Source organism: Rhinichthys klamathensis, unplaced genomic scaffold (assembly GCF_029890125.1).
Source record: "Rhinichthys klamathensis goyatoka isolate OS25496 unplaced genomic scaffold, OSU_Roscu_1.1 h1tg000325l_1, whole genome shotgun sequence".
NCBI classification, from domain to species: domain Eukaryota; kingdom Metazoa; phylum Chordata; class Actinopteri; order Cypriniformes; family Leuciscidae; genus Rhinichthys; species Rhinichthys klamathensis.
In genome coordinates, this window is record NW_026606840.1 from 1,817,514 (window position 1) to 1,939,508 (window position 121,995).

The 121,995-nt window shown below is 39.3% G+C and overlaps 2 protein-coding genes across 9 annotated transcripts; both read left to right on the plus strand.

Moving 5' to 3' along the window:
* Positions 1–8,872: 8,872 nt before the first annotated feature.
* dclk2a (doublecortin-like kinase 2a) lies at positions 8,873–73,346 on the plus strand. 7 transcript variants are annotated; one of them, XR_008809646.1, is made up of 19 exons: positions 8,873–9,276; positions 16,370–16,710; positions 33,378–33,507; positions 37,259–37,366; positions 38,265–38,321; positions 52,544–52,638; positions 54,384–54,431; positions 56,435–56,519; positions 56,962–57,067; positions 57,429–57,486; positions 58,525–58,644; positions 62,960–63,106; positions 63,324–63,457; positions 63,597–63,674; positions 64,221–64,317; positions 66,933–67,019; positions 67,385–67,498; positions 69,305–69,387; positions 72,433–72,570. XR_008809646.1 is itself a non-coding variant. In XM_056271778.1 (19 exons), exons 1-19 carry the CDS (start codon positions 8,880–8,882, stop codon positions 72,447–72,449), a joined length of 2,232 nt encoding a protein of 743 aa, XP_056127753.1. In that variant the 5' UTR covers positions 8,873–8,879; the 3' UTR covers positions 72,450–72,580. The 7 variants fall into 7 exon arrangements, 5 of the variants coding, with proteins under 5 accessions (XP_056127753.1, XP_056127748.1, XP_056127749.1 ...); XR_008809647.1 differs by lacking the exon at positions 72,433–72,570 and adding an exon at positions 71,114–71,126; XM_056271778.1 differs by lacking the exon at positions 69,305–69,387 and adding an exon at positions 71,114–71,126 and having other exon boundaries at positions 72,433–72,580.
* A 3,200-nt stretch (positions 73,347–76,546) lies between these two features.
* On the plus strand, positions 76,547–116,951 carry fam193a (family with sequence similarity 193 member A). Of its 2 annotated transcripts, XM_056271771.1 has the most exons (23): positions 76,547–76,864; positions 80,520–80,588; positions 80,878–81,117; positions 90,697–90,866; positions 91,027–91,194; positions 97,023–97,254; positions 97,357–97,481; positions 97,575–97,722; positions 97,838–97,912; positions 98,008–98,085; positions 99,695–99,813; positions 100,020–100,262; positions 101,171–101,303; positions 101,432–101,575; positions 102,118–102,384; positions 102,711–102,924; positions 104,347–104,571; positions 104,667–104,949; positions 105,116–105,302; positions 112,969–113,199; positions 114,580–115,420; positions 115,522–115,603; positions 115,966–116,951. In XM_056271771.1, exons 1-23 carry the CDS (start codon positions 76,721–76,723, stop codon positions 116,057–116,059), a joined length of 4,512 nt encoding a protein of 1,503 aa, XP_056127746.1. In that variant the 5' UTR covers positions 76,547–76,720; the 3' UTR covers positions 116,060–116,951. The 2 variants fall into 2 exon arrangements, with proteins under 2 accessions (XP_056127746.1, XP_056127747.1); XM_056271772.1 differs by lacking the exon at positions 80,520–80,588.
* The last annotated feature ends 5,044 nt before the right edge of the window (positions 116,952–121,995 follow it).

The window sequence follows — 121,995 nt, forward strand, 5'->3', positions numbered from 1 at the left end:
CATTAATTAATACTTCGCCAGAAGCGTATTCTAATATCAGACACATGAAGTGGTTTTGGACATTTCATACCATGCCCACAGAATAACATTATGCTGAAAATGATTAAGTGGCCATCCATATTTCTCCATAATTTGAAGGCAATTTTCGTGCAGGGAGGTGATTGATCGTTAGAAGCACCTCAAGGAAGGTTGGAGACCAGCTGAGGACATTGAGGTGCAGGTTTCCTAGCAACCAGAGGAACCATTGTCTCAGTGAGATGGAGGAACATCTGACCGAGATTCAGTTCGGCTCCAGCCCGTTTGAAATATATCTATCACACTGATTCAGCTGAAAATCTGGTCATGAATATGGGTACGCTATATGATACAGTATTTAAACAGTGACATTGAAGTTTATATTGCTGAAGTCGAGATCACTTTTCAAAATGCATGTGGATGTTCTCTACAATGGAGTGTATTTGCAATCTGGCATTTTAAATATACTGGGTTGAGACGCAGGTATGACTGAAAGGGCCATAACTTTTTAATAAATGCAGGGCTTGCAAAAGGGTCCTAAAATTAGTCTGAGAAAGTGAAAATCCTGTTTAAGTTTCAATTTAGATGCAGTGTCAGGGCAGGGGTATCTAGCACAGAGAGATTTGATAAATTAAGAATTCTCACAATTAAAAACAGGCCATGAAACTTACATTTAAAGGGGACATATCATGAGAATATGACTTTTTCTGTTTTTAAAGGCCCACTGAAGTGCCTTGAAGCGCGCAGCTTTGTATGATGCGTTGACGTCATTTCCACTGAAACAGGAAGCTAAGGCGGGACATATTGAATGGCTCCTCCCCCTTTTCAAATAGCCAATAGCGTTTAGTTTACCTCACAGACTGCAAGTCGTACTTGACAGCACCATGGAAGAGAATCCGAGCGCTGGTGATACACTCGGATTCATTAGTAGAGGTGTGAATAAATTCTAGTAATTTCATTCCTAACCAATGTACAGTTGGGAATAAATAAACAGAATAAAACTCGAGCAACCGAACAAACATCACCAACCAGTAGCGTAATTTTGTTTTAAAAAGTGGGTGGGACAGAGGTGTGTTGTGGGGAGAGGTTGCTAGAATGCTAAGATATATGTGTACAATAACAATTTTCTGAAAAAATTGCATTACGATGTCCAGAAATCAATTTCAATAGTACATTGGGTTTAATTTGCCATTTAATGAGATCTACTGATAAATGTTAGTTCCGAGAATTTTCATGTGAATAAATCCATAGATCCGCGACAGTAACTTGTATGCTTTCATGGGCTAGTGGTATACTTTTGGCAAGCGGTTATGGGTTCTAATCCGCACTCGTATAGTTTTTTTTTTTGTTTATCAGTGTTTGTATATCAAGCAGGGACACATTTGTATGCATTTTGTTTTGTGATTTCACCGGAATTAATAGAGAGTCTCAGCAATGGCGATAGATTGAAGTGTGCGTCCGAGTGAAGACTGTGCGCGAGCCACAAGAGAACAAGAGAACCCATGACACTGATAGCTGCGGCAACGAGCTCAGCAGCTTGATTTAAAAAAAACACACATTTTAGCGCTAGAACGACTCTCATTTGACAAACGAATGAAATGAATGCCCTGCTACTAGTTACCTGGATAGCCTGGATTTACCTTCATAACCTTAATCCTAACATATTCATACTAAAAGCTAAAAAATGTATATTTTGATTTCAGGGGGCCTTTAAGTGATATAATTGGGTCCCGGGTGGATCTATCAACCCAGAAAACGTGAAAAGTGACAACCAGTAACTTTGTTTAGGTAAGCCTTTCTCTCCAAGCATGTCAAAAAATAAGCCGATCAGATTTCACTCCCCTTCTGAGATAGGAAGGGCATCTTATTATAGCTCATTTGTATTTAAAGGGACACACACACAAAAACGACGCGTTCTTGCTCATCCCCAAAAAGGGGCAAATTTGACAAGCTATAATAAATTATCTGGGGGGGTAAATTTGAGCTGAAATTTCACAGACACATTCTGGGGACACCATAGATTTATATAACATCTTGTGAAAAGGGGCATAATATGCCGCCTTTAAGAGTTGGAAGGATCCATGAAGACTAAAAACAAAAGCCTGAGCAGCAGTTTCATATTGACAGGTTGCAGAGAGCATTTTGTGGACAAAATACTAAAACTTTTGTCAAAAAATCTTTTTTAATTTTTCTGTATAAAAGACTGTTTGCATGAAATGTCAACATTTTAAATCAAAAAAAGGTTGAGTCTCGAATCTGCTATTCTGAAGTGGTAGAAAGATGACATGACAGATATGTTAATGGCCATTTGTCAGTCATCATGGTCTTCTCACTTTAAAGTGTGTAATGCGACATGAATCCTATAAACTTTCTGCGCTAAAACTGCTATGTCGCAACACTAAAAACAAAGGCATTGCTATTTGGTCAAGCAGTGGGCGGCACATGGAGCTGTGACGATTTGAAAAACGTTGAAAAACCCACAAAGAGCGCTTGATATTCACTGTGAAACTAGCCGTCAACGAACTTGACTCATGCTGAAGCAATGGAAATATGACCATGTTATGTGGGAAATTGTTAAGAAGAGCAGGGCAATGTGTCGTGGCAAAAGGCTGTGAATTATCCTTGATTAATCTTGATTTTATATCATAGTTTTTACAAGGATGTATGGGATAGTTAATCAAAAAATGAAAATGTTGTCATCATTTACTCACCCTCATGTTGTTCCAAACCTGTATGACTTTCTTTTTATCAGAACACAAAAAAGATGGATGAATGGATGGATTGATGAATGGGTAGATGAAGGGAGGGATGGACGGACAGACGGATGGATGGAGGACAATGAAAGTCAATGGTGTTGCTTTGGACCACACTGACTTTCATAGTATGAACACAAACATGTTTGAAATATTCTTCAAAATAACTTATTTTGTGTACCAAAGAAGAAAGTCATTCCTACGGGTTTGGAATAACTTAAATAATTGACTAAATTATGATAACATCTCTTTAAATAAATGTTGAAAATGGAGAGAAAAAAAAACATTAACTAAGATTAATAAATGATTTAGAAGTATTTTTGTTTTCACTATTATAATGTGCTCTTGTTATAATGCAATTACACAAATAAGTACTGAGTAGTAATATTAATTAAAACATGTACTTACTATATAACTAGGCTTAGGGTTATTACTAGTAAGTACATAACAGGGACACTGTAAAATAAAGTGTTACCGTATTTTTCATTGTTAGTTTGACATGTGACATTTAGTGACATTTAGTGACATTTCATGTCTTTTTTTTTTTTTTTTTTACATGTTTACTTCCTGTGTGACTCGGATATCGCATAAAACGGATTTCTAAAATGTCCACAAACCATCTATAGCCTAACTCCCATATTAATAACCCTGCGTGGATGACTTGACGGTCTCACACACCCTTCCTTTTCATGTCTCATAAACATATTATTAATGCAAGCATGTTCTCATCTGATTGAACAACTACCATATGTGTCCCAGCCTCATGGCCACAGCAGACATGATGTTATTTCTCAAGGGAGAGTCTTTGGTGAGAGTCATATGTTCAGATGGGCTGCCCAGTGATCTCGCCCTGATGTGTGTAACCTTGGATCACTTCTGGCCACAGATGAGACAGACGCTGGCTGCTCAGTAACAAATGCACTGGCTGACAGATTGATGGTATATTTAACAGGCAGACATTTTACCCGTTCGCTGCGAAAGTATGCCATCAGCCAAAATGTTCATTTGTAATAAAGAGCACACTGCTGTCCTGGTGCATCACACTTTACACAACTCCGATGCCAGTGTGTGTTTATCTATTGTGTGTGTGTGTGTGTGTGTGTGTGTGTGTGTGTGTGTGTGTGTGTGTGTGTGTGTGTGTGTGTGTGTGTGTGTGTGTGTGTGTGTGTTAGTGAGCTAAATCTGACAAAAACTCTGAGGTGTCCTCAACTGGAAAAACGAATAGCATAAATAATTTATAATTAATACTGTCAAGAGTTATGGATTGGGTTAGGGTTAGTCTATAGTATTATAATGTTATTATCTGAGAATTAAAACAAAAGAGACAACTAACAGAAAAAAAAAGGTTTATGAATAAAAGCAAACAAACTTGCATGTGTGTGTGTGTGTGTGTGTTCATGGCTTGGACCATTGCAGCAGGGGTCAAGACTCATGAGGATGATTTGCCACTGACAGACTGATTTTATTAACCATCTTACCCAGATGAATAATTCAATCCAAGATGCAATTTATGTCAAATAAATGTACTGTTAAACAGAAACCGTTTCTGACACTTTATGTCAAGTTGTGTATTAGTGCATCCTCATGTGACAAAAAGTGGAAATGCAAGTGAGAACGCCAGTATATTTTTTTGTATGGGAGGGGTTTCAACGTTTTTTCCAGACTAACCATAAAAACAATACAATAAAAAATAATATAATAATATAATAATAATAATAATAATAATAATATATATATATATATATATATATATATATATATATATATATATATATATATATATATATATATATATATATATATATAATGTTTTTAAAATGTATATATAATATATATATATATATATATATATATATATGTGTGTGTGTGTGTGTGTGTGTGTGTGAGTGACTCGCATATATACATAAAAATCATTTATATCAATTGTTTAACTAAATTGATTACTACTAACTGTATGGCATCATTTAATTTCATCAAGACAAAGCTTGCCTCTAAAATGATACTTTTTTACAGCAATGTAAGTAAAAGGCATGAGATGAAATATGAGATGTGGTATGTATTTTTTGTAGATAAAAAAAACTAGGGAAATATCACTTATGAACATAATGTTATTATTGGTAATTTCCAATCAGGCTGGAATTTTGTTCAAAATGATGCAAACATTTTGAGTATGATATATATATGATGAAATAATTGACCTATTTATTTTAAAAATGCTTAAAATCTAATATTCACATAATCTGAGATGTAGTGGAAATTACACTTTGACGTTCTGAAATACATGACAAAAATGATGGAATCCTCTACTGTTGCACATTATTATGGGACACATCAAATACTGAGAGTAAGTGTGATCCTTTTCTTTAAGTCCACATGGCCAAAAGTGGCCGTAGTTGAAGAATCACCCGCCTAGGCTCCTACAAAGCAATATGTTACCTGCTGCTTTTATAAAACATCAGGCATGTTTCTCAGGCATGACTCTGCTCTGTGCATAACATCTCTCTCTCTCTCTCTCTCTCTCTCTCTCTCTCTCTCTCTCTCTCTCTCTCTCTCTCTCTCTCTCTCTCTCTCTCTCTCTCTCTCTCTCTCTCTCTCTCTCTCTCTCTCTCTCTCTCTCTCCTCTTGGGTGCAGCAGGCCAACATCCCACTCCTAATGGAATGTGAGCGATCTGGGTCATGGGAAATGCATTTCTTTTTCTCAGACACCCGCCCACTTGACTGCACAGCTGCTGGTGGTCTATATCAGTGCTGGCAGTTTTGGAATGGTTAAAATCTGGATTAAGGATGGGGAAGTTGGTTCCTTGGTATTTTTTTTTATCAGACCTTATGTTCATGTAACTGAACCTGAAGTTCTTAATACTGTAGGCAAAATGGACTGAAAATTAGGATTTTTGTACAGTACATAGTACAGTACCCTACAAACAAATGGTGCAACTTTGGCATTTCCATCAATATAGTTTATACATTTTGTATATCCCTGAATGTTTAACAATCGGTTTAGGTCTATACTCCATAACACTTGTCCTTAGGTTTCTTGCTGCTAATAATAACTGTTTCCCTGCTTGCACACCTCAGATTGTTCCCCTGGTTCCAAAAAGGATTTTACCACTGAGATTCCTACTCTTTTATTCCAGATGTTTTCAGTGACTTGAGAGTCTGAATTCATGATTTGTACAGATCTTAGGCTTCTTTTGACATATTTTATCTAGATGTAGCTAGATTTCCTGAATAGTGTGAACAAGGACTTCAGAGAACCATTCTCCTCCTGTGCATGCATAGTTAATCCACTAGATGGCAGACTCTAATGGCAGATATTTTGTGCATTAGCCTACAGCACCAATACTATAATAAGCTATGGATTTATTTCCATACTGCATACAGTATATTGCATATATATGATGCATTTATGATGCATAAATAAATAAATATTTACCATTTATATAGGGCATAAAAGCTACAGTGTATATATATATATATGATGCAATTATGATGCAATATACTGTATGCAGTATGGAAATAAATATTTTGTAGCTTTATACTGTAGCTTTTATGCCCTATATAAATGGTCTGGTCCAGAGAAAGTGTTTAGGGGCAGGGTTATCTGAGACCAAAATGTATTTACATTTTAAGGTTAGTAAAAAAAGTTTTTTTTTTTTTAGCCTACAGAGCAAAGCATTGTGTATTTTAGTGATTTGCATAACGAAGACGCAGTATTAACATTAAAAAAATTGTTTAAAGGACTGGTATTGGAAAGTAGATATTGTCCTTTTGATGAAACATTGAACTAATGACATAAAAGTTTCATTTTAATAAATTATAATTAAGATTATTATCCTTCAGTTGACCCACTCTTTTAATTGGTTCAGTGATTGGAAAACCAGGCCTTAGGCCGGTTTTACATAATTAGAGAGGGGAATCTCCTCTCTCTCTTTCTCTCTCTCTCTCTCTCTCTCTCTCTCTCTCTCTCTCTTTCTATAATTTTTGAGGAAGGATTCTTCTTTCAGCTGCAACTGCTATTGTCTTCAGGATTTCCTCTCTTCGGGGCTTTTCTTCCCGTTTACTTCCCTTCATGCAGTCTCAACTGTTTTCATTCTCCCTTTAATTCAGAAAATAACCACCATGTCAGAGTTTGCCCTCACAGTGTCCCAGGAGGCAGAAAGGCCCACTCACCACAGAAATATCAGATATTTTGCTTGATATGTCTTAATTATTACAGTCAGCAATTTCAGTGTTGTGAGTGACTGCAAAAATGCTGTCTAACAATCAGGAAAAAATTGTTATTTTGAAAGTGCTTGATTTTCAAGACAAGGACAAACTGCCCTAAAGGTTCTATAGTGTGTAATCCATCTTTATCTCATGAGTAGGCTATTTGTATGTATGTTTTTTTTTTAAATGTGGTTCTATAAATATTTGAAACCACTTTAATGTATACAATATTTTACACCACTGGTGAAATATGAGAAATGTGTTCGCTGTTCGTGTACAGGATATTGCACAATTTTGTTATACCAGATTTTTCAAAAACTATATTTTTATATAGCCTATAGGGATAAACGGGGACAAAATAAAGGGGCCATGAACTGGGTTTTTTATTATTATTATTTTATAATGTTTCCTGAGGTTCACTTAGTGAATAAAGTTAGTTTTTTTTTAAAATAAAAAACGGTCAATTTAGAAATAAAAGGCAATTTCCTACCCTGATTTTAGCCCTCTGATTTGAACACTGTGTTTGAAGGGGCGTGTCTGCTGTGAGACTCAATGTAAGAACCCACTGCTATGATTGGCTAACATCTTTGCATATTAAATAAGCATGGATGAGCATTGTAGCCGATGACAGACATGCATTTGCATTTTGTTATTTTTAGTCAAATTATCCTGTATCGCTATTCTCTCATTAACGTGCCAGTGGGCGGGGCCACAAATGTGATGATGTAGAAGTGGGCGTTGATTTGATTCTGCAGAGGCCGTCTTTCGTCACACTATGATGTCATAATGTGACAAAAATCCAAACTAGTCATTTTCTGAACTTGGATTAAAATAAAAAGCTGTTTTTGGACTAACAGGGAAGTTTTGAGTTCTGAAACAGACTACCTCTTACATGTCAAAAGATCAAGTAAAATGTAATTAAAACCCCTTTAAAACGAGAAATATGAAGTCACAGTGTATGTGTTGTACATCTAGACTTTTATTGTTTTTTAGCATTTTAATTAACTATATAATATAAATAATTTTAAATAATGGTAATAATTCATGGATGCATAAAAAATTATTTTAAAGTCGTCATGAAACAGTAATTTTTCCGAGTTGATTTTGTCCATTGGAAATTGATTGGGTCATTGGATCGTTGTCGTTTGCTACATTCTCATGTTAGTGACACACTACCTTGCGCCAGTAAACACATCACCAGAGATGGGAGAGCATGTTATTTTGAATAAAGATTATGAGGTCACATGAATAATGATGTGCATGGATAAATCATTTATAAGTAATACTGTAATATTCCATTAAAAAATAAGTATAGTCGATTTTGATTTTATGGCTTTAAAGTAATCTTGTCCCCCGAGAAAGGTGAGGCCCCCTAGTGGGACCCACGGTTAAGAAAAACTGCGTTCGTAGAGAAAAGCAAGTTGGTGTTTTAGGACCCTGAGGAGGAGTAGCTCTTGTCCTTTCCTCCGTGGCTTTCATGTAGGTGTATGGTGTGTGTTGGCCTGATTGAGTGCCAGTGGAGGGGATGAAGAGAGCTGCGGACGGTCACGCGTGTCCAGCATGCGCACATACAGCTCTGCGCGTCTCATCTCATCATGACCGGGACTTACCCCAACTATAGCGTCTGTCCTTGAATTACACAATTCCTGGATTTGTGGACTACAGGGACTTTCACAACCATTTATCTCTCGTAATTGTTTAACAAGTCTTCATTCTTTAGCAGTATAAAAAGTTGAAGAGAACTGCTGATTTAACTGATTTCTTAAAGAAAATGCATCTTATTTGTTGAAAAAAGGAAGAAACAACACGAAAGACAACCGGTGCAAATATTCAGAAATAACAGCACAAAACAAGCTGGGATTTTTTTTTTTTTCAAGGACCAGCGCTTTGACTAAGGAAATAAACATGTCCAGCAGAAGCATCGAGTGGGAGCATTTCGAGGAGCGCGAGAAGATTCACCGGTCCCCGCGGGGCAGCAGCGGTTCTCACTCCGGCTCGCGGGGTAACGGGCTCGTTCCCAGTCCCGCTCACAGCGCGCACTGTAGCTTCTACCGCACACGCACACTGCAGTCGCTCACCTCCGAGAAGAAAGCGAAAAAAGTTCGCTTCTATCGGAACGGTGATAAGTACTTCAAGGGCTTGGTGTACGCTGTGTCCGGTGACCGCTTCAGGTCTTTCGACGCGCTGCTGATGGAGCTCACCCGCTCCCTCTCGGACAATGTGAATTTACCGCAGGGAGTCCGGAGCATCTATGCTATAGAAGGGGGAAAGAAAATCACCAGCATGGACGAGTTACTTGAAGGTGAGGTTGAAGATTGTGTAGGTACAAATGTAGACACAACAAACACTTAAAATTCCATGTGGCATCCAATAAAGCACAACTGGCAATGGCATGATCCCACTTCCCACAAGGATGCATTGTTTGCAATGTTGACAGTGTAGGTAACAAGTCTCTAACGCACATACATACACACACTGGATTTTCAATCAATGCTGCGATTTTCAGAATAGCCTGGCATGACTGTTCTACAAATTCTATATATTTAAAAAACATATAAAATAAAATATAATAAAAAGGTAACAGACTAATGTTAATATAGATATATAATATAAAATGTAATCAAACAAAAATAAAATCTCACAGTCACTGTACTTGTACATACATAAAGTCTGTGTCTAATTTTAAAATTAAACATTACAAGGCATGATAAACAGGGAAAATCCAACCCCCTGAAATAGTTAGGTATAGTTAACATTGTTTTAACCAAGATTACTGTACTTAATTCACTTTTAGCTAATGGAATATTGAGTAAGCTACAGCAAATCTCAAGTCACTAAGGCCACAGTCATTATTAAGCTCCATTCCTTCCCCGACTGACCTTTAAAATAGACATGGAGCAGGATCTTAAATCGTTAATCTTTGGATTCACCCAAAAAATGAAATTTCATTCTGTCATTTATTTACCCCCATGTTTTTCCGTCTGCTGAACACAAAATAATATATTGTATACATCATATTGTTATAGGGTCCAAAACAACATTGGATCTTCTGACTGCTTTCAATGTGTGGAGAAAAACAAAACAAAACACAAAGACCTATTTAAAAATATTAATAATAATAATAATAATCATACAGGTTTGGCACTGCATGAGTGAGTTAGCAATGCAAGAATTGACTTTTTTTGGGGAAAAGTAGTCCTTTAACTGACATTGATAATGCAAGCCAGCCAGCCAGCAGTACTCAATCACATTGAATGTATTTCTTTATCTAAATGTTAATAATGTGCTCTTAGAATTGTAGACTAGACTGTCATAAAAACAAACCCAAATATCTGGGCCTTATTGTATCTCTGTGGTATTTCAACAATAGTATGAATGGAGAATTGCATAAGTAAAGTATTTAATGTGTAAAATCGTGTTATTCTAAACACACAATTCAAGCTGTATATATATTTTACTAAATTAGTTTAAAAGCACAATTCCAGCTGCTTTGGTCCAGCATGTGAGAATGTGACGCAGAATGTGGCTCTGTGTTTGCTCAATGATGCAATTGTTCAAGTGCTTTGCATTTGAAGTGCCGAGCTCAGCATCTCTTCACGCTGACTGAGGGTTGGCTTAGTTCTCTTTTGTGTTTCAAATTTGTGTAAAGTCTTACAAATGCATGATCAAAGCTATGAATGCTATTTGCTAAAGATTGCCAGGGACAGGCAGCTAGTATGCTGGAGTGTTTGTAGTGACACTGCATATTGTGCTGGCAAACCAAACTTTGTTGTACATAAGGGTCCCATCTGGACATCAAGGCAGGACTGGTTATGGGAGGGTGATGGAGGGTTCATAACCCTTGTGGCTGTTCCAGTCCACACCTGAGGCTCATGTAAATGACATCCATATTACTATATTTCTGTCTTCCCACACACAGTTTGTCAAATAGCTGCGATCTGATTTTGGGTCAGTTTTTCATCAGTAATAGTGACCCCATCTGGAGTCTTCTTCATTAATTAGCCTTTTGTTAATTTATCAGCTTAATAAAGCCCAGTGCCTTGGGAGTCCCCCCTCCTATTTCTGAGGCAAACTGGGTGAAATTGAGATTTTATGATCCAGTGGTGGTAACAATGACATTTATGTTGTGGATGAATGGTTGTAGTTCTGGGTCAGTGGTGGAACTAAATGTTGGCCGTAGTCTTGATTTATGAGTATGAAGTATTATTTGTTTAACTGAAAATGCTTTAAAAAATCTGCACTCCCTTTGCATGGTTTTTGGGTTTTGTTTTAGACATTCTGGTTTTATTTTAATTTGGACAACCAATACATACAGGCTGATGATTCTTTTCCTAAGTCTAAACCCAAAACTTTCCCTAAACCTATCCATAGCTTATTTTAGTTAAACATCCAAAATGCAACCTCAGAAAACAGAGCAGCATTTAATGTAAAGCTTGCATTTTGAAAATGATTTGTAAAAAGCAATATACTGAAATAGCTCTATTGGCGTGTTTCGCCCAAAAAGACTCGCCCTACAGACTGCTCTTTCCATACAATGTGAATGAACAGCAACCTTGGCTGTAAATGTCCAAATCATTTTCGTTATACATTATCCACTTCAAGCCTGCCAAGAACTTTTTCAGTTACCCATGATGGAAGAACTGCCCATCAAGCACCGTAGTGGATGAAGAAGAAAGAGTGCACAAACTTCATTGGTTCTGCGTACACGTATAAATGTCAATGGTGGCAGATTTGAACGTATACTTCTGTATTGGCCTACTGTACTTCAGTAGGCTTCAGTAAACGTCAACAGCAATGGCAAACCTGACTCACACACTGCTGCAGATAGGCGAGCTCAAATCTGATACAAAGCTGCTCGGATCAATATTCATTTACAGTGAGTGGCAAGAAGAACAGAAAACAGGTAAATATTTCCTGACTTCCACTAGGAGATATAAAACCACAAAGCTTTGCAGACACAAAGTCGGGTGTGTGAAATTATGAAATATGATTTACTTTCAGAATATCCTCTCATTTTCCTTCAGTAAAGTTTAGCAAGCAAAATCATAATAAGAATACTAATAATAATTCCACAAAAATGAAAATCAAATTTAACACGCAAAAAGTGCATATCAGATGCACGTAAAAGGTGATTTCTGCATATAAAGAGCCCACCAAATGAAAGCACGAAACTCGTGCTATAGATACGCAGTGCCAGGAGGTTGGATCTATAAAGATTGACAAATCATAAGTCAGTACTTTTTTCAAGGTGAGCCTTTTAGAAATGAACTTTTAATACATTTGTTTCCTATCTTTAATATTTTGTAGATCATTCTCTTATTTTGATAAGCTGGCTGCTTTCACTATCTTGACCCCTCAAACTAATACTCACCATAAAATCAAATTGGACAATTCTTATTTTTTTATGTAATATTGCAGTATTAAATGATGTATCCGTGCACATTATTATTATTATTAAATGCATGTGCCCTTATAATCTTTAATCAAACTAACAAAATGGGAAAGAAAAGACTACTACAAAATCATGCCAACTTTATCATGTGGATCACTTTACCACCATAAAGCTTACTCTGGTCTGCTCATCAAATATTAAGCAAAAATCATATGAGCAAGAGTGATGTTACACTGAATATCATGGCAAATCAAAGCGGAGCAACGGAACTAACAGAGTAAATTGCAAAAATAGCATCACACAAAATCATTTTGATTCATATCTTGAGTTATGAATTTAATCTATTGCTAATCATGCTCAAGTGTTGAGTCCTCTCAACAATTCACATGTTGTAAATATGACAATCGGACATGTTTTCTCTGAGGTAGGGAGCAGGAGGGGATGTTTGGTTTTGAGGGTTGTTTGTCCTCTTTTGATACACTGGCCTGTGTTTTGTCCTGACAGCACTGTGCTCCTTAGGATGACAAAGCTCCATTTTCAGACCAGCTGCCTCTGCTGTAGTGCCAAGATGTGCCATCACACGTAAACAGGCATGGCCTTTATGCTGCCATGCACACTTTCATGGACTTTAAGTATTTAACACAATGTCTATCAGACAAACTGATGTTCAATTTCGTAAAAATGATATAATGAACTCCATAATTATGCAACATTTCTTTGGCAGTAATGTTTCATTCTTGTGGTATTCATTTATAAGGCCTATTGGGTTGTGAAGTATCGCTGTGGGAATGGGAGTGTACTTGCTAACAGTTACATTGGAATTCCTTCGAAAAGGAAAATACTTTGCCTCTCTACACTTTTTAGCTGTGGTTTTGGACAATGTCCAAGGCAGAGTTGGGGTCACAGATGGGATAAGTGTGTGTGTGTGTGTGTGTGTGTTTTTATTTTTTATTATTCAACCCAACCCTTTGCAGTCTCAGCTGTACGTTTATAATAGTTAGCAGTATGTTATTATATTTACAAATTGTTGTACAGGTGCTGAGGTGTTTCATTATGTAAGCATGTGTCAAGGCTAGTTTGGTTTATTCTGTTAAAGGACTCTTATTTTGATTTTCATTTCATTACTTTGTTTCCTGTATTCTCGGTTCCTGTATATAGTTCCTGTTTCCTTGGTTGTCATGGTTTCACAGTTATCATTTGTTTCACTTGGTTACTGATTATTTTCCTCACCTGTGTCTAGTTTAATTGATCATCATTTTCACAGCACTGTTTTCAACTAAAAACGGGAAACTTTTTATGTTTCCGCTGTTCATTTACACAACAACGATGTTTTGGGGGCCTGAAACTGAAAACCTTTGAAATAGGTTTCTAAATGCAAGTTTTTGAAAATTATAGCGTAATCCTCTTTGTGTAAACTACAAAACACGATTTTGTGAAAACGGTGACGTCATGCGCATACGTGTCACGTGTTTAGTCTATAGGCATGTAGTGTTTATTTACAAAGTGACATCACCAACTACTGACCTGACATGCACAACACTGCGTTTTAGTCGTTTTCGTGATCCGTGTGAATGGGGATCGATTTGACAACATTGTTGTCTGTATGCGAAAAACGCAAAGGAAAATGTTTCCATTTTTAGTACATTGTTGTCGTGTAAACATACCCTTACATTTCTGAGATTCTTCTGTTCATGGTCGGTTATTATTGCTACAAAGATCCTTGAATTGACTTTATCTATATCTTATCTATATCTAAGAATAACTTTAACTCAGAAATAGGGCTGTCAAATGATTAATCACGATTAATCACATCCAAAATAAAAGTTTTTTTTACATAATATATGTGGGTGCACTGTGTATAATTATTTTGTATATATATAAATACACACACATGCATGTATATTTAAGAAAAAAATATTATTTATATATAAAATATTTATATTTATATATAATATAAATTATATATAAATCTATATACAGTATATACATGATTATACATAATTATACACAGTGCACCCACATATATTATGTAAAAAATATATATATTTTGGATGTGATTAATCACGATTAATCATTTGACAGCCCTACTCAGAAATATTACTTTAAATCTCACAATGTTACTGTATTGCGATTTAATATGCAATTATTTAAAGCTCTTTATATTCTGTATTATTCAACAAAGACAATAAATTGAGCTTGAAATGTCTTTAAACAAAACAATTCAAAACGAAAAGAAATAGGCTAGCCTCTGATTATGTTATCCATTTTGTGCATTTCTCTCTCTAGGCGCGTTCACTACGGAGATGGAGATCTTCAAATTCATATTTTGCAGTGGACACAGACAACACTAGTTTATTAATAAAAATAAAATGCAATAAAAATCAATGCACGCGTGTCACCGGATTTACAAATGCACATCTTGCTTGTTGCACGCACACATTATGTCGAAATAACATTATTAATAATACATAAGAATATTTGATTGAATGCTGAATGTTGTGCTTGGTTTAATTTAAATTTAAAACCTGAATTGTGATAATTAAAATAATTGAATATGATATAGGCCTATTGAGTGGCCAAGTTTTGCTCATTTATTAAAAGTAGCCTATTTATACATAATTGCGCAGCTCCCCTGTCATTGAGCACCCCCTCAGTCAGCACCTGCGTTAAAAATTCTCTGGCGCCGCCCTAAGAGCGTTTTTTTTTTTTTTTGGACCAAATCAGATGGACCAAGTACATTTTTCAAAGTCTATTTTTTGGGCTAAATTTGGACCAAATCAGACGGACCAAACAAAGACCAATTTTCAACGTCTTTGTTTGGGCTAAATTTGGACCAAATCAGACGGACCAAACAAAGACCAATTTTCAACGTCTATGTTTGGGCTAAATTTGGACCAAATCAGATGGACCAAACAAAGACCAATTTTCAACGTCTTTGTTTGGGCTAAATTTGGACCAAATCAGACGGACCAAACAAAGACCAATTTTCAACGTCTATGTTTGGGCTAAATTTGGACCAAATCAGACGGACCAAACAAAGACCAATTTTCAACGTCTATGTTTGGGCTAAATTTGGACCAAATCAGACGGACCAAACAAAGACCAATTTTCAACGTCTTTGTTTGGGCTAAATTTGGACCAAATCAGACGGACCAAACAAAGACCAATTTTCAACGTCTATGTTTGGGCTAAATTTGGACCAAATCAGATGGACCAAACAAAGACCAATTTTCAACGTCTTTGTTTGGGCTAAATTTGGACCAAATCAGACGGACCAAACAAAGACCAATTTTCAACGTCTATGTTTGGGCTAAATTTGGACCAAATCAGACGGACCAAACAAAGACCAATTTTCAACGTCTATGTTTGGGCTAAATTTGGACCAAATCAGACGGACCAAACAAAGACCAATTTTCAACGTCTATGTTTGGGCTAAATTTGGACCAAATCAGACGGACCAAACAAAGACCAATTTTCAACGTCTATGTTTGGGCTAAATTTGGACCAAATCAGACGGACCAAACAAAGACCAATTTTCAACGTCTATGTTTGGGCTAAATTTGGACCAAATCAGATGGACCAAACAAAGACCAATTTTCAACGTCTTTGTTTGGGCTAAATTTGGACCAAATCAGACGGACCAAACAAAGCCAAATTTTCAACGTCTATTTTTGGGCTAAATGAAGGCTATGACGGGCCGACTTGATTTAGCCCAAAAAACAACGTCTTAATGACGTCTGGTGCTGGGTGGGAAGGTAGTTTTGTGAAGTCAGAAACACCCACAATATAAAACCGCGTTTTTGAGACTGTCTTTTTGAAAATACTCAGCAATGGTGTTGACTTATGAATTTGCATATTAAAAACACCACATAGACAAATAAACAACGTTAAAAACTTGATTTTCACCACAGGGGGTCTTTAATTAATAATAAGCCATATCTATTTGTACATTTTGCACAGGACATATTTCCATTCATGTTTTTCTCCTCTTCTGCTTTGGCAGGAGAAAGCTATGTGTGTGCTTCCAACGAACCCTACCGTAAAGTGGACTACACAAAGAACGTTAATCCCAACTGGTCAGTCAATGTGAAGACTGGGACGTCCCGCTCGATGCCATCTCTTACCACTTCAAAGAACGAGCTGAGAGAACGAGAGAGCAAAGACTTCATCAAACCCAAGCTGGTGACTGTCATCAGGAGTGGCGTCAAACCGCGCAAGGCCGTCCGGGTCCTTTTGAATAAGAAGACGGCTCACTCCTTTGATCAGGTGCTCACGGACATCACTGACGCCATTAAACTGGACTCTGGGGCTGTGAAGAGACTCTACACTCTGGAGGGCAAACAAGTAAGTGATAGATCTAAAAAGCCATTTAATGAAAGTATTTAAATAAAGATATTAACTAAACCCTAATGGGGGTTGAAATGATTTCTATGGTTTCAAACGGCATAATTAATCCGAAATGTTTTCTGAGTGATTTATGCCCTGGCATTGTCTGGAAACCATAGGAAACTAAGCCTATTATGTGTGCTCTGGTCTAGTATCATTACTACATCTTTAATTTGAAGAGTTATAACTTTTTATCCCTATGCTAAAAAGGTCTGTGGCTAACTTTAGTCCCTCTCCTTAAGGGGAACAACTTTTCCTCAAGCACCCATAAGTTTGCCATGAATTTTTTTTTTTTTTTTTTTTTTGACATTTTATTCATCCAATGGATCTGGGATTTTTAAAATGTCCTCGCTAGAGATGATTTTCAAACGTTTTTTGAATTGAGAGATTAGTTGTTTTTTCGTGGCTCTCAAAGTTAACATTGATATCAGACAGTCCTATTAAATATAAACAAGTCATGCCTATTTCTTTGTGTTAGCTTCCTGTACTCGCTGAATGCCAATTGATGCTATACATTTTTAAACTAAAACAACCTTTTCTTTTTTTTTCCTTGGATGCTCCAATAGAGCATTGTCCTGAAAAAAATTAGGCCACACTTTAGTATTTTATCACCTTTAATAAGTGTGAATGCTTCAGTGATGCTACCCTCAAGGGACTCCTAAATAATGATGTGAGCTGTTTGTAGTATAGATAGGGCAGAATTATACATTAGGGTGTGGTAATGACCACCTGAACCCTTTTTAATTCTGAACGTGCTTGAGCCAATCCAGACAGGAAATCCAGATGGGGCATGTCTTTAGTCACCTCTGTGGTTGTTAGGACACTAAAAGAAGTAATTCTCATTTCATTTATGTGTGTATGGTAAAACCAATCTGCAGTTCATTCCAAGGACAGCAAAGTGTCAAGTAAATGAATGTGTTTGATTCTGTTGCAGCTTCACATCATTCATTCATAATCTTAGTAAATATATTAACTACTTGACTAGAAATTATCAAAATACTTTGGTTATTTACAGGAGTATCTGGAAAAAAGTTATATATTGTTATATAAAGTTATATACATTATATTGGTACCTAGTGTTTGGCAAAGTATAATGTCGAGGACTGGCAGAAAGCACAATTGAACTTTGTATTCTGGTAATGACAGGAATAATGAGCATTCAGTCATGGTCTTTCCAACAGAGACAGTATTCAATACATAGTGTGTCCCACCATTTTAATCTTCTTTCATCTATACACCTACAGTAGACTTCCTTTAAAGCTTTTTATACAATGTATCTTTTTCAATGTATCTAAAAACCAAAATGTGGATTTTCAGCAAATGAAAAATACTTATTGTTCTATACACACCCACAAAAAAAAAAAAAAAAAAAAATCGAAAGAATCTTCATGCAGAAATCTTATGAAGGCATGGGAATTATCCCCTTCTGTTCTCTTTCAAAAAGCTGGGGTATGTGGGGTATGTGTATAGCTGACGTGTCTTGATGATGTCGTTGGGGATTCGACTCGGCAGTGGTGAATTGTATGTAGAGAGCTCCTGGCTGCCTCTCGGCCACTGTGAATCTCTTTGGAATTTAGTGAGAGAACTCATGCGCATATTTAAAGTCTGTCCTGGCTTGATCTGCCTTAATTATGCAAAACTGCCTCCAATAATTGCTTGGCAAAAGTGAGTGTAGAATTATTATGGTAATGTCTTAGGCTGGTTTTGGAAGAGTAAAGAGTAAAGAAAGTGGTTGAAATGAATCTCTCACCTCTTCCTTTGTTTCTGGGTGTGTGATATTGGTGGAAGAAATATCGTCATTATTTTTGACTGTTCTTTTAAAGACCCCCTATGGTGAAAATCAAGTATTTAATGTTGTTTATATGTCTATGTGGTGTTTTTACTATGCTTTAAGACAAACCATGTGCACATTCATCAGTCAACACCATTGCTGTATTTTTTCCTTAAAAATGGTGTTTACCAAAGACAGTCTCAAAAACATGGTTTTAAATTGCCAGGTTATCTTGGTATATTTTTCTGTTGATATGAAACATTGGGTACATTTAGCACTATATCGGGTGAATTATGTATACGATATATATTAATATGTGATGATGAACTATATGCCTTTCTCCACTGAGGTTATTAGTTGTTCAAAGCATGTTTTTATGGGATAATGATTTTTAGAAGGCAGCTGTGACTCTGAGATGGCGAACAGGAACATGGTTTGTGTAACATTAGCAAACATCATTAGCTGTTTGATAACATAGTCAAGCCAAAGGCTAATCATATCAATAACCGTTATGTGTCTGACATAGAGAGCAATACATAAAACGCATTACCATTCTGATACATTGACTTATAAACGAGCCTGTATAATTCGCTCTTCCACTTGCTTCTTATATGGCTGAATTAAACCAGTATTTCCACTTGCCATTCTTGCCATTCAGCGTTTGCTACAGTAAAGTTGAAAGAGTAGATCAGGTATTCTGAGCTGATGTGATTGAGTTGAGGCGGGGACCAATATGCATATTCATGGATCGACATATACTAAATTGAAGCAAGGGTATAGAGTTACATTCAAGTTATTTAAGGCATGAAATATAGACCTAATTCTGAAAGTTTCAAGGAGTCCCACAGGGCTCTGTTTTTGGCGCTTTTCATTTCAATATTCCCATGCTCCCATTAAATCACATCTGGGGCCTATACCATGATGGTAGTTGAACAAACTCAGGGTAACAGGATTAGTTTAAATTTGACAAAACCAAACCAATTCAATCAGGCTTTGTTGGTATCATGAAGCTTATTATGCTTATTTATTTATATTGATTTATTTATCTTATATATTCTTATATTCTTATCTTAAATATTTATCTTATTTATCTTATTTATATACTTTATACATTATACATAATTCATTAATAAAATGCTGATGAAAATGCTAAAGCTAGCTGGCAACTTTTTTCGAAAACGCTGTCCGGGAAAGAATTAAAAAGTTTAGAATGTCAATAGTAGTCTTAATTTGTAGACAACATTTAAATTGGACCATATGTTGGATAGTCTTAACCTGTGAAATGGACTTTAAGCCAAAAGTGACCTACTGCTTTTAGCCTAAAGTGCTCTACATTATTCATAGACTTTAGCTGAGATTGAGCAGCCAATGGCAGTTTACCACTAATATAATAGGCTCCAGTGCTGTCCTTGATTGGGATGAACATGTCATCTACTCTGCAGCACAGGGAATCCTGATGTTTGTGAGTGGCTCAGTGCAGTGGGAGTAGCTCCTGGCACACACACACACACACACACACACACACACACACACACACACACACACACACACACACACAAATGGCATGGTTTGTCGTTGATAAGCATTAAAAATGTATGATGGGATAGCACTGCATTGATACCATGCCTTTAAGTCAATTCATGAACATCCTTGTTTATTGAAGAGAAAATGTATGAAATCTTAACACCAGCAACTGGAAATTTTTGTTTTAGATTGCAAGATCTAGTCTAATGAATAGACTTAGGGAACATTTATTACAAATTAAATAATTAAAAAATATTTTAAATGATATCTTTTTTTTTAAAGCAGCAACCTTTTTATTGCTAGGTTAATGTTAGAGAATAATTTTTATTAGCATTTGAACTATTGTAACATGAAATATATTTCATTTGTGCCTTAAATATTTTAAAGGCATGGGACACCACAAAGTGTACCATGCAATATGCCCTACTGTAAATAAATTGGTCAACCTGTGCATTTCTCTGCAGTTTATCTTGTGTGCTGCTCAGCTCAGCGATCATGGTGAGGCGAACACAGCTCAATACTGTTGCACTCTCACTGTGTGTCTTTTCTAAGCCTTATAGTAAGATTAACATCTTTGAATCTCTTTAAAACTGAGGAAGGAGATAAGGGATAAGAAATAAAAACAATAAAGCCTTGAGACTGGAACTTTATATTTTCAGACATACATATAAGGTTCCAAGAAATATCCAACTAGATCAAATCCATCAGACTGACTTAGATGAAACTTGTCTTACATTTAAGCTGCTTTTCGCACACTGAATACACATCATATTGCTTTCCTAGCGTGTGTTTGTGTGTGTGCGCACGCGACTGCGTGTATATGTAACTATTGTATGTCTGTGTGCACACACACAAGACAGAATTTGCTTTATATGTTTACTTGAGAGCTTTTTTGGTTGCTTCAAGCATGCATCACTGTGATTATGTGTCATATGTGATTACAGTTGGTACGCCCTCACTAAGACTGTAAAGAGTTTGAGGCGGCATGTCCTCAATGCACAGCTGCAGACACACTCCATGAAAAGTCCGTCCTCCAGAGTGTATATTGTGTCACTAGACTGTTTTGATGATATCACTTGAGTGTCTCTGAGGCCCATATTGGGCAGGGTCATTTTGGCTGGGATGCATTTTTATTTTTTATTTGTGAATATAACCACCATTCAAAAGTACAGGGTTAGCAAGATTTTTTAATGTCACCCAGGTATTTTTTTAAAATCAAAAATACAGTAAAAACAGTAATATTATTACAAATTAAAATATAAGGTAATTTATTCCAGTGATGGCAAAGCTGAATTGTCAGCATCATTACTCCAGTCTTCAGTGTCACATCATGATCCTTCAGAAATCATTCTAATATACTGATTTGGTGCTTGAGAAACATTTCTTATTATCAGTGTTGTAGATCAGTTGTGCTGCTTAAGATTTTTAAACTGAATTTTTTCAGGATTTTTTGATGAATAGAAAGTTCAAAAGAACATTGGAAATAGAAGTTGTTTGTATCATTATAAATGTCTTTACTGTCGCTTTAAATGTCCTTGCTGAATTAAAGTTTCGAGTATTAAAAAACAATCTTACTGACTCCAACCTTTTGAATGGTAGTGTATTTATATTCATCATCAGCTATTTTGTTATATACAACTATAATAAGCGTAATATTTGCAATTCTTTTAAGACAATACCACATACTTAAATAAGGTAGGGTCAAATAACCATCTGAGCCTGAGAATTACCCATTGACTTGAAATCAAAGAAAGCCCTCATCAAACAGTAAATGATGAATATTTAGGAGTAACATGCATGTTAACACGATAGCCACTGGATGCCATCTGCTTCTGAGCATTCCAAGCCTATAATTCTCAGCAGGTGGGGGTGGGGATGCTGAATCGTGGACACCCCACTGAGACTCCATCCAGCTCTGCTGTAATTGAACCTAAAGGCTGGGGGATTTAAAGTGCAGCTGGCAGGTGTCGGCCGCGTTTAGGGGGGCTAGCAGATCTGTACTAGCCAACACAAGACTCTCTCAGTCAGATACGCTTCTTAACGGCTAACTCCATGAATGCCAATCGCTCTTTTCTCTTTAGTTTTTTTAGTTTCTTTGCTTGGTTTACATCACAGAAGCTGATGGAGAGAAAGAATACGCACTTTCTTTGGCAGGAGTTTACATTTGTTTTGCCAAATTAGTAATATGTAAATAAAATTGACCAATTTTTGATGTATTAGCCTAGATGTTAAATGCATTACTTCCCCTCCCAGCTATGTGCTTTGTGATTAGCTGATAATGGAAACCAATGACATGGTAATAGACTATCCATGATGGTTTTATAAATCTCCATGAGGACAAGTCTGTCTCCAGGGAAATGGCAGAGAGGAGGTACCGTGTGAGTAGTCAAGAGGCTGGGAAGAGGGGTCATACACTTAAGTTATCATTGCTAAGTGCTAACCCATATGCACCCTATGCCTCCATCTCTTCCTGCCGCTTCCTCATTTACCATACAAATAGCACTTCAAAAACTCATGATTCGAGCTCCGTTGGTTTTAAAAGTCATTTGTACATTAGTTGAAAACACTCTACATCGATCTTAAGCTTTTTCAAATCTGCTCAGAAATCAGAAATATGAATGTTGTTATGTCCCAAACACACGTTTTGTACCCAAGCGAATAATCTTAGTGCATAGTTGGAAAGGGATCTGATTTGCAAAGCTGCAGACCTGAACGGAAGTAGAAAAATAAGTGGTCCTTAGATATATGCTAGGGTCTACAAATGAATACAACACATCAGCAAAAGGACGACCTGGCTGTAATATGAAGTCTGCAGTGACTTTAAGTGACCTACAACAAAACAAACTGACAAATAAAATAGCATCACATTAAAATAAAACTAATAGACAGTCTTCTGATTAGAATTCAGGTCAGTGACAAATAAAAATGTGCATGAAAGGGGAAAAAGAAAAATCTTTTAATAGTCTAGTTTAAAACATGTACCATGGTTTATATTTCTATTGGAGTCTTGTTAAAAAAAAAAAAAAAAAAAAAAAACTTATAGCATTTTCAGGAAAAACAGATACTTTAATGACTCTAAAAGTGTAATTTAATGCATATTTCTGCATGCATTTTTGCTTTGGCAGATGATTTATTTTTAAATATTAAGCAGTTTTTCATTGTTTATTACGTTTCTATTAGGGTATATTATTTATTCCCCATAGTTTTTAAGCATCATAGCCTTGTTCAGCACTGACAGAGAGATACACTGTCAGAGCTAAGAGAGAGGACCCAAAAGCGAAAACAGGTAATAATGTCTTTAATAGAAATTAGAAAATCAGAAAGTCTCTCATTAATAATGAACTTAAGCAGGAGATGACCCGAGACCGGGAAATACAGATCTGTAGATGAGAACAGCGAAGGCAAACAGCAGACTGTTTTGAGCCGTAGACTGGTGTATCACGGGACCAATCTCAGCGTTCAGTAGCAGGAGAGCTGGGCAGAGCACAAGTTTAGCACAAACACACAAACCAAGAATGTAGACGAGTAGGTAATGAAGACCAGACAGGGCAGGACTAGACTCGGTGATAGAGAACGATCACAAATGTGTACAAAGTTAATAATCTGGCAGAGGACAAAGGAGAGAAGGGAACTGGAGGTAGAGATGCTAATCAGAGAGAAAGAGAGGACAGGTGTGGAAACGAAGATACTGATTGCATAGGGTGATGAGGAAAAGCTGAGTATGAAAGAAAGCGCTAAGTGTGTGCGTGTGTGTGTGGCAGCAGGGGAAGAAAGAGAGAGAGGAAAATACCAGCTTCATGACATACACATACAAAGATGAAGGGAAAGTGCAAATACGAGTGTGTCTCTGAATAGGTGCTGTGGGTGTGGGACAGTGATTGACATATCGCCCTGGAGTACATTGTAGCATACTAAAAGCCTTAAAGCGTTCTGTGTTTGTATGACATCAGTATAATTTGAACAAGCTAAGGATTTCTGATAGTCTGATAGCAGACAACAGACTACATGTCACATCTCTTCAGGTCTTTTAAATCACATTGGATCATCAACTCACAGCAATAAATAGGACACTTTGTTTTCAGTACTTCACAATCTGTCTGCTAGGATTTATTTCGATGTATACCATAATCTCTTTGACCTGTCAATCACCTATATTAGTTTTACCTTGCAGTCAGAGAAGAAATAATGCAATCGGATATGATTTTATCTCCCTGAAACTGAAAGGCTTTTATTTGAAATTAAATGAATTGTTACACAAAACAAGTGTTGTTACTTTAGTTGCTTTCTTGCAATATAAAATGTGAGATGACTCTGGGTTCCATCCTTCCAGAATCCAGACCTATATGCTTCACTTGTTTTAAAGGGATACTCCACTTTTTTTGGAAATAGGCTCATTTTACAACTCCCTCAGAGTTAAACTGTTGAGTTTTACCGTTTTTGAATCCATTCAGCCGATCTCCGGTTCTGGCGGTACCACTTTTAGCATAGCTTAGCATACATCATTGAAGTGGACGAGACCATTAGCATTTCTCAAACAAAAATCACCAAAGAGTTTCGATATTTTTCCTATTTAAAACTTGACTCTTCTGTAGTTACATCGTGCACTAAGACCGACGGAAAATGTAAAGTTGCGATTTTCTAGGCTGATATGGCTAGGAACTATACTCTCATTCCTGCGTAGTAATCAAGAAACTTTACTGCCGTACCATGAGTGCAGCAGGCGTAATGATATGACGCAGCGCCTGAAAATAGTTCCGTTGTGTTGACGGAAGGTGGCCTATTTTCAGGCGCTGCGTCATATCATTACGCCTGCTGCACTCATGTTACGGCAGTGAAGTTTCTTGATTATTACGCAGGAATGAGAGTATAGTTCCTAGCCATATCAGCCTAAAAAATCGCAACTTTACATTTTCCGTCGGTACAGAAGAGTCAAGTTTTTCCGTCGGTACAGAAGAGTCAAGTTTTAAATAGGAAAAATGTCGAAACTCTTTGGTGATTTTTGTTTGAGAACTGCTAATGGTCTTGTCCACTCCAATGATGTATGCTAAGCTATGCTAAAAGTGGTACCGCCAGAACCGGAGATCGGCTGAATGGATTCAAAAACGGTAAAACTCAACAGTTTAACTCTGGGGGAGTTGTAAAATGAGCCTATTTCCAAAAAAAGTGGAGTATCCCTTTAAGGGCAGATCAGGATTAAAAGACTAGGCCTAATTGAGGTCAAACTTAAAGTATCATGATGAATTTGAATAACAATCATTGTTTGTCTTCTAATTAATACAACCATCACCATCTGCATATGCTGCATCCATTTAACTAACAGTCTGTGGATGCTTCATGTAAGTAGCAGACAAATAGAGTGTCTGGAGTCTATGGTTAGTCTGACAGGCCCTCCAGCCCCAGCAGGCATCTTTAGGAGACATTGAGCTTGGCACATGACCAGAAACGTGTCAGTGGAACCAGCCGGGGTCACTGTGTGATCTCAATGCCCTCTATTGTTTTTATCTGCCCAGTCTGGAGTCTTTATCGAGTGAGTCTGACGGGTGCAGAAAAGGATTTCCACGTACCCCATTGTTCACCGGTATCAGTTTCCTGTTTGTTGTCATTTGTCATTTTTGGTTTCTACTAGGGCTGTCAAAATTAATTAATTTTGTGGATATATTTTTTTCAGTTAAACGCATTAAAAATATTTAGCGCAATCAACGCAGTATGTGTTTTTTTCATCATTTGGCTGCTCTACAGTATATGATCACGCTATCATTCATTCAAGTGCTATTGAACCATTCAAGCGTGATAAGATGCAAAAAAAGAGAGAAAAAAATAACTCAAATCTGTACTGGCACGCCGTCTGTGAAGTGGCTCTCTATGAACAAACACCCGAAATGTGCGCGCATGATGCCTCACTGACTCACTGCTCTTGACTGAATATGTTAACTTTTGTAGCTTTAATAAGGATTAATCTATATTCAATTTAGAATGTATTGCAGTGAAGACTGTGCAGTGTTTGATTATTCAGTGTCTGTATATTTACCTGTTAGACCTGAAAGTCTTAAATCACTTTTTACACATTTTACATTTTTTTGTACAACTTTTTTTGTGCATTTTAGCGAGGTTGGTAAAAATCTGAACCGACTCGACTGGGCCAATAGAAAAAAAGCCTTTGCGTTGAGCCCTGATATATTAGGCCTAAATGCACTGCTAAATATGACATTTATTACAATGGGTTAATGTTTTAATTTCACTTAGCCTAAATTAAAAATAGTTATATATTTTAAAGCCTGTTAAATTTTAAAATTGATAGCTTTCAATTATACTGTGATGTTAAATGGCTATAATTAATGGCTAAAATTGAGAAGAAAAAAAATCCATTTAATAGAGACATCAGTATCACTGGTATCATTGATACTGGCCTTCAGTAAAAAGATGTACATACATATACAGTCTTTATGGTTTCAACATTCTTTTGGAGATTCATTGTGAAAGTATTATAATATAAAGATATATGAAGAACTTTAATGTTAGGTGTGATTAATCGCGATTATTTAATTACAGAAAAATGTGTGATTATTTATTTATTTATTTTATCGATTTTAATCGACCAATTCCTGTCACTCATATTACGTTTTTGGAAAATAAATAATGCAAGATACCAAATAAAATGCTGTTTTTAAGACTCCTGGACTAGTTGAACCTCAAAAATATGTTGTTGGGATTCCAGTGTCTCAGATACAGAATATTATTTATTATTTATTAATATTATATTGTTTTATAATGAATGCCGGAAATTTTTAACTCTACTCAAACATGAATTTGGCATCACTATTTCTGCAAATTTTATTCAAAATTCAAATAATATTTATATAATAAAATATAAATACATTTTTTAAATTAAAATTCAAATGTTTAATATTGTAGTGGCAGATAAGCCATTTGATTGACTCTATCCCACACAGCAGATTTAGCGTGGGGGCACGGTTCTGATGTTACTGTGGTTTGACAGCTCATCTCATCGCAGTGATAGATGAAAGCTGATGTCCCATTCTCCGCCTCTTCCTCATCAGTTAGACTTTTGATGACTGACTTCTGAGACTGTCTTTACTTTTCTTTTGTGAGCAGTTGAAGCTGTGGGAGCATGCTTTAGCTCCACTTTTTTAAAAAATTGGTAAGAGCAAAAATGTTTGGTAAACTAAAAAAAATTAGCTTCACGTGGTAACATCAAAATTTACTGTTTTTAATTAATTCAAAAATATAATTTATTATACATATGTTTTGATCCTCTAATCTGATTGGCCAAGAGAGTTTAACTTTTTTTTTTTTGGAAGTATATTAGCATTTAAAACAAAAATAGTAATACTTTGTACATGTATAGTACATTAAAACAAACAGTAAAATTGTCTATTCTATGTCCTTGTCTGCTACAGTATGTGTACAATATAGTTATTAAACTCACAGAATTTTATTGATTTGTTCTTGACCCAGTCATTGGCACTCATTGATTTTTGTACTTTTTACATTATTTCATTTCCAACTCACTGATCTGTTTGGCAGCAGAAGTGCCCCATTAAGTATGACTTTAAATGTATCGGTTGCTGAACACACAATCGTAACTTCATTTTCTCTGTGAAAGGCTCATTTGTCAATGCTGCCTTTAATGGTATCAATTATTAATGGCTGATGTGAGGAAAGCCTCTCCTGTGCTTCAGTAGCTAATGGTTGACAAACTCCTCCAAGCCTAGAAGGTTCCAGCTTATCCAAAGCCTCTGAGTAATCGATTTAGCTTGAAAGAAACAAATAGCAAAGCTAACAGTACAGTAGTAGTCAGACATGTGATGGAGCTACTGTATAGTGTTCTGTTTCTCCCTAAATCAAGTCTGTTTTGCTAATGCTCTGATCTTGCCATGTGTTATCCTCTTTGGTTAACATTCCTGTATTCTGCTTTGGATCAAATAAGCACCCAAACACCCGCAGTATACCATAGTGTGTGACTTTGTTTTGAGCATAGACTTCATCCACTCGTCCCATTTATATGCTTTCTTTCTTTCTTTCTTTCTTTCTTTCTTTCTTTCTTTCTTTCTTTCTTTCTTTCTTTCTTTCTTTCTTTCTTTCTTTCTTTCTTTCTTTCTTTCTTTCTTTCTTTCTTTCTTTCTTTCTTTCTTTCTTTCTTTCCGTCTTGACACAGCGTAGAGCAGTTCTGCTCTTATACCCTTCATTACTGTCAGCCAAATAAAGCTGAGCTGTTATTACTCTCAGCACCCTGTCAGGTCTCTCTAGGCACAGGCCTGTACTTTACTGGGCTTTGTAGACGGACAAGACTTAGAGGAGCTTAATAATACAAGTCTTAATGATCACCTTACAAGAAACTTAAAATAAATTGATCCGTAAAAGACTTGTTTTGAAATTTGTAATGCTCATTATAATAGTCACTTTTTAGATCTAAATGGTAAATGGACTGCATTTATATAGCGCTTTCACAGACCCAATGGCCACCAAAGCGCTTTACAATTTGCCTCACATTCACCCATTCACTCTCTCATTCATACACCGACGGGCGACGGCAGCCATGCAAGGCGCCATCCAGCTCGTCGGGAGCAGCTGGGGTTAGGTGTCTTGCTCATGGACACCTCGACACTTGGTCAGGTGGAACCAGGGATTGAACCACCAACCTTCCGGTTTGTAGAAAACCTACATGAACCACTGAGCCACTGCCTAACCCTAACAACTATCGTAACAGCCTAGCAACCATGAGCAATGTCCTAGCAAACCCACAGAACACCTTAACAACTGATTAGAATACTCATAACTTCTCAAAATACTGAGAAAGTTGGTAATGTGTGGTGACAGTTTTTGCACAGTTGTTTATTCTAGAATTCATGAGCACCCTGCTGTCTAAAATATGGTTTTAGAAGGGCCGCATTGGTCTGTTATTATTGGTACTAGCTGGTTATTGCATGTATAGACCAACATGACTAGTTTTTCCAGCTTGAAAATGTTCCAAGTATTCTGGTAACCACAAATAAAATGGTTTTAAATGTTTAAATCTATATTGGTAGGTTGTTTTTGTTGTTTTCAGAATAGGCCATGCATGTCATTTTTTTTTGGCATCTTGCAAAATTGGTTCAAATAAACCAATAGAATTAGAGTATTGCTTTACTGCAGTGGATCTTAATGGGATAGTTCACCCAAAAATAAAAATTCTGTCGTCATTTACTCGCCCTCAAGTTTTCCGAACCTGTTTAAATTTCTTTGTTCTGCTGAACACAAAGACATATATTTTGAAATATCACCATTGCACAGTAGGAAAAACAAATACTATGAAAGTCAATGGTGCTCCAGAACTGTTTAGTTTCCCACATTCTTCAAAATATTCTCCTTTGTGTTCAACAGAACAAGTAAAAAGTTACACAGGTTGAGGGTGAGTAGATGAATTTTCATTTTGGGGCAAACTATCCCTTTAACCTTTTTGACTCCATTAGCAAAAACAACAGTATTTGAAGGCCCCCAATAAATTAGTTACTTCTACAAACGTTCATTGGCTAATTAATTATTCTTCTGGGTTTACACTTTTTATTACCAGTTTATTTAAGCCTACATTAATTTTGTTGTCATTTGTGATTACAAGTTTTTTTATTTTTTTATTATTATTAGTTTTACTGACAAATGGTTGGTTTGTGGGTTTGTTATCACTTTTGTTTTTCATGTCTTTTATTTTGTAATTTGCCTTAGTTTAGGTTCCTAGTTTTGTCATGTGATTCCCCTGTCATCATGTGATCATGTCTTTTGCTTTCTTAGGCTGAATCTGAAATCGCCCCCTAAACCCTCATTCACTATTCCCCACGTTAGTCCACAAATACTGTTCACTTGAAGGTGTGAATGAAAAAGAGTGAGCGAATTTGGACAGCTGTTGAGTGTACATCGGTTGTACACATTATTGCAGTGCAATGTGGGATTGAATAAGTGCACTCAATAACGTCCACAATGGTTTCGGACAACACTACAATGGCTGTCCCCTCAAATAATACCTATTTTAGGGTATGGGGCAATTTCGGATTCAGCCCTACTATAGTCTTATAGACGCGTTCGACTTCGGCTGGATGTAACCAGTCGGGTGTAGCTGAAAACGGAGAGACTTGAGGTCGGACACTTTCTGCTTCCCGTAGTGTTTGCCTACTTTGTAAGAGATGTAGTGAGTTAAATGCAATATTTGTCAAATACACAGACGTTTTAGAGATGTTTTCAATAAAAACTTTATATAGGCCTATTGCTTAATACAGAGTCTGTTTGTAAGAATAAAGTTCAACATAAGCCTATACTATTTAAATACCAATGTAGTGGCGCCTACATTTTTTATCAGTTTTATTTTGATAAACGACACAATATAACATCACGACTACATGAAAAGAGCTTTTATTGTTATAAAAATGCAGATTTGTGAGCATTAGTGGAACTGAATATGTCAGAATGGGTAGATCGACACTCCGTCGATAGCACACGTACATCATGGAGACGTCTATTTGATGTGCGTGTTTACATCTGGAAGACGTATTTTTTAGAGTGTTTGCTCATCTGCAATACGTCTATAGGACGTTTCCTGTCAGATGTCAAATAGACGTTTAGAAAATGTCTTTAAGAAGTAATAGTTTAGAATGTATGTTAAACTGACATCGTAAAGATGTCTATCAGATGTTAGTAAACAGCAGATGCTTTCCAGATGAAGTGATCTCTAACAGACATCTTGCAGACGTATGTGTGCTATCTGGGTATTAATTAGCTGATCAGCCATCTGTTCTCGAATCGCTCTCGCAGTACTTCGATGGCATCAAGTCGGACAAAATTTCTAACCAGCATGCACTGCTTCAAATCAGCCGCCGATCGGTCTGCACAGCGCTGCATGAAATCGAACAAGCCTTTTGTGTCATGTCCTCATTTGTTCTTGTCATGTGTCCTGTGTTCTCATTGGTTCATTGTTTGATTGTGCACAGGTGTTTCTTGTTAGTCATTAGACTCTGTGTGTATATATAGCCCTCAGTTACCACTGCTTCTTGTTTGGCTTTGTTCCCTGTAACTGCTTTTTGGTGAGTTTCATGTCATGTTATGTTTAAGTTTAGTTTTTGCATTCATGTACTCATGTTCACAATATGGTATAGTTCTGTCTATTTTGTATCACGTTAATAAAACTGGGTTCACTACACTTGCCTCAGTGGACTACATTACACAAATATTTATACCCAATTAAATATTTTTAGAGCTAATTTTTTTTGTGAAAAGTTACATCAATTATAAATAAAGTTTTTTCTTTCCTTTTTTCCCTGACATGCTTCTATGTGCTTTTTGAATGTATAGGTTGACCAAAATTTTTATCTTGTGCTTCCAACAATCAGTTTACAGAAACACTTTTGACTCTGTTCCAGACTGTATTTTAATTCACAGATCCAATTCCTGTTAAATCATTTCAGGCATGTTTAATAATCTCCCATTGTGTCTTTAGTCTGCCACTGTACTCAGGCCAGCAACTGGGCCCATATGTTCCTCTAATCTGCTGATTGATGGAAATACTGCTCAAGATCCGTCCCACAGACCGACCTTCCTTACAGTTCAGGACTTTGATTCAGACAAAGAAAGACTTCTAAGCCTCTGAGCTCAAACGGCTAATTTATTTGAGTTGTTGTGACTTTTTATGTGTGCAGTGAGGATATTTAAAGATTAAACTCCTCTTTTGCCATTAGAGGCTGAATAGTTTGTTTATTATTAGCGATCTTAGAGCAATTCTTTCTCGGCCTTTTTTGTCTTTCTCTATACAGTGTCAGACTCCTGCTGGTAAAGAGAGGGCTGTGTTCCTCTCCATCTGTCTGTGATCTTTCACTCAATTCCATGTAGATGTGTGTGTTTGATGGAGCTCCACATTGGGACCATCTGCTTCTTGCTGCCCACCTCCATGTGTGGAGGAGTGGGCTGAAATCCGGACGTCATTCTTTGCCCACTGCGGCTGTGTGTGTATGTGGGTGTGTTTGCATGTGCTCTCAAATTGTTTCCTTTTTTTTGTATTCCTAGTGATGCATTGCATATTACTCAGCCTGAATTCAGATTTGGTAAATTTATCTAAAAGTAGTGATGCACTGAACATTCAAAAAAATTTATTTGAATAAATTTTTGGTTTCGGTCACAACCGCCTTGAAGGGCCAAAATCAAGGTGTTGTTTAATTAGCGGTTCTCCAAAGACTGTCACCATCTATTTCGCACACAACGTGGATAAGCTAAATCAGGGAAGCATGTCAGCTGCGTGGAAAGTTGAGAAAGTTTTCAGTTGATGCATGAACAAAACTTCCCTGAACATTATTTGTAGTGTGCATCTAATAGCCAAAACAAGCTTTGCTTTGTTACTTTCGATATGAAACAAAATCTCCGCTTTCAAAAAATGTCTATTTTATAATAGAATTCAAACAAGAGTCATTTGATGGTGGTCTTTAATGTGGCGTTACAGATTGCTGTAGATGCCTCAGTTCAAGAGACACATGATCCGTTTATCTGTTCATCTTTAATACTAGTTATAGTACAAAATAAATATGAATGAACATCAGAAGGTTCGTTGAAAGAAACAGTACAACTAAAATGCATAATGTCTCATAATCGTTCAATCAGTGTTTCAACCACGGTAAGAAATCAGTAAAATAGCTTGGAAAGAATGTCATTACATTTACCTCAGGAAAGCTATTCAATGTCCAGCTCATTAGTCTGAAAAAAAAAAAATAACTGTAGAGATGTGCATTTTGATAAATATATTCTCTATATTATTCATTGAATAAATCTATTATTAAAACAAGTTTTTATTACAGACATGGTTTAAATTCCCAGGTATTAACTTCCATGTAGAACAATACTGAACTAAAAATTATGGTTTCTATTTCTTGTTTACAGTAAAACGCACTTGGAAAATTCAAGTGTGTAGCTATATTTGGCAGGCCGACAGGAATCTACACCCACAGATACAGCTCCAACTCCATACAGAAGAGGAATGCCTGTCATTGATAAAATTCTACAATCATTCTTTCAGCTACCAATAAGAGTGTACTGCCTTCAGTTCTGATTAACAGATTTGATCACATTTATGTCCATTTGTGCAAAAAAAAAAAAAAAACATTCTGCAGATTCATTCTGAGTCTAGATACTCTGGTATTTCAAACTCCTAGTCTGAATAGACTGCAGCGCAACATTGTGAACTACTACATGCTTTATCAGTTAATCAGATAGCTGTTGCAGTCACATGATTACTTCCATTCATTTCTCAAACAGTGTTTCTCTCTTTTTCTCTTCCCCACCCCTCCCTCTCTCTGTTCAGATTACATGTTTGCAGGAGTTTTTCGGGGACGATGACGTATTCATCGCGTGCGGCCCTGAGAAACACCGTTACGCACAGGATGATTTTGTGTTGGATCACAGTGGTAAGGCTTCCACAGCCTTTATAACCGGTAGGCTCAGCTAAACACTAACTTCATTTCAACCAATTTTTTCTCATACTAAACTCTAATACAAAAATGTATCCCTTCACTACACATCTAGGAAGACATCACACACACAGACACCACATTGATCCAGAAAAGTTGGGACATTTTGTAAAATGAAATAAAATCAAGAATCTGTGATTTGTTCATTCTCTTGAACCTTTATTTAACTGACAAAGGTACAAAGAAAATAATTCCAATGTTTTCGCTGGCCAGATTATTTGTATTTTGTAAGTATAAACACATTTTGATTTTGATGGCTGCAACACACTCTGAAAAATGATGACAGTGGCAAAATAAATAGATTACAGAATATCTAGTTAAACTGTTTTGAAACAATTAGCAGGTGAATTAGTAGAAGGTGAGGGTATCATGTTTGGGTATAAAAGGAAGATCCACCAAAGGCTCAGTTTTTTTTAAGCAAAGCTGGGTCATGGCTTGATGAACTTTGTATGCTGCTGTGTTAAAAATAGCCACATGGGCTCAGGAGTACTTTGGAAAACCGTTGTCACTAAACACAGTCTGCCGCTGTATCAGGAAATGCCACTTTAATCTCTGTTACGCAAGGAGAAAGCTATACATCTGTTCAATGCAGAGATGCTGTTGAGTTCTCTGGGCCCGAGTTCTTCTCAGATGGTCCAAAAGACAGTGGAAATGTGTGCTGTGGTTAGATGAATCCACATTTCAGCTTTTTTGGGGGGTGGGGAGGGGGGAATGGACATTGAGTTCTCAGTCCCTAAGATGAAAGGGACCACCCAGACTTTCATCATGGTACGGGGTGCATCAGCGCAAACAATATGGGTGACTTGCATGTGTGTGAAGGCACCATTGATGTGGAGATATATATTGGGATTGTAGAGAGACTTTTAATGGCATCAATATGACATCTTTCCTGGGAAGCAAGACAATGCCAGGCCTCATTCTGCATGTGCTACAACAGAGTTGGACGTGCCTCTGTCCCAACTTTTTTGGAGTGTTGCATCCATCAAAATTTGTTTACATTTACAAAATACAATTAAGTTGGTCACTGAAAACATTGAAAATCATTTCTTTGTACTTTTGTCAGTTAAATAAAGGTGTAAGAGAATTAACAAATCACAGATTCTTGATTTTATTGCATTTTACAAAATTCTCCAAATTATCTGGAAATGGGGTTGTACATTGATATACAATTGCAATTTTGAAAGAAATGAATACTTTTATTCAGAAAGGATGTTAGCCTGGATGCCAGCCCGAACCCCGTCCACAACATTTTTTGATCGGGAAGTTCGGTCTGGACTCGCTCCATTGAGGAGTAATTATGATCGGTTCAGAGATCGTCGGGCCAATCAAATTGCCAGGGCGGGCTTCATACGATGATGGACAGATGATCTGCAGGGACGTAATCCTCACGTTATCAAAGAGCGCTTGGGTTGAACTGGTTTCCCTCAGAGATGACTGCCGCTGGAGAACTGAGATGTAGAGATTCCGCTATAGCGTCCGTTGTAAAAGAAATCGACAGCGCATTCATTTTAAAAGACGAACAGAGAACTGCAATCAAGGCATTTGTCGATCGGAAAGATGTGTTTGCCGTCCTTCCTATGGGATTCGGCAAAAGTTTAATTTATCAGCTGGCTCCGATGGTAACTAAGAAGATGGGACCCAATGAAAACCCTGTGCTCGTTGTGGTTTCTCCTTTGGTCGCACTCATGGAGGACCAAGTAAAAGAAGCAACACTCGTTATTTTACTTCTTCCAGCGTGCGTGCAGTTGAGTTCTGTAGTTGACAACTGTGCTATGCAAAGTAGTTGACTTACTGCGTTGCTCTCATTGGTTGTAGGTCTATCCAATTGAGTGCAGAGTTTTTTTTTTCCTGGTTCGGTTAAGACACGCCTCATAATCAAAGCCCTATGAAGCAGTATCAGACTCACATTCTGACTAGAATATGAGTATGACGAAGTCAGGCTAAAAGGATGTATTAAATTGACCAAAAGTTTCAATTGCAAAAGATTCTATTTCAAATAAATGATGTTCTTATAAAAAAAAATCGTCAAAATTAAGCAGCACATCTGTTTTCAACTTTGATAAGAATTGTTTCTTAAGCACCAAATTAACATATTAAATGTTTTCTGAAGGATCATGTAAAACACTGAAGACTGTAGTAATGATGCTGAAATTTCAGCTTTGAATTTGAAATTGTCACAGGTATAAATTACATTTTAATTTTACTATATTTTTGATCAAATAAATGCAGCCTTGGTGTGCACAAGAGATGGGTGTGTGCTTTATTTTCCATATCTCAGCTAGTCTTTAATATTTATATTGAGAACCTATTTTTTATAGGGAATAAAATTACTTTTTTTTCCCATCAGTGCTTTAAAACAAATAAACAGGAAAAAACAAGCACAGAACAACTAATTGGTATCAGCACACAAATGTTGTATTTGTGCATATTAATAACTTGCTCTCAGCACAAAAACACCATAGAATTGTCTCCTACAGAAAAAAGTGATAGGATTGCAATAGTATCATTTCCCACACATTCATTCACTGTGTTGCAAAAATGAATCCATTTTCAAGAATGAACACATGGGACCAAAGGATTACCATTGTCAGAGGAAGTGACCTTGTTATGAGAAGTTCCTCACCATTGTTCAGTGTGCAGTTTGTGTTTGTCTACTAGTGAACATGAAAGTGCAGGTGGGGAAGTGAAGATGTTCTGTGGCCATGGAGTTCTAAATAAAATCATATGACTTTGCCTGTAATTTTGTCCTGTTTTGCTGAAACGCCTCCATTTCCTGTAACATTTACCACACACACACACACACTGTGATAACTTGATTCGTAGCTGTGTGAATTTAGTTCAGCTTCTTGGCATTTTGTCCTAGTTCTTCTCCACTGCCCCACTTAGACTAAGTAGGACTTTTCCAAAAATATAAAGAAACGGCGAGTTTGCGTCTGACTGTATTTACTGCTCAACCTCTTCTTTCCGCAGCAGAAGTGGAGTGTCCTTAAAACGCAAGCCCACCCCAAATCTAAATCTTCTGTAACTAAAGAACTCATTACACGTTCTCTCTCAGATTCTGCTTTACATTAAGCCCCATGAAACAGATTAGCTTGGCAGTAATGGCATTTTAATAATGTCATTCGGCTTGTTTTAACTTCATCACTCCATGATCTAGTGCTCATCCGCTAATTTATCACTGCTCTGCGTCATTAGCAAGTGCCGTGTAATCGACAGGACAGATCGGGCCCACTATAGCTGCTGTTAAGAATGAGTCATTCCTTATTAAAGTTCTGCATCCACTGCTCTCATTAGAAAGATAGGCTGCTCTCATAGGCATTGGGTAGACAATTTGATTATGCCTCTACGGAAGGCTTCACAGTGTCGGCACATGCGAATATATCTGCAGATACCACTTATTTACTAACAAACATTCATCAGGCCTGATACGCATTTTGTGTACGTTTTGGTGTTTGTACGCATGTATGTTCCTGTCTGTGTGACTATATGTACTGCACATATACTGTAAATCACCAGATCTCCTTTTGTAAGGTACTTAAAAAATACATGTAAATCTCCTTTTTTTGAGGAATCCCCAAACCTTTGAATGGTAGTGTACAATTAGTTAAACAGGCAAAGAGGTTAATTGTTTGAAATGGGTAAGACATCAACTGCTCCTTATTCTTTGTCTGTTATATATACATTCCCTGCTAATTTATGGTGTCTCTGTGTCCAGAATGTCAGGTGCTCAAGTCCTCTTATTCTTCTCGTTCTGCTCCTCCTGTGAGATACTCTGGCAGTAAAAGTCCAGGACCCACCCGCCGCAGCAAATCTCCTGGATCAGGTGAGGATACTATAGTCACACGCAGTGTTGGGGCTAACGCATCACTTTTACAAATATAACAAAATATTTTATATTTATATAAAAGATTTTTCAGATAAGTAATGCAAGTTCCTTTGTTTTCCCATTTATTGACTGACACCTTTCCTGTTCCCATGCTGAGAGAAATTGGGAGAGGCGTTGTGTGCACTGTCAACATGAGTTATTGTAGATCTAGACAAAATGTGAGCATGCATTTACTCAAAAACAGATTCAGTATTCCTCAATATGAATAAAAACAGTGAAATGCAAACTTAGAATACTGTATTAATATTAAATGTACTTTATGTTTTTAATCTCATTTTATTAACCAATGTCTTCACTGCTGACCTTTTGATTATCCAATTCAACCAAACATATAAGCAAAAATCACGTTAGTTAAACATCACATTTGCGTTTTTGTTTTTATTACTTTAAATGAGAGTGTTTACTTCTCCTGCATTTGTTTGAAAGGTTTGTTTAAGCTGCGCTCTCTACTGTACAGTTGTGAATTTGTATTTCCTTCAGCCTCACTTTTGGTGTAAAAGGGCCTTAACATTTACCAAAAATAGAACTTTTTTATTAGTATAAAAAAACAACAACAAGCAAGCCCAGCCCAGGTGAGAAAAAGTAAAGTAACGCAACGCAACACATTACTTTTTATTAAAAAAATAACTAAGTAGCGCATTTAGTTACTTTCATCTATACTTGGTTTACCTCATACTCACAGAAGGCAGGTTTGGGAAGAATAACAGCAACAGAAACTGAATTTCTGAATCTTTCTGACTACTGTGATTCACATGTCACTTCCTGTCATTTTTCTTTTCCCAATAATATCTGAAACGCTCTGTTCCTTGTTCAATTACTCTCCTCTCCACTGTAGGAAGAAGAACTCCCGGACACTTCTCTACAAATAGCCAATCTCCAGTCAAATCACCAAGTAAGTTTCAATGGTAATGAAAGAAAACAATTTTATAGCACTATATTTTCCCCCTGAAGTTATATGATATTAGTTGAGGTTGCTTGCACCAAAAAGGAAATAAACAGAATGCTTTGACCCTTGGAAATCAACAGAATGCTTTTCTATTGTACCTTTAAGACTTCGTAAGGTAAATTACTTCTGTTGTGATTTGCTAACCTCTTCTCATGTGAGTTAAGGTGCGGTCATGTTTATCGTTGTTCTGCAAATGTTTGAAGGGCAAAATCCAGTAATTTCAATAGAGATCCACACATTCTGGAATTTTGCATGATGGCGAAATATTTCCCTTTGCAGATTTGGCAACAGCTTCAAGTTGACTTCTGCGTGAGCTGTGCTTTATACATCGCTACATTATTGACATAGACTAGACGCACAATTTCTGAAAACTTTCTCAGAACTTTGGCTAGCAAATGTTTTCCCATGAACATTAATAAAACGTGTGCAGAGTTGTCTAATCTTAAATAATGTTCTCAAAAGTGTGCATAAAAATGTTGCATTATTTTATTTCTGATACATTTTAGTTCAATGTTTTTTTAAATGTTAATACTTGTTTCAGAACATTCAGAGAACATGCAACAGTAATGTTTCCGTAATGTTTGCAAAATTATCAAATGGAATGTTCCCTTAAAGGTAGGGTAGGCAATTTCAGAGAGGCTAGCTATAGCAAGCTAGCTTTGAAAGCATAATACCTCACCCTCCCTTCAGAGCATCTCCAAAGCAACACCTGCTTCAAAACACAGGAACACACACACAGCCAGAGCAGTCTGCAAAGCATCACGAGAGACAACGTTAAATTATCTCATGTCTCAAAGCACATGACTTAATAATAATGAACATAAACAATTTAGAGAGCAGAATATATTTGTAAATTTTCTTCTATTATTGATTGCTAACAGGATGGGAAGAGTTTCAATCAGTATAATAAAAAGGTTCTATGAAAAAACATGACCTACCTTTAATGTTTGCACAACCAATACTCACCTAAAGGATTATTAGGAACACCTGTTCAATTTCTCATTAATACAATTATCTAATCAACCAATCACATGGCAGTTGCTTCAATGCATTTAGGGGTGTGGTCCTGGTCAAGACAATCTCCTGAACTCCAAACTGAATGTCAGAATGGGAAAGAAAGGTGATTTAAGCAATTTTGAGCGTGGCATGGTTGTTGGTGCCAGACGGGCCGGTCTGAGTATTTCACAATCTGCTCAGTTACTGGGATTTTCACGCACAACCATTTCTAGGGTTTACAAAGAATGGTGTGAAAAGGGAAAAACATCCAGTATGGGGCAGTCCTGTGGGAGAAAATGTCTTGTTGATGCTAGAGGTCAGAGGAGAATGGGCCGACTGATTCAAGCTGATAGAAGAGCAACTTTGACTGAAATAACCACTCGTTACAACCGAGGTATGCAGCAAAGCATTTGGAAAGCCACAACACGCACAACCTTGAGGCGGATGGGCTACAACAGCAGAAGACCCCACCGGGTACCACTCATCTCCACTACAAATAGGAAAAAGAGGCTACAATTTGCAAGAGCTCACCAAAATTGGACAGTTGAAGACTGGAAAAATGTTGCCTGGTCTGATGAGTCTCGATTTCTGTTGAGACATTCAGATGGTAGAGTCAGACTTTGGCCTAAACAGAATGAGAACATGGATCCATCATGCCTTGTTACCACTGTGCAGGCTGGTGGTGGTGGTGTAATGGTGTGGGGGCTGTTTTCTTGGCACACTTTAGGCCCCTTAGGGCCAATTGGGCATCGTTTAAATGCCACAGCCTACCTGAGCACTGTTTCTGACCATGTCCATCCCTTTATGGCCACCATGTACCCATCCTCTGATGGCTACTTCCAGCAGGATAATGCACCATGTCACAAAGCTCGAATCATTTCAAATTGGTTTCTTGAACATGACAATGAGTTCACTGTACTACAATGGCCCCCACAGTCACCAGATCTCAACCCAATAGAGCATCTTTGGGATGTGGTGGAACGGGAGCTTCGTGCCCTGGATGTACATCCCACAAATCTCCATCAACTGCAAGATGCTATCCTATCAATATGGGCCAACATTTCTAAAGAATGCTTTCAGCACCTTGTTGAATCAATGCCACGTAGAATTAAGGCAGTTCTGAAGGCGAAAGGGGGTCAAACACAGTATTAGTATGGTGTTCCTAATAATCCTTTATGGGGTGTATATAACATTCATAACTCAATGGGAACATTAGCTTAACATTCTTAGAACATACTTTTGTTAGCTGGTTGTGACCTCACCTTAAAGGGGTCATATAATACCATTTTTGTACAAGCTACTATGATTCTTTAGGGTCTAAATTAAAAGTTTGTAATATACTTTAATTAAAAATTCTCATTAGTATTGTAAGAAAACACTTATTTTACTTGTTTTCAGCACGCCGTTTCAGTGCATATGACTTTAAATGATAATGAGCTTTGCTCACCCCGCCTCTCTGTTCTGTGTGTACACCGTTTGTAACACAATAAACATAACGCGTTGTTCAGTATAAACGTGGGATTATGAATTATATTGAGAACATCATACATAGAAAACATGCCGTAATGTACCCTAAGTGTAAACCTTAGACGCATTCATTGTGAAGCGTGCAGCTAGCGATTTGCAAAGATTAATATAAATATTAAAATAAAGTTTAATAAAACGTTACACTCACTTCAGTTGTTTTAGAGATTCAGCAGGAACACGAATAGCTGGTACCGATCCTTTTTTCATGAGCAGCTTCTTAGCAAAACTAGCTCATACTGACCCTCGTTTATAAAGCAGTCTGGTGAGAAATGATTCGCGCAAACATGAAAGCATTGACGTTGCTCGTGGGGAATATTCCCTTCGAAAACAAACTCAGCCACTGCGTCTTCAGCGGCTCGGATTTAGGAACATTAAAATGACTGCTGTGTTCGTTATTACACCCAAGAACAGAACACCACAATCGCTTAGACGCCATTCTGCTCATAGACAGTGCTCCAGCATATCAACAATGACCGCGCCGGTCCGCGCAGACTATGATTGACAGCTGAGCTCGCTCACGAGCGAGGGCGGGTCTGTGTTGAAACGATGCTGTCAATCAACAATCGTGGGAGGGGCTTCCGAGCGTGTGACGTCACAAAATCGAACGGCTCAATTTGAGGCAGGGGAAAACATATAAGGAGATTAAAACAAAAACACTGGATGGATTTTTATCATTTTATGATGGTTGTGTACAGGCACTGCCAACACACATTTCAGTACAATCAACTTGTAAAAGTGCATGTACCATTATATGACCCCTTTAACAGTGCCCCCACTGCCAAGCTGAAACCCGAATATGCATTAGTATGTAAAAAGTAGGCTGCCGCGTGTTAATTTTCTGATATATTCCCTTTTTATCACATCCATGTCCATTACATTGAATAACCGATACTTTTATGCTAGTTGCCTTTACCAAAACTAAGAATGAATGAATGAATGAGGCATTTATATAGCGCTTTCAAATGTACTACTGTACACCCAAAGCGCTTTACAATCATATCAGGGGGTCTCTCCTCAACCAGCACCAGTGTGCAGCATCCACTTGGATGATGCGACGGCAGCCACAGTACAATGGCGCCAGTGCGCTCACCACACACCAGCTATAGTTGGAGAGGAGAGAGAGTGATAGAGCCAATTCAGTGGATGGGGATTATTAGGAGGCCATGATTGGCAGGGGCCAATGGGTGGAATGTGGCCAGGACACCGGGGTAATACCCCTACTCTTTACGAGAAGTGCCATGGGATTTTTAATGACCACAGAGAGTCAGGGCCTCGGTTTAACGTCTCATCCGAAGGACGGTGCTCTTTGACAGTATAGTGTCCCCGTCACTATACTGGGGCGTTAGGACCCACACAGACCACAGGGTGAGCACCCCCTGCTGGCCTCACTAACACCTCTTCCAGCAGCAACCTGGTTTTTTCAGGAGTTCTCCCATCCAGGTACTAACCAGGCTCAGCCCTGCTTAGCTTCAATGGGCAACCAGTCTTGGGCTACAGGGTGATATGGCTGCTGGCCATAACTAAGACTAACCAACAAACTGACAACCAGAGAATCTGACAACCCTATTAAATTCTTGAGCTTCTTGAGAGGAATCTCCCTGTATAATGTTAAGTTTACCTAAAGGACATTCATCTGTGGAAGGAGCTGTACATGACCTCTAACCCTTTTGGTGCAGCATTCAATCATACTAACAGCTCTCCTGTGTGGCCTTCCAAATCCATCAGCTAGTATACAGAGAGCTAACTCCCATACTAAATAGCCCATGCCCCAGACCCCGGCTTGCGCATACTATAATGTATCAGACATGCCAATTGGATGTGTACACTAAATGCAGTCATCCTCAAATGCCTTCTGCTTAGACTGGCTAATGCAGTACACACACACCCTAAATGCCTATGCCCCTGAACTGTAAAGGCTCTATCGCATGCCTGGAGAGAAATCTACTCATTCCACACACTCATCGGGAAATGCCAAGAGCAGCTTTTCTACAAATCCATGCTCCCTGTGGATTCTGACGCAACTTGGGATGCTATCCATAATGTGCATAATAGTTTTTTTCTGTTAAATTCTTCTGCTACTATATATGTGTATGGTGTTTATTTATGGGTGTTTGATGCTTGATATCACTGGGTTATTCTATGATGTAGCGTTGTGGATTTGGTGTCGAAGGTGTGTGGTGCATGTGAACCTGTGTTAAGATACTTATTCTGGGCCAAGGAGACATATGCACGCATTCCTGTGAGGAAAATGTTGGGGTCATTAAGATTTTATTTTTAAAAGGTAATGGTTACACTTGTTAACATTAGTAAATGCATTAGTTAACATGAACAAATTATTTATATTTTTACTGGATGTATGAACTTTTCTTAATGTTAGTTCATTATACAGTTACAATTGTACAATTGTTCATTGTTTGCTCATGTTAGTTCACAGTGTAACATAGAAATTGACATTAACTAAAATGAATAAATGCTGCAGAACTAATGTAGTTAACATATGCAACGTTATTGTGCATTTATAAATTGATCAAAATTGACAATGACAGACTTTGTCAATAGACAAAATCTATTTCAAATAGGCCTAAATTTCTATTGAACTTTGTTTATCAATAAAAATATATATATCATGGGTTCGACAAAAATATTAAGCAGTACAACTATTTTCAACACTGATACTAATAAGAAATGTTTCTTGAGCACCAAATCTTACTTATCTTTTTTTGATTAGTAGTGTGTATGCTGTGTACACCAATATTAAATTAAGACTCCAGTTATACAAGTAGAAAAAAAGGCATATTTCTGTTCATAAGTTCTGCTTAAAATGAACACTTAATTATTTATTTTTTTTAATTATGTCATTGTTTACATAATTCTTAAACCTATATGATTCTTTCTTTTGTGGAACATAATGTTGGCACTTCTCTTGTCCATACAATGGAAGTGAATGGTGAAAATATGCTGTCAAACTGTAAAAATTAACAAAAGCACAATAGACCAATTTTCAGTTGGTAAACATGGTGACGTTTATGTGGGCGGAGCTTAGGTGGTGGCAGAACGATCCCTCTGGCCGCTTCACTAACGTAAAGTCTGCAAGTTTTGTTAGCTTGTTTTTAACAATGACAGGAGAAAATCCGATTTTATTTTAATGTGCAAGGTCACTCACTGTCCAGGACCGCGATTGTTATTTGCAAAAGTTAATTTTAACGGACGGAACCAGATTGGCTGACCCGTACACTCATTGAGGATCTGACAGGATTAACGTTAACGCTACCTCCGGTTGAGTGGCCTGACATCTACACCAACCTGATAGAGAAACGGAGGGCATATAAATCGACTCGGTTACTAACGTAACCTCGGTTCCCTGAGAGGAGGGAACGAGTATTGCGTAAGCTTACGCTATGGGAAAACTCCTTTTCTCGAGAAATATTGAAGTCTTTATGTAAAACGCATTGCAGCTGCACAGCATACAGCAATGAGCGAGGCAGCTCGGTCATTGGCTGTGCTGCGGCAACTTGCACGAACCAATGACGGGGCGACTCTGAACCCGCTTCCAATGAGCGTGCTTCGCGCCCACGCGCGTCAGAGCCCGCCGAGATGGGCGTGGCCAAGGGCTATATATTGGGCGCCCCGTCGTCTGAGTTCTTTAGGTTCAATTCGACTGAAGCAAACTGACCAAGCACAAGCACGGCAGATTACGCAATACTCGTTCCCTCCTCTCAGGGAACCGAGGTTACGTTAGTAACCGAGTCGTTCCCTTTCGAGAGGTTCCTCCTATTGCGTAAGCTTACGCTATGGGAACGCCATGTAAAACGCCGTGCGTGCTGACTTCGCTTCTATCAAGCCGGAGGCCGGAGCCTGAGCCTTTGAGCAAAGTGATTATCCAACAAGCCAGCCGAAGGCGGGTTTTATAAAGGACAACGTGGAACGGCCCGATGGGCGTCCAGAGACACACACAAGCACATTTTCATGTACTGTCATGTATGAAAAATCCTCCACATCAGTTTCAAGATGTGATTCTATGAGGGAGGAGACAATGCTCAGCATGTACACACCCCAGCCTATGATGGTTAGACCGACAGTATGTTAGAATGCAATGAGGGGACCTGTAGGTTATAAAACCTGATAAATGTGGACGGTGAGGCCCAGCCTGCAGCCGCACAAATATCTTGAATGGGTATCCCACTCGACCACGCCCACGAGGAGGCCATGCCTCTCGTAGAGTGAGCTCTGATGCCCAAGGGGCACTGAAGGCCCTTGGCTTCATAAGCCAGCGCTATAGCATCAACTATCCAGCGCGATATTCTTTGCTTTGACACAGCCAGACCTTTAGTGCGGCCGCCAAAGCATACGAACAACTGCTCTGTCTGTCTGAACAGGGCAGAGCGTTCCAAATATACTCTGAGTGCCCTGACCGGGCAGAGTAAATTAGCGTCACCTTCGTCTGCTGGGGACGATAGCGCGGCCAAAGATATCACCTGTGCTCTGAAAGGAGTAGAGAGCACCTTAGGAATATACCCGTGTTTTGGCCTGAGGACAACCCTGCTGTCGTTAGGTCCAAACTCCAGGCAGTTAGCGCTTGAAGACAGCGCGTGCAGATCGCCCACTCTCTTGACCGAGGCGAGAGCCAGCAAGAGAGCAGTTTTGAGCGAGAGCTGTTTAAGGTGCACAGTTCGGAGGGGTTCGAACGGGGCACGCTTAAGTGCGTCCAGGACCGTGGCCAGGTCCCAAATCGGCACCGAGGGGGGGCGTGGGGGATTCATCCTCCTGGCGCCCCTCAGGAAACGAACAACTAGGTAGTTTTTCCCTAGTGTGCGTCCTTCGACCGGTTCATGTGATGCCGCTATGGCAGCCACATATACTTTGAGCGTGGAGGGGGTGCGGCCTGCCTCCAACAGCTCTTGTAAGAAAACGAGCACACTCGGTACTTCGCATGTCTCAGGGTTCAGGTTCCTGGGTTTACACCAGTCACTGAACACCTTCCATTTCTGGGCATATAAGCGCCTCGTAGAGGGCGCTCGCGCCTCAGTGATGGTTCTCAACACTCCACTGGGGAGGTTCCCGGGAATCCGTTGAGGGGCCACGCATGGAGGGCCCACAGATCGGGGCGGGGATGGAGGATCATCCCGTTGGCCTGCCTGAGGAGATCTAGCCTCAGTGGAATCGGCCATGGGGCAGATTGCATCATCTGCATCAGTTCTGGAAACCACGTCTGGTTCTTCCAGAGTGGGGCTACCAGGAGCACTGCACATTTCTCCTCCCTGATCCGACTGATGACCTGAGGTAGCATCGCGACCGGAGGGAAGGCATACAGCGGGCGGCTCGGCCAGACTTGGGTGAGCGCGTCTGTGCTCTTTGAAAAGAAGAGAGGGCAGTGCGCATTTTCCTTGGAGGCAAAGAGGTCGACCTCTGCTCTGCCAAAGGTTTGCCATAACCACTGAATCGTCAGGGGGTGGAGAGACCATTCTCCTGGGAGAACTTTGTCTCTGGACAGCATATCCGCTCCCTGGTTCAGAACGCCTGGCACATGCGCTGCTCTCAGTGAGCGCAGGTTGCGCTGGGACCATAGGAGGAGCTCCCTGGCCATCGAGTGCAGGGAGCTCGATCTGAGTCCACCCTGACGATTTATATGCGAGACTACCGTCATGTTGTCCGTTCGGACTAGAACGTGCTCGTCCTTCAGGTACGGGAGCAGGGCTCTGAGAGCCAAAGTGACCGCTTTCAATTCCAGACAGTTTATATGTAGGCGCTTCTCCGGGTTTGACCACAAGCCGGAGACAGGCCTGCCCTCGTAAAGGGCCCCCCAGCCTATTTTGGAGGCATCTGTCGTGATCATTTTTCTCCTTGTGTTCACGCCCAAACTCACACCGGACTGATACCAGTCGACAGCTTTCCAGGGCGTCAGGGCTTTTATGCAGCCGTGATTTGCTCTGATTAAAAAGTGGCCCGAGCGCCACGCGTGAGTGGGGACACGGCTTTTGAGCCAGCGTTGGAGAGGACGCATGTGCAACAATCCTAGCTGGAGTACAGCTGATGCTGAGGCCATGAGACCGAGCATCCTCTGGAATCGCTTGACGGGGGCGCGCGCACCCGCTCTGAACGATGTTGCAAGACGCCGGATAGTGAGCGCGCGCTCTGATGAGAGGCGCGCCGTCATCTGTACTGAGTCTAGCACTATTCCCAGGAAAGAAATATTCTGGCTGGGGGATAGCATGCTCTTTGCAAAATTGATTTTTAGACCCAGGCACTCTAGATGACTGATAATCCAAGACCTGTGTGTCACTAACTGGCTCTCTGATTGTGCTAGGATTAGCCAATCGTCGAGATAATTCAGTATTCGCACTCCCCGCTGTCTCAGGGGGGAAAGTGCTGCATCCATACATTTCGTAAATGTGCGGGGTGCCAGTGACAGGCCGAATGGTAGTACTTTGTACTGGTATGACTGTCCCTCGAAAGCGAATCTCAGAAATGGCCTGTGATGAGGCGCTATTGGAGTGTGAAAGTAAGCGTCTTTCAGATCCACTGACAGAAACCAATCCCCCGGGCGAACTTGCGCGAGGATATGCTTGGTTGTTAACATTCTGAACGAGCGAATCATTAAAGCTTTGTTCAGATGTCTGAGATCTAGGATGGGGCGGAGACCGCCATCCTTTTTCGGGACGAGAAAATAGCGGCTGTAAAAACCTGCCTCGCTCATAGAGGGGGGCACTGTTTCTATAGCACCTTTCTCTATCAGTTTGAGCATCTCGGTGCGTAGAACATGTGAAACATCTTTTCTCACTTTCGTCTCTACCACTGCTGTGAAGCGGGGCGGTCTGCGAGCGAATTGGAGCGAGTAACCGTGTTTTATTATGTTCAAAACCCATTTCGGCATGTCGGGGATATTTTCCCAAGCTTTCGCTCGCACAGATATGGGCTGAATGCTGGCCGGGGGCGTGTCGCAGTGACGTATGGCTCCCGCCAGCGAATCGTTCTGTGTAAATACCGAGCTCACAGCTGTCAGCGGCGCGGGCGCGCGCTGAGCAGCTTTGTTGAATGCCGAGTGCAGGGGTGCGTGTGAGATTACAGGCACGCTCGCTGTAACGCTCACAGAGTGAGATGGGGAAATGTTTAACACTGTGTGTATAGTGCTTATGGGTGGGGGTGCATAGACTGTGGTAGGCACGCGCGCCACTTTCATAAAACTTCCCGCTCGTGGCGGGAGGTTTTTGGCCATATAAACAGTGTTTGTGAGATGGGGTGCGTGCATAACAGCGGGCACACGCGCTACTCTTATACAACTTCCCGCTTTTACTGGGGAAGTGTTTATAACTGTGGGAACAGTGCTTGTGTGTAGTGGTGCATACGTAACAGTTGGCACACAATCTACATTTATGGGGCGTCCAGCCTGAGCTGGGAAAACATTTGGCACTGAGTTTACAGTTTTGATATGTGGGAATGCGCACTTTGGTGTGGACACGTGACCCTTTAATGACACAGGCAGAAAATAGCTCTTTATGTGATTTCTGTGTGTCGCCGTAAAAACGGCGTTTGTTTGCAGGTGGGCGAGCTGTGTGGCTGGCACATTGGCTGCTGTATAGACATTTCCAACCGCCTGTAAGGGGACTGGGTAATGCTTTAAACGTTTTGGAGAGAACGGTCCGGCTCTTGCGAGACACGCGCTCTCCCTTTTCCTCCCTGTAGCTAGGAGGACTTACGAGGCTCTGGGTTCAGCACAATCCTGGGCCGAGGTCCCCGTCGCTCGGGCGGCTGTTTCCTGTTGGCGGAGCGCGAGCGGCGTCGAAAATCCGTTTCAGGTTTGGGCTGAGAGACGGGGGGCACCGTCTTAGCTCGCTGCTGCTGAGGCGGCCGTTGGCGGCTCTGCGATGAGCTAGATCGCTTGGGCAGGAAGTGACGCATAGCCTGTGAGTCCTTACGGGCTTCGGTGAAGCGCTCGGCGAACTCCTTCACCGCTGGTCCAAACAGGCCGCTTTGGGAGATAGGCGCGTCGAGAAATGACGCCTTATCTGCATCCTTCATTTCTGTTAGCGTCAGCCACAGATGGCGCTCAAGGACAGTCAGGTTAGCCATAGCACGGCCGATGGATTGGGCGGTGGCTTTTGTAGCTCGCAGCGCTATGTCAGTGGCGCTGCGTAGGTCCTTAAATGCCTCAGGATCGGGTCCAGACTCGTCCATACTGCGGAGAAGTTTGGCTTGAAAAACCTGGAGGACAGCCATAGAGTGAAGCGCTGATGCAGCTTGGCCGGCGGCGGCGTATGCGCGACCGGCGAGAGCTGAAGTAGATCGGCAAGGCTTCGAGGGATGAGAAGCTTTAGCTTTCCATCCAGCGTTGGAGGGTGGACACAGATGATTGGCCACAGCTTCCTCGAGGGGCGGAGTCCCCTCATAGCCTCTTTCTTTTGCGCCGTCCACAGAGGAGAGCGACAAAGAAAAAGAAGGCTTCAGGCGAGCGGAGTGCGGGGCTTTCCACGACTTCGTGAGTTCGTCGTGAACTTCCGGGAAGAAGGGGGAGGGTCTTTGTCGAGGGGCCTGTCGGCGCCCCTGCAGGAACCACTCGTCCAGTCGGCTGCGGGCGGGTTCTTCCGGGGAAGACCAATCGAGGCCGAGGTCTTCCACGGCCTTAGAGAGAATGCGGACGATCTCAGAGTCCATGCTGGAGCCCGCGCTCGTGCCCGCTAATGTCGATGGCGCGGGGTCGAAGGACGAGCCCGGCCAATCGTCGGATGCAGCATCACAGGAAAAACTGTCATCCTTATCATCGTCATCCCCTGACGCGCCAAACGAGACGAGCCCCATCGCTCCGCTGGAGGGGTGCTGGTCCGCCTGTGTGAACTGGACTGGCGGCGGGGAGTCTTCGGGTGGTGGTGAAGCACGCGGGGATTGGCCCGGCGTGACATCACTGCAAACCGCGTGCTCCGGCGGCCTCTGTGAGCGGCGTTTTTTCTTTCGCGGCTCGACTAGAGGAGATGGCAGCACGGAAGAGGTGGGCTCTTTCGCGGTGAAAACGGCGAAGCGAGCGCGCAGCTCGGTGAGGCCCAGGGCGTCACACTCGGGACATCCGCCTCGAGTAAGGGCAGCCTCTGCGTGGTCCGGTCCCAAGCAGCGGGCGCAGATGATGTGACGATCCCCGTCCTGAAGAGGGCCTCGACACGAGGCGCAGGAAGGCATTTGAAACAACGCCTTGAGAAATTTGACTCTTTTAGAAAAAGTGTCGCGGGGGCGAACACTGATAGCTTTTTGAAAAAGGATATAGGTGGTGCGCGCCGGATGGCTTAGCAGAAGGGCGATCGAAGGCGGCTGAAGGCGCCGGCGTCCTCGAAGCAGTCCTGCTGTAGGCTTGTCGACGGCGGCGGCGAAAAGACTCCAATAAATCCGGAGGATCCAGCGAAGAGAAGGTTCTTTGCTGAAGGAGATTAAATCTAAAGAACTCAGACGACGGGGCGCCCAATATATAGCCCTTGGCCATGCCCATCTCGGCGGGCTCTGACGCGCGTGGGCGCGAAGCACGCTCATTGGAAGCGGGTTCAGAGTCGCCCCGTCATTGGTTCGTGCAAGTTGCCGCAGCACAGCCAATGACCGAGCTGCCTCGCTCATTGCTGTATGCTGTGCAGCTGCAATGCGTTTTACATAAAGACTTCAATATTTCTCGAGAAAAGGAGTTTTCCCATAGCGTAAGCTTACGCAATAGGAGGAACCTCTCGAAAGGGAACTTTAGATGCCTATAACTATGTGCTGAATGGTGATGTGCAAGACGTGTGTGTACGATCCGCAGTTCTGCCTAGCCAGCGCCATGAAGACGACAATGTAAAGAGTGACATTACGGTGCAATTTTAATGAGGTAAATATTTTCTAGAAATAAAAAATTGCAGATAAAGCATATTAATGTTTCATTGATTCTTGCACCCAACAACACAACAAGATGACATTTAATAATAAGAAGAATAATTTAAGATCCTTATTTTGTAGCCGAATCTGTGCTGGTTTGTATTCACCGCCTCCAGTTTTCCCTTTGTTCTGCCACCAGCTAGCGCTGTGACGTAACTGTGACGTCGGCTGGAAATTGGTATATAGAATGACCATACACGACTAAAGTAAAGCTTTGTGTGCAGAAAAGAATAATTTTAGTTATTCATTAGGAATTTTCTTTTCCAGTGTAGCTCTTAAACCTCAATCACGTTCAACTAATAATTTAAATAACCACACATTAAAATTTGACTGCTATGGATGAAGTGAAAGAATCGTATGATTTCAAAAGACTGTGAAATCTGTCAAGACTTGTTTTTTGTTATATTTTTCAAAGCTTGATCACCATATTAACATTCACTTAATTAAAAAAACAAAAACCTTTTATCTGTCTTTTTGTTGTCTACCGAAGAAAGTACAGGTTTGGAAATGTCAGAAAGTTCGTGACGGTAGCGGTGAGAGCTGACTTAAGCAGGTTTCAGCTTACCACGCCCTTGGTACGAGCTTACGTTACCACGTCCATGGGAGTATAAAAACCATCTTGTTTCGTCAAAACCACTGTAACGAGTCAGGAGTTGGAATTGCGAGATCGGGATAGAGTATCCGTTCATCCCCTCTATCTCCGCTGGGCTCCGCCCACTTTTCCAGCATTTTTCAAATATTGCCAGTGGGTGGAGTCAGGCTCTGACCAGGGGTTTAGTTACCCTTTAAAATATTCTTACTGATCCCCCAGCGTGAGTTTTTTCAAGGCGACCGTTATTTAGAACCTGTCACTTTAATGTTTCCATGGTGACGCGTCATTACTTGTCACGTGACACAGCGCAACCACAACACACAGCGCTAAATGAATGATGATCTGCTTTTATGTCATTTTTCCTTTTTTATTCAAAATATTAACAAATGTATTAGCTATAACATGACACACTGATATTCCGATTGTCAAATATGTGCAAGTGGATGTGTTTTGTTGTTTAAACACCTTTATAACGATCGCGTTAGTTGAGCTGTATGTGCGATGGGCGGCGCCATTTTATTTTACAACATGTCAATTCCTCAACTTCTCACGAAATACATAAGTGGCCGGTGAACTGGGAGAAGAATAGGGTCAAATGTAAAGCTACTTACACATTGTGTATCTGATATGAATAAAACGTGTCGTCTTATTATAATGGAAAGGGTTATTATTGCCGCTTCCATAGACATCATTGTGTATTTTACAAACTAAAAAATTTTTTTTTTGCTAGTACTTATGTGTATTTAAATGTCTGAAACCTAAAATAAACATTAGTGGTTGAAAACACTGAATAGTTGTGATATATGACAGCACTGAGGGCGTCTGTCTCTGTCTCAGCGCAAGCCAACGCGCGAAAGCACGTTTGAATGTGGCAGTTGATCACGTGATGCACTGACCGTTATAATCACACTGGTGTGATCGTACGCTCCAGGGACCAGCCAAGACTGATCACACCGGTTTGATCGTACGTGAGAGAGGTGTGGTACATATTTATTGTGGCCACCATTTTGAGATCACATGACCAGCTGAACTCAGCTTACTTGGTAACATCATCTTCAAACAGACTTATGAGGTCTTAAGCAATGCATGTGTAGCAGAAAATGAGTGTAAGAAGTAACACCATTTTTTCTCTCTTTTCTGTCTCCCTCCCTCTTCTTGCTTCACTCCTCAGTAAATGGAGTACCTAACAGCCAAATCACTACCCCCAAATCCGCCAAATCCTCCAGCTCCTCCCCGACCAGCCCCCGCAGCATGCGCAACTTCAAGGTAAACCCGTTGGCATGGCAACTCTGTGCTGCTAATCAGTTTACAGGCAAACATTGCTAGTTTTAGAATAGATTATTTCTTCAAGTCAAAAATAAGATCAGGCTTCTGGATGCTGACGCATAGATGATAGCATAACATCATAACACTCTCATTCGTGATTAAGAGTTTAGTGATGCTGCCTAAATTACTGACTCTCAACAAATTGAAGCAGTAAATTTCAAGGTCAAGTGATGACACTTTATCAGAATATGCTAACTTCTCTTTTTTTATACTGCAATTCAGGGGGGGGGGGGGGAATTATTTTGAGTTAGAAAGTCATGTATTTTTTCTGCTGTCTAAGGTTTTTATACTCTTAATGATAAATGCAAGCTTTATTTTATTTCTATGTTGTATTTTTGTTTCAATTCTGTTCAGTTGTTTTATTTCTATCTGACATGTCAGTGATGTCTCTATACACAATTTTATCTAGACTATAAGGTCGACAAATTATTAAATAAAAATTGAAAGAGTAAATATTTTTTAAAAAAATGAAATGAACATTGTAACATTGTCATTAAAGTATTTAGCTGAAATATGTTCTTTGACTTATCAGCTTATCAATATACATTAATAAATTGTTATCAGTTTAGGATGCTATTTCATTATGTTGTATAAGAATGTAGGTCCACTATTAATACACTATAAACTTCTACAGTGAAATTATTTCATACTACAGCGATGATATTATTTCTCTTAGGTACTTTCTTATAGTTCAAGATAGCGGGTAGATTTGGAAAACCCATATGGGAGTTCCCTGTTACCTCACAACTCACATGTGAAAGGTGCCTAAAACACTTGAGTTTTCAGTAGTTGTCTCTATAGAGGTCATTTAGTATCAGTGGAGTCGTTTCTACATGATCTGGTATAAGGACATATAAATCCGCTCTGAAAGACCTAATCAATTCTATTCTTGGAGGCATTGTGAGTTGATGCATTGAGATCTTGCTGAGATCTGACTACGGCAAACTGTAATTTAACCAAAGGTCAAAGTCAAGTACAATCATAGCCTCGAGAACTCCTGGTGTTAATCTGCTTAACTGACCTGTCTATCAGACAGTAAGCTTCTTGGTGTACGGGTGCTATCCTTAAAGCTTTTTGAAGAAACGCACATGGAGAAATTTCATGACAAGGAGAAACTTTCCTTCATTTTTTGAGAGGATCTAGTGCTATATTTAGTAGTGAATAGTGAGTTATTTTTCACACACTAAGTGAACACCAAATGAGATCTCAATTGTTTTTGTTTTTTTCTGAGAGAGCAATGAAATTAAACAGAGAATTTTTCATTTTTCTCCTGAGAAAAACACCTTAGTGATCTCTCATCTCTTTGTAGTATTGTACGCCATAAATTGCCATTTTTTACATTTATTTTTCCTAATATGAACTCTGAGATGCACATCTAAAACAAAGTTAAATGTTAGTTAAATAAAATATAACCTATACTTCATAAAAGTCTAACAAGCTATATAAGAACAATGCACAAATTGAGAAATACGCTATTTTCAGAAGCCTGTGAATGTCTATCATGAAACAGCCTTTAACAAATTATTCATAGTATTCCACCATTATTGTGCACTTTTCTGAAGATATGACTGAATAAGTGGTTTGATGGAAAGTTGCTGGTTCTTTGCACATTGTTCCTGCTTCAATTTTAGTCCAAACGCGCCAACGTTATATGGTTACATAAATATCTTCCCACTTGCCTTTAGTTTAGTTGCAACAAGCGGATAGGAGTCCCCCTCCGTCTCTCTGTACAGGTATTATGAAACTCTGCCTTCTGTAGCAGCATTCATATTAGCTGCAGTTCCTTCTGGATATTCAAGTCTTCAGTTGGGTATGATTGTGTGAGTCACTTTAATAGCGCAGAAGTTGGCTTTGTATATCATTCTGCTATACATTGGGGTATTTGATTCCTTCAGGGCGGCTCATAATACCCAACTGTTACTTGTGTACCTAGAGGAACCCTGTAGCCTTTATTAAACCAGCTTTAACCAGGATGCTGCCAGTATTTGTCTCCATTGGCTTACTTAGTCTTTTCTCACGTCACTGTCACGTCAGTTTAATTCTTTTTTGGCTGCTGAATCAAGATAACATACAGGCTTTTTAACCATACTGATTGCCAGCCCATTTAAAATCTTTTAAGACTAGGTCCATTATTTTTTACGTGAGTCGCACACAGTTTGTCTTTTAGATAATTATTTTTGTGTCAACCATTCATTTCACTAAAGATGATGTTTAATGTCGGATGGCAGTATGTTGTTTGAGAAACTGATTGTTTTATTGTGAAGGTTTTGTATAATCGCATAGCTTCTATAACCATCTATGCTTTTCTTTTTAGTAGGGCTGGGCAATATAATAATGAACAATCATGTTTTATAAAGATATGGCGATAAATATCACAATGATTTTAATTCACTTTTATTTGGACATTGGCTTGCTTTGCAATCCTTCCTTGTCTAGCGACTTATGAATATGAGAGTGTTAAGACATGTTTTAGTATCTGTGATACTGTTAAACTTCAGTATCAAAAATATTAAGGCAATGATGTATACTTTTCCAAAATTTGCACAAGCATTAATTTACTTGCCAGGAATACGGATTTGTGAATTAGAAAGGTGGTAAATATGATCCTGGATCACAAAACCAGTCACATGTCGCACGGGTATATTTGTGGCAATAGCCAACAATACATTGCATGGATCAAAAAAATTATCGATTTTTTTCTTTTATGCCAAAAACCATTAGGATATTAAGTAAAGATCATGTTCCATGAAGATATTTTGTAAATTTCCTACTGTAAATATATAAAACATTTATTTTTGTGAGTGAATGCAGCACAATCGCGAACATAAATGGACAACTTTAAAGGCGATTTTCTCAATGTTTCGATTTTTTGCAACCTCAGATTCCAGATTTTCAAATAGTTGTATCTCGGCCAAATATTGTCCTATCCTAACAAACCATACATCAATGGAACGCTTATTATTCACCTTTCAGATAATGTATAAATCTCAATTTTAGAAAAATGACCCTGGTTTTGTGGTCCAGGGTCACAAATGTGTATTTTTACCAATAATGACTATTTGTAGTAAATGCACATTCAATAAACATGCAACTTCAGAGTTTTCAGGTAAAGCTTGTTTTATGATTATTTTCACAAACACATTTGCACAAATAGTGCAGGTGTTCTGTGAGTCAGATACGAATCTGAATGAATTCAAAATTCTGATTCAACTTTTCAAAATATAAAAAGTAATTTGTTTCTTTAATGGCAAAGCTGAATTTTCAGAAGCCATTGCTATATTGGTGCATACAAACTGAAATTATTGTTGTTTTTCCTTGTGTTCATTCTTCCCCGTTTTTCATTGTAAGAAATTTGTGTGGAAAACATGCCTTGATTTAAGGATACAACCAATTTTTCTAGATTGGCTGGTAACAAATGTTTATTTTTAAAAAATTTAACTTAAATTAAAAAACTTAAATTGATCCACCATTAAGCTAAATAAAGTCTTAAGTATACTCCTACCTTGTATACAATTATTTACTTCATATATTTTCAAATTTAGCCCGGCTAAATTTGATGTTGGTTTGCATTAATGATTTATCTTATATGGAAAAAAACACTCTTAATCCATTTTAGACTGCATTAAATATCATACGTTTTAGTTATATCGCCCAGCCTTACGTTTTAGTATTTAAATAAAATGTCTAAGGTGTTTTAATTGTTTAAGGTTTTTGAGACTTTTGTCTCTGTTGGCAGATTCCAGCACATCACTCCTCTGCAACCAATGTGAACGGCTCCTCTGAGACGCCCCAACAATATAACAACAGTGTGAGCCCTGAAGGTAAGATGTCCACCCTCTATTCATCACTGTCATGCACTCACTCACTCACTCACCTTGGATCTTAGTGTGTTTTAAGTCCAAAAGTCCCCAAAGGGCATTTCAGGGGCATGACAAGCTTTGGCGGTGAAAGTGCTGACACATGTCATTCTGTGCCACATTTGCTCAGGCACTCTCCCACTCGTTCACACACTGTGGTGGCAGTGTATGAGCAAACGTCCCTGCTCAGCAGTGCATGAGTCAGAATGACCTTCCGTTGTTTATCTGCATAGTGCGCTAACCAAATTTGAATTGTTGGATGAGGATGTTGGGGCTAATCTGTTATTTGGGGGGTTTTACAAAATGTCTGGTTTTCATCTGAAAATATTTTTTGATCATATGGTATGAAAATTGTTATTATGTGTTTCAATCTGATATGTTTAATGTGTTGGTTTATTCCCTTTAGTTAATGGAAACAGGAACCTAGCTGCTTCCACTATTTTGGACAAGTACAAAATTGGCAAAGTTATTGGTGATGGAAACTTTGCTGTGGTTAAGGAGTGTGTCGAACGGTAAGAAAATGACTAGTTATAAAAGACTTGCTTAAACAAAGATGTTCGTTCTGTTAAGATCTGTCAGAAAGAGATCAAATGGTCCTTGGGGGTCAATAAAATTGTTGCTTTCTGTTTTGTTCTCCCTTCTATGTTTGTTATTGTCATGTTCCCTGATTAAAATACAGAAAGAAACAGTACTATCTACATCTAGATTCAATACTCATGTTCATATTTTGAAGCTAAAAGGTTCAATAGAAGATCTCTCGTGCACTGAAAGAACATTAACCTTATAAATTGGTCCCTGAGGCTCTGAATGCACTCTAGACAAACCTTCATAAGCCTCCTTGGTAAAAGTCTATTGTTCTGTTTCTTTCCATAGACCCACTGGAAAGGAGTTTGCACTGAAGATCATCGATAAAAACAAATGCAGAGGCAAAGTGAGTTGGACTTTCTAGGAACTTTTTTGCCACAACAGCCAATGGAGAGGCAACTGAGAAAAGACCAGCCATTACTATTCCTTTACCAGCCATACAACTGCATTTTGCATAGTTTTTATTAATAATGCATATATTTTGTCCTTATGACAATGCAGTTATAGCTGTTTATTAGTTCTGGACCCTGGCTTTAGGTGGGTTATTGCAATGTGAATTATTTACGCCCCAGTGGTCTGTAGAATCTTTGGTCCGGTTAATATGGCTGATTAGATTTAGATTTTATTCATTGCCATTTATCCAGCCTGCTGCAGCTCTTGCAGGTTATGAGAGAAAAGCTAGCCAACACCTAACACAAATGGTCCAAATGCAATCAGTAGATCTTCTGAATGCTTCAGAATAGGTTTTTAGTTTTTTAATGATTTAACAATGAACCTCTGTGTTTTTACACTATATGATCAAAACTATGTGGACAATATCACATCCATATGTGTTTTTTTTATACTCTTCTGAGAAGTATTTTAACATATGTTGGAAATATGGATTTGCTCCTATTTGGACACAAGAGTATTAGTGAGGTCAGGCACTGCAGGTGTTTGGCAATGGCTTGTAGTCGCCATTCCAATTAATCCCGAATGCATTCAGTGGCATTAAGGTTTTTTTTTTTGTGGAGGTACAAATCATTTCTCAGTAAATCTTTTCTTTATAGATGGCACTGTCACCGCAATGTTGGAATGTCACAGAATGCTGTTAAATTATTATTTGTTTTCACTATAGAACCTGTTAATTAGAAGGGGTTATCCACATACTTTTGGCAATGTAAGAATGCTATGTAAACAGCAGTTATACTGGCGGCCAATGTCTCATAATCTAATTTCAGCCTGTGCTTTAACCAAGGAAGTTAGTTTCCTGTTTGCCTTGTTTCCTGCAAGAACGAGCCTCAGGAATTCATGTGGATTTATGCCTCGGCAGCTAAAGACAAAAGACTGCTGAGAAATGCTGTAGGGTTGGGAATTTGTAGTGACGCATGCTTTGAACACCCAGGAGCACCTGATCGAGAATGAAGTGGCGGTGTTGAGGCGTGTTAAGCATCCTAATATCATCATGCTGATTGAGGAGGTGGATACGCCCACTGAGCTCTATCTAGTCATGGAACTTGTGAAGGTACTGTTTGTTAGTCACCTCTTTAACTGTATCTCTCAACAACGCACACTTACACGTGTTCTTACCACACCATACACTATGTTGCATTTAAAGACAACATAAAAATATACTATTCTTTACTTGATAAATGTCCCTGGTCTTATTGTGGTGTACACTGACAAAAATTATTTTGTAAATATGTAAAACTTTTCTCTGCTTCTGAAACTTATCAACTTTATAATTAAATAATATATAATTCTTAGATTTGTTATATCATACACTAACAATCAAAAGCCAAAAGGGAATTTACTGTATTTGGTTAAAATGCAGTAAAAACAGTAATAATATATTGTGAAATACCGTTGCTGTTTAAAATAACTTTTATTTTATTTTAACATTTTAATATAATCATAATTTCTATGATGGCAAATCTGAATTTCCAGCAGCCATTTTTGTAGAAACCATGTTACATTTATTCAGGATACTGAAAGTCAGCATTAATTAGAGATGTAAATCTTTTGTAATATAATAAATGTTTAATGCACCCTTGCTGAATAAAAGTATTAATTTCTTTTATTAAAAATGTACTGACCCCAAACTTTTGAACAGTAGTGTTTGTATAAAATAAAACTAAACTAAACTATATAATATAATATAATATAATATAATATAATATAATATAATATAATATAATATAATATAATATAATATAATAGTCACAATCCTCAGTCACAAGACCAGTCACCTCAGCACACTGTTTCCCATCATCCCTTTCTGGCTGTGCATACTCAACAATCACCACATCTGTCTGCCATCAGCCTCATCAGTTCCTCCATAAAAGCCAGCACCAAACACACATGTTTGTCTGGTCTCGTCGTTCTAGACTGAACTTCCATCTGTGGATTTGCTACCAGTGCGATCCTATCTCAAACTCAAAATAATTCATTACATTTATATAGTGCTTTTCTCGCGCACCCAAAGCTCTTTACATAGAAGGCGGGGAATCTCCTCAACCACCACCAATGTGCAGCATCCACCTGGATGATGCTACGGCAGCCATATTGCGCCAGAACGCCCACCACACACCAGCTTATTGGTGGAGAAGAGACGTACGTGGAGTGATGAAGCCAATCAGTATATATATGGATGATTAGGAGGCCATGATGGACAGAGGCCAACAGGCAAATTTGGGATTTTTAATGACCACAGAGAGTCAGGACCTCGGTTTAATGTCTCATCCGAAGGACGGTGCTTTTTGACAGTATAGTGTCCCCGTCACTATACTGGGGCGTTAGGACCCACACAGACCACAGGGTGAGCGCCCCCTGCTGGCCTCACTAACCCTTTATTTACACTGCACACATCTGCGGCGCGTTATGGCTCCGAAAAGGTTTTGTTCCATCTTCCACGTGGTTCCAACTCACACCAGGAGCATTTCAAAAGCGAAAGCGACTGGATGCGAGAGACCACGTGAATTGCCTGTCCGATGTGTTTTTTCTTGATTTTTGGGTTTTTACCTTACAGTCTATGGTTTCTACCAAGGATATATTGGTGCGCAATACAATTGGGAGTCTGCACAGGGTGTTTATTTTGAAATTGACAGTGTTTTTTGACTTATTTTGTATTTACGGTGCGGCTTGGACGCTGCGTCCGTTGAAAATAGATTCGGCGCCTATTTTTAGCGAAGATCCGCGCGGCGCGGAGAGCCGCTTCTGAGCCGTGTGCAGTGTAAATAAGGGGTAACCCGCAGCAGACTAGTTTTCCCAGGAGGTCTCCCATCCAGGTACTAACTAGGCAACCAGTCTTGGGCTACAAGCGCAAGTGCTGGCCATTTCAAAATATCTCATCTTTTTTGTTTTTACCGAGAACTTCTGCCTCCTTGCCGTCACCAGCCCATTTGATGACAAGACCCTGAAGTCACTGTTCTGGATCAGGGCGAATTACCATCACCCCGTAGACCTCCCAGACACCTCTGGACTGAACTGGAGGGACGCTATCATCCAGTGTCTGGAGAGTTTCTGCCCCCCGTCCAGGACACCGCTGGACCCAGAGTCCATTCCACCACCATCGACCATGGAGGAAACGTGTGAGTCCCCCGCAGACGGAGAGCCACCACCCACCGCGACGCTTCAGCTAGTGCCCGAAGATAAGAGGTCAGCGCTAGGAAGAGGAGCTTCCCAGTGTGTCTGACCAGGCTTGTGAGCTCAAGACATCAGTGGCCGAGATAATTTTGGTGGATTTTGAGATTTAGGACTAGCTGATGGACTTAAAGTCCCTGTAAAGGCAATTTCAAAAAAAAATTCTAAACACATTATAAATGTTAGAAATGTATTGATTAAACATATTACAAAGACTGTGAACTGTGAAGTACTGAATTGTGGAGTTAGACCGTTAAACAGTTTTTCACCATTGCTATTTTCCGGATTTTCTGGGCGGGGCTAAAACGGGGCTCGATGACGCACTGGAGCCCTTGAGCTCCTGGACACGCCCCTACTTGATGACGCACTAAAGCCGCTGAGGCTGGCCGCTCCTAACAATATTATAGAGCACATTCACATCAGTTTGCCGCTCATTCGCGAGTTACTGTCAGTACTATTATTAGTAACGGCCTACAGATTGCTAGCTAGCTATGCCTTTGTCACGGAAATGCGTAACGTTACTACCTGGATGCGATCACCGGATCAGTACAAAACAGATCGGTGTCCTTATTTACATTTCCGAAAAACGATTACATCAAGAAGAAGTGGATTAATTTTGTGAAGAGCCACTTTGATGGAGAGCTGAGGATCACTGCCAAAACCACCTCTGTAAGTGATCATTTTACACGGGATAGTTTTATAAACTTTCATCAGAGACAACTGGGATTCACTGATAATCCGCTGTTACTGGTGAATGGGGCCGAACCGACTATCTCCCGCCTCGGCCTTCATCCTCCAGTCGCGCCGACAATGGTGCCATCATCGGCAGTGCGTGCCCACCGTGCGAGCATCTATTCCGGCTGTAGAGTTGAGTGTGGCGACGGCAGCTTTCCCGCGAGTGGGCGTGGCTTCAGCACAGCCAGCGGACACGCCCCCAGCGTTTGAGAGCAGAGAATACTGCTCATTTTTTCAAGATTTTGATAGCTTATTTTATGTACTTGCTGGCTTTTTTTATCATTCAAATTTGGCTGGGTGACTAATAACACATTTTTCTGTGGTGTGACAAACTCAGAACACATACTTAATTTTGACTTTACAGGGACTTTAAGTGCGGAGGTTTCGTCTCCCACTCTATTTCTATTTTTTCATTGCTGGTCCTAGACCGCACCATGGACTGTATGAACTTTCGTCCTGTTTCCTCTGAACCTTCATCGCTGTTTCTAGACAGCACAGACACCTGCATGGAAAATGTATTGTTACCTTCGACCCTGTCTTGCCTTAATTTGCCTCCATCACCGCCCTGCTCAGCCAGTCCTCCAGCCCTGCATCTGCTCTCCTGCAATGCCAAGCAGTCATGTCGAGCCTCAGGTCCTGCAACCACCATCAGCACCTGAGCGGATAGATCCAGTGGCGCTGCCTCCATCCTCAGATCGTCTCGCTCCGTCTCGGTCCATCGACCTGTTGACTCCACATTTGGCTCTACCGGGTTCCCTCGTCCCACTGGCTCCCCCTTGGTCAGTTGTCACACCACCTCCGCCACAGACTTGCTGATCTTTTGCAACACTCCGTTCCTCCAGCCCTATGGCTGCAGCGGGCTCCTCCTTCCCTTCGGGTACGCCTTGGTCCTCCATCACACCGGCATCGCCTCAGTCCTTGGGCAGCCTGGCTCCTCCTCAGACGATAGTCGCCGTGGCTTCTCCTAGGCCTCCTGTGCCAGCGATGTTTCTCTTCTCCATCGGCTACCTGACTACGTACCTGTGCGATCCTATCTCAAACTGTTTCATCTTCAGTCTTCTGTCTTCTGTGAATAACCGTCATCCAGTCACCTCTCATCTCAGCCTGCAACAGATAAGACCTGTCACTTTCATGCCAGTTTCAGCATAACTATCTGCAATCCAAAGACTCACCTGCTGACATCCTGTTTGTCATTCAATAAACTCTATTCAGATAATAATATCTGTGTCTGCATTCTTCTGTTCCATGACTATAATATATAATATTTTTCATGATGCAATAAAATCCCCATGTATAAAATCAGATCCAACATACATTATTAGGTAGGTCAAATGCATTGAGAAATCTTTGTATTATTGTCAGCAATATTGCACTAAATGGCCACTTTTATAGGCAGAAAAAATGTTTGTTGCCTCTAGTTGAACGTGTTTTATACAAAATAGTTTTTGCCATTTGTGTTTCAGGGTGGAGATCTGTTTGATGCAATCACCTCCTCAACAAAATACACTGAAAGAGATGCTTGTGTGATGGTATTCGACCTGGCAGCTGCTCTCAAATACCTGCACAGAATGTGTATCGTCCATCGAGACATCAAACCTGAGAATCTGCTGGTATGAACACATCTTGCACAGAGACTATGGATCTAAGAATACTTTAATTCACACATCTTTGACACACACAGCAATATAGAGACATGAAACCTGTGAAGAAAAAACTTTGCACTTTGTACCTGAAAAATTACTTAAGGCACAGTATGTAAAGAGGAAATAATGTAAATCCTGGTGGATAAAAATAACCCTTTTGCCTCTTTCACTATGTGTGTCGTAGGTGTGCGAGTACCCTAATGGTACAAAGTCTTTGAAGTTGGGTGATTTTGGCTTGGCCACAGTGGTTGAAGGCCCGCTGTACACTGTTTGCGGAACACCCACTTACGTTGCCCCAGAAATCATAGCAGAGTCAGGGTAAGAGTCATTGATTGTTTTGTTTTTATATCATCAAAAGTGATATTGCTATGGAAGCATGAATATCTGTGTTTAATAGCCTTTAAAATACTGGAGGATGAATGTTATTGACTGTCTTTATATCCGGGCATCGCTGCAGTTATGGGCTAAAGGTGGATATCTGGGCAGCTGGAGTGATTACCTATATCCTTCTATGTGGCTTCCCACCTTTCCGCAGGTAACACTAGATAAAACTGTCTCAGTCCTTCATGTTAAAGTCAGCATGAAACAGTAGTTGCGATAGTCTTTTCTTTCCAATAGTGACCTATATCCGAGTGAAATGGACAAGAAAAAATGTAGGGTGGGATTTTGTCCATCAAGAATTGATTGGATGGTTGAATCATTTTGGTTTGCTATTGGTCGATCTCATGTGAGTGACAGGTTGTCCTGCCCTCGCGCCAATAAACACGTCATCAGAGTACAGAAGAGATGTCATTGCAAGTGGGAGGGGAAGTTATTTTGGTTAAAGATTACCAGGACACATGAAATTAAAATTAAATTAAAACATTTAAATAATAATGTGCACAGATAAATCATTTATAATAAATACTGCAATATTCCATAAAAAAACAAACAAGAATTGTCCATTTTGATTTCATGGTGACTTTAATATACTAGAGTGTTAAAAATTCAGTCTCATTTTGTTCATTGCGTAGTGTTCTCAGAAGTTATTGTTCATTAAATATTGTGTGTGTGTCTGTGTGCATTGCATTTATTTTTGTAGTGAGAATAACCTTCAGGATGACCTATTTGATCAGATTCTGGTAGGGCGTTTAGAGTTCCCTTCACCCTTCTGGGACAATATCACTGATTCTGCTAAAGTGAGTACAGACAAACACACATTTTGACACATGCTACATTCTTAAAATGCACTGTTTCAATCTCACTCATTTATCTCCACATCCATCATTCTTCATCCTGTATACTCTGTCCTGACTGCTGCACTCCACTTTCTTTCATCCTACTCACACCATCAACTCACCTTATTCACATCCTCCCACTCTCACACTCAGCCCATCCAGCTTTAGAACTGTTTTTGCTAGGTTTATAACATCTTTCTCTTCACTGAATGGTAGAATGTTTTGCTGTGTTTGCAAATGTGAATGTTTTCATACACTTTAACATGTTTATCACATTTTAATTTAGAAAATTACATTTTATGTACAGTATATAGTGGTGTATATATACAGGTGTATATGTATATAAATTAGGAGTGTAACGGTACACAAACAATGATGGTTCGGTACGTACCTCAGTATTGAAGTCACGGTTCGGTACAGCAGGGGGAGAAAACTAAACATAAAATTTCAGCTTTTTTCTTAATTAAACTATACAAATATACACATTTGTTTTTGATTAAACAAATGTGTATATGTGTTTAATTCTATTATAATTAATTTGCTTAAGGATTAAACAAATCTATCTTAGCTAATGCTGTAAACTATATGGGGAGCCCTTAATTACACATTGCTATAATATTAAATGATACAATTAACAACAGAGCCCAAAATCATGCTGTAAATTGCACATAAGGCAGGTTTTGCATTAACTTCTAAATCTAATTATAAAGTTAATTTTCTAATTTTAATCATTTACACCGTGGCTTTCATAGCTTGTTTTCATGACAAATTTATTTAAACATACATTAAATAATCAATACATTACTAACAGGTTAAGTAAATATAATGAATAGGCTAATATCGTGCATATACAAAACTAACCTGCTGTTGACACTAAATGCCTGAGGTAAATGTAATGCTACTTGAGATATTCTTGATATTGATATCTTTCCGCAGTTGAAACACTGTGTGGCGAGCAGGACGAGGCCGAGTGACGTGAGAGCGGCGCGAGGCCGGTGGCGTGAGTGGTAATGAGCGACACTTGTGAGACGCACCGGTCTCGCATCTCTCACGGAGGAGCGGAGGCATAAAGGAGGAGCGACGACGGTGAAGATAGAGAGAGGAACAGGCCTTATTTTATGTTGTGTTTTGTTTCTGTGGCCAGCAGTCCTCCGTGAGAGATGCGAGACCGGTGCGTCTCACAGGTGTCGCTCATTACCACTCACGCCACCGGCCTCGCGCCGCTCTCACGTCACTCGGCCTCGTCCTGCTCGCCACACACTGGTTGAGAGCAAGGGGGTAATCCATCGACCGGAAGTTGAAGCCGGCCGGGTGCCGCCATGTTGTAGCAGAACTTCACTTGCGTTAGCATTTCCATTGACTCCCATTCATTTTTGCGTCACTTTGACAGCGAATAACTTTACATCTGAGGCGTTTAAAGACTCCATTTGTCCATTATTTATTTCTAAAGAAACACGACAATGTATAAAGGGCTCCATTACCTTCTATGTTACACTATGGCCCCGTAGAAACAGATTTAGTAAAAATAGGCTAACGATTGCGTCATAACCACTCGACTCTCTGTCGCGCTGTACAGAAGTTACCGCACAGACAGGAGGAGAAGCTCGCAGGCAATCGGGGGGACGTCCCGTCAAGGGAGAAGCCCACAGATAATGAGTCCATAAAAGCAAGGGAATTCTTACTCCTGCTCACTCACGCCAAAGAACTCTTTGCTCAAGTTCCCCGTCTCTGCAAGATTAACGTTGGCAATTTTCACGCACAGCTACTACAAGATTAACGTCTGTCAGACAGGTTGCTCACGTCATCAAGCTTAGTTTGAGTCGGTTTGAGTCTGCGCGTCAGGAACGGAAGTGCTCAAAAATCGCTAAAAATGGGCTTCAACTGTCTCAACTGAGTTCCAATGAGATGGCTCTGTCCACTTCTTATACTGTCTATGGTTGAGAGATGTAAACATCGATCGATCATCTCTTCTGAGCTTTTTTCTGGTAACAAACAGCATTGCATTGCCGTGCGCGCCCCCTTCTGGATTGGAGTGTGGATCGCCTGTGACTGATTGTATTTGTCGTGTGACTGCATGCACCGAACCATGACGTCCGTACCGTACGGTTCGAGACGAATACATGTACCGTTATACAACTAAAATATAAATGTGTATATATAATATATATACAGTATTCTCTCTCTAGACAGAGCATTATTAGCCAACTCAGCTGCTTACTCATGACACAAAGCAACACAGCTAAACGTATTCCTAATACTGTATGTTGGACCTTTTATTGAAAGTAGCCTACTTTTACCTGTTGAGACATGCCTTCACAAGCACCGTAAGAGCTAGGCGTGTGATGTTTGAGAAGAAACAACGTGTGAAAGGGGCATTTGCAAGGTTGTTTGAAAATATGCTTTATTTTTGTAAATCCGCTAGGTGCCACTAGTGTCACAGAAACTACATATTTCACCTTTAACTTTAAGTGCAAAGATTTAATATAACAGTATTTGTTTCCTGTCCTTTTGTGTACCTTTTTAATGCTAAAAATCTATTAAATCAACAAATAAATGATCATGATGTGTTCATACAGGAGTTGATTGGTCACATGCTGCTGGTGAATGTGGAGGCCAGATACACAGCAGATGATGTGCTGTCTCACCCCTGGGTCACGGTAAATGTGAGTGGATGGGTTTAGTGGTGTATATGTTTGATTTGTTTTTGTTTTTTGTCAATATTGTGGAGCTATGTAATGGATATGCTACACTAAAGTATCACATTTCTATATATATAATATACCAAAATCAAAATGTATTTTAGGCATTGCATGTTGAGCAGCATGGATGGCCGCAAGGGATTCACTCGCACACTTACTCATAAAACATTATTGATGCAATTTAAGCTGTATTAGAGGTGGTTTTGATTTGTTTCAAATTTTTTTCAAACTGAAACCCACAATTTAGTCAATATGTACTGGTGGACACAGTTACAGTATATTGCTCACCATTAGATTGGCCTATCCTAATCCACTTCATTAACCAACAGGAGGATGCTGCAATGGAAAACAATATGAAGATGGAGGTGGCAGGTAAACTCAAAAAGCACTTTAACTCTGTGCAGAAACAGAGCAACACTTCCCCTGGAGTCTCTGTTCTTGTGGTGAGCACACACACTCACATATGAGAAAAAGTCTGCCCATCATAACCGCAGCTGCTATCATCTGTTAAAATGCACTGCTTAAAAAAATAATCAATGTCATCCTCTCGGTCCCTAATGATTAGTACTTGGATTACACATAATTCCAAAGCATAGCGTCACTGAAATTACAGCCACTGTGGACACCAGCATCAAATCAATCAGTTTGTCTCCCTCAGCGCTCATGACTTACATAACTGCTAAGTCTCAGAAAATAGGAGAGATTATTGTATTGCAAACAAGCACAGCACCAAATATGCCAGAGCTATGAAATTGGAAATGACTTCAGAAAGCATCACATCAGGCGCAAGTATAAAGATCCCGTTCATTTTCTCCATACATTTTTTTTTATTTGACTTTAAGTGATAATGTATTTTTTTTAACCATTTAACACAGACCTACTGAGTCGTGTGATTTCAACTTTTGTATTTAAAATAATTAACCAAAACAAAAATGTGTTTAATTATGGTGAACATGTACGGTTCACTTGGAAACCTGGAATTATCGGAAATAGCCACGACAAAACTATGGTCACGTAGGTTATTTACACATTTAACTCGTGGCTACGAGAAATAGATTTCGTTCTCTCGACATAGGATCTCAAGGCCATGCCTTTACATCGCGTGACCACGACATAAGGATGTCGTTACCTCGAAAAAATTATCTCGTGGCCTCGACTTCTTATCACGTTCCCACAAGTCAATATGACGTTCCCACGAATTAATATCTCATTGCCATGACATATTATCACGTTCCCAAAACTAAGTGAACCGAAGGTGTCCCCTCCCGGTCACCGTATTTAATAGCCAAATTGATGGTTAAAAACTACAACCAATCAGACACTTGTCAAAACTAAATCACTCAGCAGTGATTCCCTTTAAAGCCGGGGACACACTTAACGACTGTAACTATTGCTATTCTTATATTCAATGACTACAAGTCATTAGTTTATTCATGTGATGCAAAGCTGAATTGTCTGCATCATTACTCCAGTCTTCAATGTCACATGATCCTTAAGAAGTCATTCTAATATGCTGATTTGGTGCTCAAGAAACATTTCTTAGTATTATCAATGTTGAAAACAGTTGTGCTGATTAATATTTTTGAGGAAACTGTGATAAATATTTTCCAGAAATCCTTCAAAAAGAACAAACATTTTTTTTACTGATACCATACTTTTGAACGGTGATGTATTTACAATACAGTGTTAAATACAGCAAAATGTGCAGTCAGTGCTGCTCTCTATAGTGCCTCAAAATGGCTGAAGGACTCAAAGGAATCATAATCCTTTTATTGTTTGGCATAAGCAGTACTTTATGAGCTCAGAGAGAGACATGGGAGAAGCATTTTCAGCCATTTCCACCCTCATGTCTTATTAAATTCCCATCCCAGTTCACTGCACCATAAACCCCTCACTGCAGTTGTCTTAGTTCTTATCACTGTCATCAAGGTGTTAGTTTATGTAAATGTGTTTTCAGTGTTGTCATCGGTCTTAACCTCGTCTATATTGTCATGATCAAGAATATTGTCTATTACCGGTACTCATTCTTTGAACTTGACCCCATCATGCAGAACTTGACCTCATCGTGCAGTTTTGATAAGACCTCAGTGTACATTTAAAATACTCAGCACATGGACAGAGCAGTATATTGAATATTCATGATATGCAAGGATTTTGCTAGAGCCTTTTTTTGTTCACTACACTGCTTGAAAAAGCAGCAAGGGTGAATCTCTGGCTGAATGTGTATTGATGTGAATCTCATTTGACAGTTTGAACTATAATGGCAGGGCTGTACCTACACCCCTTCCCTGCTCTCCCAAGACCCGAAGTGATGTCTGCCACTGGATATTGGGTATTTGAATCCAAACCTAAACCTATTTTTAATGAGCTTATGACTCTATACTAAAATCTAGCACTCTGACTGCCTCCTATTAACCCTCACTGGGTTTTTTCAGCATTTCTGGTCTTGCCTCACAATAATCATACCATATTTTACCTCATGTCCCAACCATAATCTGGTCCACTTTCTGTGTTCCCATCTCCTCACTCCACTCCATGTTCATGGTGGCTCTTTCATGGTGAATACTTTATTGCTGTAATATTCTGAGCCATATGGCTTGTGTTGCACATTTGTGCTCTATATTGTTTCTTTCTGGGCTTTAGTTGGAAGGTTTGTATTGGCATGCATGCATTACTGACTGCTTGAATATTAACACTGCAATCTGATGGCCTCTCTCTCTCTTCCTCTCTTTATATCTCTCTCTGTTACCTAATCCAGAGACAGTATTTCATGGCAGTTGCCAATGTCCTCAAAATGAACCTCATTCTTAGGATCTTGACCATTGCCATCAAACTATCAAAGAAAGTGGTTTACGAATATGAAACTCTGCCACCATCGCAGTATTGTAATTTAAATTAATAAATCTAATGACAGAGAGAGAGAGAGAGAGAGAGAGAGAGAGAGAGAGAGAGAGAGAGAGAGAGAGAGAGAGAGAGAGAGAGAGAGAGAGAGAGAGAGAGAGAGAGAGAGAGAGAGAGAGAGAGAGAGAGAGAGAGAGAGAGAGAGAGAGAGAGACATAATTATGCACAAAAATTGCCTTGGATGAAATATTTTATTTAAAGTTTGAAAGACTTGTTTAGACATTTTTAGATGAAATGGGGTTTACTTGTTGATTATTTTACTTTTTTATTACATTTAATTGATTTGTTTCATTTTGCCGCCAGTATATTTATCTAATAGGATCCGGACAGGTGCTATTCATTTTATCAGCTTTCTTTTACATTTTTCGGTTTTGTCCACATCAGCTGAGAACTTACCAAAGAAACGTATCATATCACGTATCAAATCGTATCACAGTTTAAAAGAATAGCTCACCCATAAATGAAACTTTTATTAATTACTCACTCTCATGTCATTCTAAATGACATGTACTGAAATAAAAATAGGTTTTAATTAATCATCACAAGGATATTTTCCATTAAACAAAACAGCAACAGTTCATACTGGTGGTGGTTTGTCAGGCTCTACAAAAAAAAAAAAGCAATATAAAATGTTTTTTTTTTTTTTTTTTTTTTAAACACTAAAGAAGTACTATATGACTCATCTGCTATATTATTCACTGATAATCAGCTGTCAAATTAAATATGGTGCCATTGACATTGGTTCTCGTCTTGTAACCACACGTCATTACATCAGACATGCACCATAGGCACCAAAAGCTATGGCTTTAGATGGTCATATGGACTAAATTGATGGTGCTTTTTTGCACACTTTTTGGAATTTGACAGCTTGTTTGGATATTAAAAACATCAGCATGCAGGTTTGGAACAATATTTGGGTGAACAAACAATGTCCAGAATGTTAATTTCTGCGTGATCTATCCCTTTAAGTGGCTATATTTAGCTTTATTTAAGCAAGCTGGTGTTTCTAAAGTAGTCCTTGTGAAATGTCCCTTAGCTGAACTGTTAGAGGTTGTTAGTGTTGTGTATAAGAATTTGTGCTGTATGTGCTCTGTGAGTAAGACTAGTCTTTGTCCTCTGCTTCTGCTCTCCCCATGGCATTGCTATCCTCTGACTAGCTCCAAGGCAATGGTATGTACTAACACTAACTGCTATGCTCCTCCCTCCCCGCCGCCGTCTCCTCGCACATACACTCTTATACTGGGAGAAAGTGACAGTAACATCTTCATTTTATTTATTTAATTTGTATTTAATTTAACTTTTTAACTAATTTGAATCTATATTTATTATTTATATATTTTAATCTTTTTATTTATTTAATCTTTTTTACCCCACTGATTTTCTCTAAACATTTCCTCGGACTCCCTAGCACTTTCTTGGGCCCCCCCACACTCACTTTAACTTTAATCCTGCCATGAACTTCAGTGGTGTTTTTTTCCATTTTCTGTCTCTTTCTCTGCTGTGGTCTTTTTCCAACTGCGACGTGATCAATAGTATTGACTTTTCAATGAAACCGGGTTATGCATAATGTCTTTTATATCTTAGTATGGACCAGTTTCCTGTTACAGCAACAAGAAAAAACACAGAACAGCTGCTTTATTGAAACCTTAAAGGGTCATGCAAAATTAGAATTCTGCCATCATTTTCTCACTCACATTTATCATTCCGATGGCTTTCTTTCTTCAGCAGAACTAAAAAGATGATATTTTGAAGAATGTTTCAGTGTTATTTTTTCAGCAAAATGAGAGTCAGAAAATGTCTTTGTTAATATTTAATGGACTTGAGCTCATTGTTAGTTTGTGCTAATTTATACATTAACTAAAGTAAACTATATTGTATGCATGGTGGGAACATGCAGATGTTGTCTCACATAAAATCTCTCAAACCTTATTGAATGTGTATTTTAGGTAAAAAATGTACCTTTTACCAGTGCACACATTGTTTACACCCTACATAATACTTTTGTCCCCACAAAGATATTAGTACCAGAATTGTTTGACCTTGTGGGGACATTTTTTATTTGATTTTGGTCTCCATAACAGCTTATAAATCATATTAGAATATGCTTTTAAAAAAAGTAAAACATGCTGAAGGTTTCCTGTTTATGGGTAGGATTAGAATATACAGTTTGTATATTATAAAATCATAATGTCTATTGAATATCACCATAAAACATGAAAACCCAACGTGTGGGCGTGTGTGTTTTAAGTGAGAGCCATAATTTTGGAACAACATGAGGCTGAGAAAATGATGAGAGAATTCTCATTTTTGGGTGCACTGTTCCTTTAAGATTGAATTTATCGCTTTCTTGACCTCCCTGATTGTAACTTCATCTCACTTACTCTTTCCCTACTGAATTGTTTTCAATTTCCTTTCCATTTTTGGGTGGGTGCACCTCATGTGAACATTAACATGCAGTATTGTCTCTCTCTTGTAGAACACAGCTCTAGATAAGGAAACCATCCAGCTCTCTCGCCGGCGTAAGGACACCAGCCCCCCTCCAGGAAAAAGCCCCTCCTCCACCCATCCAGAGAGACGACGCTCCAATAGGAGACGGTCATCTGCCCAATCGGTGGATTCTAGGAGTGCTGCTGCTCTGGTTGAGCCTTTAGACTCAACAACCCCCAATACACCATCAGCACCTCTGCCCTCCCCTTGCTCTGCCCCACTTCACTACTTCCCAGAATGCAATGCTGAGGCCAACAAGGGCTTGCCGAAGGAAGAATAACTCTACTTAGGGGAAACAATATGGAGACAATTCCAAATATACAAATAAATAATTAAATAGTTACTCTGCAAATCTTTAACGCTTCATTCTAGCAGAAGACTGGAATACACTACACACGATTTGCTCAGATTTTTGCCCCAATTTACAGCCTGGAAGAGTTGCCAAAAGTGTTATCTTATCCATTGTGACGTACATCTAAGTGAAACAGCTTCTCGAACAAGAATAAATATTGGGCAGGACTTGATTTTGTCGATCAGGAATTGATTGGATCATTGTTGTCTGCTATTGATCTCATGTGAGTGACAGGTTATCCCGTCCTTGTGCCGAAAAACACATCATGAAAAGAGATGTTGCTGCAAGAGGGACAGGAACATCACAAGGGCACATGAATTAAAAAAAATATATATATATATTTTGATGTGCACGGACAACTCATTTATAGGCTAATACTGCGATAAGAATAGTCCATTTGGATTTCATGGTGACTTTAAGGCTGGGATACAACACAACTTTTAAAATCTGAGCAGATTTTAAAACACTAACTGATGATCACACACTTTCAGGTCGTTCCTAACACAACAAACTCACGCAGAAACACTCGCCTCATTGCCAGGAGACGCATTACAAATGTATCTGAAGCTGTCTGTGCCCATCATACACTATGCGATGTTCTGTGAAATCTGTCAACTTAAATCTGCAGACTGGCTCTGAGCCTCTGACTTTCAGCAACTATACCATTGACTCGTCCAGACTGTAAATCGGGGCAAACAGCTGAGCACAATTTGTGTACTGTATTCCAGCCAAACAGTACAGTCAGAACTGTCTGTATAGTGGTCGTCTGCTCGTCTCCCTGCTTTCTTCTTCCAGTTTGGCTTCGGATTCCAGCACCCGGGGTGGGTTTGAAAACTTTTATGTGATTGATTGTATATAGGTGCTTTGGATATCAAAGATCCGCTCTGCTTTTGTGTTTACTGACATGAACAGCTCACGTCTCGATTGTGAATAGCAAGCACGTTTTAGGGTGGATCTAATTGCAACGGGGAAGAAAGACTTTGAAACTGGCAAGAAACTTGTCCTGCTGAAACTTGAAAGTATGTTTGAAAATAGACCGCTTGACCTTTTGACTACACAAGAAAGCGATTTGCATTTGTGGTGGTGTGTTTTTAAGAGGGTGTGCATATATTGCACTACTGTGTTCTGGAGTCATTCTGCAGTAGTTTAGAGTTGCCTTCATATGAGCCAGCAAAGCAAGAAATCTGTAGGGATTGTTAATAGTTCTGTTCTTTTGCTAATTTATTTGTACAGATTAGACATAATGTGAAATTGTATTTTAGAATAGTTTGATATTTTCAAGCCGGAGTCATTAAGTGCACGATATTTTGATTTAGTATTAGATTACAATCTGTCTTTGTCACCTATTTCTCCATGTACTGTCTGTACTTGTTCTTTGCTCACCATGCCCTGATTCGAAGAGAGGGATGAAGCTTGTTAATAAATGTATATGACATAATGAACTGATTTTTGACATGTTCAAGGTTTCAAGAAATATGGCAATATTCGGTATCATTTGTGGAAGGCTATATTTCATGTTTAATAGATGTCATTTTCTATTAGTGTTCCATATCATCTCATAATCAAGGAAATGCAATAAAATTATCTAGCTGTTGTTTATCCTTGTCTTGTCCTTATTACGGAATGATCCCAGTAAACTCTACAAACCAGCCAAATAAATCAGTTTTACTTTCTCTAGCATAAAAAACAGGTGTAGCCTAACTCAACATCGCCATCTGTGGGTGGAGAATGGGGCCAAAGGACACCCGGGGTAAAACGTGTCTGTTTGTATTTTTTTTCTAATCAAATGAATAACACATTCACATTTCCTACATCACTATTTCCTATCGCTTATTCAGAAGACCTATTGGATATGGCACAACAAAGGTTTGTCCTCCTGAGAACAAAAAAAAAAAAAAAATTTTTATTCATGTTATGCCATGTCCTCTAGTGGTACTCAGTTGCTTAAAAAGTAAAAAGACATCAAATAAAAAGTATAGGTAAAAACAAAGGGATTTTTTTAATTATTATTCAGGAATACATTTTTAGGTTTCAGGTTCCAAAATTGAACGAATTGATATACCATTTTACTTTATGCAATATGTTGGTTAAATGGGTAGTTCTATTCAATACAATGTATCTCCACTGTAGCCTATCTAATTTGCACATTAATGTGTTCTTGGGGTAACATGTAATGAAAAAAGAAGTGTAATAATGGGAGTGAAAATTGTCAACATTTTCATAATAATATCTATTATTTCATAGGAATATATACAATTTCTTTCCCTATTCTCTTGTTGTGTCTACCAAAATGCCTATGTGTCCTAAGTGCCAAATTTGATCATTAAATTAATATCAGTCATTTTTAAAGACCAAGGAGAAGTTCTTGTTACGGTGAAACCTCCATACCTCCATTTGGTATCTCTAAGAAAAGCCCTCAACAGGACATCCAGACTTAAAACTGTGATATGTATGTTGTCAGAGAAATTCACTAATATAATGCCCACAGTGTACAAAAGTCTATTCCTGGGTTCCAGGAAGAATATTAGTTGCCTGCTATAGCCTATAGGCCTACCCTATTACTATTTATATGTTATATGAAAGCTGTAACACTTTCAAATGATATAAACTTTTTTCAAAACACCGTCCTTGACTAACAAAAAAAATCCTCTTAATTTCCTTAATAAGAATAACTAGCGTTACACCATTTTTCTAATTTCAAAACATGCTTCTCCGCCTAATAAATGATCCATTCTTTCCATAATGTTCAACCAGTGCCATATCGTCTAATTTATAATTTTGCATTCTCGTCTCTTGTAGACAGAAAACAACAAAGGTGACAAAGCATCCGTGAGGTGCCCCTGTGTTTAAAAACAATATATTTTAACACCCCGGGCGACAGTTCCGGTCACATCCTATACTTTTCAGCTATTTCCCCCCGGCTTGTAAACTTTAGCGATGGCCCTAAGTATAAAATCGTAGCTCTAAGCGGTATATTTTCTAAAATTTGTAGGCTATCCTAATTACATTCATAAACATAATAATAATAAAAACACAACATTTGGAGTCTTTAGACAAGCTGCACTGCAATCAATAATTCATTCATTTTAATGGTTATGGGTGAAATTTGACTCACAGATCACAGGTGAGGGCATCAGTTTAAACAATCTGTAGCACGCCACACACACCACAATCATTAAACTTAGGCCTATGTGGAATACAGGATTCTGAGTAGAGCGGTGGCATTGAGCTGTCCATAATCTATAAATTGGCAACGCAAGTTGGATAACTCATTACTTATATTTTTGATACCGTGGCATTCATAATAAAAAAATAAAAAGCTGGATAACTCATTACCGCCATCTAATGACTACAAATGATTATTACGATTACCCTCTGTAATTATGTAAAAAAAAAAAAGCCCTCTCTCGGACAGCGTTCATTTTAAAGTATTATCTAGAAAACGAAAATATCGATAAGAAAAACAACGCACATGTAAAATACTCAAGAGCTTGATGAGAGAAAACCTAAAATAGAGCAAGACTGAATAACAATGAGCTTTATTCGCCATTTACGCTCGTATTTTGATTTTTTAAACAATCTTTCAGGACCAACACAGACACAACATCTAATCAAACAATGCTAATAATAGTAGTAATAATAATAATAATACGTGGTCGCGTCCTCCTAAAACTCAATTTCCCATAAGCCCCAAGCACACTATACGATATGGCGTCATGGCGTAAACGCCATTGGCCAATTCCTGTTGGGTCGGCCATATTGGAATTTGAAGTCTGCTATACTGTGAGCAGGTTGGCAGGCTCTTAGATTATATCTCTTAAATACAGCTATATTTTATCCGTGTCCGCAGCGTCAGAGCCTGGCATTGCACCAGAGACCCTGCTGTTTGTGGACGGAACGCTGTCTGTGTATTCCGTGGGTAGAAATGAGTCCTACAGACGCCAAACGCGGAGCGAAGCGCAGGAAGAATAAGCGGGGCGGCGGCGCAGGGAAGGCCGGAGCTCCGCCAACACCCTCCAGCGGCACTGCGCACGGAGACCCGAGTACCATCCCCAGCCTCAACGGAGAGGTGAGCGGCGGCTGGGGCATGCGGGGTGGTTGATGGTGCATGTGGGTGTAGTTTACTTCAGATTCCATGATATTGGAGGCCTAAGAGAAGCTCCTGTAGCTGATCTCACGTTTACATGGAGCCTGAGCTGAGCTTCACTGATCTAGAGCTTTAATCTTACATATTTCCTAGTCTGATCATCGAAACATGGGAAGAAACCCGTGAAGACGTGTGGAAAGCACATTTAGAGTGATTTTATTCAACGGATGTGTGAGTGTTTTTTGTCGCTCTGAGTGATGTGAAGCTAACTTGTCAAGCGCTGCCCAGTTTTAGCTTACCGGTATGTGTTTACAAGGTGTACTTCAATAACCATATGATTTTTATCAACCTTCCTTAATAAAAAGCAGTAAATGTATTCTTGAGGCTGAAAATATCACTGTTTATGAACCGCAGTCACAGTAATGTAACCATGTCGATAGACAGATCAAATGCTAAAGTCCACCGTTTTTTGACATTTACGCTCAAAATATTCTCTTACTCGTTTCTTTCTTTATTCTTTTTAGCACAGGTTTTACTGTTTAAAACGTTATGTATTGCGTTATTAAATAAAATGGAGGTAATAATTGCCTTTCTGAACTTTCTGGCAGTTGTGTCAGGTATGATCAAACCGGAAGTGCTTGAAAATATCCAACCGTAAATGTCAACAAAGCCTGTAATATGTCTGTCAGTGGTTTTAAAATGAGACTTGTACAAAGTTTCTGATTTGGACGTAAAGGTTATGTGATGTATTGTCACTTAGCACAGTTAACTCTTAGTATATACTTACCTACCATATTTATAGACATACACACTCTTACCTCAGTTTATCTGCTGCTTTCCTTTTGAGTTGTGCATTTATCCAGCCTGAGAAGTGTCAGGGAATGAACAGGTCACTCACAGCACAGGGTCCAGTGTCCAGGGCTTTGCCAGAGACTTGTTCTTTCTGATGGTATGCCTCTGTTTCCAAGGAAACCACATCTGTAGCTTAACAAGAGTATCAGTCTGTATTGACATAAGCAAGCCAAAGCGACCATTTCATCTCTGGACTGAATCATGGCTATTTTGCTTACATACAGTGCACATATTTCAGTGACCAGAGGGCAAAACGTGAGGATGTCTGTCTAACTGTCTTTGATTTCTGAATCTGACTATGACATGTTCTCTTAGAAGTTTAGGTCATATGTGAATCATTTGTTGCAATATTTCTTTTGATGGAATAACACAGCCAAACAACCTCTGGTTAACTCCAGTAAAGCTGTTTGTAATCTACTGTACAGAGCTTGTTTGCAGGTTGTTGTTGTCTCAGGAATTATTGTGACATTTTTGTGTTTAACTAAGCACATGCTCAAGACCTCACATTTTCCTATTCCAGATAGCAATTTTGGTTAAAATTGAATCGTGTAATTTTTTTTTCTCAAAAGATTTTCCAAATACTACCATTGGTCGGACAGACAGCTATTGGTTAAGCCAATCTGTCTGTTGGTCAACAATTGGCTTAGGCTAAATGTTGTATATATCTGCACTTTAAACTGAGATATGAGGAAGGCACTTTACCATGGAAAATGTCACTCATCAGCTTTAAAGCAGTTTCATTTTTTTTTGCAATGTAATATTGTGGCCATAGCTGTCTGTATGTTCACAAGCACTGATTTATTGAATAGCTGATAACCTGCTGGCTATTCTAAATAAAAAATGAGGATTCTTTTAACAGCCACATATAACAGCTCTTACATTATTTGTGAGCTGCTGCAAATTCAATTTGTATTTATTTATTTAGGTTTATTATGACATTTAATATTACTGGATAGCTGCATTGTCTTGACTGCTATTTTTAAATTACAATATTTAAAGCTGCAGTCCGTAGCTTTTTTTGGGGTTAAAAATTATCCAAAATACATATTTGAGAAAATACATAACCAGCCAGTGTTCAAAACTGTCTGCTTGCCTTAGCTCGATTCAAAGCGGTAAGCTTGTAATAATGTTTTTAATTCCAGTGGTACTGGTAGATTTCCGCGAGAGATTCGAGCATGTCTTTGCGTCATTACGTCACATCTGTACACATAAAGAAGGAGTCTCGGCTAGTATAAGCTATATTGCGTGTGAGGATGCTGGAGGTGGAGATTTAGCCTTTTCTCACAGCACTTGATATAATTAAACTTCTCAATTTGATGGCGGATCCAGAAAGGTTCAAACGACAATCACCAGTGACAACAGATTCACGCGCTGTAAAATGCAAAAGACTTCGTTCGGACTTTGGAGTGGCTACAGAAAAAAAGAGACTGCAACCGGCCCATGCGAAAACAAGGATACATATCGGAAGGACATTACATGTAGTCACGCAATGCTGACGTTGTTAACATTAACAATTTGAGAACAAAGTATAATTTGCACGGTTTTGCGTGATATGATAACTTATAAGCGATTGTTAGATTTAATCAGAACAAAAGTGGATGTTTCTTACTAGTTCAGATGACATTTTCCGGTGAACATTATTATGTTGGTCATACTTCCAAAAAGAATAATCTGTGATTCTGAATGACAGTATCGACACCGGCGCGGCGACTGACAGCGGCACGCTCTCCTCAAACATTGTGTTCATCCGCGCGGTGCCTTGTCGAGGGTGTTGAACTACAACTCACGTAAAGTTGATAATTCCACGAATGACTGCAATTGCAGATTTCAAACAGAGATGGCGACAAAGAGGGAAAACGCCGGACTGCACCTTTAATATAATAAATATGTCTGGAACACTGGACAGAAAATGCTCCTCTAGTTTTGCTTCAGGACACAGATTTTAGAATGGACATCAAGTGACAACTCCACACTCTATTTAACAACATTCTTTATTGTTTCTGTGCAAAAGTAAAAAATAAAATAAAACATGGAATTTTTTTTTTGTTACTGAAAGTTTATTATTGAATTGTAAATGTCTTATTTTGATGGTTTCATGCCAGTAATTCACCATGTGGAGCAAATTTTGGTCTGTACAAATCATGTTTATCCTCTTTTAATGTAGTCTGTAGTCTGGTTTGTATTTTCTTTTATTTTGCATAGTTCATGGGCATATCATTACACCTGTCCATGTTGGCACTTGCATAATTTGTCTAGCTTCTACTAAGTGACAGATGAATTTGTGCCAAAATATTATAGTTTTAACATCAACAACAAAATATATTGAAAGTGTTTTCTCTTATTTTGCTGTCTAAATGCATGCATGATTGTATTTTATTCTTTCTATTGCTGTCCACTGCTCTATCATAAAACCCACAATCCATTTTGAGTTGTGACTCATCAGTTGAGAGGACCTTTGGAAAATGAAGTACATGTAGAAGTAATACTTTCATCATATGTCATCTTCACAGAATTATTATATAAAAATAGGTGTTCGGCTACTGTCAGCGGTTCATTCGGGGTCAACCTCGCTCTATCCAGTGGAGATTTAACTCTGCTGCATGGTGCTGCGAAAGGTTTTTTTTTTTTTTTTGCGTTTTGACAGCTACGAGTAGTGCATTTAGATGGCACTCTTTTAGCTTTGAGCTGAAGTCGTAAACAACATAGTGTATGTAATTACATTATTGTAATAAGTTTATAACCTTGAGCCTGGAATGAGTTGATTTATCGCCGGCTTTCTCTTTAGGTCCCATTGAATGGCGCTCCACAGTTTTCAGAAGGCCCAGTAAACGCTGACTTCTCTGGAGTCCTTCAGGTAACAGGCAAATCTCTCACTTTGGAACACAGCGCTCTGCCATATTTGCATTTTCTCTGTGCGGTAGCCGGTAGCAGAGCTGTGATTTCCTGAAAGTCTGATCCGGTGTAAGTTGAGTTAGCCTACTGTTTTGAAGCGTTATTCTAGTCTTCTAGAGTGTTGAACCATTGATCTCCTGTAGCGGACGACCATTAGTGCAATTTGAGATATCCTTATGGACATTTTACGTATCTAGCAGAAGGGAAAGCTGCTTCCTCACAGTTGATCTGTTTTGCTGTCTCTTACGCAGACCCCGTTCACTTTCGGGGTGAACCAGAGGGCACCCTACACCACTGGTGACCGTTGCCTGCTGTGTCGCAGCGAGCGCAAGGATGCCGTCTCCCAGGATATTGGAGGATCCAGTCAGAATGGCACATCCCAGTCACCCAAATCTTCCAACGCCCTTCAGTTGCCTCTGTACGTCTGCTCTGACTGCAAACGTACAGTGGAGAAGGACGATCGTCAGCCCTCCCTCGACCATTCTCTGTTGGTATGTTCCTTCGATACTTGCATGTTTCTCCTCTGCCTCTAGTCTTAAAAAACATAATTGGGCAAATAATAAGTCTGAATTCCTATAATTAACTTGCTCATTTTCAGCTGAGTCAGAGAAATTTGAAGGAAGTGTTGATTCGCTCAGTATTTTTCCTTCATTAAAAAAAGTTTACCCCTAAAGCAACCAATAGTACCTCTCCAGTCATATTTTAAGTGAGGAAATATAAGCATCATTTTACATGGATGGAGCTGCCTCATGTTGAGATCACATGACCAGCCAAATACTACTTGCTTTATCTTAGTAAACCCCATTTTGTTTGACATCTGATGAATTGTGCCGTTTGGAATCTGTATAAGTCTAAGATGGCTGTTAGGGTAGAATAAACAAACCAAAAAAATCGTATCTTCAAGCATTTATTTATATCAAAACGTTTAACACAGGTACTTCTCATAATAATGTAAGATACACTTTTTACCCTTTGCAGTGAAGACAGCTGTGTGTTACCACTAACATCTCATGTTATATTGGTTTCGTTAGTAGTTTCATTAGTTAGTAGTTTCATTTTCACTCCGCATTGATTTCACAGGCAGGTAGATGTACTGTTTTCCTGTTGACATGTTTTTGATAAAGATGTTTTTAGATCAGAGTTTCACAAACTTCTGAGTCATAAATCATAAACCCCCCAAAATCAGCAAAGGCTCCATGGTCCCCCAGTTGTCTCTGCATGATGAACTTACTTCATTTATTAGCAGTTGGCTGTAGGGGTGGGCGATATACAGAGATTTTGGAATATCATCTCTATTGCAATTATGCTCACGTGACGTTGCTGTGCTGCACAGTCACGAGAGTTTATCTTTTTCATGCGTTTTTAAGTATTGTGGTTTAAAAAACGAGTGATTTTACTCATTTTGATATATGCGTGAGATGAATAACTTTCTCATCACTGTTTGAGAGACAAGCTCAATTGAAGGCGCTGCTCATAAAGCGTGAGAACTGAACTGAGTGCTTTTGACGATTAATTGGGCTTGATAAATACTTGATAAAAACACATACTTATGTGTGAAAGTGACCATGTCTTTGCAAGTACAGTCCTTATGTCTTAAGTGAATGTAAACACAAGTATATTGGATCCATGCAGTCGGTCTTAAAATGACAGCATCCAAATTTACCTGCTGTCGTTCTTAATGTTAATGCGAATGGGGACGACAATAATTATGGAATTTCAATGGTATCAAAAATTTCGATATTGTTTTGAGCAACATTTTAAATTACATTATTACAGCTAGTGCTGGGCGGTAAACCGGTTCAAACCGAAAACCGGTTTATATTTTCGTCACGATATTGATTTTGAATAAACCGCCATACCGGTGTATTTAATTACACGACGTTCGGAACGAACGTTACGCTGCGCGACACTGTTTCAGACGGACCCTTTACAATGTTGCACTTCCAAGCAGCGACGAGTGAGGGTAAACAAACAGCAGTGCTCTGTTACGTTACATGGACGATGGATGCTGAAGAATTAGTACAACATGACACAGAAGAACTTGTGCCAAAAAGAGGAGCCGGGTCTGTTGTTTGGAGGTTTTTTGGTTTCCAAAAATCCGACGTCGACCAAACAACCATTTTATGTAAGTGCTGTCGGGCTAAAATTCTCGCCAAAGGCGGCAACACGAGCAATTTGTTAAGTACTTGAACTAGCAAAAGTATTCCAAGTTGTTCTAATTGTGTTGTTTAAAATAAAAGTTCTGTATTTTGACTGCAATTGTCTTTGCATTCTGATTCCTCACTTCATTAGAATCATGAATGGCTCTTTTTTGTAAACAACCGCATAATTTTCTGGGGCCATGCAAACCTGTATTACTAGTGTGGAATTATTCTACAATATTCACTAATGACAGTAAAATAGACCATCCTAAGTCAATTTACTGCAGTAATTCCTCTCTCAACCAGTAGAAAATGCATTGAACACCTGACTATGCATGAAAAAAAAGAAAACGTCATAAACCGGAAACCGGCATAATTTTGAAAAAAAAAAAACCGTCATATAAATTTTTGGTCAAACCGCCCAGCACTAATTACAGCTCCATTTTAATTTGAAAGTAATGTGAAAGACATGTTTGTTTGTTTTGTGCAGTGGTCAAAGATGTCCATCTAGTGTCTGTCCTACAAAGAAAAACAATTAAAAAAACAGTGCAGTGGAATGCAAAAATGCATTCTGTGTGAATGACCCTTTAAAGATTTGATGTCCGGCTGTAGACATCAATTTAAGGTGGAGATTGGATTAGCATTACCTTGTTAGAGAGCTCAGGGTATTTGAAGGACAGGTGCAACCAGAACTGCACGCCCCCCTGCAATACCTCTACTACTCCCCACAGTTTTGGAAGCTCTATTTTAGAGTAGGCTATGTGCTGGTTGCTGCTTATGGTTGAATGAATGAGGCATTTATATACTGCTTTAGCTTTACTATGTACTATTGTACACGCAAAGCAGTTTACAATCATATCAGGAAGTGTCTCCTCAACCACCACCAGAGTTCAGCATCCACTTGGATGATGCGATGACAGCCACAGAACAACGGCGCCGGTGCGCTCACCACACCCCATCTATAGGTGGTGATGGGAGAGAGTGAAGGAGCCAGTTGAGTGAATGGGGATTATTTGGAGGCTATGGGTGTATTCACACCAGGAAAGTCCGCTAGTTCACTTGCTTTGGTCCGGACCAAAATACAATGTTGATTTTTTTTTTTTTTTTTGTGTGGTTCGCTTTCACACTGCCTTTTTTGCAAGTAAACCAAAATTTGTAAACAAAACCACACATGTGCTAAGGTCATTCATTCATTGGACAGAAATTCTCAAGCAGGGAAAAGCAGGAAGTGCAAAAACAGGCTAATCATGGAGATCTTTCGTAGTGCAATTTTTATTCTTTTACTTATTTGGTGTTACCAGCTACTAAGGTAATATCAATAAACTTATGAGCATAATATGATACGATGTTGTTACTAGGGATGCTCATTTCGGTTAATTTTCCCGACCGACAACCGCCACTCGCTATCCGAGTATTAACCGTTAACTGATAAGATTATAATAGCCTATTGAATTAAATAAAAATAAAATTGACGAGTGTCTGTGACCTGTTAAAAATACAAAAAAAAATTGTGTGCAAACAGCAGAACAGATCAACAACAGAACCTGGATTCACATCAAATTTTCACGCACTTGACAGTGACAACAGAGAAAAACAGAATAAAATAATATAAATAAAAAACATAAAATAGGCCTACACTAATTTTTTTTACTTAAATAATTAACAAATAAAGATGACAAAAATAAATCACTGAATCCTTTTGAAGCTTTGAAAAAACGGCAATTTCTTTCCCTCCAGACTAAGTTTTTTCGTCAAATAAAAATAGCAGGCCTACCTCAATCCACACATTGTAGTTTTTATTTTAAAAAAGTAACATGTCTTCATGATGTGGGGTTAGTCTGGAGCGCAGCCTGTTGATTTAGACCCGCGGCAGAAAACACCCTCTCAGATGGCACAGATGTCCCGGGAATACAGAGATAACGTCTCGCTAGAATGGCCAGCTTCGGGAAGCGACTTTCATTTGCTTGTGGATGTTTGCTTCGCAAGTGATATTGCATTGTACTTGTAACCACTGCTGTATTTTAATACCACGTAGCATATTTTGCAAGTAACTTCGTCGCCCTTTCTGTCGAAATGGTCCCACACAGTACTTCTTTTCGCTCGCTCGCTTCATTTGGCTTGCTCAGCGAAATATGTCTGTAGGCATGTGTGGTTGCGACGTGCCCCGTGAGTTAACAAATATAGGCTATATAGTATTTTTTTTTAACCATGCAGCAAACAAACAAACAACAACAAAAAAAACTACCAAAAAAAAAAACTGTTAAACCGTTTAATTGATAGTATTAATCGGTCAAAAATTTTACTTTCGGTTAACGTCATAGACTGTAAAAAAATAGGTTAACGTTTAAACGTTCAATATGAGCATCCCTAGATATTGTAATTAGGAATTTGCGAAGATGAAGATGTGCTGCAAGACGGTCCCTGCGGAGAGAGCATGCTCTTAACTGATGAAGTTCAAACATTATTAAAAACAAGTGAACAGTCAGTAATAAAATAAGAACAAATACACAAGCAGAAATGAATACTAAATAACAAAGTTACAAAGTCTAACAGTAGTATTCAGGTACAGAAATGAATAATTAAGCCTAAATGTAGCCTAAAATAACACTATTTGTTCACTGTAGAAATTATTATTAAATTGTTGTTTTATTGACATTAACGACACAGACAACAGTAGGAATATTAGGTGTCTGCTGTAACTTTAAGACTGAATGTAAGGGACCGAAAAAACTGACACACATTATCGTTTCTTTTCAACTGTTCACTTATGACATAACCGAGAGAATACGCGCCTCTCTCTCTCTCTCTCTCTCTCTGCGAGCGCGCACTTCAAATGTATAGATAACTATCGATATTTTCGCCTCTTCTTCTGCGTTTAAAATTGTCAAGACAAAACACGTCCAAATGATAAATTTTCACTCTATGATGGTTAAATTTAGCAGTTAATCCGCGAATCATATGCGTGCCGAACCGTGGGGCAGCTGGTCCGTACGGATCAACTGCGATGTATAATGTTTCATCACCCCAAATTACAATCCCCCAAAAAATCAGACTGTCAAAAAAGCCACAGTGCTTTCTGCAATTGGGTCGTGTCATGTTCACACCTTAAACGAACCGTACCAGAGTTCGTTTGGAACCGGACCGTGTGTTGGTACGGTTGTTTGTCCGCACCCGAGTGCGATTGCTGTATTTACACCTGCCCAAAAGATCTGCACCAAGGGGGAAAACGTATTTGAGTTTGATTCAATCGAACCAAACAAGACAGGTGTGAATACACCCTAAGATTGATAAGGGCCAATGGAGGGAATGTGGCCAGGACACCAGGGTTACACCCCTACTCCTTTACGGGAAGTGCCATGGGATTTTTAATGACCACAGAGAGTCAGGACCTCGTTTTGATCGTCTCATCCGTAGGCCGGTGTGCGCGGAGGCTCTGCCTTCTGTCACATGGAAATCTTTTCTGCTTAAAGCAACACTAAGTACGATTTTTTACCTTAAAATAATGTTTCCAAAATCGTTTCAGTGGTTCATTAAGTTGTAAAAGGGTGAAAGGCACTTTTGGATTCGCTTTGCGGTCGTATATCTGCTATAACCACGCTATGTATGATTGCCAGATCGGGTCGCGTTTCTGTAGTTCTAATGAGACATAAGAAAACTACAAATTTGACTTGCTTTACATCAAGCGTTACAATAGTCATTATTTTTTTTTCTTCGTTTCTGATGTCGCAATACATCATACTTTCATGAAATCATGCGACATACTCGACCTTGTCTGTGGACATCGTTCATTCCAAATCCGGTGCTGGATAAACAACGAGCGTGTGTGCGGCAGTAGGCTGCGGTAGGCTAAATTATTTACGACAGCGGTAATGGACAATTCCGCTTCCAACCTGTAGGGTGACCGCAGAGGAAAAGTTACTTGGTGTTGCTTTAATTTCTCCTGTTCAGTCCGTTAAGGTCAGACGTCCGCGAGTGAAAACATGAACACACTGGAGAGCTGCTTTACAGTAGAAAAATAAGAAACTTCTGATGAAACGAGACACTGACAGTGATTTTCATGTTTAATATGGTAAAGCTGCTTGATTTTAAGCAATCTATTGTATAAAGTGCTGTATAAATAAACGTGATGTGACTAGAGAGTGTCAAATTGCAGAGCTCGTGCAAACATAACGTTGCTATGATAAAATGCTTTTCTTATGCTCTATTACAAGTGCTTGCTGTTTTCTCAGTTTTGTTGTGTGTTGATTGTTATTGAGAGGAAAGCACGCAGCACATATTTTCATCTTCATTCAAACTTCGCTCTCGTTAGTGTGGGTGGCATTGGATGTTATCTAACAGAATATCTCTGCTCACGTATTTCAAACTTTTTTTACCCCTAAGCGAAGAACGAAAAATAACTTTACTGTGAGAATATCGATGCCTTTACAGCCTAGAGTCCCATCACTATTCTGGGGCATTAGGACCCACACAGACCACAGGGTGAGCGCCCCTTGCTGGCCTCACTAACACCTCCTCCAGCCTAGTTTTCCCAGGAGGTCTCCCATCCAGGTACTAACCAGGTTCAACCCTGCTTTGCTTCAGTGGGCAACCAGTCTTGGGCTACAGGGTGATATGGCTGTGGACATGGCTTATCTTTCCTTTTTTCTTATTTTTCCTTTTTATTTTACTGAGAATGTGCTTATGTTGGTATGCTTCAATTCAATTTAAATCATTGTGATTAAATCAGAATTGCTATTTCATACAAATTTATGGTGGCCAAACTTTCGTTGCTTCCGTAGTTGTTGTTGTTGTTGTAGTAATTTACATTTTAATCAGGCTAAAAAAAAAAAAAAAATCCACTTGTCCCAGACAAGCAGTTAATGTCGCGCACGGTTTACGCATTTTTTGCTAATGTTTTTGACACCTCAGGTGCCTTTTTTCCAAAAGCACATTTTAAAAGCACCTGTTGGGAGTAGCTGTAAGTTTTAGGTAGGGGAACACTCAACATAATAATCAACAATTAATTTACAGAATTAAATTAGAACAGAATTTACATTTCTAATAAATAAAAATACAAAACAAAATAAGTCAGAATCAAATCACAAGGTGCAGAACAAATGTGTGCAAAATGCCTAAAGTGCAGGGGAACATCTATTCAAAATACAAGCCACAAATAGTTGAATTAGATAACCCTGAGTGATCAATAAATAAAATAAAAATAAAGAAATGATTAAAATAATGCAAGTATAGCCAGAATTGTCAACTTTGTCTTTTTAACTGCAGAAAATACAATAAACTAAACTGGAGTGGCAGTCTTTTTAGCTAAACATGTTCACAGCATCCAAAAATCAAATTAGAACCGGCTGAAATGTTTTGAAATCACTTGTACCCCACCTGATCGAAAGAAAAAAATCTAGTCTTTCTAGTCTGTCTGTGTCCGTTTGAGTCTTTTCAAATTGTATGCGAAAAACACTTAATATCCTAAGACAGACAGATATATTAAAAGATCAAATTCTGTACACACCTTATTAATAAAGCATACTATATAGCCTACAGAAAAGCAGATGAGTCCAGATTATGAACTTGCATGTTTAATTACACATAAATCATTTTCCCTCCCATAGAAAACCGTTATTATAAAGAAAACACGTTGCGTTCATATTCTGCGCTCATCTGCTTTTCTGTACATAGCTTAGTATGTTTAGTATGGTCTTTACTGAGTTTGGTCTTTTAACATCACTATCTTAATATACATTAAAGGTGCAGTGTGTAGATTTTAGCGGCATCTAGCGGTTCGGTTGCGAGTTGCATTAATGGCTCAGCCCACTGCTCACCCCTCCCTTTCGAAGAAGCTACGGTTGCTAAAACGGGACAAACATATCGTCGTCTGAGACAGCAGAGAATAGCCAGAGTAAGCCAAGAGTGTGTAACATTGTCACTGTTTCTGTACCACAGTCCATTATAAACCACATCATGGATAAAGTTTACAAAGCCATAGTCAGGTGAGGATCAAGGGTCTTAATATATAATATAATAATAGTAATCAGCTGATTGTCTCACAAACGTAACCAGCACATTTCTCCCCACACAGCAAACCCATAATACAGCGAGGGAGAAGAACCACATGAAACTATCCAACTACATATTTTTTCTAACAGGGTAGTAAAAGTTTAGCTGGCTAATATGAGCTGTTACTGTGGCTGAGCTGGTTAAAGCGTAAAGCCTTGTTTAAACTCGACGCGTCCGCATGAGCGCAAAGGTGCGCGCGGCAAAAATGACATGATTGTAACAGCGCGCGCGCCTCCGCATCCCCTAGACACCATTTACTACACACAATAGGCTTTTTTTTCTCTGATTTTGAAAACTCTTTGCGATCGACTTAATGCTTCCAAGATCGACTTGTTGACCGCGATCGACAGGTTGGTGATTCCTGTAACGTTACTGTTTTACGGTCAATGACAAGAGTAGCTACTAATCAGCTGTCTCACGAACGTAACAGCACATTTATCCCCACATAGCAAAGCCATAACACAGCGAGGGAGAAGAACTAAGGCCATGTCCACACGGACACGGGTATTTTTATAACCGGAGTTTTTCCTACAGCGTTTTAAAAAAAAATCCCGTCCACACATGCTCGGTCTCTGTCTACATGAAAACGTAAAAACACGCAATCAAGCGCGGTCAAGAGCATGTCACGCCACCAGGCGGCGATATAAACCTTAACCCTAAAGCCACGTTGGCCAATCAGAAGCGCAAATCTGATGTCAAACACAGCTGATAACGGCGCACACTCTGACGTCGCAAGGCAAAAACCCCGTTTCACTGTCTACACGACAACACTGTAACCGGCGTTTCTGAAAATCCTCACCCTGGCAGGGGTTTTCAAAAATGTTCGGTTTCAGTGCGTTTTCGTGTGGACGAACGGCCGAACCGCGTAAAAAAAGTCACGGTTATAAAAATACCCGTGTCCGTGTGGACAGGGCCTAAGTTACATGAAACAATCCAACTACATATTTTACACCACTGACAAGGGAAAAGTCAGTACTCACGGTGTCTATGGCTTCTAGCTTTCTGCTGCTTCTCTTTCAAGGTAGTGACGAAATGCGCTCTGTAACGCTGTTTGTTCGCTGTCGGCTACGGTAGAAACATGGCGACACAATATGTCGACCTTCATAGAAGGGGGTGCCCGCAGTTATGTAGATATAAATGTCTCATTCTAAGGTAATAAAAACGGTTTATTAAATAAGTTCTTTATACACCACTGAAAACATAGTTATGGATGTCATATTGCATTTCTGTTAATAGATACTCAAAAATTTTACACATTGCTCCTTTAAGCCACGTTAAAGTGCCCTTTAAGCGTTTTAAAAGCATTTTTCACATTGAGCGTTTTAGAATGTCCCGAGGAAAACCAACTTATTAACGTTGGCTGGCAGAAGTGAGATCATGGTTTTGCCTAATGCTATATCCAGCCTTGAAGAATATCCTTTCTGATGGTGTGCATCGACACTTTAGATTTTCTTTCCCAGACATTGTTAAAGATTTAAATCCCTGCTGCCAAGATGCTCTCTGTTGGTCACGGATTGTGGAAAGTGAAACTTAAATCTGTCACAGGGGTGGTTGGATTTATTCACGCACGTTAAAAATATTTTTTAAAAGCTAATTTCTTTTCACATTTTTATATTTACAGCATTATCAAAATAGGCTGTATATTAACAGAAAATATTTATTTTACAGACATTTATATATATATATATATATATATATATAATTTATTTATTTAATTTTTTGATGGTACCAAATTCTTTTCTTGTTCTTAACAGAAAATATTTATTTTACAGACATTTATATATATATATATATATATATATATATATATATATATATATATTATTTATTTATTTATTTAATTTTTTGATGGTACCAAATTCTTTTCTTGTTCTTCGCCAGAATCAGGACTTCTTATTGCACATGCCGGTGGGTAATGGCGGTTTGTCCCAGGAGCCCTTGGGTCCCGGAGGGAGACTGACAGTCGGTGCTCCTACACTGCCTGCTCCAGATCTCAGCTCTGCCCTCACCGCAGACACCGTGTGTAGCTGTGAGGCCTGTTATGAGCGGAGGTATGTCCTGCATCAGTCCCAATTGGATTTTTTAAATATATGTTGTGGAATCATCTTATTCATAACCATGCAGTGTTCAACTAGTCTGTTGTTTGACTGATCAGTCTAATTAAATGTATTTCGTCATCTAAAATGTCTTGATTGTGGTTGCTTTGGTTAGGGAGATCACGGCTGAGTCAGAGCGGGAGTCACAACAACTGCAGAATCACTGGTCTGAGGTCAGATACCTGGTCCGGTGCATTTACCGTCAGACTGGGACTCCGCTGGCTGATGATCAGGATCAGCCTCTTGACCGGGACAAAGAGAGCATGAAGGAACTCGTTGACAGGTATTCTTTCAGAATGAATTTATCCTAAGAAACACAAGATGCAGTTGTTTAATAATGTTTTTATCTAAAGGGTTGAGCCAGAACAAATCCATCTAGCAGTTTTTGGGAAAGGACACAAAATAGCACTGACATTAAAGGGATACTTCAGGATTTAGCATTAGGCTTTGTATTTTTAGAAAACCTGTAGTATTTTCGAATTACCGTGCTTTCCACCCTTATATCCCCCTGAGACGAGAGATTTATGCATTTTTTGTCTGGAAAAAATCCTCCGATGTCGCAAAAATCGTCATTTTGCGTCATCTGAGGATTTTTTGGCCAGAGGCTAAAGACTACAGTCAGTAGTAGGGGCTGTCCCGCATGTTCTCAACCCGTCCATAGAGGGTGGGATCTCACTCACAGAATGCACACATAGTGTCAGCCATCTTTTTTGGAAGCTAAGCTAGCAGGCTCTTGTTCTGTGGAGAAAGCTGAGTAACTTAGTAGGAGAAAGCTGAGTAGTAGGGGTTACTATCCTCTTTTTCCAGGGCATGTCCGGCCATCGATGTCTGGGATTCAGCTTTTGCTTTCTGCAGTCGCCATTCATTGTTTACCTGCAGACCTTTTGTTTCAATCTAACTGAATTCATCCCATTGGTGAATCTGAATGCAGTGTTTACATGAACGCTAAACAAGTGATCGGTTTATGTGTGTTTTAACATTGCTAAGAAAATTCCCGCTCCTCCGTGAGAGATACGAGACCGGTGCGTCTAACAGGTGTCGCTCATCGGTAATCACGCCACCGGCCTCGCACCGTTCTCCCGCGGCCCTAGCCTCGTCCTGCTCGCCACAGTAAACATAATTAATGGCAACTGTAGAAAGCAAAAGCCGAATCCCGGACATTTTGGGCGATCTCGAAACACATTTTCGGGCAGACTCATCACGGAGACTCACTAGTAGCCTAGACTTGTTGTTTAACTACTGCACTCTGTTACCAGTAGGCGTGGCCTCCTAGGGCAGCAAAGCAAGTGCATTCTGGGAGTGGTTGTCTTTCATCCACATAAGCCAAAAATACATTTTCTGGCTTTTCTCAGTCTAGAAAGCTCCAAATTCAAAAATAATTTCACATTTCTTCTACATAAATGACCCATTTTAAATATCTTTCCAGAGGTGAAGTATCCCTTTAAGATAACCATCAGAGTTGTTAAAACAATTCAATCATGTGGTTGCCACTGTAAGTGATTTTAGCTTCCACTATTTTGCTAATCACAGCCACACATGTTCTCTCCAATATCAGCAAGCCCAAACATACAAAATGATTCACAGACAGAGCTCTTTTCTCTGTCTAGATTTCTGATTGGTGAAAAAAAAAAACTATTTACTATTTACACAGCCTAGGGCTGAACACAGAGACAGGTGTGATTTCTCAGATTACTCATTTCAGGAATATTTCTCAGGTAATGGGGTCATTTTATGCGTAATGTTCCAGAAAAAAGTTTTTTCAGTAATTTCAGTTTTTAAATTTTGAAGTAAATTAACTTTTATTCAGTTGGCACTCATTTTGAAATTAAATTTCAAAAACTCATTAAATTGACAGTAAAGGGTTCCATAAGAGTTCCATTTCATATAAATGCTGTTCTTTTTAACTTACTATTCATCAAAGAATCTTGAAAAAGTGTATTAGCCTACATTTCCCACAAAAATATTAAACCGCACAACTCGAGCACCAAATCACCATATTTGAATGATTTCTGAAGGATCATGTGACACTGCAGACCGGAAATATTATATTAAATTGAAAACAGTTATTTTAAATTCTAAGAATATTAATGTTTTACTGTTTTTGATCAAATAAAAGCAGCCTTGCTCACCATAAGAAAGTTCTTTCAAAAACATTTTTAAATGGTTGTTTAAGTAATGTATATCACTCATATTATATAAACATTCAAGTTTGCTACAAGTAGTCTTTATCCATCATTGGGATGTAAATTCTTCTGTGTGTTTTATGTATTGTTAAATTGGTGTATTGCAGGCTCTTAGCTTTTTTTACAATGTGAAAATGACAACATGCTCTGCGATGTTGTGAATCTGCTCATCCTATGTGATAAATAATAACTAGGGCTGTTAACGCATGCAATGAATTCAAAGTGTTAAAATAATTTAACGCATATAAATTACTGAAGCACGCAAAATTGCGTCATGAACGTAATTTACGTCACACAGTTAGATGATCTTAGAAATCGATAGCATCTACAATGGCACAAGCACCTGTAACCCTGGTAGGTGGAAATGTCTATTCTAACCCGATTCCGCTTCTCTTTTTGCGATCAGATCATTTTAAGAGGCTACACTCCAGGAAAGTTGTCAGTCCAGTAATCCAGTAAGCGAATTCATTTAAACAGCTCTAATGTAAAGAAAACCAGGCTGATTACATCAGAGAGTGCAGGGAGAATAGAGACTCACGTTGCATTTTCAATAAATTATTCATTCCTGTTAGGCATGTGACAGTATCAAATTTTCATGTTTCAATAATTGCTGAAGCTCTTATCACGTTTTATGATATCACAATATTGAAATAAGCTGCAAAAAAAGGTGTTGTCATACTATAACAGGTTTAATAACTTTTGTCTTATAACAAAAATAACTGAACATTTAAATACAATAAAACTACACAAAAAATGTATAAAGTAAACAAATGTTTTAAACATTAAATTGCAAAAGAATTATAAAGAACAATAGGTAACACTTTACAATGAGGTCTCATTAGTTAGCATTAGTTGATGCATTAACTAACATTAACAATGAGCAATAGCTACATATGCTACAGAAGTTAGTTAAAAAAATACAACTGATCATTGTTAGTTCATGTTAGCTCAGGCTCATTTTAATAATGAAATGTTGAAACTTTAGTTAATTCATTAGTTAAACTGAAAATGATAAATATGTATAATGTTAACTAATGGAGCCTTATTGTAAATTGTCACCGAAGAATAATAAAGAAGCAGAGCATTTTCACTCAAAATCTGGGCATGTTGTAGTCCAGATTAAAATGTAAAAATGTTCGAAAATAAGTAGCCAATTAATTCTTTAAGTATTAAAGGGCACCTATTATGGCATTTAAAATGTTCCTAATATTGTTTTGGGAGTCCCAACAACAGTTTTACATGCATGCAATGACAAAAAAACACTTTAGTTGTCTTATAATATGCATTTATTTTTACCGGATTTGCTCACCGACTCGCAAATGATTCGTTCAACGACTCATTTTTCCAAACCCCTCCTTTGCGTGACGCTAATCTGCGGTGATTGGTCAGATGACCCAATCAGTTATTGTTTGCGTTAGCCCAACGCATAAACATATTGATAAAGCACTGCAATACTACAAGGTATTGCTCTATTCTTTATGACAAATCCAATAACAACGACATACATTTCACATATTTAAAAAAAAAAAGGACATTGGAGACCTAGAAGCGCTGAACGTAACTTACACAACACACAAATACTTATTGAGCATGCTACAAAACACATAAAAGCAACAATTATTAATAATGGTTACAGGTTGTGATTCGGAGGAGGAAGCTGATCCAAATAAAATTGGTACTGAACCTTCCTTCAGTATCAACCGGCTCACGAATCCACACTTGAAAGCATTTATGTTTGTAAAGCAATCGTCATTAAAATGATGCGAACACAGCACAAGGTCTGTTGTGGTGGCCTATACTTGTGTGGTATAGTTGTAAATATAAACTCTAGCCACTGATTCTTCACATGCTCGTCCCTGGGCAGTGAAAAAAAGGTCGCTTTTGATTCGCACTTCAGAACACAGCGTCTTGTTATCGACATGATGTTTTCAAGGTGACCCTGGTGTCTGCGCGCGCAATAAGTGGGTGCGGCCAATTTGATAATTTTTCGTCTTGACGTCACAACGAAAAGGAAAATGACTCATTGGAAAAACGATTCATTCAACTGACTCAGTCGACTCATACTTTTGAGAGACAATAACTTTTTTTACGGTGAACTTTCATATATAAAACTTTGCAGGATGTTTTTGTTCACTTAGGCCGTGTGTCCACCAAAGCGTTTTTCCACGCACCTGGCGTATGTTTTCAATTGGTTTTAATGGGAGCGCCTCGTTTTGAAAACGCCATGAGCGTAACGAGGCGCTGAGCGTTTTTTTCACGCTGAAGAGCCGAGCGCTCGGCGTTTTTTACTGGTCGCCGAGAGTTGAAAAATGTTCAACTTTGGGTAAAACGCAGCGCTCATCACTGTCACTCTTTACCCAGCCGTCCAATCACAGTGGAGGAGGGGCGGGGCTAATACCACACCGACCAACTGTCACAAGTTCACAACGTTCTTTCTGTACAATGACATCAACCAGCAGAGCTAACCGAACAAAATGGATGAAAAATAAATTTTTAGTATGAAACAAATTATCTGCGAAATCAGTTACAAGTAAACTGTGCTGCGGATATTCTGTATCATAGCAACGAAATGTCTCAACGGAAAAAACGCTGTGCTGCCAAAACGCTCTCAAGCGCCCACAGCTAGGCGTTTTCAGCAGAGCGTCTAGCGTTTTCAGCTGCCTAAAAACGCTTTGGTGGACACACGGCCTTAGATCTAGATCTTCACACTACATGAAAGGTAATTTTCAAAATTCCATAATAGGTGCCCTTTAAATATTTGGTGCTTTGATTAACTTCATTGCAAATACAAAAATCTGAATGGCTGTTTAAAACACTAAAGTACTGTTCGGAAACAGAAAGTAGCACAGTTGCTTTGTTTATGGGGTTTACTGGGGTAACGGCTGCATTTCTGATGTTTCATCAGCGTCATCTGCTGTCGGTGAGTGAAAGTGCATTTCATTCAGCGCGTTTCCTTCACTCGTTCCGCCATGTTGATCATGCGTGTTGGGCTTGTTTACATCAGAGTGCGCACATGCCTTTTTGATTAAGAACACACCCAGTGTTGTATATTTTAACCGGTTGATGAAAAAGTATTCTTAAAATGAATTCTAAAATTTTTAATAATTCATAATAAATAATTATTCATGGTATTTTAAAGTGCCCTCGATAACAATACAGTGCATGTTCATTATCGTGATATATCGTATTACCGTATCGGCACATGTCTAATTCCAGTGAGTGTTTTGCTTTAAAACACGAGCTCTGTCATATTCTGTGATTGTTTCTGAAGAGCGCAAGCCCTCACGCAACGCGCTGTGTGAAATACAGGCTGAACGGAACTTCAAAACATCCCACCGCTGTATGGCCAGATGATACGCAAACTACATTTCTCGGCTTGGTAAAGCAAACCAGCGTCTCGCTAGTGAGGTTTTGATGGATGAGTATTGCAATCAAGGTAAAGACAATTGCGGTGACGTAAAGGAGTCATACAGTAAGCACGCATGAGTCCGTTATATTGATGCGCAAATTCCTGTTCGGGATCGCAGCTTGACGTGTCTAAAATTTAAACCAGCTCTTTGCTGTTGCGCTGGCTGTACACATACCATACATTGAATTCTGAAAAGTTTTGTTTTTGTCTGTAATTTTTTTTCTTTGGTTTTTATGAATTAAATGGAAAGACCTTGAAAAAAAAAGCTTGTAGAAAATACAGTTTTTTTAGAATCACCCTTCAATCTGATGATTTACTTGGCTGGATATAGCAAATGATGACAAAATGAACGTTGAACACGATAAATGGTGTGTATGCTTAGTTTCACGATAAGTGTGCGATTTAAACATTTTAATTTATTGACAGCACTAATAATAATAAATTAATTATTCCACTGGACGACAATTGGAATCTCTCATTTATTTCCCCAAAGACTCACCTTGCTTTCTTCTTATTTAGGCTTTGTGAGAAGGATCCTTACCAGTTGTACCAGCGTCTGGAACAGCAGGCAAGGGAGTACGTCTTAGAGATGAAGGTGCGTCTACTCAAACACCTGTCCACAGGCTCAAAGGCACCCAGTGCAGCGGCTCAGGGACCTCCGCAGGCCCACCAGTTCATCTCACTGCTGCTAGAGGAGTACAATGCGCTTTGCCAGGCGGCCCGCACCATCAGCAGCTTCCTGCTCACCCTGGTGTGTTGATGGTGCATACATGTACATGAGTGTGAATAACAATAATCTGTTTAAGCACAAGCTTCAGTATGACCTAATACTTGCCCCGCTCTTCCTTTTCAGGAGAATGAACATTTGCAGAAGTTCCAAGTGACATGGGAGCTCCACAATAAGCACCTTTTTGAGAACTTGGTGTTCTCTGAACCCATCCTGCACAACAGTCTACCTGCCTTAGTGGCCCAGCTCAGGTATGGTCTTCAGGGAATCAGTTAAAACTTTATCATTCTTATTGCACTTCTCTGTCTGTATAATATGTCATTGTTGTGATTTTTGTTTAATAGGCAGGGCACAACATCCCATGATTCATACAGTGAGGATATGTACCGTACACTCCTGGAGCGATACCACCATCTGGACCAGGAAATGAGTGCAGTGGCTCTCGAATGGCTGGAGTGTGAGAAGAGGATTGATGACTATGTTGATGAGCAGGTATATTTCATTCGCCTAGGTGCCTGTAATGTGAAAGTAGTCTTACTGAACCAAGTAATCATTTGTGGCTCTCAAGGCTGATCTTGCATCTAATGCCAGTTTTGCCTATTTTCAGTTGCTTTTTAAAGTTGAAGGTCAGAATCTCACAAATCAAAGGACAGAACCACATAAGTCTTTAATTAATAGAAATGTAAGTTGCAGCACAAGTCACTCATTATGCATTAATAATTTTCATACATGATTTTTTGAGTTGGGCTAAATGAGTTTCTACATTTATTTTTAAAGATGTCTTTAAGAACTAAGCAGCGGATGCTCAAAGAAGACGCCGAGATCTTCAAACAGAAGCGGTTTTTTGAAGAGCAGGTAAGATTTCCTCCAAACCTGGTCTGATTGACCCTTTGTTCTTATTGAGAATAAGAAGGTTGTTGAGGCAAATGTACTTAAATTACAGTCTGCATGTACAGTGCGTTCTTGAAAACTAATGGAATTATTGAATTCATAAAACAGCATACCAGATTTAGATTCAAGGCATACATACATTCAAAGGCAAAGATAAGTACTGAGTGTCTGAATGCTAGTTACAACAATTATTATGAAATGATTACCTGATTTGCTCTCAACCTATCATTTAAATTGCATAACTAAGTACTTTTTATTGGTAATGGCCTGTTCGCTAAGCTTTTTTAAGCATTCCTGACAGACTTATTTCCAGCTCATAGTTCTGAAGGATTCGGTGGCCCAGTAGTGCACAACACAATGAAATGTTAAAAAAATATAAGTTAACACAAAACAACGAAAATGCTCCCTCTCCTTTATCGGCCACTATAGAGGTTCCGTTAAGCTAAGGGCTTTATACTAAAGGTAATGGTCTAATGAAATCTCAATTTTTACTTTAGTACTAATATTTTTTTAATAAACCCTTCAACTGCTTTGATTGCATTTAAAATTAGCCAAGTCATTAATATAGCTATGTACATTTTAAGTGCTATTTAAGAAGTCTGGTAAAGTAAAAGCTGTTTAAAATTTGGATTTGTTAGACCATTACCTCTAGTACAAAGCCCAAACTTTACCTTTAAAGCATCCTTTAGCACTAATAATATGTGCAAAGTTTAAGGGTCCTTAAACAAACGTTAGATCATTAGACCCTGCATTAAAACTGTGCGCTGCATTATTAAAGAGGAGCTTCAAGTGTCAATAAGTAGCATTTGAATAATTATTTTAATGCAGACTCGTCATAAGTCATCGCATATATAAGACATTTCCGTTATGTTGTGGCTTGATTCCTCTGTTTCGTTTTTAACTTTGCTGTTTAAATAACGTTGTGTTGTGCACTGTAGATGGATGATGTTGATTACACAATTATTTATTTTTTTACATATTAAATGAGCAGAAACGTCTCTCTTCATCTAGCCTTGTTTACTCCATTACACTTGTCTTCTGGTAAAAATATCACACTATCATTAAAAAGTTTAGGGTCAGTACAATTTTTTAACAGTTTCTGCAAGGATGCATTACATTGGACAAAAGTGACAGTAAAGAAATTCATGTTAGAAATGATTTCTATTTCAAGTAAGTGATCTTTGGAAATTAATATTCATCAAAGAATCCTGAAAAAATTTATCACTGTAAAAAAAAATTACTACAAAAATATTAAGCAAAACAACTGTTTTCAACATAGATGATAAATGTTTCTTGAGCAGTATATTAGAATGATTTCTGAGCGATCATGTGACACTGAAAATTCAGCTTTGCCACAACAATAATAAATTACTTTTTGAAAAGTAATAAACTAGAAAACAGCTTCAGCCTTTTGAACGGTAGTGTGTATATTGTATATATCTGTATCTTGAGGGTTTTCTTTGTAAAAGCAACTGTGTTCATAGCCATTTCTCAGTTATCAGCACATATATTCTATTATATATGTTATATGTCTTAAAAACCCACAATCATTGTTTTAATATTGTGATTGCAGTTCCTACTGAACAGTAAAAAGTCTCTTGGTGGTGACAGTAAGTTCACAGACACAGTGAAACACATGCTGTCCTCCAGACTGAGTATCCCAGACTGTCCCAACTGCAACTACAGACGGAGGTACTTTCCAGTTATATTCAATAACATTATTTGTAGCTCTTATTTGCTTTTCTTCCTTGAATGTGATCCTTTTTGGGGGCCATATTTAAAAAAATGCCAATGGAAAAAAAATAACCTTTTGGTCCTTTGAGTGTCTTTGAGCTCACTGTTTTTTGTGTATCGTTAGCCTCATTGCCTCATAATAAAGGTAATATATTTACCTCCAGATGCACCTGTGACGACTGCAGCCTGTCTCATATCCTCACCTGTGGCATCATGGATGCTCCCATGGCAGAGGACCTGCATCTGAAGCTGCCCCTGCAAGTGGAGCCTCCCCGGGACTACCTGTCAGAGGTCCACCCCCCCAGCATGTCATCGGGCAGCTCAGGGTCCGGCTCGGCCCCAGGCTCCCCCATCACCATCCAGCAGCACCCACGCCTCATCCTGCCGCAGGATGGCACCACTACATTGTGAGTTAAAACAGTTTTATTCGTTCTTTTTTATTTGAAATGTAGCTGATTACTTGGACATTTAAAACTTTGAACATTGGGACGTCGGTCCCATAAGTATTTATCTAACCTTTTTTCTTTTATGAAAATGCTGTTCATTACAAAAAAGAAACTGCAATTGTGTGTCTCTAAGTACGCATTGCTATATGAACTCAGTCAATTGATTTAAAGGATTCATTAAAGGAACCAGCTCATAAGACTCACTTTTTGTGAATCAGACGACATTGTTCACACAACAGGAAAACCTTTTTTTTCTCTCACTGCATTCAATTTAGACGCCACACTCAAATTCAAAATATTGGATAAAATATGATTTCTTTTTGCAGTGGCAATGCAGGACACACTGATTTTAATCTTGTTAATTAAAATAGTTAATTTTAAAATAAATAATTAAAAAGTTAAATACCCCAAATTTGATTAAAACATTCATGGACACTGGACAGTGAAATAATCATCTCAGTTCACCTGTCATTGGCAGGTGCGGCATAAAGTTTGTTGTTCCTTGTCTGCTTGTTTTATGGCTGCATTTCGTAATAGTTTTATGAGCGGTCAAGGGTTTTTACGTGGATAATGCTGAAATATAAGCTTGGGAATTTTTTGTTGTTGTTGTAATTTGTAGTACTAGTAATATGTCTCCTGTGGACAGTATTTCAAAAATCACATATGGGTCAGATCAGGCAAATTCCAATTATTATAGTCATTACTGTATTTATGATTTCAGTGACTTAATTATGTACTTTCCTGCTAAGCTCACTCAGTTTCTGTTTTTCATTTTCATCAGTGTCACAGTTTCTTATTACATCACACAAGTCCAACAGCTGAGTCATTAGACTCCTTTTGCTTTCTTTCTTTTTCCTTTTCCGCCTCAGCGATGATGAAGTGCCTCCGTTGTCTGCTATCTACCCTCTTAGCGGGTATGAAGACCCTTCGGTGGTGGCCAGCATTAATGGCATCCACAACCAACTCAGTGGAGGGGAAGAGAGAATGACCCTTAAAGATAAAGTAGGTGGCAGCTGATCATCTGACAGTGTTGTGTCTGCCTACAGTGTACAATAAACATTTGTCAACTGGAAACATTTGACATTTGAGTATGAACAGTGGTATTAAGCGCTCCTCTCTCGTTTTCTCAGTCTTCACGGGGGAGCAGCAGCAGTAGCAGTTCCTCTGAAGGTGATGAGGGGGAGAGGGAATGTGGTGGGGAACCTCCAGGCCAGGAGTCGCCGTTCTCTGGAGGGAAAAATGACTGTCCGCCTCCATCATACCCTCATACACAGGTAGAGCTTAGGGAAAGATGCTTAGAGTTAAGACCGCAGTTTGAGCCAGCGGCTCGAATTGATAAGGCTCTGTGTCCACAAACAATTCACCCTCCTCCACTTCAGGTGAAGGTGGGGGAGAAAAGTCCTCTACTTCAAATGACCGCTCTATTGCAAAGCTACTGGCATCACTACAGTCACTCTCCATCTTTGGGAGTCTGACAGCTGTAAATCAATCCGTCACTGCGGGTCTCAGGTGCACGCCCCCCGCTCAGCTCAGCCCTCGGTTCGCCCCCTCTGTCTCCGCTGGGCTCTGCCCACTGCCCAGCAGTTTTCAAATATTGCCAGTGGCTGGAGTTAGGCTCTGACCAGGGGTTGAGTTACACATTAAACATTTGCCCCTTGGCATCAAGATTAAAAACTGTTTTAAAAATTAATTTTATCTATGCAGCAATAGTACAATGTCAGAGAGAGTCCATTGGTTTGAGTGGTTTGCATTTGCAGGTATTGCAGTAAATGATCTTGGATAAAAATGACCACTTTCTTCTTCTTTTTTTATTTAGATGGATCAGGTACAACATCCATGCGAGTGTCACGTGTGTATTCAGGGCACCGGGGATGGTAGCACTTCCAGCCTGAGCTCCACCTGTCTGTCTACCAGCAGGCTGCACACAGGGGGTCACCAGTTCTTCTCAGAGAAGACAGCAGCCCACCCTGCCCTCCACCTCTACCCCCACATACACGGCCATCTCCCCTTGCACAACCTCTCCCACCTGCCCAGACCACTGCTGCCCACCCTCTACTCCACCCCTCCGCTCACACACAGCAAGGTTAGACGCCCGCACATGCACAGGAAATTCCCAGCTTGTAGGGACTCAGTGCCTGTGTTATTTTTCCAGCCACAAGAGGGGTGACTTGTATCAAAAATCATGATCTTAAAAAGAGGCACAGGTGCAAAATTTCACTTCCTACTGGGCATGTCCCTTTCCACATCGCTGACTATTGCTTATCAAGCAATGACATAATGCCACTATACATTTTTCTGTAACAGTTTCAGTATCCTAATCACTGAATTTCATGGTAAATCATTTTAAAAGGACATTCATTGAATTTTTTCATGTAATGATCCCAACTCTCTCCACATCATCTTCTCTAGACTCTCCCTCCCACCCCCACGTCCAGTCACACAGGCGGAAAGCAGCAAGTGTTCAACCCCACCCTACCGGAACATGTCTACCAGAGCTGCTTCAGCACGGCGGGGGACTGGAACGGCTCTTTGCCATGTCCCTCGCTCAAACTAGAGAACCTCTGGGACACGCACATTATGAAGAACTGGAACCCTTCTGTGCTGCTCCAGGAGCCATTACCTGGTCAGTTTCTCAAGCCTTTTTAAATATGTTCTGCACACTTCAATGTAGATAATAGTAAAACTAAAATGCATTAATCTGTACGAGTAATTCAGATGTTTTTAACCATTGAAAGGCTCCATTTAGATCTGGTATTATATGTCTGGTGATCAGCTCATTCAGACTACATTCAGAGGGACACTCTAAAAGTCACCATGAAATTAACTTCCCTTACCCTACTGTCAACATCTCTTTTTTTTAATAATGTAAATAATGAACTCAGCTGCGTGAGGTCTGGCCAATTATCCATCCCTTCCAGCAACCTTTAACTGACATGTGTTTGTTGCATTTAGCAAACGACAATGATCCAACAATCGAATCCATTCACGATGAACAAAGTCAAGCCCTGTCATAAATTCTTTTGTAAAGATGATTGGAATTTCCTTTTCATGTCTACTTTAAAAATAAAGGTTCTGTATTGGCTTCTATGGTTCCATAAAGAACCTTTAACATTTGTAATGCACCGTGGAACAACATTCGTCATATTATTAAAATCGAGAACTGTTCTCTGAAAGGTTCTTTGAGGAACCAAAAATGGTTCTTCTATGGCATATTTGACCAGATCACAGTTGTAGTTAAGCACTAATATGTCCAAGACAACCACAAATAACTGCTTTACTTGCCTGTCAATCATAGAATGTGCTAAAAATAAGTGTTTTAAATCATTTGGAAAACATTAAGATCAAAATATTGGAACACGATCAGATCATTTGGAAAGCACAAACATACATAGAGGACCAAGATCTGAAGTTTAATTCAGATACTTGACTAAAAGAACAGAATTAAGCTTGAAATATGATGAATGGATTGTATACAGTCACAAAATCAGAGTCCTGTCCTCAATCCGATCAAAACTTGTACCAGAACAGCCATAACCGTGTTAAAAATAGGAACGTTTTTTTTTACTTTTTGAAGCCACGAACTAGAAACTACAAACATTTTAAGCTGTTTGGTTGAGCTGTTTTTGACCTAAGTAATATTAGCGATCAAACGCGTGTAATTGCCCAGTCATCATTACCAAAATGTCGTGCTCATAGGAGGTGTGTTTTATCCTCGTTAAGCAGTTGCTTTAAATGGCGTGCTCTCTCTTGACCATAATTGATGGGTTTCCCCGAGACCGCAAGACTGTTGGTAAGAAACTTTTGGAGAGAGATCAAAATTTGTAAATGAGTCAATATGCAATTTCTAGCACCACACCTCAGACGAGCTGTCTGTGTCCAAAAGAGGGTGACATCACTGTAGTAACAACTAGTTGTTAAGCTCCTTACACATTAGTATTTTATGTACATTTAAATGGTCACTACATTACCAAAAAGGATGTGCCAAGTGGCTTTTATTATCTTCAGTATCTCTATGATCCCACTGAAACTCTTCTCCCGGTCAAAGGTGACATGCTGGGTCCTCCTCTTCCCGACGTGCCCCTTCTCTCCTCCAGTTTGGACCCCACTGTCAACCCCCATCCTTCCCCAGATGGCAAAGAGAGGAAGAACGGCGCCAAGAAAAAGTGTCTCTTCAACTACCAAGATGCCTTCATGGAGGCCAGTGAAGTGGTGATGGCCACTTCCTCTGCCACCTCCTCTGTCTCCAGTGCCGCCACAACTGTCCAGTCGAGTAATAATCACTTTCACGTTTCTAAATGACCATCACGAGTCTTAAGATTGAATTTTTGCTTTCATTTGCTGAATTCCCTTTTTTTTTCTTTTTAGATGAAGTTTTCCATAATTTAGGTAAAGAGGACCATAGACATCCCACTCCTGTTGCTCCTAGGAATAGCCCCACCAGTCTCTCGTCTCTCCCCCCTCTCAGCGGAACCTCACACCCTTCTTCCCCCAACACACACCTACCAAGTATAGGCACCCAGTCCTTTCCAAAGACTGTAGCTCAGACTCCAGTCTTCATGGATGTCCATCAGAGTCTGTGCTTGTCATCTGGTGAGCAGCCAGCCGCCTCAGTTGAAGGTTTAATCAGTGGTCCAAATAGCGTGTGCAGGTCAGTTCATCATCTATAGTATTTATATGCCTTCTGTGTGATGTTCCTGCTGTCCCGTCATCCAAAAAATAGACTGTTGTAATTTCTATAGCATGTCAAGCTTTTAATATTTAATAAAGAAACTGGAATTGAGTTAATATACTCACATTTGGAATGTTTTTGTCAGTGATCCAGACTGTGAGGGTCATCGCTGTGAAGGGAACGGAGGCTACGAGCACCAGCCATATGAAGGAGAGGAGAGCCAAGATGATGACAGTAGCTCGGAGCACAGTTCATCCACTTCCACCTCAACCAATCAGAAGGAAGGAAAGTACTGTGACTGCTGCTACTGTGAATTCTTCGGTCACGGAGGGGTATGGAAACACTCTACCTTGGCTTTCACCAAATATAACAATATTAATAATATATTACGCAATTACATTATTTATAATAAACAATAGTATTTTGATTGTCTGCTGATATTCAAGCTTTTTTATCTATAGTATATCTGTTGATGTTGGATATACAGTAGTTTTGGATATTTAATTGATTTTGCTCACTTCCCTGTTTTTACGTTCAAATTATCTTTGCCATGCCATCATCTAACACTCATTTAAGGTTGATCTTTTAAAAACACCTATAATTTAATAAGTGTTAAATGATCTTTACCAAATCTCAAAATTAATATCCATTTTTCATATAGCACATTATAATGTTGTGATGCCTACATTCATCTGTAGCATATAAAACAGTTGATTTTAGTTTTTAGTTTTATTTATTCATTTAATAATAGTGTCACGGCTGGCACTGCCTGTATGAAGCGCACGATGAAGTGAATTCAGGAACAATAAATGAATAAATCCTCAACAGAAAAATTGCTGAATACAGAAAACACGACCACATTAATCCTGACGTTGACAATACTAGACAAAGAACTAAGGAAAACTCAGGGCAGGGTAATCCGCATGAAACAGAATTGTGTAATTAGGGACTATGGTAACTAATTAACAAACAGGGAAACTAATTAGGAACTCAGGAAAACAGGAACAGAGTGAAAACTAAACTAAAGCAGAACATACATGTGACTACGCCTTGGAAAGGTGCGTCCTCACGCCGACAACTGAGGAGGCAGGGAGGGGGCTCTGGAGAAGGACGTGGAACAGGTGAAGGGCAGGTGACGGTGGGAGAAACAAGAGTGGTAATGACAGTGGGAGGAGCCAGGGGAAGGAGTACCCAGGCAGGGACCCAGAGCGCAGCCAGGACCCGTTGCGGAGTCGATGGAGGGAGGAGCCATGGTGGAGGCTTGGCTGTTGACACCAGGGGGGGATGACTGATGGAGATGAGGCAGATGGAAGTGGAGCCCTAGGCGCAGACAGAGAGCAGATGGGACCGGGGACACCGATGGTCCTGGAGGCGGAGGCGGAGTCATAGTGACAAGTGTCCGAGGTGTTGCCAGAGAACTGAGGTGGAGCCGGTGGGCCCGAGGGTCGAGGTGAAGTCGGAGGGAAGTCAGAGCCAGACGGAGCTGAAGGGGTTGAGAGACGGAGCGCAGCGGACAGCTCGGAAGTCCGTAGCTCAGGCAGAGCTAAACTTATTTAAACTTAAAATCTAAACTCTTTTGGGCGGTTCCCGGACAGGGTTTAAATTAAGCCAGTAGTAGCCCTTAATCTAGAGTAGTTAATCGTGTCTTAAAAAATGGCTTTCTGAAACACAGATTTAGTACAGATTACTAACACCTGGACTATGAAGTCCTGAACTAAAACAAGATTAATTTAAAACCAACTGTGCTAATCAGACATGACAGAGATTGCCTATAAAACATGGAATGAACCAAGAAAAGCTTAAAATTCCAAGGCTTGCAAATCAAAGGAAAACAATGACAGTAGAAAAAAGACTGCAATCAAAAAAGCTTTACTGAACTTTACTGAATATTTATCAATGCTTTTGCGTTTTCTCGTTAAGTCCTATCTTTCTTTTGAAACAAGGAAGAGATTTGGTAGCTGCTACTTTTTTGTCAGTGATGTATTATTATGATATTATTTATATGCAGGCACCTAAGCATTGTTTACAGGTGTTGGATTCTGTTTATCATGGAGCATAGGGGTGGAACGGTACACAGAAGTCACGGTTCGGTTCATACCTCGGTTCAGACATCACGGTTCGGTACGATTTCGGTACAATGGAGTGAAAGGCAAAGCAAAAATGCAGAAGGCATTTTTATAAATGTCTTAAACCTTGTATTTTTTTAAATAAGTTTTATTAATAAAGGCATAGAACCAGTTTATTTGTAGTGCACTGACAGTAGTTTTATATAATTAGTTTATTAATTAAATTATTAAAAAGACGAAAAGACCTTGAGATATGTTTGGTAATTGTACCTGAATGAATTTAAAATTAATTTGCTATTTCAGATCAAGATATTTGTTTTCCTTCATTTTAATTAACTAACTTTATTCTCATCTGAATTATAAATAATTGATTTCCGTATAAAATAATACTACCATAAAAACTTTTGTTAACAGTTGTAGGTTACAGTTTGACAAGAGTTTAGAGTGTGACAAAAGCACAATGTTGTGTTTTATTGCCAGTGTACACAAATATAAGTAAACAATTTGCAGTTTTAATGATGTCCTGTATGAAAAAAATGACGGAGTATGTTTTTACGTTTCCACTGTTCGATCGCCCGTGCCTCTCTCTCTCACACACACACACACACACACACTGTTCATCGCGCGATTCGCGCCCGCGCCTCTCTCTCTCTCGCACGCGCGCGCACACACACACACACACTGTTCGATCGCGCCTCTCTCTCTCTCGCACACACACACACACTGTTCATCGCGCCTCTCTCTCTCTCTCTCTCTCTCTCTCTCTCTCTCTCTCTCTCTCTCTCTCTCTCTCTCTCGCGCGCGCACACATACACACACACTCCTGCATTGCAATCTTGATCGCAGCCTGTTCATTGCTGCGTTAACAGTCACACCAAAAGCGAATAGAGCGAAATTTATCGCTATTTAAGAGGGTTTTTTTTTTTTATTTGTACCGTGTATTCTGCGTGCAAATTCGTGCACCGAACCGTGACGCCCGTACCGTTTCGGTTCAATACGAATACATGTACCGTTCCACCCCTAATGGAGCATTAAGGTTTATTACTAATTCAAAAGCCCTTACCTATTGTTTACTGTACTCTGGATAAATCCCTTAATTAACCAATATACATTAGAGAAAGGGCAAGCAGGGTAGATAAAGAACAAATTATTTACCTATACCTAACGTAACAAATTATACGTTACACGTTACATCCTGACGTCACGTGTCTTTACGTGATGTGTGTGAACGGAAACAGATTCCGGAAAATCACTGGCAGTGTGAATGAACCAAAATCAAATTGGACAAATCCCGGGACACATTATCCGTGTATTTTCCAGAATCTCTGTGTGAAAGGAGCTCAAGGTGCCCTAATGGCCACATTAGACTGACTCATGGGCATTTCTTGCAGGGTGAAGCACCAAAATGTCTGTAAAACATATTCTTTTAGACTGCCCAATCTTTAATGTTATGAGACAGCACTTTTTATCAGGAAAACTTTGAAGGACTTATTTATGGATCCAGATTTTTTTTAACATATTTTTAGCACAAGTACATTTTGAAGAATCTTTTATAGAATTGTACTCACATTTTTTTTTAAAGTTTGTTTTCATTATATTGTACTTATGTTATGTTGTCAAATGTTTATGTATTTGCCATGTAATTGCCGGTGATGCTGATATGGCAATAAACTCAAATACTACTACTACTATTATTGTACTCTCGGGTTGGAAGGCCTGTGTTGTATTTATATACCGTATACAATTATTTTGGGTTTGCTTCCCTCTTACTTACAGCCGTATATCATTAAAAAAGGTTTATTAATATCTTTTAAACATCTGCTTAAATTTATCTTGTAACAACCAGTTTCAAGATAAATTATGCTTAAAAGAGTTGGTATAATTTAAGGGTATTTTAAAAGATTTGATTTCAGATTTACTTGATTGTATTTGTTTTGAGTAATTTGTGTCCATTCTTTGTATATGTAAATTAAGCCATTATGTTTTTATGTTTAAATAACTGTGCTGCCTGTCTTGGCCAGGTCCCTCTTGTAAAAGAGATTTTAATTCTCAAAGAGTTAAATTTCCTGGTTAAATGAAGGTTTCATAAAAATATATAAGTAAATAAAAGAGCAACATCTGACCAAGGCAGTGCCGGAGGGATGAGGGAGCCCGGTAGAGCCGTAAGGATGGGTGGTCTCTGGTGGAGCCGAGGCCGATAAGCTGATGGTAACCAGCAGAGATAGAGGATATAGAGCTGAAGATCTTTGCCCGAACCCGACGGGACCCGACGGGTTCGGTCTGAATTTCGATCATTTTACGCGGGCTCGGGCCGGGCTCGGGCTTGCGCTCCGGATTGCGCGGTAAATGAATGGTCAGGTGATGCGTTTCGATTAGCGCGAAAATGGATGCTGAGGAGGTGAAACGGAGGTTGGCCTCTGGCGATTATGTTTTGGTTGCACAGACAAAGAAAGCAAAGTCTGAGGTGTGGAAATTTTTTGACTTTGTGCATAATGAGAACAATGAGACAGTGGGATATGTGAAATGCAAAAGATGCGACATTCTGTTAAAGTACGACAGCAAAACGACAGGGAATTCGTCGCTGAAAAGGCATGTTGATCGAAGCTGTTCAACACCTGCCAGTGCCCAGGATCAAACTACAATCACGTCGTTTGTTACAGCATCAAAACCCATCCCTGCAAAGGTGAAACAAACGGTGACGGAGAAGTGTGTCAGCTTTTGCTGTAAAGACATTAGGCCTTTTGATATCGTAAATGGCAAGGGGTTTGAAGAGCTGGCGCAAGAACTAATTAATGTCGGGGCTGCATATGGGAGGGTTCCCGTAAATTCTGTTATTCCCAGCCATGTGACAGTTGCGAAGAGGTGCACTGACATGGCAGAAGAAAAGAGGGAAGCTTTAGTACAGAAACTTAAGACTTTGTTAAATGATGGCACAGTCGCAATGACCACGGACATGTGGACAGAGGATTATCGGAAGATTAGTTATTTGACAATCACATGCCATTTCATAAATGAGGATATGGAACTGGTGAATAAAACCCTGACAACTACAATGTTCCCTTTGGAAGAGGCAAAGACGGGAGATACTGAAACTACTGGTGACAAAGTTTGGCCTTGATGCTTCCTCTCTCAGCAAAATTGTTTGGGTGACCGATGAGGGGGCAAACATTAAATTAGCTCTGCGGCCATACCAGAGATTGGACTGCATTGACCATCTCATCAATACGGTACTGCGCCATGGCAACATTCCTCTGGCCAAAATTTAATCAGCTGAGAATGTTATCACATTCAGACAGGAATGCCGTACATGCTCATGTCCGCACTCTTCTGCAAGCCATGGCTGCAGGTGCACCAGATGTGGAGATTCGAGAACCAGAGCTCTCCGGAGTCGAACCCAGTGACAGTCCTCCGGCAAAAAGGGCGAATTTTGCGGAGTGGGAAAATGTAAGGCAAGCTTGAGTGGGAAGATGACGAGGTCACTCGCTACATTGAAATGGCTGCTGTCATGGGAAATGAAATGGATGTTCTTGGCTGGTGGAAGGCCAACAATCCATCCTACCCAAAACTTGCAAAATTAGCCAGATCAGTACTATGCATCCCGGCCAGTAGCAGCAGCAGTGAAAGGGTGTTCAGTGCTGCTGGACGCACCATCAGTGAGCGCAGGACCGCGCTGAAGCCATCTACAGTGGATTCAATAATTTTCCTCCACAAAAACATGTAGCCTAATCTTGGTGAGTAAAGGTTTTTCAAATTATAACTAAATATTAATTTAGTCTTAAATGCATAATCCATAATGTATACATACAGCAGAGTATAGGCTACAGGCTAATGTTGGCATTATTCTTTTATTAAATTTCAGCTGCTGTTCACCGTCGCATTTTTTGTGGCCGCGGATCGTGGAGAGAAGTGAGAAGCAAATCCTGCATCTTTATCTTAATTTTGTTATTGCCAAACACGCATCTTAATTTAGAATTGATCTTAATTTAATTTGTTAAGAAAGTCTCCTATAAAGACGCTTTATTGGCGCGTTGGTCTTTTTATATTCGTATTGGTGATTGTGGAGAGAGGCGGCCTCAAGCAAGTCCCGTTTTCGTTTGTCTTAGGCATAATCTCAATTTTATGAAACTTTTCGTTTTATTTCGTTATTGCCAAGTACAAATCTTAGTTTAGAATTTATCTTGATTTAATTTGTTAAGAAAGACTCATTTTTATAGGCACGTAGGCCTATAGGCTATGTGTGTATGCGGCATATGCTGAGCCTGAGATGTTACCGAGGACTTATTTTATTTCTTTGTTCCTTCCAAATTCCCTATACCTTAGTCATAAATAAATGATGTTAAAAATGTATAAATAAAATGACTCATTCTTGACTTGACTTGACAAAAGGCAAAAGAGCTGTGTGCGTGCGCACATTTGAATAATGTCGGGCTGTAAACGGGTTCGGGCTTTTAAAAAGCGGTCAATCAAATTGTACTTGTCGGGCTCGGGCCGAATTCCGTCGGGCTCGGGCCTTGTCGGGCCTAACTTTTAAGGCCCGATTAAAGCTCTAAGAGGATACTTGGAGCTGGGCAGAACCAGTGGGGACATGAGAATAAGAGAAATATCCTCTTCCAAATCAAAATAGCCGCCAGAGATCAGCAGCAGCACACCCTTAGCAGTGGGAGTGTGGGCGGGGTCTACTACGTCACTAGCGGTCCCACGACGGCACATGATCTAGTCAGCTTACGCACTTAATCAGAGTCACAGTGGGGCTCGGGCTCCGGGGCGATGGTTGGCTCAGTCCTTTTCTCTGGTGCTGGCTCATGCATCGCGGTAGGCTCAAGCCGTCCATCTACGGTGGGCTCTGGCATCATGTCCGTGCACACGGGGTGATGGCTGGCTGGGCTCCGGGTCCGGAGTGGGGCTAGTGATGTCTTCCGATGGTGAACGCTGATCTGTTGTTCACCAGCACCCACTCCACAATCAAGAGAATTGGGGTCCCCCAAGTCCAACATCGGGCTGGCGTGCTTTGTGCTTTCGTTCAAGCTGTTGTAAAAGAAGACGCACAGAAGAATGCTCAGGAAAGTTTGTGTGACACGCCAGTTCTAAAAATTCTCAGGTGTGGTCCTCGAGAGATTGCTGCTCCTGCTCCAATGAAGCGCACAACGGAGGGAATTCCAGAACAATAAATACAGAAAAAAAATTTAAAAAAAAAACTCAGGAGATCGTTGGAGATACAGGAAATATAACCACATTAATACTGATGTCGACTATACCAGACAAAAAACTAAGGAAAACCCAGCGCTTAAACATATGCTGAGTAATCAGTGTGAAACAGAACTGGTTTGTGGAATTATGGACTATGGCAACTAATTAACAAACGTGGAAACAAACTAGGAACAGAGTGAAAACTAAACTAAAACATACACGTGACAAAATAGTGATTTACCGGAATTTGTTTAGAGAATAGGAAAGAATATCGATGTGCTATTTATCGGTTATAACATAATCGACCGGTAAGTGGCTTATCGGTATTTGCAAGAATTGGAACATGATGGGAAGTACAATTTCCTGTCACTTTAACATTATCATAAAGCAGTCCTTACTCACAGATAGTCTTGAAAATATACATCTACCACGGTATAGTAAAATCTCTACAAGTTGACACTTTTCTGCTCGTACACACTGTATACATCAGAACTGCCAGCTCTATTTCAGTTACAGTCAGCCACTTTGAGGTGTTATCAGAGCTTTTTAATCAGTGTGTGGTGTTCACAATGTCTGATGGATTAGTACATGCTCTTGTTTCCTGCACCAAATCAGTTTTGAATGCTCCAGTGCTTTTGTCAATCAGCCCCTATTAATTGAGTATTTGTGGAAGCAGTTCATGTTAAGCGTTTACCATAGAAAGTGAATTAATAAACTAACTACTCATGTTGTTTGTGGTTTGTAGCCTCCTGCCGCACCCACCAGTAGGAACTATGCAGAGATGCGGGAGAAGTTGAGACTCAGGCTGACTAAGCGGAAGGAGGAACAGCCTAAGAAGGAAGAATTGCTGCTGGAGCGGGATGGGGTGGAAGACCATCGCAAGGTAGAGGACCTGCTACAGTTCATCAACAGCGCAGACAACAAACCTGTCACCAGCTCCAAAGCAGCCAAACGTGCCCGCCACAAACAGAAGAAGGTAAACTCATATCATGCTTTTTTGTCTGTATCTACTAATTTATGCAAAAATACATAAATGCAATACTGCTGTTCTGAGATCGTAATGAAGAATAAAAGGATGTATGTATATGGGTGCTCTGATTGATCAGGTACCGATAATAGCTTTATATAGTTTGATCGGTGGTCTCTATAAAGGCTGTTCAGAAAAGCACATCAGATGATGCAAAACTCATTTTTCTATGCACAGCTAAAATTCCTGTCTGACAGTTCTATCAAGCATCTGAAAAAAGGACAATAAATTTGCAACGTCTTTTTAGAGAATTTCTTTCCTCCCTAAAAGCCCAAACTTAACATCCAAATCAGCTAGATAAGTGATTGTCGGTAAATACAGTCTACTGTTGCTAAACTGCATGATGCGCTCTAACTAAAAGAGCAATTAAAGGGATAGTTCACCCAAAAATTAAAATTAGCCCATGATTTACTCACCCTGAAGCCATCCTGGGTGTATATGATATTCTTTTTTTCAGACGAATACAATCGGAGTTATATAAAAAAAATGTCCTGGCTCTTCCAAGCCTTATAATGGGTATATCTTTTTGGAAGTCCATCAAACCCTATCCATCCATGATAAAAGTGCTCGAAACGTCTCTGGCGGGTTATTAAAGGCCTTCTGAAGTGAAGCGATGGGTTCGTGTAAGAAAAATACCCATATTTAAAACTTTATCGACTAAAATAACTAGTTTCCGGCAGACGGCCGTATGCAAGTCGACCTACGCCAAAAGAGTAACACTTTAAATGTTTAAAGCTGCGAAATATATACTGTTCCCATTCCCCAAGCGACCTTCTGTGCATGTGCTCCGAGACAGAGTGGAACACGAGCCTAAATGGTTAAAATCACACAGATGGCATGTCAAAATGCCCAGCTTGGTGAGTAGTCGGTTATGTGTTAAGTGAACATAAACATTTGGGAAATGAGTATATTGAATCCCTACAATCGGTCTTAAAGTGACAGCAGCCTAATATTTCTGCTTCTGTCTTTGTCCTTAATGTTAATTACACTCACTGCTCTTCAGTAGATTTAGTAGGATTAATGTAAATTTAATTTATAGTGTAAACTATGCAGTGTTGTTTTACATATGATTTATTTCTGTTGATAAAGACTGTTCTGCTTTTTATTTTTATTTTATTTCACAGGAATGCTGTTTTTAAGTTCTAAAGCTGTTCCCAATTACTTTTAAGATGGAATGGAATATGTTGCACGTTCCTTGCCAATAAATTAGTTGTCAATTCCTGCCCAAAAATATCGGCCCTATAATATATATGTATGTGGGATCATGTGTGTATATATCTTATGGGGGTTATCGTGAGATTAACTGACTAGGGGTTTGTTTGGGTGCAGCTGGAGGAGAAATCCCGTCTTGAGGCAGAGGCTCGGGAACTGGAGATGCAGCAGCAGCTTTTAAAGGAACAGAGAAGGCAGCAGCAGGAGGAGGAGGAGGCACTGAAGCAGGAGTTGCTCCGTCTGCAGGAAATGCAGCACTTGCGGGCATCTAAGAAGAAAAAGAAAGACAATAAAGCCAAGGAGGTGACCAAGTCTGAAATTCCTTCTCTCGTCCCAACAACCAACAACCCTCAGCCTCTTCAGCAAACAGCACAGAGCGTTTTAGAAAAGAACATGCAGAACGGCAAAACACAGCTACTGCACAGTCTCATCCATCTCGGTCCTAGGGAGCCTCGTCTAGAACCTGAATCACCTACCAATGGGAAGAACGGCCCATCGCAACAGCCAAGCCCAAAGACTTGCAAAGAGAGACCCTCAGACTTTCCTGCCCTCCAGAATGGCACCACCTCCCACCCAGAGTCCTCCCATACCAAGGTCAAACCCAAACAGCAGACAAATGGCTCCAAAACCAACGGTGAAGCCACAAAGAGGCCAGCCGAGACCTCCAAAGCTCCAGAGCCTCCCAAACCTGGGAATGCGGCCAGCCCTCAAACTGACGCCAAAGCCAAGCAGAGAGCTTCAGAGGAGTCAGTGACCGAGATCAAGAGGGAAGAGAGGACTAATGGGAAAAGGCAACAGAATGGAGGGAAAGACGAGAGGAACTCTCCCATTATCGAATCTTCAGCTTTAGACCCTCCTCAGCAGAATGGCAAAGTCCCAAACAACGAGTCCCCTCAGCCCAAAAGCAAACCCAAGAAGAATAAGAAGAAAAAAGCAGACAAGATGAATAACTCAATAGGTGAGTGTGAACTGCCAAATTGTCTGAAGATAAACGATAAAGCGAATGTTTTACAATTTGTTCACTTTTGAACAAGTCAGAATTCTCTTATTGTCCAACAGATGATGTGTTTCTGCCCAAAGACATTGATTTGGACAGCGTAGACATGGACGAGACTGAACGTGAGGTGGAATATTTTAAAAGGTACTGTTTGATAGTATTCAGTAATATTTTGAAGTGTGGTCACATTAGCGAAATTTCGCGTGCAAAAACAGGTCCATTGTTAATAGCATGTATAAAGGTCTGCTTATACAGTAGACACTTTCAAACCAGGCAGCTTTCTGTTGGTCAGTGCGGCAAATTCATGTGACCAACTTGAACGTGCAAAATCTGCATGGGGAACTTTTTCGTCCTCACACGAAACTCCTTATCATGTGGATTCATATTGGAATGCCTGTATTTTGCCAATTGGAATTTTGCTAAGCAATGGTGAATGTGACCTCACCTCTTTTAAGCATTCATGACCTTTTGTTCCCCAATTAATGTATTCTTCACCCTTTCCGCAGGTTCTGCTTGGACTCTGCGCGACAGACGAGGCAGAGGTTGTCCATCAACTGGTCCAATTTTAGCTTGAAGAAGGCCACGTTCGCTGCCCACTAATGGGTCTTCCAGAGACAATGGCAGGAATCGATAAGCGTTCCTCTGGTTTCTTCTCTCTCTCTCTCCCACATTTCTACAGACTGATTGCTGACCCCAGTGCTGCTATGCTTCAACCGCTCCTCTGGCCTACATTATCCATGCCGCCTTGCCTTTTCCTTGTTGCTCCGAGTTCTGCAAAGAACCCAAAACGGGCTTATATTCCTGCAGTACTTCTGGAGAGAAAAAAAAGAGCAAAGTCAAAAAACAACTCCAAAATGCTACTCTATAAGTTTATCCCTATTATTTTGGTTTCCCTTTTCTTCTTTTAAAAAGCGTGTGCGCTTTTTGTCAGTGAGTGGGCCGTTTCCCTTAGGTCTGTGTGTCATGTTCTGGGTTTTCTCTGGCTTTATGTACATTTGGATGAAGGCGCTGCAAATGACATGCTTAAAGAAAAAAGATGAATGAAAAAAAAAAGATCCTTTTATTCAAATCAACTGTGGCTTTGCTCACCTTTGCACCTAGCACTGCACTTCCTCACACCTCATCGTCAAGAGAATCGGACTGGTCAGCTTCATGTCATTGTCCCCTATCTCTCCCTTTATCAGGAGAACGGCTAATACTTGACAATGTTCACGTCAGTTCCATTTCAATTTGTTCAGAGTAACAACTGTGTTCAAGTTACCATTTTATTTTTGTTTTTTATTTTTCATTTTTTTTCCAACTTGTACCAAGCTTGTATCAGAATACTTTCAGAATTGAATCGAAAAGAACAATACTCACACTATCAATCTGTTATAGAGTGTATATTGTATTAACACTGAAGCCGGACTGGCTACTTTTTAACATATTGTTAAGTAATATTAAAATCTTGTCTTTCTTTTTGAAAGATGGAATACAGTAGAGTGGCAGGACATTTCTGTGTCAGTTGTCTTTTTTTTTCTTCCATCTGCATCTTATAACACTTACCAAATTCCTAACCTTATCCAATCAAGGGGAAATACAGAGCCAACTGCAGATCAACATAACAGGAGCTACCTAACACCCTAATTTGCATGACCTGGCACCTTGCGACGGGTCCGTCCCCTTCGTTCTGGTAAGAACGGATGCGTGTGAAACACCACAACTGTTTCACTCAGTGTTTACGGTTTTACACTGGCTGTATCTGCATACCTAAAGGGTTAGTTCATCCAAAAATTCTGTCATTAATTACTCATCCTCGTTTTGTTCCACATCCGTAAGACCTTCGGAATACAAGATATTTTTAATGAAACCTGAGATTTCTGTCCCTCCATATGATATCCAACGCAACTTACACATTCAAGCCCCAGAAAGGTAGTTAAAGTAATCCATGCGACTACAGTGGTTCTACCCCAATTTTATGAAGCAACGCGAGTGCTTTGTTTGCGAAAAAATAAATAAATAAATAATTTAGTTTGATTTATTTATTACCTTTCTGGGCCTTGAAAGTGGTAGTTGCGTTGAATCTCTATGGAGGGACAGAAACCTCTCGAATTTCATTAAAAATATCTTCATTTGTGTTCTGAAGATAAACAAATGTCTTATGGGTTTGGCACGACATGAGGGTGAGTAATTAATGACACAATTTTTTTTTTTCATTTTTGGGTGAACTAACACTTTTAGCTATAATAACAGTGATAATAGTTATCCAAACATTTGGGATAATTTGCTCAATTTGAGGTGAAGTCATTATAAATAGTTTGAGGTTTATTTTGCTTTGTTTTCTTTCCTCTTTCCTTATTACCAGGGTGTGGCAGGTACAATCCCGGTTCAGACTGGTGTTTTCACTAATCGGTAAAACCATCGTTTCCACTGCAATCAATGAGCGTCATTGGATGGGGTTTATGCAGTATTATTGTTTCTGCTGAGAGGTAAGTGTGTGTTGAAGGTGAAAATAACCTTAAAAGTATTTCAGATTTTATCATTTAACACTACTTATTTCAACTAAGCATGCCCTACTGAATACATATTGAGATGAAGGTGATGTGTATGCTGGCGACTGTTTTTGATAAGAACAAATAGGGGGGAAAAATCCCCGCCATCCCATGAAGGGTGTGTTAAAGTCAACATGAAATTAAAATAGACTTTCTAAATGTTCCTTGTGTTATTGTGCATGATTCTCCATTTCAAGTTATTTCAAGGGAAAAACAGTCCATCAAACTAATAATTTGGTTGTTTCGTTTTAATTCTCTTTTAATTATAAGTCTATCATTACCTTGTCAGAAAGGCTGCCCTCCAAAGGTGAATCATTTTGTTTGATAAGTTGAACTCGAAGTACTGATCAATTTGAAGTTTTTTCTGACAACTCTTCATTTGAGCTAAACTTTGATTCTTGTGACTCCATTCGTGAAACGCTGAAATAAACATTGAGATTGAACTATTTTTAATATAAAAAATGTAAATGGTAAAAAACTATTTTGTTGATCGAGTGATCAGAAGTTCGATTTAACTTGGTGTTTAAAGTGACAGAGCATTTAGAAGTATTTACATGATTTTGGCTTTCACTTCAAAAGTGCAACAAAAATTATGATTGCATCACTCTTCAAGAAATGTATTGGAATCACATTTTAAAATGGGAGGGAGGGCATATTTTTAAGCTTCGAAACCACTTGACAGACTATTTCTAAACTTACAACTCCCACAGAAAGGGAACTTTTGTCACTATCCGTCATCATCAAACTTTGTTTTATGTAGGGCTTTTTTTTTTCTTTACTTCCTGCCAAAAAAAACTTTTTCGCTGTGGTAAACGCCTACCTCCTTTTAGCATGTAACAAAGAAACAGATATAACAGGTTAGAGAGACTGTTGCGTGTCTTGTTCTGGAAGAGATGATCTCATTTTAGTAATTGATCATATATTTAAACATATATTTACACCATCATGCCATTCTCAATGGCAAGTATAAATTTAGTGCCTGGTTTATAAATCTAATTTTATCAGGTAATAACTTTACACTTGCCATTTAGAATGGCATGATGGTGTAAATATATTATCAATTACTAAAATGAGATTAGCATAACCGATGGCCATCGCATATGCAGACTGATATCTAAACAAAATAAAAAAGATCTAGCTAGATAAGCTGATTACCTTAAAAGTCCATAGATATCCGCATCAGTTCGTACTGCCATTAACACTTCCTCCCACAAGTGGAAAAAAATTGTAAACTAAACAATATTTTAGTGTAGTAATCTAGAATTTAAATGTTATTGTAAAATAAATACATATAAAATAAAATAAATATTTTACATTTAAAATGGAAAAATATATAGTAAAATAATTCACTTAATTAAAATATATGTATTTATATAATTTAAAAAAATCAACATGTTTGGCTGGGAAATCTCCTGGAAGTGCTTCTGTGAGTCTGCCTACTTTTACTCCCCCATGATGCAATGCTGGAGTTGCCTCATTTATGTAAAATCTTTTTAGTAAGACATTTCTGGTTGAGACCAGATTCATTTTGTACTTTCAACATGAAGTTTACTTGTTTCGACTGAATGAGAAGAACAACTACACAAGATGACTGCATGCATATCAATACACATCTTTTCTCTCTCAAACACACACACACACACACAAAATAAATCAACAATATTAGGACATTTGGGAATTAAATTTAAGTTGAGTCTTGAGTGTTAGAAAAATGTAACCGGATCCAAGTATGTTCCCTTGCCATATTCATCTGAATATAACAACAACTGTCCTTTGGACAAAGTCCTGTCAAGACATGTTAATAGAGCCTAGATGTCTAGAAAAGGTCTTCCAAAGAGGGGCTTGGACAAGAAAAGGGTCAGAGAGCGAGCGAGAGCTGGGTTTATTAAAGAGTAATCAAAGATCGGAGATTAGATAGTGTAGTTTGTAATCACTCATAAAGATCTTTTCATTGAGGATGGACTAGAGCTGAGGAGAAACAGAGAGCTTAAGAGGGAAAACCCCCATCGTTCCACATACTGGAATTGACAATAGAGTTCTGATCGCTCTTATCTAAAAAACAACACAACAGGTCGTGATAAATTTTAAGACAGTCAGAAACAATAACAGTGTAAAATAAAGTGCTGCTCTTTCAAATGAGCTAGCCAGTGCTCGGGAATTCCCTGCGTTGAAGATTAAAGGCCATGTTTATCTGTTTTGGCATGGCATTTGGCAAAGTTTTCCCAGCCGGAACAGCATGGCAGGTAAAGTTGAGGATAATAACGGCTAGACAAGCTACACCATAATAGGCTACTTGTTTTTTTGTCCTTTCTCTCTCTCTCTTCTCCATTGTTAAAGTGCAGGATTCTTGTGAAGTGCTGACCTGGTGTATCTCAATTCTGGAGCCATTATGTAAGTCTTTACTGTAAAAGTCATGTGATCATTTGACCTAATTATTTCCACTTTCTGAAGGAGGATTGTGGTGTGTGTGCTTTTCTGCAATAGATGTACAGGCCTCACATTATTATAAGTGTGTGTGTGTGTGTGTGTGTGTGTGTGTGTGTGTGTGGAGGTGGGGAATCCCTTCCAGCCTACCTTTCACTTCTCCAAGGAAAAAAGGTTTCGTAAAAGAACAAAACATCCCACACATCCATTACTTCAGCTTTTCGCTAATCTCTAGTAACGTTCTTCATAGCAACACAATTTTCTCAATGACTTTGCAACTAAAATGACTCTGTTCTATGCAGAACTGCTGCGGCCACAAGCATCTTCCAAAGTGTGTACTTGTGCTTGGGCAACGTCATTTCGAGAGTGGTGACTTGACTGAAGTAGAGAGCATGAAACTCCTGCTGGAGTTTTCCCTCCTACCCCCGTGGCAGCTAGCTAGGGCCGTGTGTCTGACCTCATCAGGGGTTTATTGACTCAGGGGACCATGATGTTCCTTTACATGTCTGACGTGATCTTGAATAAGCTGAATATGGGCCTGAAATGATGACCAGTTTCCCAGATATAACACACACACAAATGCCTACGGAGCCATTGAGGAGGCAAATTACTTTGTGTTGACAATTCACAGAAATGCTCATCAGAAACTGTTTGGTTAATGCTGTCACTTTAGTAATAATTGCATTTGTATAATATTTATAAGTGTCACTCTGCTACTTGTGGTTCCAACTTGTCGTCCACCTAACATTTTTACTCCCAAACAAAGTTTCAATTTGACCTCACTATGCTAAACAATTATATTTTTTTAGAATACCATTTATTGCAACATGTTGTTAGGAATGGTTGCGGGTTCATTTCGATTCCGGTTGAATGTATAATTAATGAAAAATCGATTTGCAGTTCAGTGAAGGAGTCGGTTATAAACTCGGTAATGATTTACTGATGGAGTGAGTCTGATTTAAAACCATTTCAACGAAAACGTTTTGTAAAAAGATTGTCATTTCAATCGCAATTCGGACTTTTCGGCTGCGGTACTGTGCTGATGATGAAATTTGAGTCACGTGTACCCTGGCATGCTCGTAAAAAACAAAGCATACTTTGGGTTTAAGAGTCGATTGTTCGCGATTCGGACATCACTGCTGGTGCTGTGCTGCTTGTTGTATGCAGGACACGCTTGCAGACTGTTACCACCAGCATGTAATAAATTGCTGTAGTAATTGGGGATTTGTGTAGGCCAACCTGTAAATTAGAATCACCCTGGTTCCCTAGACAAAAACCCAATAGAATTTTTCCATTGGCTCTTGGATTATCGCAGAAAACCCAGTAAAAGCTTATGATTCTTACACATTTTTTTTTTCATCATGATAATCTTCACAAATGAAACAACTTGAATTTTGAAACCAGAAGTACATAAACGAACTACACCATTGCCGCATGTCTGCAATCTCGCCACTATAAGACAACTCTTTAAATCTTTATTTAAAAAAACGTTTGAGTTTGAATAGTTTCCAAGCTTGCGATTATAAACTCGAGGTTGTAAAAGTTGACTAGCTAGTAGATGAGTTTTTCGATTCGGTGGGA

Coding starts and splice junctions, on each gene's coding strand:
- dclk2a (XM_056271773.1), top strand. CDS start 8,880: ATGTCCAGCAGAAGCATCGAGTGGGAGCATTTCGAGGAGCGCGAGAAG. Junction 37,367..38,264: donor CAGCAAATCTCCTGGATCAG/GTGAGGATACTA, acceptor TCTCCACTGTAG/GAAGAAGAACTCCCGGACAC. Junction 64,318..66,932: donor ATATCACTGATTCTGCTAAA/GTGAGTACAGAC, acceptor GTGTTCATACAG/GAGTTGATTGGTCACATGCT.
- fam193a (XM_056271771.1), top strand. CDS start 76,721: ATGAGTCCTACAGACGCCAAACGCGGAGCGAAGCGCAGGAAGAATAAG. Junction 91,195..97,022: donor ATGAAGGAACTCGTTGACAG/GTATTCTTTCAG, acceptor CTTCTTATTTAG/GCTTTGTGAGAAGGATCCTT. Junction 100,263..101,170: donor CAGGATGGCACCACTACATT/GTGAGTTAAAAC, acceptor TTTCCGCCTCAG/CGATGATGAAGTGCCTCCGT.